At 34.6% G+C, this 124483-nt stretch overlaps 9 protein-coding genes and 1 long non-coding RNA gene across 32 annotated transcripts; 5 read left to right on the top strand and 5 right to left on the bottom strand.

The window, feature by feature from the left end:
• The first annotated feature begins 4518 nt into the window (after positions 1 to 4518).
• On the top strand, positions 4519 to 20268 carry LOC128263790 (ephrin type-B receptor 1-B). Of its 8 annotated transcripts, none has more exons than XM_052999009.1 (14): positions 4519 to 4678; positions 5160 to 5525; positions 5589 to 5668; positions 8114 to 8294; positions 8915 to 9400; positions 10362 to 11249; positions 11311 to 11487; positions 15085 to 15132; positions 18086 to 18241; positions 18312 to 18407; positions 18513 to 18883; positions 19098 to 19244; positions 19324 to 19653; positions 19712 to 20268. In XM_052999009.1, exons 2-14 carry the CDS (start codon positions 5273 to 5275, stop codon positions 19814 to 19816), a joined length of 3318 nt encoding a protein of 1105 aa, XP_052854969.1. In that variant the 5' UTR covers positions 4519 to 4678; positions 5160 to 5272; the 3' UTR covers positions 19817 to 20268. The 8 variants fall into 8 exon arrangements, with proteins under 8 accessions (XP_052854969.1, XP_052854970.1, XP_052854971.1 ...); XM_052999010.1 differs by having other exon boundaries at positions 4519 to 4785; XM_052999011.1 differs by having other exon boundaries at positions 4519 to 4975.
• Positions 20269 to 23294: 3026 nt separating this feature from the next.
• On the bottom strand, positions 23295 to 26010 carry LOC128263796 (uncharacterized). The gene is made up of 2 exons (XM_052999031.1): positions 24769 to 26010; positions 23295 to 24712 (listed from the first exon to the last, which is right to left on the bottom strand). Exons 1-2 carry the CDS (start codon positions 25609 to 25611, stop codon positions 23408 to 23410), a joined length of 2148 nt encoding a protein of 715 aa, XP_052854991.1. The 5' UTR covers positions 25612 to 26010; the 3' UTR covers positions 23295 to 23407.
• Positions 26011 to 32499: 6489 nt separating this feature from the next.
• LOC128263799 (sodium- and chloride-dependent GABA transporter 1) lies at positions 32500 to 43537 on the top strand. 3 transcript variants are annotated; one of them, XM_052999038.1, is made up of 10 exons: positions 32500 to 32863; positions 34570 to 34837; positions 36767 to 36868; positions 37917 to 38097; positions 38179 to 38446; positions 41398 to 41501; positions 41562 to 41931; positions 41992 to 42195; positions 42255 to 42422; positions 42494 to 43537. In XM_052999038.1, exons 1-10 carry the CDS (start codon positions 32720 to 32722, stop codon positions 42593 to 42595), a joined length of 1911 nt encoding a protein of 636 aa, XP_052854998.1. In that variant the 5' UTR covers positions 32500 to 32719; the 3' UTR covers positions 42596 to 43537. The 3 variants fall into 3 exon arrangements, 2 of the variants coding, with proteins under 2 accessions (XP_052854998.1, XP_052854999.1); XR_008268517.1 differs by lacking the exons at positions 42255 to 42422; positions 42494 to 43537 and having other exon boundaries at positions 41564 to 41931; positions 41992 to 42131; XM_052999039.1 differs by lacking the exons at positions 42255 to 42422; positions 42494 to 43537 and having other exon boundaries at positions 42032 to 42121.
• A 109-nt stretch (positions 43538 to 43646) lies between these two features.
• LOC128263791 (glutamate receptor ionotropic, kainate 2) lies at positions 43647 to 58234 on the bottom strand. Of its 3 annotated transcripts, none has more exons than XM_052999016.1 (13): positions 58051 to 58234; positions 53574 to 53735; positions 53282 to 53515; positions 50707 to 50873; positions 49087 to 49323; positions 48883 to 49035; positions 47583 to 47786; positions 47323 to 47526; positions 47163 to 47267; positions 46641 to 47096; positions 46383 to 46584; positions 45225 to 45413; positions 43647 to 44197 (listed from the first exon to the last, which is right to left on the bottom strand). In XM_052999016.1, the coding sequence occupies exons 1-13, from the start codon at positions 58232 to 58234 to the stop codon at positions 43896 to 43898; spliced, it is 2799 nt and encodes a 932-aa protein (XP_052854976.1). In that variant the 3' UTR covers positions 43647 to 43895. The 3 variants fall into 3 exon arrangements, with proteins under 3 accessions (XP_052854976.1, XP_052854977.1, XP_052854978.1); XM_052999017.1 differs by lacking the exon at positions 58051 to 58234 and adding an exon at positions 53787 to 53986 and having other exon boundaries at positions 43648 to 44197; XM_052999018.1 differs by lacking the exons at positions 53282 to 53515; positions 53574 to 53735 and having other exon boundaries at positions 43648 to 44197.
• On the top strand, positions 55362 to 57303 carry LOC128263808 (uncharacterized). The gene is made up of 3 exons (XR_008268520.1): positions 55362 to 56146; positions 56203 to 56660; positions 56741 to 57303. It is a non-coding gene; the product is annotated as an uncharacterized LOC128263808 (long non-coding RNA).
• A 652-nt stretch (positions 58235 to 58886) lies between the features above and the next one.
• LOC128263787 (protein Gawky) lies at positions 58887 to 72935 on the bottom strand. 4 transcript variants are annotated; one of them, XM_052999002.1, is made up of 10 exons: positions 72802 to 72935; positions 68550 to 69159; positions 66733 to 68246; positions 65011 to 65388; positions 64635 to 64928; positions 63744 to 63922; positions 62706 to 62856; positions 62451 to 62647; positions 62090 to 62372; positions 58887 to 59946 (listed from the first exon to the last, which is right to left on the bottom strand). In XM_052999002.1, exons 2-10 carry the CDS (start codon positions 68983 to 68985, stop codon positions 59152 to 59154), a joined length of 4227 nt encoding a protein of 1408 aa, XP_052854962.1. In that variant the 5' UTR covers positions 68986 to 69159; positions 72802 to 72935; the 3' UTR covers positions 58887 to 59151. The 4 variants fall into 4 exon arrangements, with proteins under 4 accessions (XP_052854962.1, XP_052854963.1, XP_052854961.1 ...); XM_052999003.1 differs by lacking the exon at positions 72802 to 72935 and adding an exon at positions 72143 to 72216; XM_052999001.1 differs by lacking the exon at positions 72802 to 72935 and adding an exon at positions 71811 to 71972.
• A 1151-nt stretch (positions 72936 to 74086) lies between these two features.
• LOC128263805 (uncharacterized) lies at positions 74087 to 76963 on the bottom strand. The gene is made up of 2 exons (XM_052999054.1): positions 76805 to 76963; positions 74087 to 75431 (listed from the first exon to the last, which is right to left on the bottom strand). The coding sequence occupies exon 2, from the start codon at positions 75422 to 75424 to the stop codon at positions 74627 to 74629; it is 798 nt and encodes a 265-aa protein (XP_052855014.1). The 5' UTR covers positions 75425 to 75431; positions 76805 to 76963; the 3' UTR covers positions 74087 to 74626.
• Positions 76964 to 77853: 890 nt separating this feature from the next.
• On the top strand, positions 77854 to 86593 carry LOC128263794 (slo-interacting protein 1). Of its 4 annotated transcripts, none has more exons than XR_008268516.1 (6): positions 77854 to 78010; positions 78130 to 78672; positions 79849 to 80166; positions 80908 to 81896; positions 83497 to 83636; positions 86216 to 86356. XR_008268516.1 is itself a non-coding variant. In XM_052999025.1 (6 exons), exons 1-6 carry the CDS (start codon positions 77963 to 77965, stop codon positions 86528 to 86530), a joined length of 2349 nt encoding a protein of 782 aa, XP_052854985.1. In that variant the 5' UTR covers positions 77854 to 77962; the 3' UTR covers positions 86531 to 86593. The 4 variants fall into 4 exon arrangements, 2 of the variants coding, with proteins under 2 accessions (XP_052854985.1, XP_052854984.1); XR_008268515.1 differs by having other exon boundaries at positions 83497 to 83651; positions 86216 to 86354; XM_052999025.1 differs by having other exon boundaries at positions 80908 to 81892; positions 86216 to 86593.
• Positions 86594 to 88895: 2302 nt separating this feature from the next.
• LOC128263795 (RNA-binding protein MEX3A) lies at positions 88896 to 99365 on the top strand. 4 transcript variants are annotated; one of them, XM_052999028.1, is made up of 3 exons: positions 88896 to 88963; positions 89675 to 90472; positions 91684 to 99365. In XM_052999028.1, the coding sequence occupies exons 2-3, from the start codon at positions 89788 to 89790 to the stop codon at positions 93156 to 93158; spliced, it is 2160 nt and encodes a 719-aa protein (XP_052854988.1). In that variant the 5' UTR covers positions 88896 to 88963; positions 89675 to 89787; the 3' UTR covers positions 93159 to 99365. The 4 variants fall into 4 exon arrangements, with proteins under 4 accessions (XP_052854988.1, XP_052854989.1, XP_052854986.1 ...); XM_052999029.1 differs by having other exon boundaries at positions 88932 to 89363; XM_052999026.1 differs by having other exon boundaries at positions 88932 to 89449.
• A 2460-nt stretch (positions 99366 to 101825) lies between these two features.
• LOC128263800 (uncharacterized) lies at positions 101826 to 116240 on the bottom strand. 3 transcript variants are annotated; one of them, XM_052999042.1, is made up of 4 exons: positions 116198 to 116240; positions 105546 to 106638; positions 102818 to 103236; positions 101826 to 102607 (listed from the first exon to the last, which is right to left on the bottom strand). In XM_052999042.1, exons 2-4 carry the CDS (start codon positions 106609 to 106611, stop codon positions 102239 to 102241), a joined length of 1854 nt encoding a protein of 617 aa, XP_052855002.1. In that variant the 5' UTR covers positions 106612 to 106638; positions 116198 to 116240; the 3' UTR covers positions 101826 to 102238. The 3 variants fall into 3 exon arrangements, with proteins under 3 accessions (XP_052855002.1, XP_052855001.1, XP_052855000.1); XM_052999041.1 differs by lacking the exon at positions 116198 to 116240 and adding an exon at positions 115885 to 116189; XM_052999040.1 differs by lacking the exon at positions 116198 to 116240 and adding an exon at positions 115779 to 116188.
• Between the last annotated feature and the right edge of the window lie 8243 nt (positions 116241 to 124483).

Below are 124483 nucleotides of genomic sequence, written 5' to 3'. Positions count from 1 at the left end.
TACACCTACGAAAGGTTTAAATCTAAACGTTTTTATTAGGCAGAGGCGTTCGCAGGTGTTTTTCGAGAGTGCGTATAGGACTGGGCGACTTAGGTGGTTTGACTTTTCAAAAACACCTCCCAACAATCTCTATATCTGATATCTGGTGATCGGATTATTCCGGACTAGGCCAGCTACTAGGAATCCTCCTCAGCCGGGTGCAGGCTGGAGCTGTGGCAGGGTCTGGTTGCCAACAAAATACGCAAAATAGGAAATATTAAATGTATTAATCTGTAAATGATAAAATGAGCATTGGTATTTTAACGTAATGTATGATAATGTAATTATACTTCTAGTATTTACGTTTTATTGTACGAATCACAAAGTGACCGATGAATCTAAAAAGACTTGGTCTTATATCGTCGGGATGCCAAAACAAATAAATTAAATTAAATACGGACGAGCAGACCAGCTTTCAAAATAACTTTGGTCTTCAAAAACGAAATCCCAATCAGATAGCCCGTTAACAAGTTAGATAGTCGAGCTCATAATAATATTTGTCACATTAAATAGCATGAGCTTGACGGCTGAGAGGGAAAAAATCAAAACAGCACACAGTTTCTAGATCACTATAACTACAATAATGTGACGATGAACACCGGATGAATAGCCCCAATATAATCCGATCGTAAACAAGGAAATAGAAATCAAAGGATATCGCTTTTATAAAAGTTTTAGCATACTGTGACTTTTAGAAAAGTGGTTCAGGAGAAATGGGGTCACCCATTCGAAAGAAAACAACAACAACAACAACAACTATATCATCTCAATCCGATTCTCGGTTCAAAAGATATTCAATAAACAAGAATTGGACGGTATTTGTAAATAAAAACTTTGTGCTCCTGTTTGTTTGTTTGTTTGTGTGTTTGCTTGTATTAATCAAATGATGTTTTAGGGTCCTGAAATAAATTTTACTTTGTTATGCAGCTCGATTCAAAAAACTTTTGTTCGACCATTTTTTGAAAAGCCCGCTAGTTCAGAGGTACATTTCCCAGGTCCACAACTTCCAAAGCTACGGATACATCGTTAAAAATGTTTTTTAGCTATGACGTTTTGCAGTTCAATTATTTGATAGTTCCTACGGCAGCTATATGATAACGTATTCCGGTTTTAATCAAATTAAAAGCGTAATTCTGAACTGTCAAATTATTAATAAGTACTTCCTGCAATAGAAAGACAAAACTGCATTGCAAACTTCTGACTGAAATTATAATATAATTATATAATAAATCGGAAAACGATAACATATAGCTCTCATAGGAACGATCTAATAATTGAGCTGAAAATCATCATAGCTTCAATATTTTCAAACATATACGTATAAAAATCGAAATTTGAATGGTTTCAACAATATTTAATTTTTGCAATAGCTGCAAGGGTATATAAACTTCGGCTCGACGAAGCTTGCTTCTTTTCTTGTTCTTTTAAAATTCGCGATTGGGAGTTGTTCAGCGTTTAAAATTTCAACACATTTTGGATCTTTATAACAAGGATTATATGCTTATTTGAATAAGCAAAACTCTATGCAAAGCGAATTTGATTATGAAAAATTCTTATAGAAGCTTTTGTAGTTAAATTGTAATATAAGCAAGGGTACAAAACTGTGTTCTTGGGATTTTCAATGTACAAGTCATATGTCGTCGAATCCTGCTCATGCTGTTTTTATATTTTAGTAAAAAATAGAATTTAAGCCAAAAACAAATAACACTCAAAAATACAAAAAAAAAATAAAGTTTTCGAAATGTTAAAAAAATGAAAAATCGCCAAAAAAAAAAAACAGTAAATTTCTTTTTTAAAAAGGTAAAAAGAACTAACATTTTTTTAAACGTGCGACAGCATACCCAATTTGGTAGGGACAATTATTTAAAAAAAAAGTAAGTTAACAGGGGAGAATTATTAGTTCAAATGTTAAAAATAGTTTTAAAATTTAATACATATAACAAAATTTAAAAAATAATTTAATATAAACATTTTTTATTTATTTTGAGAAATATATTCCTATGGCCAACAGACAACTGCTTGATAGATTAATACACTTCCCTAACAGCCTGCTTTGATACTGCTTGCTGACAAGAGGACAACAACGTTCATATTGACACCCGTAGTGAGGGTCGTTATACCCTTGCAGAGGGTGTTATAATTTCAGTCATAAATTTGCAACGCAGTAAAGAAAACGACCCTATAAAGTGTATATATTATCGATCAGCATCACTGGAAGAGTAGATCTAGCCATGACCGTCTGTCCGTCCGTCTGTCTGTCTATTCGTCCGTCCGTTTCTACGCAAAATAATCTCTTAGTTTTAAAGCTATCTAAATAACCCTTTCCCAAAAATTGTCTTCCTATTGCAGGTAGCATACAAGTCGGACAAGCCGGATCGGACGACTATATCATATAGCTCCCATAGGAACAATCAAAAAAATGTTACATGAAAAAGAATTATAGCTTTGAAGTTTATTATTTTTTTGTAATTCTTTGACAAATTGTAATGGTTAATTATACTTTATATACTAGACTAAAACATATAGCTCCTATGTGAACAATCAAAATATAAAAAACAAGAAAGGAAGCAAACTTCGGCAAGCCGAAGCTCATATACCCTTGCAACTATTTCAAAAATTAAATAGTCTTAAAAACTTCAAAATTATTATTTACTTGGATATATGTTTAAAAGCAATGAAGCTATGATGATTTGCAGCTCAATTATTCGGTAGTTTCTATTGCAGCAGTATGATAGCGTTTTCCGATTTTAATAAAATTAAAAGCGTTATTCTGAATTGTCAAACTATTAATAATAAGTCAAAAAGAATTTTTAAGAAAAATTACAACCCAGAAAGTTACATTTAAAAAAAAGATTTTTAAACATTTATATTGTTTGCATGGGAGGTATATGATATAGTCGTCCGAATTTGATGAAATCACTTTATGTCGAAGAACAAAACAAACATATTTAAAAACAGCAGAGTTATATTTTTTTTATATTTGTTTTCCCGATAGTTCCTATGAGAACTATATCCTATAGTCGTACGATCCGGCTCGTGCCGACTTATGTACTACCTGCAATAGAAAGACAACTTTTGGGAAAGTTTTATGTAGATAACTTTAAAACTGAGAGACTAGTTTGCGTAGAAACGGACGGACAGACGGACGGAAGCTATCTGCCTGAAACTTTCCCAAAAGTTGTGTTTCTATTGCAGGTAGCACATAAGTCGGAACGAGCCGGATCGGACGACAATAGCATATAGCTCCCATAGGAACAAGCGGAACAATTAATTTAAAAAAATATAAGTTTGCGATTTTTACATTTTTTTTAGTTCTTCCACATATAGTAATGGTTAAATATTTGAGAATTACGGTTTAAGTTTCATTAAAATCGGAGGACATAACATAAAACTCTCATGGGAGCAATACAAATAACTTTTTTTTTTTAATGTAAAGTTTCCATTTTTAATTTTTTTTAATTCTTATTGACTTATTAGTAATTTGACAGTTTAGAATTACGCTTTTAATTTTATTTAAAGCGAAAACGTTGACAGCTTGAGCTGCAAATCAATATATCCTCAATGTTTTTAAGCATATTCGCAAGTAAATCATAATTTTAATATATTCAAGAATATTTTATTTTTGCAATAGCTGCAGGGAATATGAACTTCGGCTTGCCGAAGTTTGCTTCCTGTCAAATGTCAAATTGAATTTAGTTTTGCGTTAATATTCATTTTCTTGACGGTGAAATTTTATTTGGGTTATCTTATTCTTCTTCTTCTTTTTAGGTGTGTTTACTTCTAGAAGACCGATCAGCTGTTTTTGCTTCAGCCTGTGTGCCTGTTAAAATGAGGCGCTTCAATTCTACGGTTTCTCAACTCGGAAGCAGTCAACGAAAATTATCCATGTTGAACTCATCTTTTTTGACGAACTGCCGTTTTCCGAAAAAAAAATATGTGCTTGTTATTAAATGTTATTCTTAATCTGTGTTATTAATAATCTGTTGGAAAAATTAATATACAAAGCTAACTATCTTATAATAGAACCTGAGTCCACTTAGCCTATTTCCTTCCCAATTTCGCTACAAGCGTTTTTGTGTTTTAAGAAATTGGAGTTCGAGTTGTATTTTTAATCGACAAAATAAATAACAGGAAATCAATTTTATTTATTGATCAGGAAAAACCCACAGTTCAAGTCTTATTTATCAAGCTGAAAATATAACTCACAAAATAATCATTTTTGTAGAGAAAAATTAAAACTAATCAAATTATACCCACGACACTTATGGAATGTCCGAATTGGAATTTGAAGTTTCAGATCTGTCAATATATCCAAGCGTTCCTCTGCCATGTGTCTGCACGGTTGTGTTGACCACTTGTTCCACTACTTATTGTTCCAAAGTCTGTGTCAACTCCTCGTCGCTACCTTGACGTACATTTTTGTAGATTTTTTTAATTGTAATTTCAGTGTGCCCGCAATCACTTTCTTCGATACTAGTATTTTAACTGAAAATCTTTCTGAACACCATTTAAATAGTGGAGTGAATACTACTTATATTTGTTTGAAAAAATATATATACAAAAACGCATTGAAGATGTTGTCTCCGTCATTTACTATTATAAACCGAAAATCGCTGAAGTTTTTTTTTTAGGATACAGAGTAATGTCCACGAACCGCTATTTAAAAATACCCGGATGGCTTAAATTTTACTACCCTGCTTGTGTGCACTAAATGAAGGGCTGAGATACAAACCCAAATACATTCAAGTAACCTTTAAATGAGTTTTCAGTGATTTAAGAACTGTTTTGAATAATTACTACGAACCTACGCGAAAACCTAAAGTGTTCAAGTCGAAACTAGCGTCCTTTTAGCTTTGTAGCATACATACACACAATCAATTTGTATACATATAATAACGTGTATGTACATATGTATATAGCTGCAGCGAAAATGCAGGTATATCGGTATCAATGCAGGTCCATATGTATACGCCTGCATTCATATACATATAATACCAATGAATAGTGACACATAACAATGCATGAAAGCAGGTCCTTAACGTAATAAAGCAATAGGAAGTGCTAGATTTGTTAAAACAGAAAGTGTGAATTTATTAAAATTCATCTTTTGTCCTGTTTAGCTGAACCTGAAACAAATATTTTGTGATGCTATCAACATTGGGCACTCCGCATCATAGTGCGACAGAGGCAAAAGAAGTTTTAAATTCGAAATAAAACTACTAAGAAAAATAAAATGATACCTACTTGCCATTCTGCTGGCAGCGACGAATTAAAAGACCATTATATTAAAAATAAAATTTCTTTGGAAAAAAATCGGACTTCTCTACAAAATGAAATCATTAGCACACTTCAACCCGCTTTAAACGTCCTTCAAGCAGCAATAAAAGCGCAAAAAAGATCTCGACTTGTTTCCAAAATGTCATTTTATAGCATATTATTGTTTATTATAATTACGGTTCACTTAAGACTTACAAATGCCGACCAGGGTACGTATCGCTTTATTTTAAAACAAAGAATCGCATCACTAAAAACTTAATTATTTTCTGCAGTTGTTTTGTTGGATACAACCAGAGAAGCGACATTGGAGTGGACCAGGTATCCCTACGGTCCTCAAGCTCAAACTCCTGGGGTACGTATTACGTTGTTTATTATTTTTATACCAAAACACTGAACAACAAATAGGTTAAAAACGTTCAACTACCCAAAAAAAGAGAATAATACTTAGATAATTGTTTCGTTAGCTTTTAGTTTTAACTACATGAACTAAATAGCATTAATTGTTACAAAATTTGTTTGTGTCTACCGATAGATATGACCGAAACACACGCACCGAGTCCAACACCTACGGTCTAACATGTCTCAGAGCGACGTGACAGACGTGTTAATTGTTTTGCGATTTGTGGGCGGAAAAGGGGGCGTGTGGCTCCGTTTTGAAATAAACTTGATCTGTGTTCGAAAAACAAGAAACACGCAACATCCCAAATATCTAGCTTTTGTAGTTTCCGAGATCTTGACGTTCATTCAGACGGACATGGCTTTATCGACTCGGCTTTTGATCCTAATCAAGAATATATATGTATGCTTTATATGGTCGGAAACGCTTCCTTCTACCTGTAACATACTTATCAGGGTTTTGTAAAAAAATATATATTAAGTTATTATATAAGGTAAAGTAAAAAGTAATCCATTATTAGTACATAAAATTCAAAGCTTTTTTTATGGTTAGAATTAACCGATTTATTTAAAATATTTTATAAAATCACCATGTTGATGGTAATTTCATCATACCCCTCTCATAAAATCCTTTGTCCTTATTTGCAAAAAACTGAGCCAGTCGGTTTTCACAATCCCCTCTTGTAGCTAATTTTACACTATCCAAATCGTTCGACATTGACAGGAAAAGGTGGTAGTAACTTGATGCGATGTCCGGGATTTAAGGTGGATGCTAAAGATCCTGCCATCCAAGCTCTCGGAGCTTCTGGCGAGTGGCTATTGACGTGTGTGGTCTAGCGTTGTCCTGATGGAAAACAATTAATTTCCTATTGGCCAAAGCGAATCACGGTTGAACTCAACGATTTCCATTATTTTGTCGGCATTTTTGACGTTGGTCATCTTTAACATAAAAACTCCCAGAAAGAAATCGACGAAACCAGAATTGTGCAGAATTGACAGTTACAGTACTAGGCCCATATACTCCGTTTACCGCTGCCTTTGGCAAAGATAAATTGTAAAATATAGCGAATTTTTTCTTTGCCGGTCTCCATATTTATCGAGCTCTCAAAGCGTTTGTGTTATCGATCACAAAACTTTCTAATAGCCTGATTCCATTGCCGCATTAGTGGACTTTTTAAATGTGCCTGATTCCATTGGCGCATTAGCATTTAGCTAATGCTACTCCGACATGTGAGTGGCACGAGCAGCTGATCTGGGTTTGTTTACTTTTGCATTTTGGCAAATCCAAAAGAAATTAATCAAAATTATTGAACATGAGTGAGTTTACTAAACTCTGTAATGCTCAGCAGGACATCTATAATGCGACCGAGGCATATGCCAACTTGGACGACAAGGAAGAGAAGCTGATTACGTTGTTATGACGGATTTGCAATGGAGACCAAAAAGGGCTAGGATCCCCGTATATGTGGGAGTTATTTTATGCCAGAGATCCAGCAGTAATGCATTGTGGTACTGCGAGCAGAATTTATACAAAATAGATTTTATATTCAAAAGACATCAAAAATTGCGCCAACCTTGCATATAGAAAACAGCTGTTGTAGTGGTGGCACGAACAAAATATCCTTCAACATCGATATTTTCCGGTATTTTTTCTAAATATGTTCGGGGCGAATGGTTTTTAATCGCATTTAAAAATCGCATTTATTTTAAATGCGGCATTTAGCCTTATGGGATTCCCTGTGTAAATAAATGCGCATTAGGCTTAATGCGTTTTAATGCGCCAATGGAATCAGGCTATAAGAACCTTTCTAACGCCACCTACTAAAATTAAATCGGACTTATACAACGCGAGATACAGATCACTAATGTCGTATAATGGATTAATTTTTACTTGACCTTACATACCATAACTTACCCCTTTATATCTTCAACTGTAGCGGTTCAATCGACTTCATTTCTTTTTCATTTACTTCTCCATAACTTATTCCACAACCACATTATGATTTAACTCAATAAGTTTTTAAATTTTTTAAAAATAGAAAGATTTACATAAATATTTAAAACCCTTGCCCCGCAATTAATTTTTTTTAGTATCTGTTTATCCGCTAGTTTATTACCTATGATCGGTTTTAAAAACTTTTTGGAACCTTTTTTTTTAACACAAGTTATCTCATTTTTTTTTAATAATAAAATATTTTCTATTGACGAAAAAAGTTTTCAGAAAAAAATCCTTTTACAATTTCCCATTTTGTTGTCCTGTTTAATTGTCCTAACGGCTGCAGGAATTCTATAAATCCGTTACATACAATATTTAACGTCTGTAACGGATTTAATTTTGTTGTTTTTTTATATAGTTGATATAACTTTTCTAATATTCTGAAATATTTGTAACTACTTTCAGTGGGTAGAAGAATCGTTTACAGATTTTGTAAAGGGCATTAACTGGAGAAGTTACGTTGTTTGTGACGTGGCATATCACAATGTCAACAACTGGCTGTGGTCACCGTTTATAGATCGTGGACCTGCTAACAGGCTTTACATTGAAATCCAGTTTACAATACGCGACTGTTCTTTATTTCCAGGTAAATGTTCGTGCTTTTCTTTTTTAGAAATAATCTATTTTATCAACCATTATCATGATCATAACTTATCGATTAATGACGTTCAGATGTTTATTTATAATATATAACAAAGGCTTAAAGCTAGACCTTACAGTTATCGACTAAAATCAAAATTAGTCAACTCAAACAGACGTTTGGGTAATAAACATTTTTTAAATATCTTTAAGTTTTCTCTTTATAGCATTACTATTTTTATTAGTATTATCTATTGAAATAGTCCACCATTGCAATAACTTGACAAGAGAAATAAAAAAACAAGGGGTGGTGGCACTACTACTGTTTTGACCGCAACTGTACATGTATAAATAGAACGGAACATAAATAAAGGTGTTTCTTTTACTTTTCTATAAGAATCCGTTTTAGTAAGACTTCAATTTCTTGTACAATTTTAATTTTTCTATTTTATATAGCATTACAGATTTGTCGTATGATTTCGTTTTAATAAAGGCATATAAAACACATATATGTACATATACAGCAAAAAATACATCGCAAAGCACTGAATTTAGTTCTAATTGTCGATTGTGTACTTTAATTATTTTCTTTCAACAAAATCTTACACATGTCTTTACTTTTTTCAGGAAACGCTTTGTCGTGCAAGGAAACTTTTAGTTTACTGTTCTATGAGTTCGATGCTGCCACTCGAGAGCCACCTCCGTGGCAAACAGACAGCTACAGGCTAATCGCTCGCATCGCAGCGGGAGAGGGTCGGTTTAATCAGAACTCCGATGTAGATATAAATACTGAGGTAAAGAGCATAGCCGTGAACAAAAAAGGCGTTTACTTTGCGTTTAGAGATCAAGGCGCTTGTATTAGTGTTCTGGCTGTAAAAGTCTATTATATTACGTGTCCGGCTGTTACCGAGAATTTTGCACATTTCAACGAAACACCCACGGGAAGAGAAATAACTATTATTGAGAAGCAAAATGGAACTTGTGTCGAAAACGCAGAACCTTATGAGGCACCAACGTACCTTTGCAAAGGTGATGGCAAATGGACAATTCTTACTGGTGGCTGTCGTTGCAAGGCCGGATATGAACCAAATGATTTAAATAAAACCTGCACAGGTTAGTATTATTACAGAAACTACTGCCAATTAAAGAGTTATGTTTTATGTCATGTCATTTACATTATTTAGACTCATCACATTTACAAGATATTGATTTTGGCATTTTTGAAATATTCGTTATGATGGTATATTTATATTGTGTTATATTTATATATATTGATTTATAGTTAACAATGAACTGCCAAGTGTAATTTAAATTAAATTATGCAAGACACTAAATGACCAAATATTACATGATTAAAAAAAAACATAAATGTTTGATGATAAGCAATCAATAGCATTCTCCAAAGATATTACAGTATATACTGCATTATATTTTCAACAAAGCACCCGAAATTGCTCATGAAGACCAAAATTGGATCTACAAATTGGCAAGTGAATAGGGCGAAAAGTACGAGTAAATCTTGTGATGTCAATTTAGCAAAGGAGAAGGCAAGACAAGCTTATGCAAAAAAATGATTTCGCTGCGCATTCTACGATGTTATAAAGACTTTAAATCAATTAAATTTAACATTGATGAGTTCTTGTTTAGAAGTTAAAGACGTGCAAAGTTTAGCTATTTTTAGTGATTTCCCTCTAAATAAGCTAGTTTTTCAAAAGTTGTAGAACACACTTTTTTTGTCATTAGATAGTCCGCGATAATCGCTGATGTAGGAGACAGAACAAAAGAACGGTTAGCGGTGGTTCAGGTTGAACCTATAAGGACAAGCAAAAATCGATTAACTAACCTTACCCACTCATTATAGGTGTACATTTGTAAACCATAATTAGGCTTTAAACTAAGAAACCGTATGACTTTTTCAGGTAAAACCTATTAGCTTAACACGAATAAGAGAAAACCTATGTTACCTATTTTAAGTTAAATGATTTGGTATCATAAAAATATTACAACTTTTTTAACATAAAACGGAATTGTTTGTGCACAAAATTACTTTTTATTTTCACATCCTCAATTTCAGAATGTCCGCTTGGAACATTTAAATCTCCTGAGGTAACAAAATGTACGCCATGTCCACCTAATTCGAATTCTTCAAAGACTGGATCACCATTTTGCAAGTGTATATCAGGATTCTTTAGGCATCCGAATGATGGCCGACATATGCCTTGCTATAGTCCACCAGCTGCACCTTCAAATGTTACGTTGTTGTTTGTTGATCAAACAAGTGCCATTATATCCTGGAGCGCTCCAATAAGGAATGAAACACAATCGAGCAAAGCGCAGACCACAAAATACCACAGTGATATTGTGTACAAGATCCGGTGCAATATGTGCAGCCCAAACGTAATGTACAACCCATCAACAGACACGTTCAACGAAACAAAAATAACTCTCACAAATCTTGAACCGGTAACGACTTACACTGTGCAGATTCACGCAACTAATAGCGTCTCACATCTTACCGATTCCAACCGGTACTCCAACGAATCGGCATTAATGGCAAATAATGACATAATATTCTCTAATACTTCGTTTTTAAACATTCCGTTGGATTTGAACGAAATAAAAACTGGTCATGCCGACATTGTTTTTACAACTGAGTCAGTTTTGCTCTCAACCGTTTTTAACTTACGCATATTAGCCATAACCAGTAAGGATGCTGATCTAGAGTGGGACAAGCCTGTTCAAAGTGATTCTCCACTTGAGTTTTATGAAGTTCGTTGGTTTCCCAAAGTTGAATTAGAAGCCATCAATAAAACAGCTTTGAATACAAAGGAGACAAAGGCACATATAGAAGGCCTGTTGGAAAACACCGAATATGGATTTCAAGTTCGCTGTAAAACGATCAATGGTTTTGGTTCCTACAGTAATATGATTTATGCACAAACTCTTCAATCCGTTGGCTCAGGTAAATTCTATCTTTGATTTAATAACAATAAACACTTATCATGTTATCTAAAAATTGACAGTTTACGACGATTCTATGCAAATTCGATTCATTGCTGGAGCCATTGTGACAGGCGTACTATTTCTAGTAATTTTCATTATCGCTACAGTATATTTTATGAGATCCAAGCATCAGGATGAACTTGATAAAAAATCTACAAATCATTTGCCTTTACCATTGGACTACGCTAGCAATGAAGGTAAGTTTTTATTTATAGAAATGTATTTTTAGTTAGTAGTTAATATAATAATACGTTTATATATTGTAAAACGTTTTTATATATTCACACCGGGCCACTCGGTCAAAACTATGAAACATGTAAAGCCAAGCGTCCTTTAACAACATCAAAAGCAGATGATCGATCTAGCAATATTTGCATTTCTGTGCGGATAGAACTAAATAGAATTGTTATTGTTATTTTGTTTGTTACTTGTTATTTTTTCCAAAGTATGAATTCTCCCACAGTTAATTTTCCGGTGCAGTTGGTCTTATTGAGGAAATGTGCTACCACTTCTTTTTAAGTGATAATAAGGTTTTTCACCTGTTTTCGTTCCTATTTCGTTTTATATCTCTAGTTCCCTGTTAAATAGGCGCATTGTTGAGATAAATAGTTGGTTGGCTTCGTTAACGTAGCAGTAATAAAAAAAAAATAATCTAACGTCGTTACTACTAAAAACATAGTTGGTGCCTTTGAATGAAAAACTTCTCTGCAAATGACCAAATATTCCACAATTAATGCTTAAAATTGAAGTGTTTTCCAAAACGTTAAGTCCTTAACACATTTCCTCGAGTCTCATCTGAAAATATCCTTTATAACTCTTCAATAAGGATACTCTAATTCTGCACAGATCTGATTCCTCGACAGAATAAAATTTTACTGGTAATATATTTTAAGACAATCATCCGGAGGTCGTGATGGCAGTGGTATTTTGATGAAGAAACTGGTTTAAAAATTTAAACCGTCAAATTCCTCCAGAGATCAAACCTTGATTTTCCGGTTAGTTCGACTCCTTGATTCAGAAAATGACAAAATTTTTTTGTATGGCAATTTTTTTTTAAAATGTTTTATGCTTTTTTTATTTTTTATGTCCAGATCTGCTTTACCGGTTTCAATCGATACAGAATTTAAGGATAAGTTTCCTGATATAATAGTAGCTGTTGGCTTTGTTTATGTTCCGTGTTCAAGATAAAAAAATACAAAAATTACGGTTTTTAGACGTTTTTCTAAGAACTATGTTATGATGTAAAAACTTAAGTTTTAACTAATTTTACAAAACTTTGTCGAGCTCTAGCACTTATATCAGGAAGCTTAACCTTTAAATATGCATTAGAAAGTTGAAGAACGTTCTACGTATAATTAAATAACCTATCGACCGAAATCGGTTAAGAAGAAAAAAAAAAGGTAAAAACCTAAAAACTACTTAAATAATCTGAATCTCAAGTTGTGACATAACTCGTTTTTCTGTCACTAAAAACTAAAGACATGACTGTACTCCTTTTAAAAATATAATTAACCAAAACAGTTGGGCTCTGTAACTACTTAATTTTATTGGATGGGCCCAAACGTTTTTGGTAAAATAAAAGGTCAAGTTAAAAGTAATCCATGATTTGAACAATAGATGACTTTAGTGATCTGTATCCCGCGTTGTATAAGTCCGATTTAATTTTAGTAGCTGGCGTAATTTGAGTTTTCGTACTATTAAAGCTTTTTAGAAAAGTTTTGTGATCGATAACACAAACGGTTTGAGAGCTCGATAAATATGGAGTCCGGCAAAGAAAAAATTCGCTATGCTTTACAACATTTTTTTGACAAAGGCGAAACCGCAAGCCAGGCAGCTGAAAATGTAAACGGAGAATATGGTCCTAATACTGTAACTTTCAACCCTGCACAATTCTGGTCTCGTCGATTTCGTTCTGGGAATTTTGATGTCAAGGATGAGGCACGCTGCGGAAGGCAAATCGTCAAAAATGACGACAAAATAAATGAAATCGTTGAGTTCAACCGTCAGTCAAGCAAATCAATCGCCCAGGAGCTAAACATTGCTCAAAAAACCGTTTGGAACCATTTAACAAAGGCTGAATACACAAAAGGAGCTCGATGTATGGGTGCCACATCGAAACGCTGCTGAATCACAACAAAACCGACCCGTATTTGAAGCGGATGGTGACGGGTGGTAAAAAGTGGGTCACTTACGACAACGTGAGGCGAAAACGGTCGTGGTCGAAGAAGGATGAGCAGGCCAGTATCGACGGCCAGAAAGGTTTTGTTTGGTGGGATTAACCAGGAATTATCCACTATGAGCTGCTCCTCTATGGCCAAACACTTCATTCGGTTTTTTACTGTCAAAAATTGGGCCGTCTGAAGGAAACAATTGCCAAGAAGCGCCCCGCTTTGGCCAATAGGAAAGGAATTGTTTTCCATCAGGACTTCGCACCAAGTGCCTACCACCTTTTCCTACCAATGTCGAACGATTCGGATAATGTAAAATTAGCTACAAGAGAGGACTGGCTCAGTTTTGTGCAAATAAGGACGAAGGATTTTATGAGAGGGGTATCATGAAATTACCATCAAAATGGCAATCGATAGTAGAAAAAAAAGGTGCTGAATTGAGATAAATTGGTTAATTCTAATCATTAAAATACTTTGAATTTCATGTAGAAATAATGGATTACTTTTCACTAGACCTTATATATAAGGTGGTCAAATATCTCCCTTCCGCCTTTTTGTGTTTTGAATTTTGCGGCTATGTACATAGCGATACAGAGCTCATATCTGGCAATATTATACTTCATTTGGGAAGGTCTTGAAGACCTGTGACGACGAAAACCGATCAAATCACGGAATACATCGAGTCAGACCGGTATGTGGCATCTCGTGACATCGCCCAGGAGATGGGAGTTAGGGCTGGATACTAAAAAAAAGCTTAATGTTTGGGTGCCGCATGATTTGACGCATAAAATCCTTCTGGATCTTATGGATCAACGCCTGCGATGTGCTGCTGAAACAGAACGAACTCAACCCATTCCGACTGACGACGAAAAACGGAAAATGGAATCATCCACTATGAACTGCTCCATATGGCCACATGCTTAGTTCTCCCACCTACTTCCATCTAGACCGCTTCAAGCAGGCGATCGACCATATGCGTCCAGTGTTGGCCCACAGAAAGCGTGTACTGTTTCACCAGGACAACGCCAGATCACACACTTCGTTGATGACTCGTCAGAAGCCACGAGAGTTCGGATTGGAGGTTTTATCGCATCCACCTTATAGCCCGGACACCTGTTCCTGTCCATGGCGAACTCTTTGGTGGTGTAAAGTTAAACTCAAAAGAGGCTTGTGAAAAGTGGTTGTCCGAGCTCTTGGCAAATAGGGAGGGGGTCTTCCACGAGGGGGTATTGTGAAGTTGCCGTCAAGATGGAAACAGATTATCGAACAAGACGGCGCATATTTGAAGTAAATCTCACTTTAACACTTTTTCTAAAGCATTGAATAAAGAGCAAAAAAGGGAAGGGAGATATATTTTAAAAGCGGTAATGTCTTGTAGTAATTGCTGATAAAAAACGCTATTTTAAAAAATAATATACATATTTTGAAATATTTTCAATTTTACTTTTTACTAAGTGGCTACTTACTTTTCGGCTTGCTGATGTAAGCTTTCTCTCTTATATTTAAACCGTTCCGGTTGTCAAAGGTCGGATACCCGACTAATAGCATTCGTACTTGTTACTTTTCCATTGTCAACATATAATCAAACATATTTTCAATACAATATTATTCTTATTTTATTTTTAGTTAATTCTATGGATACTACTCCAATTGTCAAAACCCTTCACTTAAACGGTATATCTTTACGTAAATTTATATGTCTTTGTTATTTTTTAAGTCTGGATAAGTGGTTAATGGCATGTTCTATGGTGATATTAATTTTTATACTTTTCAGGGTATTATAATTTTAAAACTAATTTGCAAAGCAGTAAAGAAGACGTTCTACGACTCTTTAAAATGTAAATGTGAGGAATATCAGAGTTATCAATTTTATACGTATCCAAATACCTGTTATTTTGTGATTTAATTTTTTTTTTTTTTCAAAACAAATTGCAACGACTTGTTTACTTATTTAACAAAATTACCTGTGATTAAAACCTTTTAAAAATAACGCCAAATTTACAATTTTCAACGTTTTATTTTTTAATTTCTTGTTTTAAATTTAAACTTACTTTATTTGGTCAATTATTTTTGTATAAAAATAAAATCTTTTTTTTGTATTATGTATAAATTTTAGATGCGATTCTGCAAGACTATATATGACCAATACGTACATTTATTTGTTGATTTCTTCGGGAAATATAATGTCAGAAATGTTAAGCATCTACCGATCTATTTTTATAGCCTGGCAATGGTATTAAAATTTAAGTCAGAAGTTTGCAGCGCAGTGAAGGAGACATATCCAACCCTATAATGTATATATATTTTTGATCAGCATCACAAGGAGAGTCGATCTAGCCATGTTCGTGTGTCTGTCCGTCCGTTTCTAAGCTATGTGCAAGAAACTTTCCCAAATGTTGACTTTCTGTTGCAGATATTATATAAGTGGGAACGAGCCGATTTGGCCGACTTTAATCCTTATAAGTTTCAAAACAAAAATTATTTAGTAGCATTACATTTCAATGTTTTACCATTTTCTTCAATGAAAACTATTTTTTTTTTTTTGATTAATTCAATAAAATTTCGGGCATAATTATTATTTTTCATCAATAAAAAAATAAAACTCAAAAATTATGATTATTACAGATTTGTGTGTTAGATTTTTCGCAAAAAAATTTAATTTCCTAGCATAGGGATCCCAAAGCTACCCTTAAGTTATTTTTGCACTCAAAAAATGGATTCAATTAATGATTATTATTTTTTCGGCTCTAAATAATACTCTTAAGTCACGTCGTCTGTGTTAGATTTTTCAAAAAAACTGTTTCATATCCCTGTATAGATTCACAAAGCTATAATAAATATATTAATAAATAGCCACCGAAAAGCTGTAAGCAACCCAACTACCCAAAAATTATGATTTTCATTAAAGACAATGAGAATGATTTTAGTACCTATTAACTCTTTCATTTCTATTCTCAATTCAAGTGAAAGATTTTTTTTTTTTTATTTGAGAACAAAAATAATCATTATCTATTAATCATTATATGTATATTAACTATATCATAAAAAAAAAAATGAAAATGATTTGTGGGCATTAAAATCTCAATATAGTTGCTATAAAGAATATTTAAATTTTGCAATAACTGGAAGGGTGTATAATCTTCGGCTTGCCGAAGTTTTCTTTATTTCTAGTTGGCTATAAAGTTAAGAATCATTTAAATGGCCATATAAATGTTCGTTGTCAATCTTGAAAACCGAAATGGGTTTTTTTCGCGAACAAGTTTGGCCAAGTTTCTTATCTACGATATAATTTTACGTCGCCATTTTTTTTTTTTTTTTTGGATACATAATTCAAATTTTTAACCAGCTGATCAGAATGACTGTTTTATGGTTTGTTTTTGACAAGTTGTAGTATTTTTTGACCATTGTTGGAGGTAACCAACCTAACCTCTTCTAGCAATAAGCTGCTTTTAACACACAAAGGTATATCTTAAATATGTGGCCGAGAAAACAGAAAAATGTTTCTATTTTGCAAAGTGCAGTTCGGTCGCAAAAGCCGCCTTAAGACTTATATGAAACCTGGTTCGGCCATTCGCGAGACAAGGGAGACAATACTTGAAAACATTGCTGGTGATAAGGCGGTAATGGGACGAGAAAAGTCTTAAAATTAAAAAGCAAGCTTTGAAAAGGTTTTTCCGCAGTCTTTATATTCTGTTGATACCAGCAGACGAATAGTGCATTTTAAATCCATTTTCCTTAGCTTTCAACAAATTACTTTTTTAATACATAGTTAAATAGTTGCGGTGGCACCGTGAGCTTAGGAATCGGGCATATGTACAAGACACTGTGAAAATACGGTCCCATAGCAGGATTCCCCTGAAGGTAGGCCAGAGGAAAAATGAATTGTTTTAAGCTGTTTCCTAGGCGGAAACAAGTTTTTATGTTTCCAAGTTTCGATTTTTGTACAGACCACACAAGGTAAAAAAAAATACTTAATCGCTCTACAACACTTTTGATTACGTGTTGCATAAATATTGTATCACAATGGCCAAAAGGCCTCAAAGTGTTCTCTAATTTAAGGATGAGCTATCCGCCTAACCTAACCTACGAGTTGCATATTTTTACACGACCTCGCTCACTTCTACTGTAGCTCATCCCACCACCGGTTTTAGAGGTATTTACATAACGTTATAATGTGACTATTACTTACGAAAATGTGTTATGAATATTTATGAAAAAACGAGGTTATGCCAGATTTTCCAGAGTTTAATTTAAATATACCGAATATTATATAAAACTAAAACTAAAAAACTGTATCGAGATAGTTTTGTTGTTATAGGCTAGAAGTTTTTCTATTCATTTTACGTTCGTAATTCTTATGGTGGCTTCTTCATTTTATGGTCGCCCGACACTGGAGTATCCGTCATAGGTATTACCTTCAATAAAACAATTAAAAACATATAGTTAAGTTTCATGGAAATAGCTCTTAAATTTAGACTAATTGGCGTAGAAACGGTCATTCATGAATGGGAAATGCCTCCTGAACTGCTTTGCAAACTTATGAATTCAATTACAAAAATAATATCATTATTTACATTATACAAGTATAATCATAATAATACTTCGGATTACTGGTAATTTTATCAAGCTTCTTATTTTCCATTGTCGGTTTTAGTGACGACGCCTCTGTTCGGCAACAGTAGAAGCTACGTGGATCCGCATACATATGAAGACCCTAATCAAGCTATCAGGGAATTTGCTCGGGAAATCGATGCAAACTACATTACTATAGAAGCTATTATCGGTATGTTTTAATTTGTGTTAATCGCCCATTTTACCAATACCAATTACCGTTTACCCTCTTTTTTGCTTAGGAGGGGGAGAATTTGGCGACGTATGTCGTGGTCGCTTAAAAATTCCTCCAAATTTTGTGCAGGACATTGATGTGGCAATAAAGACATTAAAACCAGGTAAGTTTAAAAGTCACCCCTTCAAAAAACCTTTCTCTAAATGTGAAAAATGCTGTAAAAATATATTTGATTTCATAAAAGTCTGATAAGAAGCTTTCTTTTTAGGATCTTCGGAAAAAGCGCGCTGTGACTTTTTGACGGAGGCTTCCATTATGGGACAGTTCGATCATCCAAATGTTATTTATCTACAGGGGGTAGTTACACGCTCCAATCCAGTTATGATTATTACTGAGTACATGGAAAACGGCAGCTTGGACACATTTCTTCGTGTGAATGATGGAAAGTTTCAAACCCTGCAGCTCATTATAATGCTTCGCGGCATTGCCAGCGGAATGGCTTATCTAAGTGATATGAACTATGTACACAGAGACTTGGCGGCTCGTAATGTTCTTGTTAATGCCCAATTAATTTGTAAAATAGCGGATTTTGGATTGTCACGCGAAATTGAGAATGCCAGTGATGCATACACAACACGGGTATGTATAATGGAACAGACAACATGAAAGGGTTTTCTTAATTTAAGTTTTGAAATAATGTAGCTTTGCTGATTAATATACGCATACGCTTACTTTTGTTGAATATTACATTTTTGTTTTAGCTCCGTTGACTGTTGTATCTGAAAATTAAGAGAGTTAATTACTTTTCATATTTTACTATTTTATACTAAACTATCTTGTTTTATTTTAAAAGGGTGGTAAAATTCCTGTACGTTGGACTGCGCCAGAAGCCATTGCCTTTAGAAAATTTACTTCCGCATCGGATGTTTGGTCATATGGAGTAGTTTTGTGGGAGGTCATGTCCTATGGGGAGCGTCCATATTGGAACTGGTCAAATCAGGTATAACCCAAATATATAATTACTTATAATTAATAAATATAATTAATTAATATTTACTTCTATAATAAACTTTACGTAGGACGTTATAAAAAGTATTGAAAAAGGGTACCGCTTACCAGCCCCGATGGACTGTCCAGAAGCCCTTTACCAGCTTATGCTGGATTGCTGGCAAAAGCAGCGTACTCATCGTCCGACATTTGCCAGCATCGTCTCAACTCTAGACAACTTGGCCAGGCAACCGCAGTCATTATTGACAACTCGAAACTCACCCGAATCAGACGGAACACATATTTTGGATACCCAGCGTGGTCAAAATATATTCATAAGCACTGACCTTTGGTTGGAGCACATTAAAATGTCAAGATACTGTCAGCATTTCAAAGAGGCTAATTTAATTAATGCTCAACAGGTGGGTTATTTAAGTTCTAGGCTCATTGGTAGAGTTACTAATCGGAGTTTGTATACAGATTTCTAGGCTCACAGCTCAACAATTGTCGGATATGGGGATTACTTTGGTGGGACATCAGAAAAAGATTTTACATCAAGCCCGGCAACTGGACACTATAATCTAACCGTTCCCTTTCAGCTTAGTGGTTTAAGATGTACATATATATAATATATTATAAATTTAAAATACAATATATATATATAGTTATATATATAAATATTTATAAATCCATAAATGACACGTGTGAGATACAGAAAACACAGGAACACATAACATAGTATAAGGATTTTATAGGTTCTCTTAACGAGAAAAAGTATTGTTTTTACGTCGCTTATAATAATGATTACTTTATTTATGTATAACAATTATTTATCATACAATTTCTCAAGATAATTATACAATAGCGTCGCTTTGATTGCTTAGCTTTTTTTAAAGTTTTTTGTTGTGATAAAAGTGACATTAAAAGTTTTTCATTTTCATTAGACTTTAATCCATGGCTTATTTTGCATAAAATATTAAAACTTAATAAAAGCACACTTGTGCATACGGTATGGGTTTTTGACCTAAAGAATAGAATGAACACCATCGTACCATAGCTAAACTAAATTTGTTTAGATGTTTTCATCATCTGAAATGACCGGTAAGTCAGAAATTGAAGAAAAAACAAAAAAAAAAAACAACAAAGAAAGCAAACTTTGGCAAGCCGAAGTTCATATACTCTAGCAGCTATTGCAATTTCATTTATTTTTCCGATTGTTCCTATGGGAGCTATATGATATAGTCGTCCGATCCGGCTCGTTTCGACTTATGTATGTACTACCTGCAATAGAAAGACAACTTTTGGTAGCATGCAGGTAGCTTTAAAACTGAGAAACTAGTTTGATTAGAAACGGACGGACAGAGGAACGGACTGACGGACATGACTAGATCGACTAATGCTGATCACGAGTATATATACTTTATAGGGTCGGTAATGTCTCCTTCACAGCGTTGCAAACTTCTGACTGAAATTATAATACAGAGGTGTATTAAGGGTTTAAAAATACACAATTGACCGAGCATTAAGCAGTCTCTAAACATATTTATGACCAACAGGCAAAGTTCTAGTCAACGCACATTCACTTTGCTTCTAGCGCTTTTAAGTTCAAAAGGAAAAATATATGTTACATACTTTTCAATGAATACTCTACGAGTAACGGGTATAAATAGATTCGCGCTTGGTAGGCCTTCCTACTGAGAATGAAGAGCATTCGCGTTACTGCCGATTACCAGACCTATTTTGTGCAACTCGCTGTGCAGTCACCTAACTGGTTCGTTCTGGGGGCCGCGAAGAGGACAGCAGCCTAGAACTATAACCTTTAATTGTAGAGGGCAAGGTTTACTGGGATAGGTGCAAAGGCTTACAAGCATATAATAGTTGTTGGGGTAGAAGATAAAATTCGTTAATGTATTTTAGGCGAGCGGAATCTTACAATATTTTGCCTCCACATCGTTATAAATTTGGTCAAAATACTGGCCTAAGTTTTGCCTGCCAGTCGATTGGCCAGCTGAACCGAAATTTAATAGATTTTGCTTTGACGCTCGCAATTGACGAATTGAGTTTCGGGCCTGTGATCAGCACGCTTTTTGTGTTATTAACCAATTTTAAAATCACCGAAATAATCGCCCAGAAGTAGCTAGATTAGCCATGTTGTGTTTGAGTTTCGACGTTACACTAGCCCCTAAGTTGAAAAAAGAGATCGACATCAATCGCTCTAGTCAAATTTTTGTTTGTTTGAAAACAAGAAGAAAGCGCAGCAAATCCTGATCGCAGCACCATAATCCGTTTCTGCTGGTTCTCAGGCAGAAAAAAACCGCCCACATACACGGGAATTTGTGCTCTTTCTTAGCAACTTTGGTGGTCTTCTCAGCAAACCCGTCAAACAACACTACAGCTCTTTCTTGTCGTCCAATTTGGCAAGTGGCACGATAGCATTGTGGATATCCTGCTTAACATTAAAGAGTTCCGCAAATTCCCTCATATTCATTTCATTTCGTTCAGATTTGCGACAGCTCAAAAGCAAGCAAATCGAGATCATCTCTTCGTGTCACTTATGGCCCTCTTCACAGAAATAAAAGGATCATCCACCATCCGTTGAACGGTTTTGCCGTTCCAAAAATTCAGTTAACAGACAGATTTATTCTTAACATTTTTAAATTAAACAAACTTGTGTTCAATCAGAATTAGTTTTCACGTATATAGTAATATTCTTTAAAACGACTATACATACATGACTATACATGATTTCTGAAAGATAAATTTATCTGGAGGTTTATTTGTGTTGATTTGGGTATTTTTTCCAATTAGTTTTTGTATCATGTTTCGTATTTCCTATGGATGCTAATAATGTGGTCCAATTTTTTAAATCTAAAAACCAAATCCCTTTTTTGTTAAAATTACAATTTTTCGAATATACAGTATATCCAGTGTTGGGAAAAGTACTAGTTTTTTGGATCTATGTAAGGTACAAGGCATTTGAGAAAATAAGTACCTAGGTGAGGTAAAAAGTACTCAATTTGTCAAGTATCTTGGTAAGGTAAAAGTTACAAAAAAGGATAAAAAAAGAAACGAATACATTTTTTTTGAGTTTTTAGGACAATTTGTTCTTTACAAAGTTGTAGATGAATTATGAAATTGTGTATACACTCTGACAATTAAGTCTGGTTGTAGAAACGTGTAAAAAAAAATAAGGCTATTATTTTGCATTTGCGGTGGAATTAATTTGTCTTCAAGTTGCAGAAAAATTATGGCTATTTTTATTAGCATTTTGGCGAAAATAATACAAAATTTAATCAAGCTAATTTGAAAACAAAAATGTATACAAATATTTCAATACCTAAATATAAATAAAAAATTATAAATAACAAATAAAAATAATTGCCTAGAAAAGCATGTAGGTACATCCCAACACTGAGTAAATTTGGAGTAACCCGGAATATATGTAAAAGACCAACAACAATACGAATGGTACGGACTGCTCCGACTTAAAACATTCCTGAAATAAAAGACTTTTTGGAAGTTTCATTTAAACAGCTATAGAATTGAGACTAGAACCAGGGTACAAACGGCCAGATCGATCCGCTTTGGGATTCTGATCAAGAATACGATTTCTTAGTACACGTTTTCGTTATTTCTACACTATACATTGTTTTTAAATTCACCACGATTTAAATTTTATGGCTGTTTTTTATCTCTGGCAAAGGGACAGAAAATATTTAACACTCCCAGTATACACTGCTTTTTAGACTTGCAGAGCGTATTATAATTTCAGCCAGAAGTTTGCACCGCAGTGAAGGAGGCGTTCCCGACCCTCAGTTAGTTTTGGTCCGATCGACAAGAAATTTTCACAGGACAATAAATAATAATAAATAAATTTTTGAAGTTGCAATAGCTGCAACGGTATATAAACTTTGGAAGGCCCAATTTAGCTTCCTTTATTGTGTGTTTTGTTTTCAGACTTTTCGAAACTAATATGCAAAGTTTACTTATCATATTTATATGCAAAAATTAAACAATTTTTTTTTTTCCCGAAATCTTCGCCAATAAAAATGCATCATGGAGCTATTTTTACTAAAGTATATATATTATATTTTTTAAGCGCCACAATTATATAAAAATTATGGGTAAATACAGGTTGTGTGTATAAAAAAACGTTAAGGCTTTGGTAGAATTTTTTTAAGAACAGGCACATTCTACAACCTGCATATCACTCCATGTGGAAATTTTCAGCTTGTCGCTGTGGTCTTCGTCTACATGCAATATTTCGAGCATTTCAAGTTTTGAAGGGGCACAGCACGGACGTGGTGCACGGCTATGATCCTCTTGCCATATAAGACTTTGCAATAGGGCGTGGTGATGGGCCGGATTGTGGCGCGGTGGACATCGTCCATGGCAATAGCCGGCATCAAATACTTTTGGCTGCAGTATAAACTCAAACCCCTTGATGTCCTTGAAGGCAACGTCCAACTGATTTCTGCAGCATCGTTGGTGCAATTTAAAGCAGTTGTTGTTCCATTTATCCTTCCGCCAAGTGGTGTCCTGATCCGTACGATGATGTACGTACTCTTCGCTTCTGTTATTAGCCAGCATAATGTGATGGACGTCCAAGTCGCCTTCTTGGTGGGACTTCAGGGAACCGTGTCCAATTATGTTTAAGACTGGCATGAGGTTAAAGCGTTCGTTGTTTGGAGCTGCTGGTTTTGCAGATGTTGATTGCGACGGACTAGAATCGCTTAGTATGCGAGCACCTACACTCTTACATCTATCACATTGAATTTCTATGCCCAAGTTTTCATGGCTTTTGTTCAACCACCCCCGAACAGCTTTGGTAACGTCGAATTCTATCCACTGAGTTCGGGTTTCTTCCAAACCAATATTTTCGAACTCGATTTTTCGAGACGCCAGCAACCTTCGTCTGTTCGCTGAAAGCAATTGATATACTTTAAGATTTAACTGCCGACTTCGGACTTTTTTGGACTGATTAGAGTTGACATCACCAGCATTACAATTATTTACTATATTCACCGCATTATCGTTTCCAGAAATGTGACTAAATTTTCTTTTTTTAGGTCCTTGCCATCGACGGAACGCTTTTGCCAGGGATGAGCTGTAGAGAAGCATAAGTCTTACATTGGCTTCGTCAATTTTATCATGGTAGATTTTGGCATCTTTTATATTTGTCAGTGGAAAGTGCAAAAGAATGTTTGTTTTATCTTGTTGTCCAAACTGTGGGTCTTCACTATTTCTTTCAATTTTGGAGTGTCTTAGCCTGCCTACACTTTTAAGTGATCTCTTATGACGCCATCGTCTGTGGCTAATGTCATTGACTTTGTTCGTGACAATGCTTAAAAAGTTTAGGTCTCCTATTGTTGAAGCTCCCATATAGTTGTTGAAGTAGTTCGTGCCCTTTTGCTGGTTATTCCGTAGACGATTTAGGTATTCTATATATTTGTTAGAATATTCATCTTGGCTTATATTGACCTGTAAATAGACAAAATCATTAAGGCCAATTTCGTATAATTATACTATTTTCTTACCTTTCTCATGTCTGGTATTTTCTTCATCCCAAGACCCTTTAGAACAAGGCGTTTGAGTCGGGCTTCGTCAACGCGTTTTGGATGTGTCACTTGCTTCGGCTGATTAGTTTGATTCCTAGCTTCTAATTGAATATCTCTGGTTTCTCTCTTTTGCCTATTTTGAACCGGTGCAGTGTCTTTCCACTCGAATGCTATTTTTTGATTGGGTATGTGAGGCAAGTAATTAGACTGGCTTATATTATTCAGACTATATTTATTTGAACTGACATTATAAAATGAGTCTCCGCTTTGTTTACTAATATTTTTAAAAAGACTGTTAAGAACCTTCTCCGTACTTGGTATTTTGGTTTTCGTTTTGGATTGTAGTTGATTGTTCTTTAGGCTCTCTGCTTCGTTTAAACTTTTAAGCGGCGAAATGCGAGTTTGCATATGTTCATTTTTTTGTTTATGTGATGAAGGCGATTCGTTTGAGCTTGACGTTTGGCGGAACATTCCATGACCACTGACTTGCTGCTGAGTTGGCAACAATAAAACAAGTATTAGCCATATTTGTGAGTACTTTAAGGGCCTTGTATGAAACTTGGTAAGTTTAGATGAAATATGCTTGGTGCAAGGCTGCCGTTTCAAAATATGTTTTACTTTTTTGACGTCTATTATATTTGCAATAGTGTGGCAAAAATATGTGTAAAAAATAATTTTTAAAATCCGGACAGACTTGTCCCCATTTGCTGACAATTTTGACGAATTGGGATTCCCAGCTCCACAACTGTGTTTTAAAAAATCGTAGCACTGTGGAATTTTTTGGTTTTTTGGCGTAAAGTTTGGTTTATTGTCTATTATCATGTTTTCTCCACATGGCCATCAAATTTCGTTTGAAATTGATAGTTACAAGATTCTTGTTCTTTCCATTCATTCGATCTTTACTCTCAAATTATCTAGCCTCTTCTTTTGTATTTATGTACACGCACAAAACTTTGATGTAAAATGTTTACGTCCACACTATGTAATTGTTTGTGTACATGAGTTCTGTGAGCATCTGTTGGCTTTAAGGTTCAGGAATTTGTTTTGTAGATTAATTTAAGGAAACAACACAAAATACTTTCGGGAAAAGTAAATAAACGATCAGAGTTCCCCGAAAATTTGTACATATTTTCGTCTCGTTCGCACTCTCATCCACATTCCCATGCACAATACCGAACCAGTTCGGGCGTTGCTTCGAATTCGACTAAAATACCCCACAGCGAACGCTTACTTAACAGCAGCAATATAAACAACATTCTCACACACCCACACATACTCCCACATACACTGGACATTTGCTTTCACAAACACACGCAAATGGCCACGCACAGTGTGACGTGAACATTCAACCATCGACCTGGCTGCTTCCATATGTACATCTTGCACGGGTATGTGTATTTCCGATCAGCATGCGTTCTCAATGCGTGCAATTCTCCTTTCGGTTTAGCAATGGCTGAATCACACGGGCACCTGGTACAATTTAAACTTGGGAAACGTTTAGTTTCGCTTCCACTGTTATTTCCAGACGAAGAAATGCCAAGCCACTCCACTAAGGGAAGAGACTCATAGCCTGATTCCATTGCCGCATTAGTGGACTTTTTAAATGGGCCTTAAATTGGCGCATTAGCATTAGGCATTGAATTTTGGCAAATGCAAAAGAATTAATTAAAAATAATTAATAAGAGCGAGTTTACTCAACGCTTTAATGCTCAGCAGGACATCCATAATGCGACCGAGGCATTTGCCAAGTTGGACGACAAGAAAGAGAAGCTGATGGTGTTGAATTTGCAGCGTGCGCTCTTGTTTTAAGTCACTTTAATACAAAATAGATTTTATTTTCGAAAGAAATCAAAAATTGCGCCAACCTTGCATATAAAAAACAGCTGTTTTAGTGGTGGCACAAAGAAAATATCGTTAAACATCGGTATTTTTTCTATAAACTTTCGGGGCGAACGATTTTTTTTCGCATTTATTTATCGCATTTATTTTAAATGCGGCATTTAGCCTTATGGGATTCCCTGTGTAATGAAATATAGGGCGGGGCCAGTGGTCGACTCACAAAATATTGACATCCTCTGTTGCTGCGCTGATACTAGTATTTTTAATAAAGAGCAAAAAAAAAAAAGGAAAACAGAAACAAAATATTTGTTTAGAGTATTTATAAAAGTTTTGAAATCCAAAACGAAAGTTTTTCCCAATCTTAAAAAAAAAAAATATAACAAACCTATTGGCTCTTTTAAAAAATATGAAACATCTCAAAATTGAAAACGAAAAATTTTGGGGTGCAAAAAAGGGTCGGAACATTTTAAAAAGTTAAACCCCGTTATACAAATTAAAAAAGTAATTTTTCTCTAAGTATATATATTCGTGATCAGCATCACCAGACGAATCATGTCTGTCCGTCCGCCTCTTCAACCGTCTGTCTGTCCGTCTGTCTGATCGTCCGTCCGACTGTCCGTATATCCGCTTCAACCCAAACTAGTCTCTTTAAGTTTAAAAGCTATATGGAATTTTTGGCGGACGTTTTTGTTTCTGCGAGAGGATAACGCTCGCCCAGGCAGCAATTTAAATACAGGGCACATATAAGCCATTTTTTAAAAGTTCAGATAACCATTTAACAACTAATCCAATGCATTAAAATAAAATAAAGTTGGAAAAAGTACTTCTAAAAGAGTTTAATAAGTTTGATAGACTTTCAAAAATATGACCCTTAAAAGATATTTCAAAATTCGTATTTTTAGGAGATACAGTTGATTTCGTAAAGTGGCGTCCGAGTCAATATAAATGTTTCCTAAACTTTAAATGCGTTTTTCTCGAAAGTTCCGTTTTTAAGGTGGTTGATATGATTCTTTTGAAATTTGGTATATATCTTGAACATCGCGTCTCTATCGGGTCTGCCTCGACCTTAAAAAATGTTGGTTAAAAACAATTTTTGTTTTCAAGTCGATGTCAGCCCGATGGCGGATTTTTACTAATAAAGAAGTTGTTCGATGATCTCTAAAATCATGTCAACCTGGACGCACCGCTTTTTTTTAAGACCCCAACCCCCCTGACTGTATCCCGGCGAATTTTGTTTATTATACCCTTGCAGAGGGTATTATAATTTCAGTCAGAAGTTTGCAACGCAGTGAAGGAGACATTTCCGACCCTATAAAGTATATATATTTTTGATCAGCATCACTAGTAGAGTCGATCTAGCCATGTCTGTCTGTCCGTCCGTCTGTCCGTCCGTTTATATGCAAACTAGTCTCTCAGTTTTAAAGCTATCTGCATGAAACTTTCCCAAAAGTTGTCTTTCTATTGCAGGTAGTATATAAGTCGGTACGAGCCGGATTGGACGACTATAGCATATAGCTCCCATAGGAACAATCGGAAAAATAAATGAAAAAAAATTATAACTTTTCTGTTTTTTAATTTTTTGTTTAGTTCTTCGACATATAGCAATGTTTAATTATTTCAGAATTATTGTATAAATTTTATCAAAATCGGACGTCTATAGCATATAGCTCCCATAGAAATAATAAAAATATATAAAATAACTATCTAATAATTGAGCTGCAAATCATCATAGTTTCAATCTTTTTCAGCACATACTCAAGTAAATCATAATTTAAATGTTTTCAAAAGTATTTAAGTAATGCAATAGCTGCAAGGGTATATGAACTTCGGCTTGCCGAAGTTTGCTTTCCTTCTTGTTTTTTGTTATTTTTGCTTTAAAATCCAGAATACCCTTTTAAGCCTAACAGGAATTGAGGTGCTATGCAGTTTTTAGATTTTGCACATTTGCCAAAGATTGCTTCCTTACTTGTTTTATTTATTTTCCCTTATGTTCCTTTAAATTTTAAAAATAAACAAATTTCTGAAAATAAGAACCAATGTTATGCGAATATGTTTTAAAACATCGAGGTAATATCAAGGATACAAAATTATAAATAGTCAAGCCGTAGCCTACAACTTTTCGGTCAGCCCTCGCTGAAGCATAACGACGTTTAAGCCCTTTGAGTTTAAATGGCCAAGAGCGGTTACCATTCAGTAAGTCATTCTTTTGGGTAAATATTTACTTTTCTGTCTTTTGTGAACACTTTTTTTGACTCCCGAGCAATTAAAAAAGCTGATATAAGCTATTTCCTTGTTTGTATTCGGGTGTGTGCCGGTTTAAAGGAAAAAATGTTGGGAGGAACATATTGCTCTTAAAAGGGGATATACATGCAAACGGTAAGAAGAAGGTATTTTTCATAACTTTCGAATAGGTTTTTGTGAACCGTTTAAAAATGGAGAAAAAGCAGTTTATCTTTGCGCTTTACGCTCGGAGCCAGTTTTCATTCCTCGCTTACATGCTCGATCTGACGTACTTAGAGATCGAATTCAAATTTAAAAATTTCACAGCAAACAAAAATTTACGGTCAAAAAATTTCGATTTACTTGTATATCCCTACTTACCCGGAAACTAAAATTTCACCATATACTCCACTTAAATTTTCAGCTGTCTGGCTTCCATTTTCGCCTTTGTTAAAGAAAAATTTTAAAATATGGCGAAGTTTTTCTTTGCCAGTCTCCATATTTATCGAGCTCTCAAAGCGTTTGTGTTATCGATCTCAAAAGTTTTCTAAACGGTTTCTTTTAGTACGAAAGCTCAACTTTCTAACCCCCTACCACCACCTACCAAAATTAAATCGGACTCATACAACGCGAGATACAGATCACTAAAGTCATCTTTTGTTTTAATACGAGAATACATTTTACTAGACCTTATATATTAAGAAAGATGGCAACGATATATGGGGCAAAAAATTTAAGCACAAAAAAATTTAGATATATTAATGGATTGCAAAAACATAAAGCCGCTAGTTTATAAACTCAGCCAGAAAAACTTCTTAATATCTTCCAAAAATAAATTTACCTAAATGGTCGGAGAAAGCATGTAACGGACACTATTCTTGATCAGCAAAAAGTATAAACCATATAAAACAAGAAAGAAAGCAAACTTCGGCAAGCCGAAGTTCATATCCCCTTGCAGCTATTGCAAGAATTAAATATTTAAAAAAAAATTAAAATTATGATTTACTTGCGTATGTGTTTAAAAACTTGAAGCTGTGATGATTTGCAGCTCAATTATTAGATAGTTATTTTATATATTATTGATTATTTCTATGGGAGCTATATGATATAGTCGTCCGATTTTGATGAAATTTAAACCGTAATTCTGAAATATTTATCCATAACTATATGTCAAAGAAGTAAAAAAAAGTTTAGAAACAGCAAAGTAATAATTTTGTTTGTATTTTTTTTCCGATTGTTCCTATGGGAGCTATATGCTATAGTCGTCCGATTTTGATGAAATTTAAACCGTAATTCTGAAATAGTTAACCATTACTATATGTCGAAGAACTAAGAGAATAATTTAAAAACGGCAAAGTTATAATTTTTTTTGTATTTGTTTTGCGATTGTTCCTATGGGAGCTATATGATATAGTCGTTCGATTTCGATGAAATTTAAATCGATATTGTGAAATATTCAACCATTACTATATGTCGAGGAACTAAAAAAAAAATTAAAAAACAGCAAAGTTATAATTTTTTTATTTATTTTTTCGATTGTTCCTATGGGAGCTATATGCTATAGTCGTCCGATCCGGCTCGTTCCGACTTATACACTTCCTGCAATAGAAAGACAACTTTTGGGAAAGTTTCATGCAGATAACTTTAAAACTGAGAGACTAGTTTGCGTAGAAACGGACGGACAGACGGACATGGCTAGATCGACTCGCCTAGTGATGCTGATCAAGAATATATATACTTTATAGGGTCGGAGATGTCTCCTTCACTGCGTTGCAAACTTCCGACTAAAATTATAATACCCTCTGCAAGGGTATAAAAAGGTACCCACATATGGTCCTTTTTTTTTCCAAAAATCATATAAAATATATATATAAGTTTCTGTAAGTCTCTGAGGCGCTTGGCCGCTGCTCTGCCGGCAAAACACTTTCCTATCCCTATCATAAGATAGGGCCGTGGTGATCACTGATCTAGAGAAACAGAGTGAACGAACTGTTAGCGGGGATTGTAAGCTAGCAGAAAGAATTAATATGATGGTTTTTTTTAATTTCAGAATAAGACTTCATAATTTTTTTTTAATGTCAAATTGGGTATTCCCGAAACGTCTGAATCTCTGAGTTGCTGAGAATTCAGCAAGAATTTTCAGCAATTGAGGGAACTACCTAAAATATTTCCTGCTGGAATTGTCACACTGCTGTTTCACCAAACAGCCGTTGAAAATTGTACTAGCTTTGTTTGTCTTAGCTATTGCTTGAATTCGAGGAAAATGCCCAGGAAACTTCTTTATTGGCATATATTTGGGAGTTACTTTTATGTTGGGTATAGTGTTGCCTTCTTTATTTTAGTTAGAAAGAGCGACTACCCTGGCTTTTCAGCAATTCGACAACATTTTCAGCAGCCTCTTGTTGCTGAAGTTCTGAAATTTTAGAAAGTTTAATTTGTATGGAACAGCTGATAAGCAGCTGACGAACAGCTGACTGCTTTTAAGCAATTCAGATATTCAGATGTTTTTCTTTTATTTTCACATAAATACCATGGTTTGAAGAAGAAAATCTAGGCGACCAACTTTCCAAAAACTTTTCACTTTGTGTTATTGTACAGTGCGTTATTAAAATAAATAAAAAAGTTTACCATAAATGAAACGTCCGCTTATTATGGTTTATGTACAAATAACAACTATTTATATATGCACTACACTATCACTGTGGACATCCATTCAAATAGGTGACGAACCGCACGAAAAGTGCGTCGCAGTTATACAAATTGAAAATCTGTTTTCCGAAAACTCTGAAGTAAATGAAGTATTCAAGCGAAGGAACCGATTGTTCCTAAATGACTTTGAAATCTGTAATTTATAATTAAAACAACTTGGAAGTTTGGATTTTTTTTTTTTGCTGAATCAGAGCGATTTAAATAAAACGCGATAATAATTTTTAGTTTCTTAATATATACAAGGTAGAAAAGCAGGTGAGATTGTTTCTGAATGGATTATAAGACTCGAAAGTTAAGCTCAGATCACTTAATACACACTGATCTGCTGAGGTCCAGATAAATATATCCATAACATAAGCGGCTGTAACTCAAAGTCCTGACAAGTCGAACCAGTCTTATTGGCTATGAGGAGTACGACTAAAGGTATTTATAATTCTAAGGTACATTTAACTATTTGTATGTCTATATCATCCATGAACAAGTACTGATGCAACTCCGCTTATAAATTTTTTTTCGGCACGAAGTTGATTTTTTTTGAAATTTTGGGGTTGCAGTGCTTTCGTCTCGCGCTGACATGTTTTATTTATTTATATATCTATTTTTACATACATACAAGCCCAAATACATGTAGTAGATGCACAGAACAGCCTTCTGCGATACCACCGATAAAATCCAAATATTTTAAATGGGTCACTAAATTGCTAAGCATTATTTTGTAGGGGACACTTCCATTCAGTACAGTAGATCATAAGAGATGCACACCGAGGATTCCACTTGTTGCACACTGATGTACTGTGCACTAATGTTAGGTTGTGCCCGTATACCCGTACTTCAATTTGGCTCTGGCAGAACCCTCTTCTTAAATCATTATTAAATTAAATTGTATGTACGAATTTCAACAACCAGCCCCCCTATATTTAAGCGTCGCTTATGTTGTCACGTCACTACATAGACGTTCCGATTTGAGGAACAAAGCACCATTTTAGGTGGTTAGATACTCAGTTTGATGCAAGCAAGTGGCCTGCGAGGGTGCTGTTCTCGTGATCACGCGCAACTCAGACGAATTCGGGTCTAGCCTTGAGCTCTAGCGCTCGATTGTCCTAGATCTATTCTCGTCCTTTGCATTCTAAGTACAGTTCCTTCAAAAGAGAACTCTTTCGAAATGTACAGCAACTGCGCAAACGACGGCGACGGGGGAGGAGAAGGGCGGAAGCACGAATCCATTGAAATGAGCAAAGAATTGGGTCACGCACCAAGTCTACAGCCCAACCCGCCAAAAAGTACGGACGCCCCCAATAAACAGCAGGTAGGTGCAGGACGAGTTAAATACAAAATATTTTAGAAAGTATCTTCTCTTGAGCGTTAAATAATTTTCAAACCCACGCAGATGGTTCTACAATTTTGTCAAAAATGTGCAAAGCAATAAAAAGCAATAGCCATTCAGTTTCAAAACTACACAACTCGTTAAAAATTTCCTTTTAGTCGTTCTATTAAATTATGTTGAATCAATATACCTCTTAGGATGGCAGAAAGTTAACAACGATCACTTCGCGCAAAATTTCTGAAATGGAATTTTGTGAAGGATTATGAACACGTGCAAAGGTGTAGGAAAATTATTGACGCTCTTATAAATAGAGATACTTCTTATTTTCTGAAATTTTGTTTGGTTTCAGAAAATATCGTTCCAAAAAATGTTTACCGACCAAATTAGTTAAAAAAAACTTGTTAACTTTATAGTATAACAGAAGATAAATCAAAATATTTGTATTTTTTAGTCCCAAATCAACCAGCTAGGAAATAGATGGCAATTTGTCCTGTCCTTATAATACCTGTACACCCTTGAACAAAGCATCGAATTGGTACGATTGAAAACAATGTTGATCCCTATACTCCAATTGCTCTTGAACTCAATATACAAATTGTCAAACTGTTTTTGATTGCCTTGTGGTATGAACTTGCAACCATGGTAGACGTCCCCAATTTACATAAACCTGAATTATTTCGTGAGGCAAAGGAACCTTTTTTTTGTGGAATACCTTTGCCTTAACTTGATTCTTTAAACAGTTGTCTTCTTATCATCATCCAATACCTAACTTGATCGACCACCAATCATTTCAAATTTAAGAAAAAATATCTTTGTCAAAAATACTTGTAGATCTTGTTGGAAAACACATCTTATATGATAAGACTTTTTTGCGTTGATAGCTATCAAGAAAATGTAAAAAAGTGCTGGCGCTCAGTTAACTGGTCCTAGGTTGGATAACTGGACTCTTATCTATATTTCACAATATTTTCCAAGACTTGATGCTTGAAAACATTTCACTTATTTTAAAAAGCGACGCAGGCAAAACAATTCAATTTTAAATGCTGTTAAATAAACTTTACGTAAAAAAGTCACAACAAATAAAATGTGTGTTTGAATTAAATAAATACTATTGAAGATCGTACGTTCAAGACATTGAAATTATATCTCGAAGACCTGTGCAAAATTTCATTAAGATCGGTTGAGTAGTTCGCGTCCAGAACTATCTCCAATTTAGGACAATATTCTAGAGGATATAATTTTTACAAAATATTTCTTTTTGACTTATTAATAATTTGACAGTTCAGAATTACGCTTTTAATTTTATTAAAATCGGAAAACGATATCATATAGCTTTCATAGGAACTATCGAATAATTGAGCTGCAAATCATCATAAACATATACGCAAGTTAATCATAATTTTAATGTTTTCAAGAATATTTAATTTTTGCAATAGCTGCAAAGGTATATTTTGTACATTTTTGAAATAGGTACAACGGGATAAAATTGTGAGTTGTTTTTACTGTTGTTTTATCAAATTTAGTTAGTGTTCATTGACAAGTCAAAACATATACTCAAGTTTCTAATTGTCAAAGGCGGATGCTCTACGTGATAATACATAATTGCCAAGATAACTTTTACAGTTCAAATTACATATAATGCTAAAAATATTTTCCTTTTATCAACGGACTTATATTGTTTTTTTCAGTTGGTAAAAATTGAACAACTCCCAGAACGCGGATCATGGTCTTCGAAAATGGATTTCATTCTGTCAGTAGTGGGACTAGCAATCGGCTTGGGAAACGTTTGGCGATTTCCTTATTTGTGCTACAAAAACGGAGGCGGTGCTTTCATACTACCATATATAATAACGCTGTTTTTAGCTGGAATTCCGATGTTTTTCATGGAGTTAGCTCTTGGTCAAATGTTGACCATTGGTGGTCTTGGTGTATTTAAAATAGCCCCCATATTCAAAGGTAAGATTTAAATTAAACAGTAAACAAAACAGGAAAGAAAGCAAACTTCGGCAAGCCGAAGTTCATATACCCTTGCAGCTATTGCAAGAACTAAATATTTTTGAAAACATTAAAATTATGATTTACTTGCGTACATGCTTAAAAACATTCAAGCTATGATGATTTGCAGCTCAATTATTAGATAGTTATTTTATATATTATTGATTATTTCTATGGGAGCTATATGATATAGTCGTCCGATTTTGATGAAATTTAAACCATAATTCTGAAATATTTAACCATTACTATAAGTCGAAGAACTAAAAAAAAAATTAAAAAACAGCAAAGTTATAATTTTTTTAAACTTATTTTTGCGATTGTTCCTATGGGAGCTATATGCTATAGTCGTCCGATCCGGCTCGTTCCGACTTATATACTACCTGCAATAGAAAGACAACTTTTGGGAAAGTTTCATGCAGATAGCTTTAAAACTGAGAGACTAGTTTGCATATAAACGGACGGACAGACGGAGAGACGGACGGACAGACGGACATGGCTAGATCGACTCGTCTAGTGATGCTGATCAAGAATATATATACTTTATAGGGTCGGAAATGTCTCCTTCACTGCGTTGCAAACTTCTGACTGAAATTATAATACCCTCTGCAAGGGTATAAAAATGGTTGATGAAATAAGAAACCGGAGACAATTGTCATTCAAGCTAACTTTTAAAAGGTCGTAATTTTTTTAAAGATTGTTTTTAAGAATTAGGCAACGTTTATTCCATTTCTTTTTTGATAAGATTATAGGGATAGTTTTTAATTTTTGAGCATACATTAGTTTAATTTTCTAAAGAAGTTTTTTTTGCATAAAAATACTTTTGTTTTCTATAAATATGAATAAAAAAGTTTTAATACCCTTGCAGACTTTGCCGAAGTGCGAAAGTAGCGAGAAGAATAACAAAAGTGTAAAATAAACCCGAATCCAAAGAACAAATATGATAAAAATGGTTTCGGGAGTATATAGACAACTATATTGATTGACAAGAACTTTTACCCCGAGCAAGGTATACATAAATAAATTAAAAAGCTTTTATACTGCAAAAATGTCAAATAAAAATGTTGCAAACTTCTGACTGATATTATAATACCCTCTGCAAGGGTAGAACAAGCTATCGATGACCGAAATCGGTTAAGCACAACTGGAGATAAAAAATAAAATTGGCATGAAAAGAGGTGAAAAACGATATTTACACTTTTAAAAAAATGGTTCCATACACAAAATGTTGAGTATCATTTTTTGAATCAGGGTGTCCATCTGCACAGGAAAATATAAGTTTTAAGATTTAAATTGGTAAAACAGTGATATTATTCAAATATTTTATGGACTATTTAATTTTTGCTTTAGCTGTAAGGGTATATGAACTTCGGCTTGCCGAAGTTTGCTTAGTTTTTTTTTAATTTTTGACAATGGTTAAATAGTTCAGACTTACACTTTTAATTTTATTTAAATAAAATAGCTACTATAGGAACGATCGAATAATTGAGCTGAAAATCATCCATAGTTCAATGTGTTAAAGAATGTTTAAGTTCTGCAACAGTTGCAAAAATGTTAATGTTTAATAGTTAATATGTAATACTGTAACGTTTTATTCAACAAATACATCATACCTTTTGGGGGGAACATGTTATCATAATAATTTTAAAGTCTATTTGAATTTATTTAATCCGATATATCTCGATCCTTCAGATTAATATCGCATTAGACTATCGCAAGGATCCCTTCAGATGTGCTTCTACTTTAGACTTCTCTGAATAATTGTAAATACGCTCAGTAATAACAGTATTTACCCTACAGATATTATACTGTAATAAAACACATTACTGTTGATTCAAGTGCACATTTTGTGAGCACGCTTATTATTAACTATTCTTCCTAATTTAATTTAAGGAATTGGATATGCTGCTGCCGTTATGTCATGTTGGATGAATGTTTACTATATTGTGATTCTGGCTTGGGCGGTATTCTACTTCTTCATGTCCATGAGAGCAGGTATGTAGTTAGTCTATCATGAACAACCGAAATATTGATAAAAACTTCGTTGATTTTATTTATTATATATATATATATATATATATATATATATATTTATTTATTTATTTATTTAGTTATTTATTTATTCGCTAATGGATAAATCCTTATCTGGCTTATCGGCTAACTTAACTTTAAAACTAAATATTAATTAAATAATAAAAAAATATTCCCTAAGCAATTGCTTGAGCACATCCTTCTTGGATCCGCAAACCAATCGAATAATTAGTGGCAAAGAGCTCAAAAGTCTTAAAGTTCTTAGGATTGGCTCACTCCGCGCATAGTTAGTTAGTTAGTTAGTTAGTTAGTTAGTTAGTCCTCGCGGCACTTTCAAAAAATGGTATGACGGTACGGAGACTCCTGGCAGGGATATTGAATTTAATTGAGCTTAATATGAAGGGACTATCAATATCACCAATTATAACATCGTTGATAAAGAGCAAGCTTGCTATCGAACGCCGATCTACTAGACGGCAGGTATGCAGTACGCAACATTGGCTAGAGTAAATTTTAGGTACTTTTCCTGCAGCCTCTCAATTCTATTAATATAATATGATCACTACCGGAAGGGTTCCAAATAGCTGATAGCCAGATAAATAAATAAATAAATAAATAAGGGAATCATATTCCACTCTTGAACGCACTAATGCCGAGAACACTGTCAGTCGTGAGTATGTGTCCCTAAAAAGTACAGTGTTTCTTTTGACAAATCCGAACATTGCATATGCCTTCGGCAGAATATGGTTTGTATGGTTAATAAACAAAAATTTAGCGTCGAAGAGGACCCCAAGTGCAGAGAGTGAGTGGTTATTAATAACATGTGTAGAAAGAATATTTAAGATACATTTCAACTATAGCTGCAAATTGTTCTGCATACACCATAAACTGATTTTGTTCAAGTCCGATTTTAGCAAATAACTGTCATTTAAGGAACTAACTGGCATGTAAATTTCTCTCCTTCTCTAATATTTGTATATGCACTCCAACATGTGTCAATACTATATTTCAGATGTGCCCTGGAGGACGTGTAACAACTGGTGGAACACAGTCAACTGCGTCAGTCAATACGAAAGACAGAACTTACACTGCTGGGATAAGATGCTTAATGGCACCGCTAAAAAGGTCTGCTCCGTAGCTGCTGTGAACATTACATCTTCCGAACTCACAGATCCAGTCAAAGAATTTTGGGAGTACGTAGATTATCTGTCTATCTGTCTATCTGACTATCTGACTATATGTCTATGTGCGCATTACATTAATATATTTTTAAGGCGTCGTGCACTTCAAATATCACATGGCATTGAGGAGATTGGAAACATTCGCTGGGAGTTGGCCGGAACCCTATTACTTGTCTGGATTCTGTGCTACTTTTGTATTTGGAAAGGCGTGAAATGGACAGGAAAAGTAGTCTATTTTACTGCCCTATTTCCCTATGTTCTTCTGACGGTTCTGCTGGTTCGGGGAATAACTTTGCCTGGAGCATTCGAGGGCATTAAATTTTATATTATTCCCAACTTTTCAAAGTTATCTAATTCCGAGGTAAGTTTACAATATTTTAATATGTATTTCATTTTATTTCCAAAAGGCAAATCTTATGGCTTTTGATAAACACTTAGTGATAGGACTGGAACTGAACATTTTTTTTATTTTAAGTTAATTACAAAAATTGAAGGTATTTGATTTTACAAACAGAAGTCACTATTTCGAAAAGTTTAAGCTTAGCCTTTTGCCAAACTTGGAAGATTGTGGTGCAATTAGTTTTAAAATGTTATGTATTGATTTTTATTCCCTTTTTATACCAGAGGGTATTATAATTTCAGTCAGAAGCTTGCAACGCAGTGAAGGAGACATTTCCGACCCTATAAAGTATATATATCCTTGATCTTGATCAACATCACTAGGCGAGTCGATCTAGCCATGTCTATACGTCCGTCCGTCTTTCCGTCTGTCCGTCTGTCCGTCTGTACGTTCGTTTCTAAGCTTTAAGCTTTAAGTTAAAGTCGTCCGATTTTGATGAAATTTAAACCGTAATTCTGAAATATTTAACCTTTTCTATCTGCCGAAGAACAAAAAAAATTAAAAAACAGCAAAGTTATAATTTTTTTCTTCATTTTTTTCCCGATTGTTCATATGGGAGCTATATGTTGCACAAGCTCCTTTTCCGTGAGAACTGGCAACAAAATTGTAAATTAATATTACACATCTGATTTGTTTCGAAATATGGGTCAAACATATTTATTTTTAAATTGTGTGCTGCTGCCATCAGAACGTATACCCAAAAAATATCTCTGAGTGTCAATTTAACAAGTGTGGTTCATTTTGAAACTACTCGTGGTATCAGTTTTTGGGATCAACTGATCCTATATGAGTGGCAACGGGCCATTACGCGGCTTAAAAAATGGAATTTGGCGCTAAATAGATTCAATTGGCTGAAATCAGGGTCAATTCGGCACTAACAATCGGTTGTTTTGATTTTCGAAAATGCACGTTTTTTCAGATAGATAGTAATTAAATCATTAAAGTTAAGTTTAATTGACATAGCACAATAGAAAGCAAAGCCCACTTGCAATTATATATAAATGCATGATTTTTGTTTTCAAGAATATTGTTTTGGGGACATATTAATACTACAACATAAATGATCCTACAAATTCCTCAAGTTAGTCTCATATTAATACCAAATAATGTCAAATGGACCCTTAAATGAACCCAAGTATAAGGCAATGAATAATTGCATATTAACACCCAAAATTGCATATTGATAATTTGGAAAATATCAATCGTTCACAATAGGTGTCAATTTGATGATCTTCTTATTAAAAACTTCATACCACTCAACAGTGTCACATTGAACCCTAAATAGGGGCATATTGTTACGGTTTTTTGGGTGTATAAATATAATTTATTATACCCTTGCAGAGGGTATTATAATTTCAGTCAGAAGTTTGCAACGCAGTGAAGGAGACATCTCCGACCCTATAAAGTATATATATTCTTGATCAGAGTCGATCTAGCCATGTCCGTCTGTCCGTCCGTCTGTCAGTCTGTCCGTTCGTTTATATGCAAACTAGTCTCTCAGTTTTAAAGCTATCTGCATGAAACTTTCCCAAAAGTTGTCTTCCTATTGCAGGTAGTATATAAGTCGGAACGAGCCGCATCGGACGACTATAGCATATAGCTCCTATAGGAACAATCGGAAAAATAAATGATAAAAAATTATAACTTTGCTGTTTTTCAATTTTTGATTAGTTTTTGACATTTAGTAAAGGTTTAATATTTCAGAATTACGGCTTAAATGGGAACAATTAAAATACTAAAAAAATGTTTTTTTTTTAATTTAACTTTTTTATTTTGTAATTTTTTTTAGAAATTCTTTTTGATTAATTAATAATTTGACTGTTCAAAATTAGGCTTTTAATTTTATTAAAATCGGAAAACGATATCATGTAGCTGTCATAGGAACTATCAAATAATTGAGCTGCAAATCATCACAGCTTCAAGTAAATCATAATTGTAATGTTTTCAAGAATATTTAATATTTGCAATAGCTGCAAGGTTATATGAACTTCGGCTTGCCGAAGTTTACTTCCTTTCTTGTTTTTAGTTTAAAATAAAGAGTTCAGAACACACCAAACAAAAAAAAAGAACAAATTTCGGCAAAAAGAAGTTTTTATGCCCTCGCAGCTATTGCAAAAATGATATATTCTTGAAACATTTAAATTTCGATTTATATGAGTATATGTTTAAAAACATTGAAGCTATGATGATTTTCAGCTCAATTATTCCATCGTTCCTACAGCTATAGGATATGGGTTTCTGATTTAAATGAAATTATAAGCGTAAATTTCAGTCAGAAGCTTGCAACGCAGTGAAGTCGACATTTCCGATCCTTTAAAGTATACATATATATTCTTGATCAGTATCTCTAGGAGAGTTGATCTAGCCATGTCCGTCTGTCCGTCCGTCTGTTTCTACGCATGAAACTTTCCGAAAAGCTGTCTTCCTGTTGCAGGTAGTATGATATTTAAGTATATCATAGAGCTCCCACAGGAGCAATCGAAGAAAAAAAAAAAAAATTTCTCTATTTAAGTATTTTTTGTTCTTCGATATACAGTTGTGGTTTATTGTTTTAGAATTAAGTCTAAATTTAAATTTTAACATAATCAATTTCATTAAAATGGGAAAAAAATATCAAACAGCTGCTGTAGGAAGGAGCGAATGATTAATAGATGAATCTGGCTTATTTCCGAGCACTTTTAGTCGGCGAACAATCAAAGGTTTTTGTTTTGGTTATTGAGCTGATGACTTTAGATGTCTTATCGGTTTAACAAAATGAAGATTCTGCGGCCTTAAATTGTTAAGTTACAATATAGTTTTGTTGTCCTAATTAAATTATTTTTTGTTCGTTCTGGTAGTTCGGTAGTACGGTAGTAGGGTAGTAGGGTAGTACTAAGTATAAATAAATCGTATATTGTCGAAATGTATTTCAGGTCTGGATAGATGCTGTCACGCAGATATTTTTCTCATACGGACTTGGACTCGGCACTCTGGTTGCCCTAGGAAGCTACAACAAGTTCACCAATAATGTGTACAAGTACGTGGTTATTGCGCAGTCCGGTCAAGCCAAGTGCATCAAATCAATTCAAATTTTCAGAGACGCACTCATCGTGTGCACAGTCAACTCCAGCACCAGTATGTTCGCTGGCTTCGTCATATTCTCAGTCATAGGGTTCATGGCCCACGAGCAGCAGCGACCAGTGGCCGAAGTGGCTGCCTCAGGACCTGGCCTGGCCTTCCTGGTGTATCCTTCGGCAGTGCTGCAGCTGCCGGGCTCGCCAATGTGGTCCTGCCTGTTCTTCTTTATGCTCCTGCTGATTGGCTTGGACTCGCAGTTCTGCACAATGGAGGGCTTCATCACTGCGATCATTGACGAGTGGCCCCAGTTGCTGCGGAAGCGCAAAGAAATCTTCATTGCGATTGTATGCGCCCTTAGCTACATTGTGGGCCTAACCTGCATTACACAGGTAAGTTTCAGGACTGGACCATTGCAACGCTGACTTCATGGGGTGCGACTGCCTTTTTAGGGCGGCATGTACATATTCCAAATACTGGATTCGTACGCAGTCAGCGGCTTTTGCCTACTGTGGCTCATTTTCTTCGAGTGCGTCTCGATATCTTGGTGCTACGGAGTTGATCGGTTCTATGATGGAATAAAGGACATGATCGGCTACTACCCAACGGTCTGGTGGAAGTTCTGTTGGTGTGTCACCACCCCTGCTATATGCTTGGTAAGTACCTCCTAAAATCAGGCACTTCTTTTATGACCACTAATTTATCTTCTTTACAGGGCGTCTTCTTTTTCAACATTGTGCAGTGGACTCCTATAAAGTACTTGGACTACAACTACCCTTGGTGGGCGCACGCTTTTGGTTGGTTTACGGCACTGTCGTCCATGCTCTATATTCCCATATATATGTTCTGGTTGTGGAAGCGAACTCCTGGTGACCTCAGTGAGGTATTATGCACTTTTTATGCACTTTAAAATGCTCAATTAAACTATAAACTTACAAACTTGATTCCCTTTAGAAAATCCGAGCTATTGTTCGAATAGACGAAGACGTGCCCCGGTTACGCGAGAAAATGCAGAGAGAAGCTTATGCCAAAGAGGTTGAATTTAATTCCTTATAGACGTATTTAAGTTATTTCATAAAATGTTAGGGACCTTTTCGTTTACCAATTCGTTCAGCTAAATTCGATTTTAAATAGTTTGCTTTACTTGGGAAATCATTTCTAATTTAGACCGACTAGTATAGAAACGATTTGTTTGATCTTTGGAATCCACTTTCCTGTCTTCACCTTAATCTTTGCAATAAACCGTTGTAATAGTTTTATATTTTTATTAACCCATTCTTTATTACCTGAAAGCTAGTCTAATAATCAAGCACAACAAAATCTAGGGTTTTCAATGGTTATTGGTGTGTTTTATGTGGTACTTACTCAAAAGTAGAACGCTGGATATTTAGAGTGATTGAAATCTTGAATTTCTGAATACTCTGCTTTTGGAGAAGAGTTATCTACATGAGTACAGTGCAGGATTTCAAAACCAATTTAACCAATTCTCCCTTAAGAAAATAATCGATATGTTCTCGGCCTGCCAGTGCCAAGTTCTCATCCATTAGATTAGGTTACTTGATATAATAAATACAAAAGAGGTTTCAATTTCTGTTGCAAATGTAAAAATTTAAGCCAAATCAGTGAATGCACTGCAAATTTTATGAGGGGCAGCACAGCAAATATGCAGAAACAAGTGCATTTATGCTTTTGTCAGGATCAGGATCAAACTTACCTTTTATCAGTTTGATATATATATATTTTTCAAAAACTGGCACAGATTAGAAGGTATTTTGCAATTTAGTAATGTTTAGAAATAAGACATGGGTATCCCACAATGAAATCGCATTCATGTAATATAAGTTTGTCTTTACTTATATATATATTATATATAGAGGTATATAAATATGTATTAATTTATTTCAATGTCCTGATGGTGCTTCGGGCATTGCTCTGTAAATTATCTATAAAATGTCTAAATGTTGCTTAACGTGTCAAATAAATCCAATATCCACTCAACATATTGAAAAACTTATAATTTGCAGGAAAACAATTGATAGTTTATAGTGTTCATACTCGAAATATTAATACGCTGATCTAAGCTAATTTTATAGTTTTTAATTTTTAGGGGTTATAAAAGAACATATGATTCATAGGTAAAGAGTTTGTGTATCTTTTTAAAAACAAATTCTCTTTCATCTTTTTACAAGAAAGAAAGCAAACTTCCTACACCATTGCAGCCATTGTAAAAATGAACTATTCTTGAAAACATTTACATTTTGATTTATTTAATTGGCAGTTCTGTCTTGTCAATGCTGTTGCCTTAAATTATTAAAACTCTAAGCGTACATTTTCTTGTAAAGTTATTATGTATTCATTAAAGGATGGGTTTTTGTGGAATCTTACATTCACTGCAAACTCGATTTAGTTCAGGCCGTTTTTGCTTGTTCATGCACCATGAAGCAAATCGCAGTTCCTCGAAAATTTCTATCCAAAAGCAACGGCTCGGTGGTGTATAAATCCATTCGCTTTCAAGAATCACTCCTTGGGTTGCATCATTATCGACGACCGGTTGAATTGGCCTAGCCTTATGGTGGCACCGAAAATTAAACCAAAACTCGAAAAACGCCACGACCGCAGCCACAAATATGCCAGCTATTAGCACCACAAACACACCACCTGTCAAATTGAAATTTTAAAGTATTTTAATAAATATGAATAAAAAGCTAACATCGAGGACCGATGACAAGGCTATAGCGCTATTATCGGAGTGCTTTCTAGTTATTACGGAAACCCCAATTATAGCGAAATTTGATTTGACGTAATTGCAGTTGGATAGGTTAAAGCAAAAAGACAATTTTGGTAATATTCGTAGTTTTTTTATTTCGGACTGGGTTTATTTGAGATATATGTTGTACAGAGTTGCCAGATGTTATCATTATAAGATTGTGTGTGTAATGCAATGGAGGAATACGAATCAGATGTGAGGTAGTTTATAACAATATTCGACAATATATAACAGCTTATTTCAAACAAACGCCATCCAAAACTTTGACAGGCAACATTTACTTTGCATTTAAATATATAGTAGGTGGACAACAGACAATATACTTTTACAAGAAGGTGATGTAGTTTTGTTGATGGAATCTGACTTGCCTTGGAATGTATGGCCAAAAGGTATAGTTGTAAAAACACATCCATCAAAAGATGGGCGTTAACAAATTAGTGATGTTAAGATAAAAAATAATACTTATAAGAGACCTACTGTAAAATTAATTAAGCTAGATGTGAAACCCAGTTGTGAACTTTAAGTATTGCCGTCGTCTATATTGAAGTTATGTACGACCCCAATATTGGGAGGAGGATGTTGACATTGTTTTTATTTAAAAATCAACGATTTGTTTCGAAAGTGTGACCCTCTTTATTTTTTATTTATCGTTCTTGTAAGAAGGTTGCCACTTCTTTAAACTGACTTCACTTTTTGTCAAGCCATTGGTCAAGCCAGACGACAAGCTCAAACTTGGTGTACTCCTTAAACAGGTAACTGCCCCAACACCAGAGCGTATAAATACTATGTTGACTTATTATTGACGAAACGTCAAGTCTATTTTCCAGATTTTATGGCGAAAATTAACGGGTGTAAATTTAAAGTTGCAAAATCTTTTTGAGTTCATCTATGATTATGTACATTATTTTGAATACGTACCTATGCTTTCCAGTCCAAGGGCATTCGCTTTCGATTGCTTGCTTGTGCTCCTTCGGTTGCATGTTTCATCTGTGTTTTTCCACCATTTGTCATACAACATTTGAATGTCACCCTTTTCCTGAAGTTCAAGAATAGCCAACGAAATTTTATCCCGCCAAGGCGAACCTTTTGGTGTTGCTATACCATAACCTTAAAAAAGTTTGAAAATCAATACATTCTAAATTTAAAAGTTATAAATAGACATAAATAGAGGCTTAACAAATCTGTAATTATAAAATTAAAATTATTACATAACAAAAATATATTACTCGTAGAGTAAAAGGGTATATTGTATTCGTATAAAGTATATACATTCTTAATCAGGATCAATAGCCTAGTCGCCTAATCTTGAGATTTGGGACTTGGCATTCAGATTATGGTAGTTCCTACGCAGCGCGTATTTATTTCAAAACGGTGCCACGCCCACTCTAACGCCCTCAAGTCGTGAAAGTATGTGCAATCACTTTCAGACGAGTTAGACAGTAGGTGTGTCTTTCGGTCATATCTATCGGTAGACACAAAAGTGTTCAAAATCGACCTATTGTTTTAAAAGTTACAACGTAATGAAGCCCTCTGCCGCCCCTCCGCCGCCACTCTGTCGCCACTCTGCCGGAAATCGCTGCAGAACGAAAGAACTTTTAGCGGGTGGTGGGGATGCTGCACTATCTTAGCTTCTAGTGTTGGCTATGCAGTTCGACATAGGGCGCCAATTATCTAATTGTTTTGTAGAAGGATTACTTAGTTTAAAGTTTGTTTTATTCCCAACAAGATAAGAACATAGAAACGGTCAATTCATTCATCTGCTTTATAGGCATACAAATATATAGAATATTAAATTTTTGCTATAGTTGTGGAAAGGTATGTAAACTTCGGCTTGTCGAGGTAAGCTTATCTTATTGTTAAGCAAATGGGCATAGAAATTGGAATATTGTTGTTTTAAAGGTATTACATTTTTGGAATGGCTGCAAGGGTATATAAACTTCGGCCCCACAAAGTTGGCTCAATTCTTAATGCCTAATCTAATTGCCTTTTAATTGGCTTTGATACTCAAATCGACTTTCGTTTTTGAAAGTTATAGCCGAGTGAAGTTTCCACTTCATAAGTAAGACGCTTTCTCACCTTTCGTGTCCAACAAACCTCCGATTTGCGTCAAGTTGCAGTCTCGCTGCACTATATAATCAAGCATTGTCGATTCCATCAAATAGGCATAATTGCCCTGATTAACGCGCCTTATACCCTCCTCATATGTTGTTGTAAAAGCCGTTGGTTTTTTGTTATCCATGCTCCTCCACATTTTTTTGTAAGTTTCTATCATTGAGTCCTAGTAAATGTTGAAATGAACGATATGAAAATGTGATCAAAATGTCTTTAGCTTACCCTAAAAAAAGTCATCGTAGATCCACTTTCCAAAGTGCCGTAAGAAATCTCTGTTTGCGATGCCAAATCTTCTGCGTTTTCGATGGGGTTAATCATACGTTCAGTGGTTAAAAAGGCAGCAAGATTAGCCGTGTAAGACGCCACAATAATCAGCGAAAAAAAACCCCAAATACTGCTTATTATTCGGGTTGACAATGCTCTCGGATAAATGTCGGTTGACTGTTGCATAAGCGTTCCAATGGTAAACCAAAAACTGTCAGTTAGGGTAAACTGGTTGCTTATTGAGATATTATCTAGATCGCATGGGTGAGTATACTTCCATTCAATAGGGGAAAGTTTCCCCACAATATATATGCAAATAGATACTAGGAAATATGCAATCAGCACATATATCCATATTTCTATAGCTAATGGATTCATAAAAGAAAACAGTCTGGTTGGCTCTGAGGTCGGCACCTTAAATAAAAAGAAACGATGAGCATTTCGATCCAATCAAAATCTCTAATAAAAGACATTTCATACCTTAAATAAAATGCTAATACCCAAATTCATAAATGGTTTAGTGAAATCAATTACGCTCTCTCTTGCATATGTAATAGTCATAGAACCAACGGCTAAGTCCGCCTTCTAAGTATTTAGATGTGGTTATTGCTGGGAGACAGAAAATAAAGACAGAACGAACATATTTCATCAGCTGAGCGACCATTCCGTTCCATTCTCCAGACTCGGGATCTTTGGCACCATACTTTCTGTCGGGTACCAAATCCAGTATGTAGTCAAACCCAACCTCGTGGGAAATGGCTTCTAGTATATCAACGCAAAATCCATAAAATCGTTCGTTGCCCGTGAAATTTTTACCGTAATGCATCATTACATATGGAGTTTCCTAGGAATCAACTGTTTAAAGACTTTTGAATTTACTTATCTACTTTATTTACAGACCAGTATTGTAATGACTACCAGTGTCACATTCATGGAACCAGAATCAAAAAACATTGAAGGTTCGGTAATATTAAGATGTCCATGTGGTGTCCATTCGCCAACTTTTACAATAGAGTGCTGTTTCAATTTTATTAGGTCCAACTTAAACTGTACTCGCTGGCCCTCTTTAAATTGAATAGGACCTGTAAGACCTTTCCATTCAACCTTTAAAAGAAATATTATACGTTAAGAAACTATGGATCGACCCTACAAAACACTTGTATGAGTAAAAATCTGTCAAGTGGAAAACTTATTGACTTTTTGGGTTCACAACAACAAAAAAAGGTAATTTTAACGGTTTTGAAAAATTTAAAGACTTATAAAAGTTACAAGCTTTCTAAACCATAAAAATTATACACAGAGTACCACTACAAGAGCAGCGACAGAGCATGTTTGTGTAGTCATTGTGTATTTTGTTCACATTCTTTTCAAAAATATAAAGTACACGATGTTTTATACTTTGAATGTGTAAAACACGTAGTGATTTACGTGTGTTTCATTTGAAAATAAAAAATCACCACACTTCGTAATAGACATGTTTTGCACAGTTGGAATAGTATACTGTGTGTATCGAAAACTTTGAGTATAAAACTTTTGTTTTGTACTTTGTGTGTTATTTTACGAATCCTGGAATATATATTCTCGGTCAAGATTGATAGCCGAGTCGATCTAGCCAAGTCCGTCTGTCTGTCTCTCTGTCCGTCTGTCTGTCCGTCTGTCTGTCTGTAAGAACGTCGAGATCTCGGAAACTATAACTATGCAGATTCTAGTAATTCATTGGCAGCGCAATTTGATTTAAGATCGGAGCCGCGCCAACTCAAATGCCCACAAATGGCAAAAGGCTGTCACGTACCTCTGAGACATATTGCACTCTGTGTGTTTCGGCCATATCTCTCGGTAGACACAACAATCCTTTGCCGTCGCTCTGCCGTTGCTCGACCGCTGATCTGCCGGTAAATGCAGATGCAGAGAGACAAAATAAAAGAACTGTCAGCAGGGGTGGGTGGTGCTGCACTGCTTCTAGTTCGACAGATGTAGCCAACTTAACTCCGATGATTTTGTGGGGAATATTTAAGTTGAAATTTGTTAGCTGAGTAACGGGTATTTACTAGTCGGGGAACTCGACTATAGCGTTCTTTCTTGTTTTTAAATAAAAAAAAGTAACAAAGCTGTTCCTTTCTAAAATTTATAATTACATTAAAATTTAAAACTTTCAGTTAAACATTTATTTTCTGATTAAGAGTATAATTCTCTAACTTACCGCATTTAAGTAATTTACTAGGCTTAGGCCTCCGCTCCACGGAATTTCCTGATCGCAGGTCAAGTTAGATAGCTTTAAAGTGTATGATTGATCAAGTGTCTGCAAACCAATTGCGAAAACGTACACAGAATCGAACATTAGGGCTGGCTCGGACTAAAAGTTTCAAAAGTCATGTAGTTGCATTATTATTTTCACAAAGCTTACCTCGAGAGCAACTGATTTTCTTAAATGAAGATTCACATACGGTTTTTGAAACATATGGTGACTATAGGATCCAAGATCCTTTAAAATCTGCTTCACGCCAACATCTCCGATGTCGACCAACCGAAACGATGTTATGTTTACAAAATTGTACTTAAAATCTTCCAGGTCATACGTTTCCAAGTCAAAGCTGGTAAACAAATAATGATACTTGTATTCATTCATTTGCTGCTGCAATATCTATAGTTTTATATAGGAAAAGAGAAAAACAAATATTTACATTTGTGTTCGTAGGCGCAATTTTCAAAATTTATAAAAAAAAATCAAAACAGTATTTACAAGCTGCTGCTGCTGCTGCTGCTGCTGCTGCTGCTGCTGCTGTCATGGACCCCGCATTTCCCATCTCCCCTCCCACCCATCGATGCACTGATTACGTCAGTAAGGTGCCTCAGTAACTACCGTCGCATCAGTTACAACAGTAACTACATCAACGTCTTCGTAGACTCGTACGTTCGGGATAGTTGGGGATGTATCATACAAGCCAAAAGAAAGCATAGCCCACAATAAAAACAAAAAGAAAACCTTCCTAAAGTCCCCATAACTTTAAGCAATAAATAGAGCAGGAATAATCTTCGAAACAGATTTGCCAAGCTAGGTGATCTCCTTGGAAAAGCAATCAAAAGTAAACAGCAACAGCGAGCCAAATAGTAAGCATATCACGTTTACAATCAACCGAGTCAGTTTAGCCCCCAATAACACAATAAACATTAATAAAACTAAATAAAAAAAATTAAAATTAAACAAGCTTTTAATCAGGCTTCCTAGTGAAGTTAAAATATTAAAAACAGCCAATATAAAATTCAATGAATTACTTGACAAAACAATAGCGACACTCCACTGTCTCTTTTGAATTTTTAGGCATAGAGGGCGGAAGTGCTGCTTGCTCTCAGGTTGCAAGGTGGGCAACTTATAATTCGAATGTTTTCTGGGGCATATTTGAACTGTAACTCGTAGACAGTGTTTGGGGTTAGCTAGTTACTTGTACCTAGATACTTGTACGTAGATACTTGTACGTAGATACTTGTACGTAGGCTACCTTTTACCTTACCTAGGTAAAGATTTTTATTCATCTTACTGAAATATTTCTATTTATTTTTCTTTTAAAATTAGCCTGATACCACTAAATTGAATTTATCATAATTTATCATTTACCTGCGTATATGTCTAAAAACATTGAAGCTATGAGATTTGTAGCTAAATTTTTCGATAGTTCCTGTGGCAGCTATATGATATCGTTTTCCGATTTTAATAAAATTAAAAGCGTAATTCTGAACCATTTTTTGCACCTTTTACCTAGCCTAGATACTTGACAAATTGTGTGCCGTTACCCAAGTACTTACTTTCTCAAATACTTTGTACCTTACCTAGATCCAAAAACACTCTATTATTAGACAAATGCTACCTAGCGATCCCTTAATACCTTACAAGTACATACATATATGTGTGTGTAGCTTACGAATGGCAATTTTTGGTCCCCTTAGCTTTTTCTTAATAAAGCAATAAGGAAAGTACCCAAAGAACGTACAGAGCTCATTATACCTTAAAGATACATTCTAAACTTACATTTTTTAATAAAATTGATATCCCGTCCGAGTTTGTATCAATAATAATATTGTGAATTTCCTTCCCTTTAAATTCGTTTAATACAGACAGATACGACTTTTGAGAAACTTGTCGCATGTGCACTTCACACTGAACAGAGCGTGAAAACTGATGTAGGTTAATAATTCCTGTAAATATATTAAATATGTAATTTTAAAAAATAGTGTGAGACAATGGCTAAGAACTTATCAGAATTTTTATACAAATCGTTTTTTGAGGAGTTTTCAGACTTCCAAGACCCAAATTTGCATACAACGTCAAAGCTAGTATTTGGGTTACAGAGCCTTCGATTTCGACAAAACTTATTGGTTCGGAAATAACAGAAGTTAAAGTAAAACTTTCGAAAACGTGAGCTGATAGAGCCAGTGGGGTCTCTGAGTTTTTTTGTTTGTTTGTTCACTGGTTAGAACCTAATTCTCTGTTAAAAAGTTATTCAATAAAAACAAGAAAGGAAGCAAACTTCGGCAAGCCGAAATTTATATACCCTTGCAGCTATTGCAAGAATTAAATATTTTTGAAAACATTAAAATTATGATTTACTTGCGTATATGTCTAAAAACATTGAAGCAATGATGATTTGCAGCTCAATTATTATATAGTTATTTTATATAATTTTACTATTTCTATGGGAGCTATGAAATTTAAACCGTAATTCTGAAATATTTAACTATTTCTATATGTCGAAGAACTTATAGAAAAATTTAAAAACACCAAAGTTATAATTTTTTTTAATTTATTTTTATGATTGTTCCTATGGGAGCAATATGCTATAGTCGTCCGATTTTAATGAAATTTAAACCGTAATTCTGAAATATTTAACCATTACTATATCTCGAAGAACTCAAAAAAAATTAAAAAACAGAAAAGTTATATTTTTTTTTTCATTTATTTTTCCGATTGTTCCTATGGGAGCTATATGCTATAGTCGTCCGATCCGGCTCGTTCCGACTGATATACTACCTGCAATAGAAAGACAACTTTTGGGAAAGTTTCATGCAGATAGCCTTAAAACTGAGAGACTAGTTTGCGTAGAAACGGACGGACAGACGGACGGACAGACGGACATGGCTAGATCGACTCGCCTAGTGATGCTGATCAAGAATATATATATACTTTATAGGGTCGGAGATGTCTCCTTCACTGCGTTGCAAACTTCTGACTGAAATTATAATACCCTCTGCAAGGGTATAAAAATTAGAATCATTGATCGGCTCACTCATTATGCCATGTTCGCACTTTATTTGTAAGATTTGTTTGCACGGTGCGCTCTGCCCAAGCTCTGCTGCTCCTCAGCCGGAAAAACATGCTCATTGGATGGGCTGTGCCGACCACTGATTTGAATGTATTAAACTGCTCGAGATAAAAAATGTTTGTTGTAAAAATCTCTATTTTCTTAATTCCAACCTTCCCTTAAGTCGCTTTTCCATTAAAATTTGTATTATTTTGTTTCGATAAGCTTCCGAAAAGCCTTAAGCCCCAGATCATTTTCAAGATCCATGTAATTTTGAGACCAGTTTACGCATAAACAGGTCAAAGTTTGCGACAAGACCGATTTCTTGGAAAATAATAATAATTTGTGTCAATAAATACAAGTTTGAGATCTAGTTGAAATACACATTTCATGGCTATTTTGCGTAAAGCTGATGTATGTATATCTAAAAAAATCAAAATTTAATTGTGTTCAAGAATATTTCATTTTCGCAACAGCTGCAAGGGTAAATGAACTTCGACATGCCCAAGATATAATTCCCTTGCTAATGTTTCCATTTTTTTTAAAAAGCTCTAATTAGAATTTTTCATCATCAAATTATCTTAGTAAGGATTTTTGCTCATTCAAATAGGCATGAAATACAAATTACAAAGATCTGAAATGGGTTGAAATTTTATCCGCTGAAGAACTCCCAAAAGCGAATTTTAGACAAAAATGTGTAAGATATTAAAATTTGCGTAATCTTAAAAGCTATAGAGTTCGAGTCCTGGTGCAACAAATATTATTTAGCTCGAGCTGCTGAATACAGTAAAATTGGTTTCGGGACCCTTAAACATCGCTTTGAAACGCACAAACAAACCAACAGAAGGACAAAAGTTTTCAGTTCAAAAATGCAGTGAGATAACTGAGGTGTCGTTGGACGCCTATTTAGGGCCTGAAACAACTATGCCAAAAAGGACCTCCTGCTCCACCGGCCCCAATAGCTCCAATATGGAAAAAACATTTTTGCCCTCTTTCACCCCCATTTCTTCGGAACCAAACGACTTTATAAAACTCTTAGTATGCACAAACTCTAAAAAAAGCGATACGTTTTGATTGCTACGATATGTCATTAAGATTGGACTACTCCTTGCTGACTTTGAATAATGCGCACGCTGTCCGGTGCTCATCGTCACTACGTGGACGGCCGTCCACAGTGATACCCCCTGCAAGGGTATAAAAGTATATGACTTCTTAGGGATCGAACCCAGGCCTCGCAGCGTCCCAACATTTTGTAAATTGTAGGGCAATTTTTCTTGATTCCAGAAAATTTTGTTAGGGACTTACCGAAATCTTTTTCGTGCAAAATTCCGAAGCGGGTCCAATTCAGATATTGTATTACATCAATAAAGGCTTGATTAACATATTGCTGCGACGGATACACGTTAATGGAAAAGTCATGGGCAGACCGGCCGATATTTGGAATGTCCAACGCATCACAAATTGAGTTTATATGAGTCGCCAAAACCGAATCAGTTGGACTAAATACAGCTTGAACACCAACACTTACTAGTTTGCACACTAATGTTTGAGAACGGCTACAATTAATGTGATTTTAAATTTTTGTTAAAATGCGTACCTTTTTGAACTGTCTCAAAAGAATCAAATCGATTTACGTATTCAATGTGGTATTCAACAGTAGTCTCAGGCAAAAGACTTTGGTCCATGTTTAACTTATGAATTGCGTATCTGAACGCCAACTCCGAGTTATATTTTCCGGACTGGTTCGAAAATATGGCGCCTAAAAGAAGATGTTAGAGACTTGGTTGGAACATGTATAGGAGTATTTTACCAACTCTTACTAAGGGAGGAACTCCCAAAGCTGATGAAACAAGCTGAAGTAGTAGTAAGCCATTTGCTATGAAATGCATTGCGTGAACACACCCCCTTCGCATGAAAAAACGACTGGCTTAAATCAATTGCTCCTACTTTTGTTCAGCTACTGCGGAAGCCAAACAAATGTAGAGAGAGCTAAAAAAGAAAACACCGATATATTTAACTAACTATCAGTTACCCGATGCTTCACTGCTACAATATACACTACGCTGCTTATAAAACGGAATCGGTGCGCGATCTTGACAGAAAAAACCAGAATGTCAAAAACAAAATAAATGTTTTAAAATATGAGGAAATAGTGCAAATAGTTTACTTACGGTGCGAGTAAGTCCATATATAACATAACATAAAGATATTTTCATAAATCTCAAACTTTGCTCTTTCAGATTGTAAGAGTAATGATTTTGCTGTATATGCTAAAAATGGTATTCTGTATTCGTTGAAAATTATGAATTTTTCGTTTAGTGGCTTTTTTTCGGTAAAGTTAATATATAACGAGATATCGACCAAAGTATGTTGCTTTTTAACAGTCATTTTAAAATGAAGGGCCGATCTGGTAACATCACTTAGACAGGGATATTTGTGCATCAGGCTACCGAATATTTGTGCTACCAAATATAAATATTATATAACAAAAATTAAAACAATAATAAAAACCATTAGCAAATATATACAAAATTAAAATTTTAACAACCATAACATTAATTTAAATAAAAATAAATTAAGTTGTTAATCGAGTGTAAAGTTTACATTGTAATCAAAAGCATTAGATATGCGAAAACCTTAGAGATGAGCAATTAAGCGATAGTTTTGTAAAATATTGATAAGAGTGATGCCACCCCTGTCAAATTAATTGTGCTCTCATTTTACAGTTACGGTTTGAAGGCAAAACTTTTCTGCATTTGTCTCGTAAACTATCAGCTTTATGTTAAAAACTCACAAACTATGAAATGTGTATTTAACTAGATCTCACACTATTTAAAGTGGTTTTTTGATAAAGTTTATATTATAGGATTTGTTGACAAAAAATAATGGTTTTTAACGTTATTTTCCAAGAAATCGGTATTGTCCCAAACTTTGATCTACTTTTTCGTAAACAGGATGTGGTCCTGTTACATGGAACCTATAAATTTGAAACTTATCGGGCGTTGGGGCTTCTCGGAAATATTATACAACATTTTTTAAAAAATTTTAACTTCTCTAATTTTAAAATTATTTTGCAATTCTTTTGGACATAGGAATGTTTTAATAATTTAGAATTACGATTTTTATTTTACTAAAATCGGAAAACGATATCAAACAGCTGCCATGAGAACTCTCGAATAATATGCGAAATTTAGATGTTTTAAAGATGTTTAATTTTTGAAAAGCTGCAAGGGTATATAAACATCAGCTTCCCAAAGTTTGATTCTTGTCTTGTTAAAGAATTAATGTATGTTTGTTTATTTATTTATTCGCCAAATTACTGGCTACTATTATATTAACATATATATAACAATTTATAAAATATTCAGATAGTTGGTTACAAATTGCCATTTTATTACCGCTCATTGGCGACATAGTTCGTCCCAAAGCTTCCCATTAAAAATGTTATTCAAAATAAAGTAGTGAATGTATTTCTCTTTGGTCTTCAAGGCTAGTTAAGTGAACCAGGCGACATCTATTTGAGTATGATGGCAGTGGGTAACAGAAGTTAAGGGATGTAAGGGTAAATTTCAGGAATTTTTTTTGGAGACGTTCAATTCTATTGACATGAGCAGCTGCCGTAGGGCTACGTATGTATAAAGGCAGCATGCTCCAATTTAAACGCACATATGCCGAAAACAATGCCGACTTTGTGTACGGTTCAAATTGAGAGACCCAAGAATGTAATTTAAGTGTTTGGCAAAATTAAGTTTGCTGTCAAATAGTACCCCAAAAATGAAGAGAATACAAAATTGTGGATTACCCATATATGTGCAATTCCGCGATAGTTGTAGATCGACCAGCTTTTTCACCCGCAATCGAATTTACAGCCTACTAGTCGCAACAGCGAGTTTTAGATACTTTTTCCATCTCTTTTTAGCACATGTACCTCTTATTGCCTCGTACTTTGATCGACAAAAAGATTCGCCAGAGAAAAAAATTTTTTTTTTTTCTAGCGAGACGTGTGCTTTGGTCATACTGTCAAATCAGCTGGGCTGACAAGCAAATTAATTTGAAAAAGCAAAATCGAAGATGTTGAACATAAACTACGCCAGAGTTTAATTTGGTATTGGAATGGTGGCAGATACGCGGCTTTTTCGTGTTTGTGTTGTTTTCCCCTCCATTACGCTTGTAAGTATAAATCCAACAACACCAAAAATAACATTTCTTAATTTCATTTCATTAAGCCTCACACAGATCGACGAAGAAAATACCAGAAAATTTCAAGGCGTTGCCAGAAAAAGAACAGAATATTTATTCTTTTGAGCTTGGAGTTGTCGGAGCATAGTATTTACCGAGTCAAAAAAATATAGGAAAAAACCCAATAAACGCAGAAAAATCGACTACAATAAAAAAATGTTTACGACAAAAAATTCGCGATCTATATATATGCCACTTTTGTTGAACGCGTCCCAAAATATAGCTGAAAACGTTTACAAAGATTTGGATTCATAATTTTACATTGGGCGTATTCAGCAGAACAACATTATCACTGATGGATCAGTATTAAGAAAAGGTAGCGTACTATTTTTACGCTCCTTTTATGCTGATTGTGATGGAAGAATTTTTGCAACATGATCAATGATCATACGCCTTCGGCAGAACTATCGTAAGAAATCCATCAGTGATCATGCTGTTCTGCTAAGTACGACCATTGTTAAATAATACGTATACATTTACAGTATTGATAATGATTAAATTTGAATTGTTTTCAATTTGTGACAGTAAGATTTAAAACCAAACCAAGTATGTGCGTCTGCCTGAAAGAAAATGGCGTTTGCTTGTTTGTTTTGATGTGTAAATGAAAACTAACAAAAGCTGGGAAAGCAAACAAAAACTATGATTTATAGCAAAAATAACCTTGGCAAAGATCAATTGCATACTTATGTAAGACAATCAATTAGCCGAAATGTATGCTGTACGCGATGAGAACTTGCTGCCCTAAGGAGTTTGTACATTTTAAAGGCGTTACGACTTGATCTTGAACCATATTTAAGCCATTACCAAGTACCCAATTAGTTAAATGACAATATAAACTTGAAAATTCGCTTGCAACTGATTAAATTGAAATATATATCCTCCCGCCTCCGTTTTTCAGCTGTTTTTTGTTGTTAGATGGGTTGTTGTGCACGATAGTGTTTAGACTCACTTTTCCCCATCTCTACATCCCTATGCAAATCCTATTAAAAGAAGAAAGGAAGCAAACTTTGGCATGCCGTAGTTTATATACCCTAGCAGAGGGTATTATAATTTCAGTCAGATGTTTGCAACGCAGTGAAGGAGACATTTCCGACCCTATAAAGTACATACATATATTCTTGATCAGGATCACTAGCAGAGTCGATCTAGCCATGTCCGTCTGTCCGTCCGTTTCTACGCAAACTAGTCCCTCAGTTTTAAAGCTATCTGCATGAAAATTTCTCAAAAGTTGTCTTTCTATTGCAGGTAGTATATAAGTCGGAACGAGGTGGATCGGGCCACTATAGCATATAACAATCGGGAAAATAAAGGAAAAAATTATAACTTTGCTGTTTTTAAATAATTTTTTTAGTTCTTCGACATATGGTTATGGTTAAAAAATTTTGAATTACGGTTTAAATTTCATCATAACATAAAGCTCCCAATGGAAACACGAAAGTATTTAAATAAAATTATGTTTTAAAAAATTTAACTTTTCTAATTTGTAATTTTTTTTATTATTCTTTTTGACTTATTAATAATTTGACAGTTCAGAATTACGCTTTTAATTTTATAAAAATCGGAAAACGATATCATATGGCTTCCATAGGAACTGTCGAATAATTGAGCTGCAAATCATCATAGTTTCAATGTATTTAAACATATAAGCAAGTTGCAATAGCTGCAAGGGCAATGAACTTCGACCTGCCGAAGTTTGCTTTATTTCTTGTTCAAAAATAAAATACTCAAACTTGTTAATTTCGATTTATATGCTTATATGTTTAAAAACGTCGAAGATAAAGATTATTTTCAGCTTGATTACTCGGTCGTTCCTATGGGTGGAGCACCATTGGTACCTTTTGATTGGCCAGAAAGTGGCGGACTCGTAGCGTGTTGTGACAAGGTGGGATATCGTTGATTCCATTTCTCCCGTTTTACGGTTGGCGCGCAGAGATTCACAGCAACTGACGTCATGTAAACTCCACAGCTTGGAGAGCACCGAATGGAACCTGTTTCGCGGAAAAGTTCCCAAACATACATAGCCAGAACGGCGAATACTCAAAGGCAATAAGTAACTTCATTGATATTTTTATTGTGATTTTATAATGTATAACCGAATTTTTTCGGTGGGAATGCTTTAATGAAAGCAAAACCGTAATAAGATTATAACTTCCTATAATGAATATAACACAGGTATTTTTCCTTATTGGAAACACAAAAACACTCATGAATAGTAGGCATTTGATCGATATGCACAAGCAGCAAAATAGGACGTAGCCCTAACATATATGTATGTACACAAAAGATATACATATACATGGATCTAGTATATGTTGTCTCTTTGTCAATCTTCGACAATAAAGGCTTCAAATCAGATAATTACATTAGACTTTGTCCCTTAATGCTACCGACACTCGATTTCAGTCATTACTGAAAGTTTGAATTTTCCATACATACATATCGATGCATGTTGCACACATACACAATTTTTGTTATTGTTATTTTACGATATATGAGTTTGCATGCACACATATACATACACAGTTGAGAATATTTCCCCGTTTCCCAAGGTTTAATCTATGGGCGCCAAAATCAAAACACTTTACTTAAATAGGAAGGTATGCCATTTGTTATAGCAACCCATCAAGTGTGTCATTTTTGACATCATATATATGGTGTTCTATATGTCGGATGTTCGTTTTTGTTTTATATTGATAAAATTTAGACTTACATATACAAGTTTAGATCTATGAACGATGAAGAAAAATAAATCTACGGGCATACAAAATTCTAAGTCCATTCGTCTATCAGTCGATCCACTTTTATATTCTTCACAACATGGTCTTGCTTTCCATACATACCTAGTATCGAATCATTTGAAGCTTTTGGGTGTGTGTCTTGAGTCACAGAATGCGATAGTCAATGGTCAATGACCAATGGAACTGGTCATTGATCTTTTAATCATCAACAATGGAATAAACGAGAGATATATAATCAAACTCAGCTTCTCTGCCTGAAGGCCTGCTTTGACCCTGAAGAGCTTGGTTTTGGCTAGTTTGTCGCCATGTTGAGTTGGTGCTATTTGTCAAGCTAGAAACGCTGGACTGAACACCGGTAATAGTTACATTTGCACTACTCTTTGAGCCAGCACTGTTTGCAGATACTGGCCCACCATTTATGGAATTGCTACTCGCCGTACCACTTCCTACAGAACCCGTGCCAGAGCTAGCAGCACCACCAGAAGGATTTGAGACAGACCCTCCACTAGAGCCAAGTAGATTCGAATTTGCCACACTGGTGTTCGGGTTGCTGCCGCCGCCGCCACCACTGCCTGTGCCACTGCCACTGCCACCACCACTGCCATTTCCATTATTGCCGTTGCCGCCGCCATTGCCGCTGCCGTTTCCGTTTCCGTTGCTGCTATTTCCGGACAGACTAGCCCCTGAGCTACTGGCGCCACTATTGGATGGAGTGCCAACGCCTCCGCCGTTGCCAGCACTAGTTCCGCTCGAGCTAGTAGAGGAAGTGGCTTGTGGTAAGTGCTGCATTATGTTCTGCACCTCGTTCTCGCTCGGAGATTCAGCAAATATTGTGGTGTTGGCGAGAACACAGTTGTTTAACGCCATTTGCGCTTTGTTAGCCTCCTCTCGAGTTGTATATTTACATAAGGCAATTCCTTGGTTCAAATATAGGTGAAAGCTTATAAGGGGGCCATGCTGCATACACAGTGTACGTAAGGTTGGACCGTCAATCTAAAAATAAATAAAAAATGTAATGAAATGGTTAATCTATTATCCGTATTACGACTTATAGAATATTTGTACTATGTGCAAGGCCGAAGCTTGCTGTCTGTCCTGTGATATAAAAGGTGCGTTTCAAAGTGACCAGTACCTTTTGAAAAGCGTTATGCAGATTTAGAGGCTATTCAAAAGGCTTCCGACCTACAAGCTAAATCACCCGTTCAACATGCTTTTGGATAGTGCAAAAAGCTGTAATGAAGGACTATTTCTAATAAAATAAATTGATTTTGCCAAAATGACCATTTGTTCTATTTTTTTAAGCCCTGTTTACTTTGGAACGCAGCTTGTATATGACAAATTCATACTTTAAAAATGAAAAAAGTTTATTTAACTTTGGTATGTCGAATTTTGTAAACTAGATGTGTATAAGAAACAGTACTATTCCAACCTTTTGTTCTATATAAAATCAAATACAACTTTACTTCTTTACGTTCACTTTTTATTAACAATATATTTTTTGGCAGATTTTCATACGGGGACTGACTGTTCCTATGACAGTTATATGAAATACACGTCTATTAGTGATTTAAACCCAATCAAAATTTGTTTCGTTCACTGTTACGGCTACAACCAATATAACTAATTCGATTATGGTTTAACATTTACTAACATTTCAATATTTTTTTTCTAAAATAACTTTCTATTAAGGGGTTATATACAGTTCAAAAGCCGAATAAAAGAGAATTGAAAAAAAAAAAATGCTGAGAAAACTATTAAATTTAAGAAGCTACAGCTAATCTCTCAAAAAAGGCGTATTGCGGTGAGCACTATATCTCTGGACTGGATCCTCCAAAATTTAATCGAAGAAATAGGTAAAATAAAGTATTTTACAAAATGTCGATTTTTTAAACAAAAAAATTGGTTTTTGATCAAAATGTCGGTCTAAAATTGCTAATAAAAAAAAATTATCGGACATTTTTTTTGCTTAAATTCTAAAGAATATATTTAATAAGCTCGTATAAAAATTTTAAACTAATCGGTTTAGCCGTTTTCGAGTAATGTTGGTCACCGACTTTGAAAAAACCATTTTGAGTAGAACGCGTTTAAAGTTTGTATTTGTACTTTTAATCGCTCTGAAACGCCTTTTAAAATTTGGGTTTAACTTCGAAAATATTAACGGGGTCGATATGAAATTTTCTGAATGTATTCTTAAATATATATACACCCTGACAGGGGCCGTTCATTACAAGGTGTCAAAAACAACAGTTTGCCGAACTCTGCAGCGTTGCGTCACATTAAATTATCATATATGATGAAATCACCCCATCTTTTTGGAAAGCTTTATGCAGATAGCTTTAAAACTGAGAGACTTTTTAGCGTAGAATTGCTGATTAAGAGTATACATAAATACTTTAAAGGGACGGATATGTTTTCTTCAAACTTCTGAGTGAAATTATAATACTCGCTGCAAGGGTATACAAAGGGCGGTAACCAAATTGCTATTTGATAAACCCCCAGAAACTGCGCAAAAAAAGATGCATTGCTGGTGCATACTTGGTTAAAAAAAAAACTTAAGTAAATCAAGAACCTAACGCAATGAAAAGTGCCATACCAACTTTATCTTAAGAAATTTTTTATATATATGATGTTCGGTAAGGTTTTTAAATAAGTGTACCTACCATTTTAAGCAAACCTTTATTATTTTGTAACATTTTAAAATTGAGAATATTAAAAAACACAGGTTCATGAATTATTATGGTAATGGGGGTAAAGGTTATGTGTGTGTGTTCGTCCAGATAGCTCGTTGTGTAGAAAAGCACGGACCGACACTACGATACGGAAGTAAACTCAATTGATGATTTTATATACTTTATATGGTCAGAAATGTCCCTTTTGTAATGCAACTGACTCTTACAACTGTGTGGCGGGGTCAATTTCGGAAAGAAGCCTTATGTTTCACACAGAACACGGCCCATCTGATGACTCTGGCTAGAAATATATATTTTTCTTGCAGTTGGATACGCTCTTTTCTAGGTGTTACTTTTCAACGAATAAGTAGATTTTGGTATGTTATATTCGGTATACGTTATGAACAAAGTCCATTAAACACGTGTGAGATAAGTGTTTAATTGTAGTGCTGACGCTTAAAACATACCTGAGCTGTTAGATTTTTAAGAAGCAACCAACTAGAGCCCCATGAAGTATTACCACCTGTCCAAGTTGTGTTTGTTGTTTGAACACCACCACTTCGAGCCTGTAGCCAGCCATTGGAACCTCCGCTGATGGTTGATGATGTTGACGTACTACAATTTCCTCCATTACCAGATTTATTTGAATTGGCAGTCAATCCTGGCGGGGGACCTCGGGACGATGATTTATTCAGGGGGCTTGTCCAAAGCTCAGAAGTGGCAGCACATTGCTGGCTGTTGTCAGACCAACTATACCCATAACAAAAATAAAATGTCAAATTTTGTATTACGGTTGGTATTTGGTATTTGACATCATTAAAACATTACCTGGGGAAATTTTGGTTTGGATTAAAACTCCATGTAGACGACGATAAACTTAGAGGCGGCAAATCAGTCGGGGAGTTCTTGCCGGTATTGGCAAATATGTCAGCATCTTTTGGCGTTGAATTAATGGATAGTGGAGATCTAGCAACGCTTCCAGGAGTAATGCTGGGATCGTCTTCTATGCTTTTGATCTGAGAACCCTTAAAAGCAAACTTCTGCTTGGATATGTTTCGGTTTTATGTAATTAAACAGTTTTACCTTCCATGGTTTTCCTGGCTCGAACTCTTGGACCAGGTCGGTGTACGCAGTTGCTGCTGAAGTTGGCTGAGCAACTGACCAGTCTTTATTCTCGTTGTCAGATGAGGGGTCTGGCCAACCGTCCCCAATATTACGTCCAGTTGACCATGTACTATGAAATAAATTGATCATTATTTATTTATTTATTATTTTTAGGCTGTGTTATTTCGGTTTTTAATGGATTCTGATGAAAATGGAAATCTGAGTTTAAATTGAACTGAAAATTTTGTACATTTGAGATTTCTGTTTCATAGCCGTTAGTGTTTTACTAAAAACCAAGAAATAAAGCAAACTTCGGCAAGTCTTCAGCTATTCCAAAATTATATATTTTATATATATTTTAGACAAAAATATTCCATCTATATGCCTACATGTTTAACAACAGTGAAGCTTTGATGATTTTTCGCAAAAGCTATATACAATCGTTGTCCTGCTTTAATGAAATTAAACCCGTAATTCTGAAATAATAATTACTAATTAGTTTATTTAAACCAATAAAAAACAAGAAGGAACGCAAGCCGAAGTTTATATACCCTTGCAGTTATTTCAAAAATTAAATATTCTTTAAAACATACACATTTCGATTTGTATGCGTATATTTTAAAAAACATTACAGCTATGGTATATTTCTGTTCAGTTTTCCGATTTTGATCAAATAAAATGATAAAAACATAACAATGTCCAACAGAATTAAAAATTTAGAAGTTACTTTTGTATACCCTTGCAGAGGGTATTATAATTTCAGTCAGAAGTTTGCAAGAGTGAAGGAGACATCTCCGACACTATAGAGTTTATATACTCTTCAAGTTCTTCTCTTTTCTATTACATTGAAGTGCTTTAAACAAGGCATTTCAGTATGTGGAAGAAGCACTTTGTTCAAAATTGGAACACATAATCACTACAAATTTCCAATTCAACATCTAATTCAATTGATTGAAGTTTTTCTTATCATATTTGATAAGCATTATAATTTGTAATCATGTTTAGAGAAATGCTTACCCATCACTTTGTAGGCCCAAAGAGCTTATGTTGGTTGAGTTGCTCGTTAAATTTTGTTTAGTTGCACCTGGAGCACGGGAAAATTCCGTACTGTCAGAGTTTATGTCCTTGTCTAATACTGGAAGCTTCCACTGATTAAGTCGGGATTGCTGATTGGACGCTCCTTGATATCCACTTGGCTGAAAACGTTTCAAAAATTTCTTATAGTTTTACATTTTTTATGTATTAAACACGATGAGGACATATTTTTCTAAATTCGCGGTTGTGTTGTGAACAAAGATGTGGAAATGTATGTTATAGCTGGTTTCAACAATGTAACTTGCCCCATTAGCCACAGTTTTAAATGTGCACCAGTTTCCTTACCGGATCGCTTTTTAAATCTTTTTTCTAAAGGAATGTCGTTCTGGATGTGTCCGGAAGTCTTAACGAAAAACGAGTAAAAGCCTTGTAGAGTCGGTTAAAAAAATTAAATGTAACTGAAAATACTCAATCTTGTTAGTGAGGCCCCCAGTTTATCACTATGGACGGCAGACCATGTATTTAGCAGCTCGAGCTTCTAACACTTTAAGAAAAACCCGCTAGTTCAGTGGCGAAAACGGCTAAAAAAGCCCACAACTGTTTAACGACTAAAGCATTATCGTTAAAAAGGTATTTTCAAGGGCTATTCCTAGGCGCGCTGCTTTAAAATTGTTAAGTAGCAAGGCTGATTTTATGGTGCAGCTTTGTGCCGATTTTATTTCGGTAAAATAAAAAATAGTCGTCACAAAGTGTGATATCAAAAGTTTTTGGAGCTGAAGGTGCGATCGTCACTTTAATTTTACCTCGTCAGGAGGTGTTTTTGTTTGATTGACTCTTAGCCTTGGAAAAAAAAAATATATTCTTTGAGCTTACCTTATTAATATTGAGCTCTGAAAAGTTGCTTGGCAAGGTATTAATTGCATCGTGACCTCTTAAATAGTCATTGCCTGAGTGTACAGAAGGATGTTGCTGTTGCTGTGGCTGCTGTTGCTGCTGCTGCTGCGAAGTTGGTTGCATATTTTGCTGTTTGACATACACAGCCTGTTGTGCATTTATTTGGTTCTGTAAATTCTGAATTTGCTGCTTGTATTTAGATATCGCCACATTCACTGCCATTGGATTTGCATTTCCCCCGCGAGCAAGGGATTGTTGCGCTGCTTGGAGATGCTTGAAGCAAAAATTTGAATTTTATTAATATGCAATAAGTTGTATTAATAAGTGAAAATGTAGAAAGTGGGCAGAAAATTACCTTTATATTGCTAAGAAGTTGATTTAGCAGATTAAGTGTAGTTTGTGTTAGAGGTTGAGTCAATATTTGACTAGATATGAAACCACTATGAATGGCCAACTGAATCTGCTGACCAAGCATGCGAATTTGCTGGCCTGATGGTTGATTGTTTGTATTTGCTGCTATATTTGCAGAAGCTGCTGCTGCCACTGCTGCGTTAGATGTGCCCTGGCCAAATCCGACGGAAACGGCGGCCGTGTTACCAACAGACTGAGGTCCTACAGCAACACTATGTTGACCTTGATTCAAATACTTTTGAACTTGCAAAGCTGTCATATTTGCATTATTATTTCCACCTCCAGTAACAGCAGTGCCACCCATGTTATTCATAATATTATTCTGTGAAAGAAAGAAAGGTAATCATATTTTTAGTTCTAGTTTAAAAAAAATATTATAAATAAGCAACCGTTTCGAAAATATAGTATACTTTTTTTTGTCTAGCTTTTACAGTCGATTAAAAATTTTGCGAACCGATTACTTTATATTGCTAAAACGTTAAATCTAAATGTATATTATATATTATAAAAAATAATTAATAAGTATGTACACCAGCACAAGCAATGTTTTAAAGCGCTGCTTACTTTTTGTTGTAGGCTCAAACAAACGGGCTAAACAAAAAACTCATCATAATAAGTTAAACCCCAATACATTTACCAAAAAGTAACCAATCAATAAGGTAACAACATTGATAATTTAAACTAAGTCTTTAAGCTGTAATTAATATTTAATAGCATATCCCTTATTGGCAATAAAACCTGAACAACGTCTTGGATTCGATTTAAAGGAATTAAGTCTCCTTGATTTTACTCCCAACAAATATCAATGGTTGCTTTCTTGGAAGCAACAACGGCCTCTTGCCGGACCACATATTTTCTACAGGACTAAAACAGGCGACAGCGCCGGAAGATCCAAAGCCATGCCTTGGATTTCTTCTGTCTGTGGGCATTGTCCTGTTTGAAGACCCATACGAGCTGCACGATGGTCTTCATTTAATAATTCAAGCAAGACCATAAAATTGCACTGCATCCTCTAACTTTAATAGTTTTCGTGGTGTACTGCGGCTTGTATCCTGCGTTCTTTAAACGTTTGACGTACGATCGAAATTCTCATGCTATTCCTTGGCAAACTTGATGCGCTTGGCCATTTGTCTCGCGTTTAAAAGTGGTGCCTTTCTTGGGTTATACTGCCTGAGATATGTGCGAACTTTTTGCTCTGCCGCATTGCATGTTTTCAGCTTCTTTTTAGCGTAGAAGTAGACTTGAAAGGAGCCTTAGCCTTCTTGCTCCCACGAATCAACCTATTAACTTGAACGGGGTCAAAATATTGTTTTCAGGATTTTTCTGGCATTATTGATCATTCCATTCAAACATCCAGCCAACCCAGTTCTTTTCACGTCCCATTTTTATTGTATTTATAGAAACAATGAAGTGAAAGTCAATCTAGTAAACGAATGGGTTTTTTCACACAAAAAATCAGATAATTATTTAAGAACCGCAGAGCCAGTGCTAAATTTTTTTTGTTCGGGTATTTTAAAAATAATATATAGAGAGAAATTTGAAAGAAACTACGATGTTTTCGTATAGGCGGAATACTAAACCGTATAAAAAATGTTAATTAAAAAAATGGTTTGTTGCGGTGCTATTCATAAATGGGGGTACGATCGTATTTATCTGGTTTACTTACATGAGGAAAAGACATTGAAGGTTGTCCACTGCTGACTGGGTAGCGACCAGCAAACCCACCGCTACTAGTTGAACTCGTGTGGTCAGCATAAGAGCCAAGGGTGTCATCATGTCGACGCCAGCCATCCATTGCCAAAGATGAATTGGCACGCAGCATATCGGCTGCTTCTTCGATGTTCATATTGGCAGTTACCAATGCCCGCTCTACATCTTCCTTCTTGAATCCGTTATCCACAAGAATGCGGTATTGCTTGCTTTGCTTAATCATCTCCGTATTAATAACATTAACCATTCCCACGTTGAGTCCTGCTAGCTTCTGCTGCTGCTGAGATTTTCCTATGATCCCACCGTGTGCGTTCCAATCGGATCCCAGATCAACGCCATCCACCACACCTACTCCTCCCGCAGTGCTCCAGCCCGACGAGGCACCAGTAGCTGGCAGTTTGCCTTGCTTATTGCCCCAACTAACGCCTACTGGCGCTGCGTCGCTCCAAGAGTTTTGTGCGAGTGTCGCGTTGGACTTATCATCCACCCAGTTGCTGCTGGACACACTTCCACCGCTGGGGGCGCCCACGTTGTGAGTGTCATCTCCCCAAGTTGTGACAGGAGCAACAGTGTTTCTGCCGCTAACATTGTTTGAGTGCACCCACATGGCGCCTCCGTCTGGCTTGTGCTGCACGCCTCCAACAGATGGTAGCCGCGCCTGGGGTCCAACTACACTGTTCATAGGATTGTTGGGATTGGCCCCCACTGGAACATTGCTATTGCCAACGCCGGCGATGCCGATGCCCCCGGACTGGTTTTGACCACGCATCAGATGACCACCACGACCAATTGAATCGGTCATGTCTTTCCAGTGACCGCTTGCACCGGGAACACGAGTTTGCTGGCCCCACAACGAAGTACCATCGTCGTAATTAGGAATACTGCGGCGCTGGGGCGGTGGCGATGGTTCTTCCCATCCACTTATCTGCTTCGATATGTCTTTGGGGCCACTAACGCCAACGCCCACCGATTGGGCCGGCCCCCACTGGGTCGGGATATTGCCCGACACAGGGCCAGGACCAGGACCAGGACCTGGACCAGGACCAGGACCTCCGGGCCCACCGGGACCTCCGGGACCGATGCCCGGTCCTGATGTTCCTTGAACATTCGTACTTGCAGTCCCTACGCTTTGGCCGACCATTTTGTTGATATTTTGTATCTGGTTATGGGACATCTGCGGATGATGACCCCACATTTCTGATGTCCCATTAAGTCGGCCGGATATCCCACGGGGATCTCCTCGAATGGGATCACGCGGATCAATCATTCGGATATCGCGGGGATCACTAGAAGATCCCCCAGAAGCGTTAACGCCGCGATGATCAACATTCCGGATATCCATCGATCCGCCTCCAGCCAAAGGACGAATTTCGCGAGGGTCTCCCCATCCGTTGCCAGCATTGTTGGAGTTTCCGCTACCACCTGCAACGACTCCAGTGTTTCCAGTTAAATTGCTTGATCCGCTACCTGCTGAAAGAAAAAAAAACTCATTAAATGGACCCGAATTAAAAAATAATGAGAAAGAAGCTTAAATCGGCCATCCTGATTTTTTAGTTCTTATGTTAACTCAAAATGAAAGTAACAAAAATGGACATATTTTATACCATTACAAAAACCTTTAATACACACACAACTACTTCCCATAATGAGACACACCCGGCTTTTAATTTAGCGAAAAAAGCAAACAATTTTTTATAAAAAAAAGACATTTTAGTATATAGATTATGGGCGGTGAGCTTAAGTCTTGACACAATTGCTTTCGCATATTATTACCAGTTGATCCAAGTCCAACGCCAACCACTCCTTGTCCCCATTGAGGACCGCCCGATGAAACGACACCTCCTGGGCCGACATTAACTCCACCTTGGCTTACTCCCACTGCCGCTCCAGATCCCGCGTTGCTGACCGATCCTCCTGTCCACACACTACTGCTGTCGGCCCCATCATCGTCCTCTCCCCACGTTCCGCCTAGGTTGGAGGACGGTGTATGACCCCAAGACGGCTTTGGAACTTGCTGAGCAGTCGGCTGACCTCCGTTTCTCAGATTGGACTCCCAAAGATCAGTTCCATTGTTAATGTTTGGCTTCCACATTGGTGGTCCGGCGGCATCTTTATTGGTTGGCTCTGGCGAACTGGGGACTTCCCAATTGGTATCCTGGTTGACATGCTGACAGCCCCAGCCATCTTGGGAAAAAAGCGCTTCGCGCATAGTGCTTAAGTGTTCTAACTGATCGTTAGCTTCAAAAGTTGCATTCCCAACTATTCCTGCATCAACTTGATCTTCAACGTCATTATCGTAAGCAATTATAGCAATTTTTATGAACTCTTTAGTTTGTTTTTAGAAAAGGAACGACTTGACTTTAATCCTTGTGCTTTCCGTGTTCTGTATAAATAAACAAAAATAAACAACAAAAGTTTAGATGCTTATATTATTTACCATTACATACATACATACATACATAACATTAATATAGTAAAAATAAAAATTGCTCTATGCTTATGAACCAGTTTTAAAAATATCTCCCTTAAACTTAAGGCGATTTTTTTAAGTTTAGGACGGACTCGAACCCGCCACCTCTGGGTTTGTAATCGATCACGCTAAAAAAACGCTACCGAGTCATCGCGAAGATCAAGATCTTATCATTATCTTATATCTTATTCTTGTAGGTTCACAGTTCAGTTCTCAATTAAGACATTGAATTTGTAAGTTATAACTTAAAAATTAAAATAAATATTTATAATAGTAAAACAAATATTTGCGAATTTAGGTTACCCAAAGGCAAAATATTTTGTTTATATATATATTTATATTTTAAATTTAAAAATACAATTTATCTAATTAAAAAAAAATTATTTTTTTTTATTTTAGCGGAATTATTTTTTGAAGTTGTTTTGTTTTGTGAACAATTGAAAAACTAGTTATTAATATCGGACTAGTTCTATAAAAAGTCTTACTCGGCAGTTAAAAGATACTGTTTTCGGGAAAACACGTTTGAAAGTAAATTACGGTGCATAACATTCCTTACAGTTTCAAGGAACATGCGGTAAAATATTGTTTCGTATTTGCAGACACTTATCGATTAAAATAATGAAAAAGCGAGGACGGAAGCTAGCTTCGGCATGCCGAAGTTTTAAAAGCAGCAAAGTTCTAATTTTTTTTCTTTTTTTCCCGATTCTTCCTATGGTATGGCAGCAACATGGTATACTCGTCCGATCTGGCTCGTTCCGACTTATTTACTACCTGCAATAGAGAGACAACTTTTGGGAAAGTTTCATGTAGATAGCTTTAAAACTGAGAGACTAGTTTGCGTAGAAACGGACGGACAGACAGACGGACTGACGGACATGACTAGATCGACTCTCCTAGTGATGCTGATCAAAAATATATATACTTTATAGGTTCGGAAATGTCTCCTTCACTGCGTTGCAAACTTCTGACTAAAATATAATATAATATATAATAATATAGGGTATAAACACACATATTTTGTAAGCTTAAATCTATTTTTTTACTTCCAAATACTGCAAATATTATAATAAATTGAAAATGAAAGAATGCTACGTGATTATCTGAGGAATTACTTTTCAAACGAAGCGTTATCTATTTTTGTTGATGATCCTGCGATGCCATAGGATGTTCACCGCTAACCACCTTGCGAAAGGGGAGTCAAAGACTGGCTGCCACGCCCCTACATGTCAATATATATGTTTGAAATTTTTTGAAGATACTTAAAATGTAATTTTTGTTTGGCCTCTAAAACCTAAAAGGGTTTGCGTTGTCAAAAATAAATACATGTGTAGATATCTTTATACATATGTAAAAGAAAATATATTGGGTATTCCCAAACGACAGAATCTCTGAACTGCTGAATTTCGGTCAGCTGTTCCACACAAATTCAACTAGCTGAAATTTAAGCAAAAGCCTTAGCTTAGATAGACAAAGCTAGGGCGACTAACAAACAGTAGCTGTAACGTCTGTTTGATGAAACAGCTGTTTGACCAGGAAACAAATTGGTTGTTCACTCAATTGCTGAAAATCTCAGGAATTCAGTGATTTAGTCGTTTAGGGAACCCCCAAATTATTTTGTAAATTTTTTTTTTTAGCATCTGAAGAACAAACGTCAGGTTTTGAAAAGTCATATCCTTATTTCCCGAACAAAATAAGATTTGATTTTTGATTATAAAATTGATCACATGTAAATAAATATTTATTTTTAGAAAATGTTTGTTTAAGGTGCGATCGTCATCAGTTTTCTATCTTCTTAATAAAAGTTGGCTTTCATTTTATACCAAAAATTTACTATTACAATTACAATTATTAACAACATACTGTGTACATCTTCAAGAAATTTGACATTTATACATATAGTGGGCAAAAAGTTTACGAACATTTTATATGAAGCTGAAGTGCAAAGTGTTCTTAAACTTTTTTTGCCCACTGTATGTACATATTGATCTTATAACGAACGCTGCACTACCAGGGCTGCTGCACAACAGGCAATTTTGCTTTTCTTTAAATATATATATGTAAATATGTATAAGTGTATTAATATTTATGTACTGATTCACGTGGAAGAAGACATAATATAAGCAATGTTGCAATATTGAATTTGCACAGTATAGGAAATAATTTTATCCACTGCATATGTAGATACACCACTATTTTGGTATATACATACATACATATATGTAGAACTTATTTGACAACTCTGGTCCGGCAGCCATCATTGACGCAATCACCCTATTTTAAGTCTACCTTTTCTAATTTCGCTGTCGCCAGTTAGCACAAATAAAGTTTGATTTTAAAATATTACAGGGATGACTAAATCAGTTACTTATACTGAATATGAACAGATAAAATTGTATTTCAACGTTCGTCCATACATACAAACATATAAGGCTTTTTTCTATACACGGCTATGTAACGATGATATTTGCAATTAACTAGTATATTCGCGTGTTCATTTGCCTATGTGTACAGACAATACAAGCAAAAACCAGAAATAATTACAAGACGGAGATTCAAGAACCTACCAGAGGGAAAAATGTTATCCTTTACTTAGAACTGCGAATATATTAAATTAAAGCACTTGTTTCTTTGCGAATATACCGAAGAATATTTGCAAGAATTTTTGCTTATACCGACGAGAAGTTGATTTTCTCTATATAAGTACATATGTATGTATTGTTGTGTATGTATGCATGCCAAGCCACTTTGACGATTTCACAAAGTGTGTATATGTAGTAAAACATACACACATTCGGCACTCAATTACAATTTTTCACATTTCACAAAATATATTAATGTCTTTTTTAAATTTTAAATTATTTTAAATGTGAAAATAATTTTGAACAGAGAATAATACATTCGTTGTAGTTGAATTTAAATTTCGGTGCACGTTTAACGACGGGGACGGTACAAGTTACTATTGTATTTGGTGAACGCATACAGCTATGGCTGCCGTCGATATTGCCACCTAGTCGGAAACCAAACATAAAATGGTAACTATAGGTGTTAGGAGGCAAGGGTAAAAAAAAGGAGCTCAATACAGCTAAAATACATAGGTAAAATTTATTTTTGGTTTGGTACTGATAATGACAGCAGTTTTGGCCACAAATTTCCAAATCTGGGATGCTTATACGTCATTATGTAAAATATTTAAAGCGTGGCAACTCTTAATATGGAACAGACATATATGTATGTATGTTCATATAACAATCACTTTCCAATGCATGATACATAAACGAACAGAATTTATTCTGCACTGATACACACATACATATATTTGAAACTATTCGCTTGAATTTTTACGACCATTTAGGTTATGCATATTTAGGTTATGTCTGCCAGTTTCTTTTTTTGTCAAAAAAAAAGTCCGTCTTGAAGCATACATGCCTTTTTTCTTTAATTTGATTTGAGTGTCTGCACTAACACAATAACACTTATATAGAATCTGTTGGTACTGAAATTTCCCAAAGCCTTTTGTTTCAATGACACAGCGCTTGTTTTTGGATGAATACGCACACATAAACATTCACTAATCGTGCTAATTCATTTTAACACACGCGCTTGAATTGAATTAAAAATAAACTATACGACGCTCTCGCTCGCTCTTCGTCTGGACAACGACAAGCGATAATATGCTTTTTCTTAGTCAACCGATAGTTTCGATAGTAATTGAAAATAATCGAATTAAGCAGAGGCACAAGTACATAGGGTATTCCCTAAGCGACGGTAATTTTAAATGCAGATATTCCATTTAGTGGACTTTTTAAGTGTGCCTGCACTAATGTGGCACGAACAGGTGATCTGGGTTTGTTTACCTTTGAGTTTTGGCAAATCCATAAGAAATTAATTAAAAATAATGAATAAGAGTGAATTTACTCAACGCTTTAATGCAACGGTATTTTCCGGTATTTTTTCTAAAAACGTTTAGGGCGAATGATTTTTAATCGTATTTATTTATCGCATTTATTTTAAATGCAGCATTTAGCCTAATGGGATTCCCTGTGTAAATAAATGCGCATTAGGCTTTTAAATGCGCCAATGGAATCCGGCTATTAATAATTTATGGCCTAGTTGCACAGTACCATTCACCATCTCCTTCAAAGATGGTCCGTAGTAGTCCAGTCCCACAGTGCCCATCCAAGCGATTTGGGATTTTTGATGGTGGACTGGTGCTCCCACAGAGCCAACATCAATCTTCCACCATCCACCGTCCATCAAAGAAACGGCAAAACCTTCTGCCGTGCCAAAAATTTCCCCGTTATTCCTTGACGGTGGAATTAACGTTCCTAATAGAGTATTTCCACAGAGATCCATCCATCTTCCACCATCCGTAGAGAGGATGGTCCATAAGGTTTTGCCGTTCCAGAAACAAACCAGGTAAACTTTGAAGGACAACTCCATCATATCCACCTTCCGATTTCAGCTGATCTTAACAGCTTTAGCTCGTCAAAACATAAACAAAGATGGTTGACCTGCTGACTTTGTTTAGGTTTTGACGAGCCACATCTGTTCAGATCAGCTGAAATCGGAAAATTCCAACCGTTTCCAACGGATGGACTGTGTGGAAAGAGGGCATAACCGACCGTTTCATGCCGATATCTTGCCAATGTTTTTTCGGTGCAACTGACCTGACGGTCAGCCAGAACCTTTTTTAAAACGATTTAACTTTTTCAAGTGTATAAAAACGGAAACACTTGCAAATTTACGTTATGGAGCAAAATTTTTATTTTTTTTAAGGCGACTAGAAAATTAAGTAAATACTAAAAGCTATTTCCATTGTTTAGGTGTAGCTGTTAATAACTTATAATAACTGACGAAATATGTTTACAAATTTGCGGTTGTATAGTTTTTCTATTTCTAGGTAATACTTTTTGGAATGTAAAGTATTTAATGTAAGCAGATTTAAAGAATGTAGGGATTGCGATCACAAACTTGTGAACTTCATTTAAATAGCCCTTCAGATCTAATAGACATACCATATGTCAGCTACACGAATTGTCACTCTATTTAAGAAACAGTGTAGTTTTAAAATTATTTTAAGTTGAGCCACACATTAAGTAAGCCCATGTTTTTACTCTCAATTCCAGCAAAAACGTTTTATAGTTATTATGACAGAATAAAGCCGACCCATCCACGAGAATTTCAAACTGCGAGTTAGGTTTAATTAACTGTGAATACTTAAATGTTTTGCTTTAGAGTAAAACAATGATTTTTTTTTGTGGTATGATTATTTGAAAAATGTATGTTTGTTTTATTTAAAAAGAGCATCAGATGAAATTTTATATTGTAAATGTTTAGCGATGTTATAAAAGCAATCGCTTGTATGTATTTAAAATTAGTTTTACCAATTATTGAGAAAATCAAAACCCTTAGGGATTTCAGGTGTTAAAAGCTTAGCATTTTCATCTTGTCGAATATCTTTAAACTCATTTTCATTATCAGACAAGTCGTTCGACATACTGCTTTTTGATCCAAAACTGACCAAGAGTTGCAGTTCTTGATTCGAGTCAAAACATTCCTCATTATTATATACACATATACTTTTTTGGTCGCTTATTAGATTGGTAATTACTTTACTCTGGTTAACGTCAGTCATATCACAGTCATAAGTATGTAGACTGGGTAGTTTTGGGCTGCGCGAAACGTTCGTCATTAACGTTAAATAAAGCACGTTCGATGCATCAATGGGAACTCCGGGATCAGAGACTTCATCACATTCCTTTAGTGATATTTTTATTTGGGACTTAGTTCGATAACTAAATGGAAATGAATGTTCATCACGACTATCTCTGGTATTTTCATCATGTAATAGTTTTAAGCCAACATTTTGCAAAATATACGTGTGCAGGTCTTTTCCGTTAAATGAATATACAGCGTCACTAAAGCAAAGTTTTTGGTCATTTTTTAAATTATCTGTTTTTATTTGTCGTTTTTGTTCCTCGAGCCTATTATAATACTTGGTATATATATCGGGATTTATTAAGTGACTGTTTAATATTTTTTCCTGTTCATTTAAAGTCAATTTAAGCCAGGCTTCTGGACTGTACGCAGATTTTACATTATTTACATCGCGCGTAATCTTTTCGGAGAGGGAACTTAATTTTGAAAAGTATGAATGAATTCCTTCATGTGTTGCCATCTTTAATCTGAAACAATAAACAATTAATATTTATACACATATAACATATATTTATGTTTGAGATCGTTATTATTGAAATACAAATTTTTTAAAACATAACTTACAAAGTTATACTACTTTGAAAAAGAATACAGGGGAAAAAACAAGGATATTAAGAAAAGATTTGACAGATTACGGCTTTTCCTTAATTAAATAAAGGAAGATGTTATAACTGGAATTTCTTTTTGTTTGGTTATAAATTTACCAATCTTCAATAGGGTTTGTTAAATATTGTAGTATTCTTTAAATCTGAAATATTTTTTGTTTATATATTTTTTTTATATTTATATATATGTACTAGGAGGGTGTCCACACTACCCGGAAGTATAGGATACGTCGCGTTTTTTTTAATGTGGTTTCCCTTAAAGCATCAAAAGACTCGTTGATGCTTAAGGAAAAATTTTACCAAAGGAATTTTCGATATTCAGTTTAAAAGAGCCATTTTTCGACGTTTGAAGAGATTTTTGGCTAAATTGTAATTTTGGAACGTGTGTTAAAACTAGTGAAAAGCTTTAAGTCTAAGCAGTCACATTTTTTAAACATTTATAATGTCTTAAACTATTTTTTGGCGAAAACACGGAATCGATAGGTTAAACGGTTTAGCGTCCAGAATTTTGGAAAATAAAATTGACCTTTTTTCCAATTGGAAGCGATTTGGGCCACTTGGGGAGCCCCAATAAATCTTAGCAAAACAGTTTAAAGTTGTTAGAATTTAATTAAAATGCATATTAATATTGTTAATCCGTTGATTCCTAGTTTTCGTACTGATAGCTTTATATATATATATATATATATATAAATATTTCAGAATTACGGTTTAAATTTCATCAAAATCGAATAAAAAATATATATTAAAAACAAATTTTTTTTTTTAATTTAACTTTTCTATTTTGTAATTTTTTTTTGAAATTTTTGTTGACTACTTAATAACTTGACATATCAGAATTACGCTTTTTTTTATTAAAATCGGAAAACGATATCATATAGCTGCCAAAATAAATAATTGAGCTGCAAATCATCGTAACTTCAATATACGCAAGTAAATCATAATCTTAATGTTTTCAAGAATATTTAATTTTTGCAATAGCTGCAAGGGTATATGAACTTCGGCTTATCGAAGATTGCTTCCTTTCTTGTTTTGTTTAATAAAGCACACAGTGTTAAATAAAAAAATATTCCCCCTAGACCATCTAAAAACCCCTAAATCTAGGGGAAAACCCCTAATCTGGAACATTGTTTGTTCAATATACATACATACATACATATGTACGTAGTAGCGGAGCTGCTCATAATCTAATACAACTTTGCATTTGTTTTGTTATTTTCTTACAAACTTCTTACCACTGTTATAAGTAATACCATCTGCAAGTACACAATTGAAAAAATTGTTGGTTTTTACAAGTATTCAATAGCACAAATCTGTATTATTGGCAAATTTATATTATTTTTATTCCTCCGGCAGATTCAACAAAAATACTAAAACCGAAGGCTGTAAAGGTATCGAAAATTTGTAAGTATATCGGATTTTTTCGTTTTTAGTACATTTGGAATACCGAATACTTTTCAATTATACTATGTTCAGACTGGACTCGCAACAGGCTTGCCGTCCAAAAATCCAATTAGCGTTTTCTTTTCCATTATACCTCTGTAAACAGCCGCATAATTGTAGCAAACAAACAGCCCGGAACGTTTTTAAGAAAAAAATACCGGATATTTAACGATATTTCGTTAGTGCCACCACTGCAACAGCTGGTTTTATACGTTAGGATGGCGAAAGTTTTGATTTCTTTTGAATATAAAACCTATTTAATGTACAAATTACTGAAAACTAGAACAAGCATAGCAAATCCTGGTCGCAGGTCCATAATGTATTACCGCTGGACCTTTGGCATGAAAAAACTCCCACATGTGAGGGAATCTTTGCACTTTTTTAGAAATTGTGGCTGTCGCCTCAGCAAACCCGTCAAACAACACCATCAGCTCCCCTCTCTTGTCGTGCAAGTTGGCAAGTGCATCGGTCGCATTATGAATATCCTGTTGGACATTAAAGATATCCGTAAACTCGCTCATATTCATGATATTTAACTCATTTCGTTTTGATTTGCGACAATTCAAAAGTAAACAAACCCAGATCAGCTGTTCGTGCCACTCACAGGTCGGAGTGGCAGTGGCTAAATGCTAATGCGCCAATCGAATCAGGCACATCTAAACACTAATGCGGCAGTGGAATCAGGCTATAAGAAAAAACAGCTGTTGCAGAATATAGTAGCTGTTGCAGATACGCTGCCTCTGTGAACAGGCAATTTGCCGCGAAAAACATGCTCAGAAACTTCGGCGGTCGGGACCGATTACCTTAAGTATCGACTACAATATTTATCGAGATGGATGCTTAAATGCCGTCAAATTAAAGTCTTAGCTTGGCCACACTTCCAGCAGTCGAAAAAATATGTATACAATTAAATGAAAATACAATATGAGTTTTTGTAATAAGTAACCAATATGAATAATTGCGTTGTTGAGGTGGAGTACGAATATGTTGTGTTAAAAGTAAGTTTACAAAAAGGGATCTCTTATATATGTACGTACGGATGCTTAAATATTATGGATTAGTGTCGCATTAAGCATGTTTGGTTTTCAAAGCATTACAAAAACGATTTTTGTTTCAGATTAATGGTTACGATATTAGTCATTTGCCAAGGTATGAAGCGGTTCAAAAGTTCCTTCAAGCTAAAGAAACCCTAGTAGTTGAACTGTGCAGACAGAAGCACAATGAATTAGATTTAATGTTAGAACCAGACGCCAATACCAAACTATCAGATGTGGACAAAATCGATCCGATTTTGCAAGTAAATACCTGCGAGCCAGTCTTTTCTACCCTACTAGCGAAACCAGTCGAAGCAGCCCCATCAGCGTCCACAAGAACTGCCAGTGCCTCTCAACAAGTGGATTCCACCCCCTCGACAATTCCTGCAGCTTCGGAAGTAATCACAACAAAGAATCCTGTTATCTTAACTCTGCGTGCTTTAAGCCATGAAGAACGGTCAGGTCGCTCCGGAGTTTTTGCCGCTTCGAAGGAAACGCAGACCCATACCTCGATCCAAACAGACGTCTTGAAAGATCACGACATAGTTCAGACTCTGACCGACCACTTTATCGAGCAGGAACACCACTTGTTCGAACAATGTTTGGAGCCGGAAATCGATATTGAGGTAGCTAACATAAACAAATTTGTGTAAACACGTTGCCTTTATGCAACAGGACCGACGCAATTCAAGCTTTGTGTTTTAGCTTAAATTTAGATATTAGCCGTTTACTGACTGATTATTACACCTTTTCAGAGGGTATTTCGATTATGTTTGATAATTTTGTGTATAAGAGTACATCTCAGGAATATACTGTAAAATTTCTTGTCGATCGGACTAAAATTCGCTGAGATACCGATTATCTCGTAATCGTGATCAAAGCAGGTATGCGGTTTGTAAAAAACGTTCGACCCTTTTTCCTCGAAACTATGTTTTTCAAGGCTGTGAGTAACGTTACCCATCCCATTTTGCACCCATCCTTTATACAGTAAATTCTTGCGGATGAATAAAACTGGCTATTAAAAATATTTTTACAGGCAATAATAGGTTGATTTTTATGTAAAACCGAGCCAAAAATTTAAATCGAAATTTAAGTGTTTTCAACAATATTTAAATTTTGCAATAGCTGCTAGGGTGTATAAACTTCGGCTTGCCGAAGTTTGCTTCTGCTCTTGTTATAGCAAAGGTATTTCCTAAAATAATACAACATTTATTTAGTAATATCAAGCTAATTAGAAAACAAAAATAAATTTCAGTTCTCAACATAGCATATTGTGAAGATAAATACAAATCTTTACCTAGGTAAGGTAAAAGGTTGCCTCATATTTGTATGCTCGGTAAATTGTAATCGTTGAAAAGTATGTTACAGGTAGAAAAAAGCGTTTCCGTCCCTATAAATTGACGAGTCGATCTAGCCATGTCCGTCTGCCTGTCTGTCTGTCTGTCTGTGCGTCTGATGAACTTCGTGATTTCGGAAGCTGTAAAAGTTAGTTTACCTAATAGTCTTTCTTGTGTTTACTAGTTAGGGTATAAGGTACCAAAAAGGTGTTTTTTAAATATCTGAAATCGTAAACAATTAATGTATCTAGAGTTCAACACGTATAAATAAAATAACAACTAAGTTTTGCAGATTTGTCAAAACATTGTCCTATGACAACTTTAACCTAAAGTTGACCGATTTTTGTAAAGTTCAAATCCAAGTAAAAGTTAATTTAGTTCTATACTCATACGGTCAAAAATTATGAAATTTTAATTTTCTTTCGAAAAAGTTTAATCAAGTTTAAATTGTTTTTTATTTAACAGGAAGTAACGCTCATTAAGGCGGTTGAAAATGCAAACAGTGATCAAATTGGGCTCCTTGTTTGCTCCTCTGGATTTCAATCGACAAACATCGATACGAATAAATGTGATGTAGTGTGCAATGATTCAGAGCACTGCGAGGATGTGTTTATCAGTGGTATACAACCGGAAAGTATAGCCCATCGAGATGGTCGCCTACGACAGGGTGATCAGATACTACGTGTTAACGGTGTGGATGTGAAAAACCAGGACGAGGTAGAAGCACAGATAGCGGATAGTAGCACCGCAGTAACGCTCCTAGTTAGTCGAATTCTATACCCTGTAAGATTGAGTTTGTTTTTACAGTGCCTAATTAAAATGTATTTTAAATTTTCGAGACTCCACGTTAATACGGGTACGACAATACAATGTTCGCCTCATTCATTGACGGATTCATTGAAGCTCAGAGATAGTTCTTATACATTGAAGCCTCGCTTTTTCCATACGTTTTGTCGTCAACTCCAATGAATGAGCAAAATTGTACTTTTTAAATACAATTTTGACCATTGATGTGTCGGCCCGGTGGTATTTTATCAAATGGTATTTTTTTACCCAATTCCATCTAGTATTTTTACTATCGGGTATCGGGTTCTGTCAATTTTCTTCAGTCATTACTCATTGGAATCGTCATACGTTTTTCTTGCTCACACTTACGTAAAATCGTATAGATGAATGAGGCCAGCAATGTAGTGTCATATGCCCATAAGCGGTGCAGATGTGTTATCAATTTGCCCTGAAGACGGTTGTCTTTGAAGCAATCAAAAAATATCGAAAGGATATTATTAAAACATTGCATTTTTTAATGTTTCCATTATCTCATGACCCCGAGCCGTCTTACAAAAAACTAACTCACAAAAAATGTAACTCGCAAAAAATGATCACATTTTTCATTTTGTCCTTTTAAAGGTTAGCTAAGAATCAAAAATAATATAGTTAATGAATACCACTTTAATTAGGCACTGGCTTGAGTTTCAGAAGTTACGCTTTTGACTAATTATGATATTATTAACTTGATTTTAATAGGAAGACGAGGACGACGAAGATATTAATTTTGAATACGCGAATACATTTTTACCAGATGACTACACAAATGTAGTGGATAAATTGGACAAGGTTCTAATAAGTCACGTTCAAACTTTTGAAGAAATATCCAATGAAACTAGTGGGCATCCTGCCAAATGCTGTCACTCGCCATCTGATCAGCAGCCATTAGATTCCAATGTCAAAATATCTTCGTTGCCGAAAAAAATGATTGACCAATCTATAAAGTCGTGTAGTAAAATAAAACTTCATCCAGATGCAACTTTGGACCATCGAACAACTTTGAATCAATCTTCAAGCGAAAGTCAAGTACAAGTCCAATACGAGTACGACGAAAGCGAGCACATCTACGAGACCATTCCAGAAGATTCCGAGTCTGAACCACTTTACTGTTCACCGTATCAAAGTTCAAACGGCAAAACTTCAATGGGTTCCTGCTCATCCGCACTAGCGGCGACACCGGCTGAAGCATTAGAAACGACAATGCAGCAACAAACTCAGCGAGTCGCCCAATGGTTGGGCTTAAAACCGCATTATCCCAGAGCTATGCATACGCTGGTTGGTCGACCCCCACCATTAAAATTAAGCCAACAACCAACCTGTAGTCGTGTTTTTACATTGCGCAGCACATTGACCAACACAAGCCGGTCCAGCAGTAGTGGAGTTGCATATAGCGCCTATGGACCAAACAATATTGTTAGTGGAAACGTGGCTCCTGGCGAAGAAGTTGACAACTCATCGAGTGCCTACAACACTGGTGGCTCTAACAACAGTGCCTCGCCCCATCAAAATATAACGAATGTTGATGATGATATCACTGCCAACCAAAAGTTAGAAAACACAGTGACTGATGGCCCCAGAGACTCAGTGGATTCAACTGCTGTGAGCAGTATGTTGCTGTTGCCATTTGGCAAGTCTGGTCGTATTGGTCTTTGTTCTTCCAATTTGCCAACAGCGTATGTCAGCGGTAGGTAATCAATATTAAAATTCATTGTTATTCGGTTCTTACCAGTATTAGAGAGAACTGTATCCAGCTAGCTGTCTCAAAAATTCTGCGTATTCATATCTTAATTCTTATTAAAATTTTCCCGAAAAATGCTAAAATCAGGCGGAATGCTTCGCAGAGCATTATAGTTTCTCGCAGTGAAGAAGAAAACTTAAAGCCTACTAAAGTTTGTATATTCTTGATCAGCATCAAAAGCTCAGTTTATCTCTTATAGGGAACTAAGTCTTAAAACGTCCTACAACATTTTTCGGTGCTAGGCATATATCAGCTTTCTCGTATAGGTACATAACAGACGTCCAGAAGAATTTAGTACGTGTACTAGTAACCGAGCTAAAGCCAAACGGACAGAAAACTGTTTTTGGACAGATACTTAAGTGAGTCTTACATCGGCAATGATAATTAAAGAACAAGTGTGGGCAAAAAGTAAGGTGATTTTGTTTGTAAAATGAAAAATCGTTATTTATCCATCTAATTTTTGATTACGTAAGAGAAAAACGAAGTTGGCTTCGTGGGAATAGCCAGAAGTCACACGGATCCAAATCAGGAGAGTACGGTGGTTGTGACGAAATGGTCACGAAGAACAATTGCAAGAAGTTGAGCACTTTTGGTACCAAACGAGATTTGACGCAGACCAAATGGTCTTTAAAAATAGTTTTCACAGAACCCTTTAATATGCCGATCATATCAGTAAGTGGTCTAACAGTCAACCGACGATTTTTGTGCATGACGAGTTGGTCATCTGTTGACGTCGATGGTTGATGGTTCGCGATCCTCTTTGTACCACTTATAAGCATTTTCCTGCGACATGGTAGAATCACCAATGGCCTTCCGCAAAATCCTTAACGTTTCCGCAGCCGAAATTTCATTTTGCAAACAAAATTTGATGGCACTTCTCTGCTTGTTAATTCTGACATTGTAAAAATCGAAAAATGCACTCTTGGTCGTTTGGTAAACACGAGCGTAAATATGATACTGATAACGACATTGACATGAAATTTGGGCCAGATGTCATTAACAGTCTTGCCAATTAAAAAAAAAAGCACTAGCCCGAAATTTTGGGTCCGAGGAGTTTAAATTGAAAATTCTCCTTACCTTTTGCCTACAGTAGTAGTACAAGTTTACAGCGTACGACCACGCTGTGACTCTAATACTCTAAAATGCGATGCTACCATTCAAAAATTGCAACAAATTTATTAGCTATTTCTTAACAGATAAATACTCAAATTTTAAATTGGCGTGTTTTGCCATAACAAAAAACACATTTTATTCTCTGTACTTGCTTTAATTGTAAGTTCACCGCGATTATGAAAAATGTACATCAATTTGACTTTATTTTCCCGACTACCAGTAGCGAAAGTACCCATAGATGAACCGAGATTTATGTTTCACAATTACAAAATAAAATAAGATTAAATTTAACATAAAAACAAGAAAGGAAGCAAACTTTGACCAGTGAAGTTCACATACCCTTGCAGCTTTGCAAACATTAAATATTCTTGAAAACATTAAAATTATGATTTACTTGCTAGTGATTTATACAAACCATTCTTTCCTTTTTATTTCAGAGAGCCACAGCAAGGCAAGCTACGAAAATGAGAACATTCAACTCAAAAACGACCTTAAGTTATTGGGAGTGAAGCAAACTGAAGAACCCTATAGCCATTGTCCACAGTTCAACGCGCCAAATTTGAGTAGCTATCACTTCGTAAGTAGTCAGGAGGTAAGTGCTTCGACACGCTAATTTAGCCCGCCAGGTTCTTATTCTTGTGTACGAATTAGCCCTCAAATAGTTTCCTATTTAATTTGACTACACGGGTTTGTTCGACAATTCGTTTGTTGCACAAGAATTTTATTTGCCCAACAATCTTAGCGAACATTCATTGTCGAAAACTTTCAAAGGCAGCATTTTAGCAGTAATAGCAATCGGTAATATTTTTGTTTTTCTCCAACTTAATGTTCGCTCGAGGGCAGCCAAGATTTTTTATTTAGTTGAAGAGAACGTGTTTTTCAAACAAATCCGCCAGTGGATGGCCGGCTTCAAAAGGCAATGTTAAATTTATAACAGCTTTGTTGGCGTGGCTTTTTCGCAGGAAGGTTTTCTTTTTGATATTAAGTCGAGCTAAGCTTTTCCTAATAGTTTCCGGTTAAGTCACATTCATGGGATCTGCCTTCTTGGCTCTTAGTCACCGCAGCTGTCACTTCTATAATCCGATCTAAGTAACACAAGCAAAATGTATTCTTTTTTATACTGCACATACATAGTTTCGTATAGGATTATTTTAAACTTTATTGTGTGCAGCAATAGTAAAAACTGTAGTTTCCGTAGGAGCAAAGCATTTTATATTGCAAATTCTTCTAGAGCTTTGCTTCATAGCATTGCCATACTAACTAGACCACTTTTGTAAACAGAATTTTGAATAAAATATAGCATAACATTTTTAACCCTGAATGAAATTCTAAGCAATAAACACTAAAATATACAAATTAAGAGATTTGTGATTGTGTTCTTTGAACTAGTTCTGAGTTGCTGCTACAGCTTTGCCCTAACAGTGTTGTAAAGCATAGATTAATACAAATATAAAAATACTTGATTCATCGTTGGAAAAGGTGGATGTTATTAGTCGCTGGCTTGTGGGAACATCTGACGTGTATAGAAGATAAAGACTAGGCAGAAGGACTCTTTCTTCAATATCCAACTCAGTGGCAATACAGTTTTATAAACTCATTAGGGAAACAATTTTGGGGTCTAAGTTTTCGTTTGTGAAATAAGGATTTAAAAGCGGAAGAGTTCGAATTTGATATTTTAGGAAAGGTCCATCTACACCGGTTTGATCTCTGGAGGATTTTATCGGTTTAAATTTGTAAGCCAGTACTATTGGCATTTCATGCATGAAGAGCAGCGGTCATCATACATACTATCACATAATCGCACTTAATTTGTGTGAGTAATTTGCACGGCCAAACTTGTCACTGTTTGTGTACCGTCTGGGGTTATTAGATAGTTACCTGGTAATCGCTGTTGTAGAGGGTGCTGCTGGCTCTTAGCTTGTAGTGTTGACAACACAGTTCGGCAGATGGCGCCACCTAAACCAGAAGAGCAGCGGTCACCATAAATACTATCACATAGTCGCACTTAATTTGTAGTACCCTAATCATTTCAGTGTGTGTGTGTGCATTGAAGTTAATAAAACATGTTCAATGTAGCCATGCTCGTCGGTCAGTCCGTCTGTTTCTATGCAAACTTGTCTCTCAATCTTAAAGCCATCTGGTTGAAACCTACCCAAAAGTCGTCTTGCTTATGCAGTAAGGATATAAGTCGAAACAGACCGAATCCGACGACTATGCCATATGCCATATAACAATATACTTTAAGAAATTGTAATGGTTTACCATTTTAGAATTCCAGTTTTAATAATTTTTAATTCGGACAATCGGATAAAACGTTATAGCTTATTTTTTAACACAAATACTCATAGAAACCAAAATATAGTCGCTTTTAAGAATATTTTATTTCTTTGGCTTGCCAAAGTTTTCTTTTTTTCTGGTTTCTTATTGTAAACTCACTTGCTAAGATTTTTATTTTTTTTTAACGTCTATCCAATCAATTCAAATTGCATTCGAAGGGCTATTGCCTTTTTTTGCCCTTGTGATTGTTAATTTTTAGAAAAACAAATTTAAACTTAAAGGATTTAATTTTGTTTAAGGAAAGTAATCGATTCAAAGTTTTTTGGACAAAGGTATGTTTTTCTATTTTGTTTTAAGATTTTGTATTACAAATATTGAGAAATAACGGTGCAATTTATTGTGGTGTTTTCGGAGGTCCCAAAAAAAAAGTACCCTAGAAGTGTATACAAATATAACAAAACACACAAAAATTGCGTTGTTTTGAAGACGTTTTTTTGGGTTAAATAATGTTTCTTATTTCAATGCCAAATTGACAATTTTCGACCAACCGAAAATATCGAAGGTGAATGTATAGTAAATACATTAGGGAATGATTAGTTTTAATTTGAAAACAATGTTGAGCTTTCATGTCAGTAGTTTTAAAAAATGTCTATTCGAGAAAAACGCGTTTAAAGTTTCCTTAGAACGACGACCTTGAACGTTAGAAACAAATTAAAGTTTTTAAATATTAAACTCCGTTAATTCGTCCGATTTTTATCCTGCGGCAGACTTAAACGTGCAGCTAGGCAAGCGACACGAGGATGTGCACAGTTGACTTGGACTCGTTGACTTGTTAAACCAAACTGAATTCCCTTTTTCGACTAATTTATTTGTTTATAGGTTGCAAATAGATGCCATGAATCCACAAGTTCAAAACGAAATTCTGGACTGCCCAATGGCGAAAACGGTGACGAAATTCCAATGGTTTGGAAAGTAAAGAGACGCCCAGACGGAACGAGATATATTGTAAAAAGACCAGTGCGTAATCGTCACCAAATTGCTATCCGGAAAAATATGCGCTGTAACGAGCTTACCACAACGGAAGAGGATACAGTATCTGAAGTCAAGATTGGTCGGTATTGGACAAAGGAAGAACGAAAGCGGCACATTGAAAGAGCTAGAGAGAGGCGGCATAATCAGACGCAACAACAGTAACAGTAATAGCTAAAGTAACATTTTCCTCTGTAATCATTTAATTATTATATAGCTTTAACTACAGTTTTCGTAAATTACATAGAGGAGGGGTCAATAAGGTTGGACACTTTTTGATTTTGAGCATTAACAGTATTTAGCTTTATGAAGCTTTATATTTTGTTTTTTAAATTAAATAAAAAACAAATTCATTTTCCCTAGACACTTTTTGATTTTGATCTTTCATTTCCTCATTACCTTGTTAAAGCTAAATACCGTTATTAAGCTCAACATTTTATTTTTGAAATTATAGTAAAAAAAACATTTATTTTCCTTTGAGAAATAAAAAAAACTGTAAAGAGGGTGTGGGTAAGGATACATTTGAAACTGATTTTAAAACTATCCTAAAAGCGATCTGATTATTTAGAAAAAAAGTATTTTATTTTGTTATTACATATAAAAACATATGGTTGCTTTTAAACGACTTACATTTCCGTTAAAATAAGGAAATCATATTGCCAGAACCGCCCTATTTCTTTGAAATTGAAGTTGAAAATTGATGTTTTGTAAAAATGGAGCTTGGTCACCTAACAGCATTTCGTTAAAAACAGAAATTGTTGAAGTAGCAAAAATGAAATAAGATTAACAGTCGCAACCTACAGACCCCTTCCATTTTCCCCTTTTAAATTTAAGTTCGCGATCGCAAAAGATTCAAAACTGCTTACTTGTCATGAGTAATGACTGACAAAACTTACAGAGATTATAAGAGTTACAGTCTTAGGGTAAGTTTATGTTAGTTCATAATCAAGACTTACATTAATTCCCCTAAAAGTTGTGCTTTATCAAAATGTAGTTTTGATATTTTAATTTTATTTTCAATAGAATTCGTCCATGGTCTAAGCTTTGACGATCTTTTAAAGTTCATATAAAAAAAAAGATGAATAAATGATTGTCAAAAATTTTCCGCATATATATGTTTTGTTGTTAATTGTTCCTATACTAGTTATTTGTTAGAGTTATCCCATCCATGCATACAGTCTTCGTTGATGCAGATGAATACGTACAGCATATAAATACATATTGAGTAATTTTAAAAAATATTTTGTGTAAGCTATAACATAAAATTGTGAGTATTTTCTAAGATAATAAAAATAAAGTAAATACAGGTAAAAAGAGTATACATTTTAAATAAAGCCGGTTGGGGCACGGGTGGTAATGGGCGTGGAACTATTTGCTATTACACCTTTAACCGTGCTTTGACTCGAACCAAATTTTTTATGAATGCTGTGTGAGTTGTGTCGAAGTCGTTGAGGATCGAGGTGCTTTTGGCGAAGGAAAGTAATTCTCCCAGCTTTCTTCTGGAGGCTTCTTCTAGCGATGGCAGTTCCGGGGAGCCCAGGTATTTCTCCATGCATTGCATTGCGGCCAAACCAAACAACTTTGTCAGCTTGTTTCTTTGTTATGTTATTAGATTTAAACAAATTAACCGAATACAGTACAGAACAGTTCTTAAATCTCATTTCAAATAATTAACTAAAAAAGCATTTAAAATCTTGTTTTAACACCTGTTGAAGATTGCCCTTCTGTTAGGATAACTAGCTAGAAAATTTGTTCTTACCGTTGAAATAGCGTACCATTAGAAAACGCATTGGATCTCCTCACACCCATGTAATCCTTAACTTGCCGTAAGCTCCAATGTAAATCTTCCATAAAAATACGGACCTGTGGCCCAAAAAATGTCGCCAAGAGTCAAGCCTCGCGCCTTTTACTACATGCCGATCCTGCCTAGTCTCGCAATATAAAAAACACGAAATTGCTACTGCGCACTCACTGGCAATCGAGAAGACACTTAATCAATGTCCGAAGCCACTGACTATAGAGCAGTACAAGGCTAGGCAACCCGAGGTCCTTGCTGCAAGACGGCGGCAAATACGAAGTAAGGATATCAGACCAAAAGGAAGAGGTGGTCAGCTTGCCAATTATCTTTTAGCACAGCCTACGAAATTTGGGCGCAAAAAGAGGTCCTTGGGAAACACATGAGGAAAGGCGAAGCAGAGGCAGAGCAACAGCAGAGCACCAACAACGAACAGAAACAGAGGAATGGTGGCAGCAGTGAGTAAACAAAAAATATTTATTTAATTTAATACTGAATATGGCAAATTTTAATAAACAAAAATGAAAGAAGAAACCAAAATAATAATATGAATAGATAAACAAAATACGCATATAATCCTGTTGGGCAACAAAAAAAGCTGATGTATTCGATTTGCCCATATGTGAATTAAAAATTAAAATTGCTATGTGATTTTCATTTCGGGATGTGGTTCAGTGTAAGTGTTCTATTAGAGAAACATACACAACATCTCACAGCACTAAGATATCGATAGTTGTCATTTTTGGTTATTGTGCTCCCTATGTAATGCTGATAGCCGGCAAAGTAATTTTGATTGAATTCTGGTGCGCTAAATCAACAATAACAGTATTTTATTCTTATAAGTTGTATTTGGAGTAGAGAACGTTATCAGGAGGGGGTTTCCCTTGTATTTTTGTCATTTTTTCGTTGTCTCTGCATATGTATTCAAAGGCGTGTCGGAATACTGCCGGAATGTGTACCTGGCCATATAAGTTTTCTAGTGTACACACGTAAATTTTTGGCCACTTTACTTGGGTGCCATTGAGTGTTACTTGTGAAACAACAACACAAACGTGATATTCTGCAGTACATTGTGTCTAGTTGATCCGATAGCAGGGAAAGTGTTGGCCAAAATGTTACATTTCAATTACAGATCAGCTATTTATATGCCTATATTGTTGTTGGTCTGAGACAGGGGTGGGAGCATAAAAGAAGTTACAAGGGGTGAGTGACACAAAAGTTGTGTGTTAGGGGTTGGTTATGAGCGCGGTATTCGGTGTGTTTTGTGGCATCGCGGATAACAAGATTCGGTGAGAGAGCAAACACTTTAATTTTGCTTTTGGTAGCTATTTGCGCTTAAAATTTGTCTACAATCCGAGTAAGTCCGCCTGAGTGTGACATTCTACTAAGTACATATGTACATATATACCCATGGACGATGGATAGGCATACTATTATACTCGTGTGTAGCAATTACTCCCATAAACATGCGTATGTATACCAAATGCACTTTCGGTCTCTTTTATATATTGCAGAGAATCTAGTAAGGGAAGGCACTGCAAATATTTTTAAGCAACCGCAAGGAAAAAAGAGTTGACTTGCTGATTTGAAAATGTGGTTAAACGAGGAAATCCTGTAGTTTATTGACATGTCTGCAGCACACATCAACTCGGAATTCAGTGGGTTCAATAGAGTGAGTTCTAGTTCAGCATCCAGCTCCATCTCATCATTCAACTTCTCATCGGCTTCCGTGTCATCGAGCTCCTCCTCATTGCGCGAAAGTGGTGTTGTACCGGGCGAGAGTGTCAGCGGCTGCTCGCTGTCCGCGAACTTTGTTACGCTTCAAAAAAAGGACAAGAGTGCTATTGCTGCCATTGCGATGTCGACCCAAGTCACTCCGAAGATCTTGAGCAACATTAATTCGAAGGAGTCAATCCACAAATCGAACCCCGTGCATCACCACGAAATGGTTGAGGAACCCAAAGTCAATGCTGCGTCTCTCCCACTGTCCGACGATCCGCGAACACTGCAACTGGCGTTGGAACTGTCCCTGGTCGGATTCAATGACAATCAAACTTGCTTTGCACAGCCTGCTCAAGCCCTATCATTACCCCTAACCGCACAAAACGACTTCGAGATGGGCACCATTAATGGAGTGCCCGCGTTCTCCAAAACCGATAGCACCCTGCCGCCACCGTCGGCATCCAGTTGCCTCTTGTTACCCGTTGCCGGCACCGCCAGCCTAGAAGATCGATCGAAGAAGTCGCAAAACATGACCGAATGTGTTCCAGTACCCAGTTCCGAACATGTTGCCGAGATAGTCGGTAGACAGGGTAAGTGGAATAGACAATAGGACTCTGTGCATTTAGTTCCGTTTTCGACTTGACACTCTTTTGTTACTCATTTATGTATTTGTATGGTATCAATGTCGTAAGTAGACATCTGATTTTATATAAAACATGAAGAAGATTTTTTAAATTATAAAATGTATCATTTTTTTTATATATTTCAAACTTACCTATTAATGTTCAAAATCTATGATCATAAGTAAATCACCAAGGCGTTACTAATGTAAACTTAATAGGTTTCAGCATCAGAGATTTTATGACTTTCAGTTGCGAGACATTTCCATTTTCTTCAATCATACAGGAATTTAATTATTCTTTTCCAAATTCTTACGATATTTAATCGATTATCGGGCCAGCTTTATCCTTCGTACTATGAACGTCACTGCATATTTGGAAAACGGAGTTCGAGCATAGTGTTCTCTCTTGTTTTTTGTTAGCAATGAGTGGCTAAAACGTGAGGGAGAAATGATTGGGATAACCTCAGTAAGCTCAGATAAAGCGTCCAAAACTCCTCCATTTTATGAAAACAATTTTAAAGTTCGTAGTTCTTTGGTAATTAAACAAAATACAGTACAGAATTAAAAGCTCTTTTTGCCCGTAGTTCAAATAAAAAGGACACAAAATTAAAAAATGTAATAAAAAAATCTCAAAATTTGTTAACAACAAAAGGAAATGGAAACAAACTTCGGCAAGCCCAAGCTTATATCCTCTTGCAGCTATTTCAAAAATAAAATTTCCTTTAAAAAGACAATATTTTGATTTTTATGCCTACATGTTAAACAACAGGGAAGATATGATGATTTTCCTCTAAATTATTCTATCGTTCCTATTGTTACACATCATTGTTAGTAGTTCTGAAATAGCAAACCATTACTATGACTAAAAGTATATTCAAGTCACTTGAAGTTGGCTTCCTTTCTTGTTTAGATTTGAAATTGATTCATTCAAACAAATTAAAGCTATATGCTGGATATTTAACTTAATTTTATACGCTTTCATACAGCTGCAACACGAAAGTTCGATAAACTAATTTTATAGTATTGCCAACTTAGCTCCTTTCTTATTCGGTCGGGAATTTCGTTTTGTTGCGGAGAAAAGGATGCGGGTTGAGCAACGGGTATCTTATAGCTGGACAGCCACACCATAAGCCTAAAAAATAAAAAAAATATTTTTAAATATCTGGTTTTCGTTTTTAGGTTGCAAAATCAAAGCATTGAGAGCTAAAACCAACACTTACATTAAGACACCAGTTCGAGGAGAGGAGCCGGTGTTCGTAGTGACTGGTCGGAAGGAAGATGTGAACAAGGCCAAGCGGGAAATACTTTCCGCTGCTGACCACTTCAGCCTAATACGAGCATCGCGCAAGCCGATAAGCGACGGCCACAGTACCGGCATAGTAGGCATTGCGAGTTGTTCCGGAGCAGGTGCGGTTCCACGCATGCAGTCTGGTCCCCCATGCATGCCAGGACAGGTAACCATACAGGTACGTGTGCCCTATCGGGTGGTGGGACTCGTTGTGGGGCCCAAAGGCGCTACGATTAAGCACATTCAACAAGAGACTCAAACTTACATCGTGACACCGTCGCGCGAAAAGGAACCAATTTTTGAAGTGACTGGCTTGCCAGACAACGTGGACACTGCACGAAAGCAGATAGAAGCTCATATTGCCCTCCGAACTGGGGCCGGATCTGGAAGCGGGGACGCCAGTACCATGCAAGGTAGTGACTTGATTGAGGCAAATGAGTTCGAGGTCCTCCCGACAATAAATTCGCTAACCCAAATACTAAATGATGATTTGAACTCCGAGATTTTGTCGTCTATATACAAAAATGCGATGCCGTCTGCACAGGACTATGCAAATAATTCAATGAAGATTGTGGGAAATGGTAGCAACTCATCAAAGCCCATGCCAGGCTATCATGCTGGCAACTGTTTTCAGAAAACTGAATTCTCTGACGTGGAAATGATGGCAACTTTGACACCAACAAGAATAACCGACAAGCATCTTCCTGCAAACGAAGTTTCCGTTCCCTTGGCCAAAGCTAATGTTGTGTTCCGCAATACGTCTAACAAAACATTAACCTTCTGCCCTCCCACATCCACATCCGCATCCGCATCCGCATCGATTCATTCCAACTCTAATGCAAATATTTTAACAAGATCTTGTTCGTCTGCTTCCTCGACAACTTCAACAAAGAGCACTAACAACAGCGCCAACACACCTCCAGAAATATTGAATATATGGAAGAATATAAGCGACTCAATTGACGTGGATGAGGGCATAGGGGACTCGCCCAGTATCTGGAATCAGCCTGCAAATATCATACCGACAGCTCACTGCTCCCCCACTATCTCAATCAGTCCTACGGACTCGCTCTTAGGCCTTGCCGAACATTCTGGACATCAAAAAAACATGCACCACACAAAAGAACCGACTGTATGTAACACCCAGCAAAAGCCACAATCCATTCAGTTACAGTCTAACCCGGACAAATTTTTAATTCACCGCGAGTGTTTCGTTTGTAATGAAAACAATGTTACTACTGCTTTGGTCCCATGTGGACATAACATGTTTTGCATGGAGTGCGCAAACCAAATCTGCATTTCCATGGAGGCAGTTTGCCCGGTTTGCAACTCTATTGTTTATCATGCAATGCGCATTCTAGGATAATTTTAGTTGTATTAGTTTTTTAAATCATTGATTATGTTTAAGAACATTTAATTCGTTGGTTTTGTAATTTATTGATGTTTTTTGTTTGTGCCTTCCGTGAAGTGCACTGAAATGTAGTTTTTTTATTCCTTGCAAAATGGTTTGACCTGGATCATTAGCATTTCAAACTACTACTACTCAAACTTTTGAGTACACGCTGCAGCATTTCGAAAAATTCGTATTGTTATCCTAACACTATAATGGACTTTTGATTATTTATACCCGTCCGCAAACAAAACAACGCTACACCAAGCAAAAGAGAACAGAAAAAAAGAACAGCCAATACCAAATTCCAATTTTGAGAAATGGAATTGCATTGTTGCAGTTCAAAATCAACTTAAATTATTTATGGTTCAATAGTTCAAATGCAAAGATTATTACGTACGAACTTATACGTAGGTAAATTGTAGATAACAACTTGTTGCTTTTTCATTTATAATTTGTTTTGGTTTAATTACGAATATTTGATGTATCGACTTTTGATTTACAAACGTTTGTGTCATTAACACATTTCTAACACTTGAACAGTCGCAGAAGGTATTATAATTTCTGTCAGCAGTTTGCAAGTTTGAAGTTGATATTTCCAATCCTATAGAGTATGTATATTCCTGATCAGCATCGGCATCTGTCCGTCCGATTCTACGCAAACTAGTCTCTCAGTTTTAATGTTTTTTGCATAAAGCATTTGCAAAAGATTGTGTTCAACAATTAAGCAAAATAATGTTTGTAAATGCGTCAGTCGACAGTCAGTAGAAAAGATTCAATTGTATTATCAGTTTTGGATATTGGAGTTTCCATTTGATGACTTATTTTTAAAGGAATGAAGTCGAGCGAATTTTTTTTATTAATTTAATATGTTTTATAGAAACCTAATGATAGGAACAAAAGATATGTAGAGGGTATTATAGTGTTTCACCAAAAGCTGGCAACGCAGTGAACGAAACATTTTTAATCCTATAAATATATTCTTGATCAGCATCGCTAGGGGAGCCGATATCGACGTGACCGTCTGTCCGTTCGTTTTGACTCAAATTAGTCCCTCAGATTTAGAGCTATCTAGATGATTTTAAAATATTTAACTATTACTGCACCCCGAAGAATATTTATACAAAATTTAAAACTGCAAAGTTCTTTTTTTCCGGTTGTTCCCATGGAAGCTTTATGCTAAAGTCCTGCAGTAGAAGAAAAGATTGGACAAACGGATATGGAAAGATCGATTCTCCTAGTGATGCTGATCAAGATTATATATATACATATATATATATAATGTCCGAAATGACTTCCTAACTGCGTTGTAAACTTTTGCAAGGGTATAGAAAATAAAGACGTTCATATAGAAGGAACAGGCGATTACATATTTACAAAAAGCGTACTAGCATTGGTTTTTAATAACTTTGTTGAGGGTGTTTTAATGCTGCTCAAAAAACAAAACAAATAAAAAGTAAAAACATTCAACATTTCCTATTAGGCATATAAATAAAGAACAGTTTCAAATCAAGTTTAGAAAAGAGGCAACGGATGGTCAGATCAGTGCGGTGGAAACTTTTGAGTGAAATTATAATACCCTCTAAATAAAAAAGCTTATTCTAAGTTATCAGTGCAAAACACTCTGTAATCCATTTAAAAAGCGATTTCGGAATATGGCAACACACTTCAACTTGTATTATTATTTGTACTAAAATACGTGTATCCAAGTAGGAGCATAGTATCTATAAGTAAAATAAATTAAATTATTCTAAAATGATAGTATCGAAATGCATGACACAAGTGAAATAGACCGGCCATCCTCTAGATTTGTTTGGCTTAAGGCTCGAATATAGGTTTATAGAAGAGTTAATACTATTAAAAAGCTATCATACAAAACAAATTCAAGACTTAAATCCAAAGAACTCCTAGAAATCGCAATTTGTTTCCTATTTTTGCATTTTTGAAGCTTCATATTTAGAAGTTTTTATAAGATTACGCTATCTGTTAAAATTTTGTTTCAGCATTTTCCTTAACCCAATAGTGTATTATAAATTTTTATTAATATAAAATGGCGGAGCAAGAGTAGTATTGATTAAAACATTTGGATTATTATTATTATTTATTTATTAACTTCTGTTTTACGAAGTTTGTTTTTTCCCTTATAAACTTTATTTTAGTTTTGAAGTTAGAAAACTAAAAATTAAGAACACGCGATGTCTTGTTACAATTACTCGAGTTTTGTTTTAAACTTAAAAAAAAATCCTTTCAAATATGTATTTGAGGTTATATTCATGAAAAATGGCTTTTAATTAAGAAGACAAATACAACTGTACTCACCATTTTTTTTAAAGGTTACACTTTTTTTTTCGTTGTAAATAATAAACGGTGCAATATTTCACACGAAGTAACCCTACAGATATTCCAGATAGATACAAAATGTTTTAAATGCAATTTTTGTATAAAATAATTACACAGGCTTAAAATCTTAAACCGATTTAGGGGGATTTTCTCAAGAGATCAAACCTTTATTTTTGCGGGGCACTTGACCCATGATTTATAAATTGATACTCAACATTTTTTTGTATGCTGCAATTTTTTTTAAGTGCGAAAGCGGTTTTAACATGTTTTCATGCCTATTTTATTTTTTATCTCCAGTTCTGCTTAACCGATTCCGATTTTGTTACGACCCTTTTTATTAGATATAAATTCAAACCCATTTCAAACAGCCTTTTTTTATTTACCAACAGGAAACTGTTGTCACCAATGATTTTAGAGGCTCTTATATTTTAAAAAGTGGGTTTCATTTTTGGTAGTTTTTTTGCCAGACTTTTTAATTAATATCAAAGTGGTATTTGAAAACGGGTTTTCACCAAATTTTAATATTATGCTTACCTTACCTTTTTTTTCTTAAAATACAGATTCTAGAATAAAAAATTGATGTAAATTGGTGGCGTAAGCGACTCAAAAAGAACCGAAAATAAAGTATGGATATCAGTGATCTACATGTTGCAAGTTTGAAGCCAAGAAGAAGAAAATGTGGTTTCTGTTATTTTTTTTAAACCACTGTATGCTTTACAGCAGTGATGTCACCTCAAATGCGTGCGTAAGATAATATACTAAAAATCACCGTTTTCCCAAATCGCCGATTTAAAAATTCGTATAAAATCAATTTACCTGCGCATTATTGACCTTAAAAGATTGTTTAATTTTAATTTTCGGTTTTGAGGCGTGTATTGTTAAAAAATTTATTTGTGGTGGCCTAACTGCAAATTTGGCAACATTTTGAAACTTCGTCGAGCTCTATCATCTATGTTAGAAAACCAACAAAAATGTACCACACAAAATTGTTTAGTGTCATTTTTTAAATAAGGGAGCCCAACTGCACCGGAAAATCTGGAAGACTTTGTCGATTTAAATTTGTAAACCGGTATTAATTTATATGGGGCGAATCAAATCAAATCTTCTCACACAGGGATTATTAGTTTAACACTAGTTTAGGGACGGTTCCATGTCATCTCCAAGTTAGACCAGTTCTCAGTGAAATATTTTTCAGATTTTTAAAAAAGTATTTCAAAAGATTGGCTATCATAAAAAAAATGTATCTTAAATGTTTTTATTTCAAAAATTGTTTGAGCCGCTTACCCAAAATATTTCATAAAAATCAGTACCGATTTCTTTCCATTTTGCATATCTTTCCAATGGAGGTGTTTATCACTGGAGAATATTTTCGCTAAACTACTATTAACTATTTTAAAATTGAACTCTTAAATTATTACCATAGACTTATAATATGGTGCATTATCTGTTTTCGTTCGAATTCTTTGAAAATAAAATTACTATCCTTTTTATATTAATATTTAAAGTTAATAATTCAGACTTCAGTTAACAGAATTGTAGTGATTAGCTTTTGATTTAGTTTTTTATTATATTCTAGAAAAATTTTCTAAAGGCACATAATGTATGTAGATCCCAAGGGAAAACTAGCAATAGAAATTTCTCATTAAATAAATGACATTTACAACAAACGTAATATAAAAGTATATTGGATCGTATAAGTAAATGTTATGACACTAATTCTCTGAAAAATAAAAATTGACTGATAAATTAGCATTAATATTAAGATCGGCACATAACATACATTATATCAATAGATAAAGTCAAATACAAATCGTTGTTTATATTTAAAAATACGATGTATGACCCACATGTGACAACTACCTTAATAAAGCTTACGATTAATGTGAATAAAAAGACTTATACATTTATAGTCAATCATATTTAATATTTATAATACAAGGTAAATTGTGCGAATGTTAAAAAAACCAAAATATTGTAGTTCTGTTTAAATTTTGATGTTTTATATTAAAATTATTTTAGACCTGTGTTATTAAAACTGTGTCCCAAGAGTATATTGAACAATCTAGTCCGATTAATTATAATAGAGGCTTATATATTTTTAAATGTATATAATTTTAAATTAAAATCTGCAAGGTCAAAAATTCAAACGAGTGAGACTAAATAAAGGTTTATTGATCGCGCAAAATGAACATTTTACATTATTTTATAAACTATTACTAGAGTAAATTAATTTCATACAAGAATTATAAAAAAAATGAGCATTTATACATATACTATATTAATATATGAAAATGTATATTACATATATATTACTATATATAAATAAATAAATATATATGTATATATTACATTATTTATATATATATATATATTTATAGATTTATGTTATATATATATTACTTAGCCCTAACAAATGTTCTAAGTAAGATACTATTGTAAGGAATTCAATGCGTTCTCATACATGCGAGGAATCAGTATTTAAAAAAAATATCTAAGATATTTTAGGACGTATAATTAATTACCAGTTCTGTTTAAGAAAATATTAAAAAAAGATCTAGGGTGCTTGTTTAGACTTATAATAAACTGGAATCTTATATGATGTTTGATGATAAAGTACATACTTATATACTATTTTGAGAAGATAATCATTACCTTTGTGGAAAAAGGGAAACAGAGGAATAAATACTATATACTAAAATTCAACATGAGAAATATTGACAACCCAACCCTTCGAGTTTTAAAAATACAACTTAGATTGATAAAGGGCGTTCCCTGGTTGTAAAGGCTGAATAAATGTAAAAATGTAAATCAGCCCAGCAACAATTTCAATTTATTAAAAATATTTTACAAAAGCTTAATGACCTGAAAATAATACTCGAAAACTTATGCTGGATCGGCTCACACTATTGAAACATCCACAATAAGTTTGAACAACACATATGATTTTGTATGTTATCAATTTATTTATCGCTGCAGAAATTGTTCAAACAACATTTTTGTGTCCATTTCCAGAAAAAAGAAAGAATGTAATGAGATTATTCTAATTCCACAACAAATTCTTTAAAAAAAACGAAAATATTGCTTTTTAGGTTGTGCTGTAACACCATAAAAAGGTTCGAAAGAAATAAATGACGTTTAAATATTAGTAAGAAATTTCATAATATTTTACCGACTATCAAAAACTAAGTGCAAGTATGATAAAGTGCTTTTGGGACTTTGTCGGCCGTCATATTTTAGTTCTTTTGAAATACCCGAACATTTCTTGTAGGCTCAAAAAACATTTTGATTAAACTCCTTAAAAAATTATTTCTAAGAATTATGTACATACGTACATTCATACAAAACGGGAGAAAATATTTTTTTACACAGTTTGTAAGGTTTTACATTTAACTTATTATTATTGGCCGCTAATGTATTTACAACGAATATTTTAAAAATGCAATTACAAACGTAATTTTATAAATAAAAAAAACCAACAATTATTGCAGGACAGAAATATATAAAAAAAGATAAATAAATTATAAATGTATATGTCTATATAAATATATTTATTTATCTAATTTAAAAGAAAAAAATACAAAAACATAGATTTAACGTAAGCTCCTCAATACCATAAATAATAATATTAACAATAGTAAAATATCCGTATTGTGTTCGACAGAAAATATAATATCTTAAAAGTACATTTCATATATCGACTTAAATCGGCATACTCTTTTTACTGATTAGTATTCACTTTTAAAAGCCGAGGCCCTTAAATTTATATAAGAAATATTTATGCAAATATAAGTATATACATATAGTAATGTATCACTAAATGGTTATATAATAAATTTTTCGGAGATAAATGGTGTGGTTTCTTATTATCCTCTTTTAAATTATTTTAAAAATATTTCAGCGTCACTAAAATGTACTGTTTTGTTTGAAATCATTTGTGCATTTTAGGGTGTTTTTGGGAATGTCATTAAAAATATATCTTATATTATATTTTTTCCCTCCAAATTTTAAACCTTAAAATCTTTTGGAATTTAAAAAAAATTTAAATAAATAAAAAGCTATATGAGCTGCATTGGTCTAATTTAACCTTTAAAATGGCTATCGAACGAGAGAATTGCGTTTTTTTTTTTGTATTTTCAAGGCCCCCGCCCACAAACTGCGAAAATAATTTGAAAACATTTCTTAAGAAATTACATTAAGAAGAAACGATTCGGTCGGACATGGTGCTCTTGTAATCGAATTTTAAAGTTGCTTTAAAAGTAAAGAAGGTTTTTCTACGATTTCCTATAAAAATACATATAGGACTAGGACCTCGCCTAATAAAGTAACGCACAGTGGTCGGGCCATAGGCCAAAAAATATAAAAATCAATGAATTTTAAATTATCGTTAAAAAAAGGATTGCTATCAATTAATTGTTTTGTTGTCCTTCACACATTGGCGAAGAAAATAAAATTAAAGAGATGGTGCAGTATTTGGTTAAAAACATTACATTAAAAAATTAAATATAATTATCCTATTAAAATAGACATCAAAGTATAAGGTTGTTTTTTTTGTTATTTTGATTTGGGGTGCATGTTTAATGTGTTTATAACTATTAATATTTGTTTGCCATGTTTTTTGGTGCTCAAACGAATAAAACATGAATTTTCAGGAAGGGTTAAAGTTGTGCTACCCCCACCGAACCCAAATGAAGTTTTGTTTTTAAATAATCAGTATTCAATAATTTATAGTTCAAAAAATCAGTTCCACATATTTGCAATCCCTAATGTAATCGCTTACAGAGGATTTTTTTGTGTCTTTGTTTTGTTCTTTTAATTCATTCATTAATTCATTTTAAGAATAATAAAAAAAGACAACTTTAACAATGTGATTTCCCAAAGTGCCCGCACAGTGATTTTCCATACACATCCCAAATGTGAACACAAAAAGCCAAAAAGTTCCATGAAAATCTTACCTTTCTTTAGGTGGCCGACTTGGCAAATTTTCACTTATTTTATTTTCAATAATTTATAATTTAGCGTATTTACGCTACTATAAAACAAAATTTCAAGTCGTGTCCATGGATATCGAACAACAAAATTGTTGCTCTTGACGATTTATGTAATGAAAAGGAAAACGTATTTGTTGTATGTTTAAAAAGGAAAGCTTAAAAACAGTGAAAGAAAAAATTAAAAACAAATCCAACAAGTCAAAATTATATACAGTTAAAAGGCGGCCGACTTCATTGATAAAATATTTTTAAGAAGCGCGTGCTAAAATTTTAAGGCTTATCGGTTTAACCGTTTTCGAGTAATGTTGGTCACCGACCTTAAAATTACCATTTTGGGAAAAACCCGTTTTGTACTTCTAATCGCTCTGAAACGCCTTTTAAATTTCTGTGTAGCTTTTAAAATATTCACCGGAATGGTATTTAATTTCCAGTGTGTATTCTAAAATATATATACACTATGAAAATAAAATTAAAAAAACAAACTTTTCTTTTAATTCTAAGTTTATATAACCCCTTAAGTTTTAAGCAAATGTAGTCAGCCGATAAAAGGCCTTTATTTCTCGCTTCCATAAGTTCCCCACATGGCCAACTTCAAAGCTTCTGAAAGGTTGCAAAAGCACCAGCTGCATTCCTCGTGGGAACTTCCCAAAATCAATCTGCCCATTAGCCTTAGTAGCGCCAGACTACTAAAGTTTGTTTCTTTAGATTCAGCTGAATTTGAACGCCCTACCTGAGTGCCCTATTTATTTGTCAAAGGTATACTTTTCGTTCATTAAATGACTGAGTGGTCTGCAATGTGTTCCCAACTATTCCACCTTGTAAAATTAATGTTTCTGGTGGTTCCCCGTGCATCCCTAAATTCTTACTATACGTATTGTTACGTACCCTCATTAGTGCCCAGTCCAAATTTCATTATCGACATTTTTTGTAGCTTCAGGATGTACGGAGCGTTTAAAACATGGTTTCAAGGAGCAGTAGTGAAAACAGTTAAATCATTACTAGGCCCGATCTCAGCATGCTCGAGATCTTTGCTATATCCCAAAAAAATGTTGCTTACGAAATTTTAACAGTAGACATTTTTAATGCTCCTCAGAAATCCGGCCTTAATTGTTTTGAAAGTTTGTTAATTAAATTTATGTTTATTATGTTTAAATGTTCGGCAACAGTTAGCAGAATTTACATTCTACTCTCAGTGCGAGTCGTCATCATGTGGAAAGGCCGTTTAGCATATCCAACACCTCCACTTTTGGGGGAAATGTCACCTGGAAACCAAACTTGATTAGATCAAGCTAAAGTGATTAATTGCGTCTAATAATTAGTTTCTCAAACTTTTTATTTAAAATGTTTTATATTTGGCTTTTTACTTAAAATCACCGGAGTGATATACATATTTCACATATTCATATTTTTCTCAAGAGCTATTCGTAGGAAGTATGCTAAAAAATACCACATTTAGCAGTAAGCCTTCTCCCTTCTTTAACTGCAACTTGTATTTTAACTTAAAAAATCTTTAGAAGCGACTCCTAACGGTAAATATTATATTTAATAATAGCATGCAATCCGATTTTTCTTACGGTTACAAATATATTTATATATTTTTTAAATGTGGGGGCGTCTTACTTGCTCTTTCAAACAGCTCAGTATTTTCCCCTATGTGCATTTATTTACATACAATTATTATAAGTTCTATAGTAAAACACAACTTTGGAGTTGTCTTCATTCTGTCCGCTAGGAACAGCTGCAACCCTCAACAGACATGTTTGGTATAACACTCAACACCAGATTATGGTTGTCGTCAAAATATAACAAACTTAAGGAACTCATTTTTATTGGCGAGCAACACGGAGTGGCCGACGTCGTTAAAGCTGCTAAATGTGTGTGGGGATATTGCTCTAGGTAGCCAACTTTGCAGTCTCCACTGCAGAAGTACGCATCAAACGACGTTGGTGCTACCACAAAATGCCATCCAAAGCTGGTGAAGTTAACTTTAAGTGGATATCGACAACATCGCATGTCATGATCATTCTCTGTGCAGTCCATATATACGCTGCGCTTTCTTCGATGCTTTTTTTGTGACCCAATTTCTATGTGAACTGTCTGAAATAAAGGCAGTTAAAATTAAATATTTTACGAAAAATAGCACCTGAATTGAACAAATTATCTTAAATGGTCAATCTGATGCAATAGGACAATATAGTTTGATTCAATTTAGATAGAATAAAACCATTTTAATAATTTTTAAGAGATTGAATCGGTGTCAAACATAGAGAAATCTTGTATTGTTGTTTTAATTTAGAGGTTTCGTACCAATGGATTCTTTGATGTGTTATCGGTAGTCACTACTAATGGCTTCATCCAGGATTCAGCTCCTTTTATTAGAATTTCCTGCGTCCTATTTGACTCAAGATCAACAAACAGAGATTTTAAGTCAACGTTAACCCATTGCCCAATTCCCGAAGGAATACTTTTACGAAACTCGAATATCTTGGCTTTATGGGCAAAGCTCGTAGTATTTGCACGTCTTGCAACACGGTGAATAGTCACAACAATATCTTTACTCGGCTGGCTTTTAATCTCTTCAATGAGTTCTGGCTGATTGCTGTTTATCCAGTCCCAGCCACGTAAATATAGATGAAGCGTAGCGTATGATAAGTCCGAGTAGGTACTGTCAATTTTAAACCGAAGAACATCGGCCTTGCGATTGTGTCGGACATGGGGTTGAATTTCTAAATGGACGAAATAAAACAAAATAATTTAGTAAAAGTTAATTACTTTGTTAGGACTTAAAATTTATATATATTTTTTTAGTTCGTTCTTCGCATAAAGAAAATAATAGAATAATTTACCTTTAATTTTGGGGCAGATTTATAATTTCAAATTTCTATCGCGGGCGTGATTGCGTTCTTGCTTTGTACGATATCACTTCATAAATTTACTTCATAAATTTACAGCGTATTTTTCAGGGACCGTAATCATTGTAAGTTTAAAAATAAAAATCCCTTGGTAATGATTATATTTTAATTTTACTATTTTCTTCAATGAAAATCATTACTTTTGAGTAATTTAAAAAATCTTATGGCATAGTTATTATTTTTGATAAAAAAAAAATAAAACTCAAAAATAATTAATATTTTTGATAAAAAAAAATAAACCTCAAAAATAATGATTTTAATAATTTTATTATTATTATTTTATAACCAAAAATAAAACTCAATTGTAAGTCAATTTAAATTTTTCGCCAAAATTGTTTCAAGTCCTTGTAAATGAGTCACAAAGCTACCCCTGAGAAATTTTGGTTTTTTTCTGCACTGAAAAAATAATTATGCCATAAGTTTTATTAAATTACTTAAAAAATACTCAGCCCTTTTCCAGTCCCTTTGTTAATTCTCTGTTAACTTCCGCAAAAAACTCACGGAAACTTTACGCCAAGCATTTGGCTGACGGATTCAGATCCGCAAGAACAGAAATTAATTCTTTTAAAATACTTTGCGATAACTTAAACTGCAAATGATTAATATATTATTCTTTGATGTTTTAAAAACATTGTTGCATAACAGATTTGGTTAATAGTAACATATAGGGCTTTTTAAAAATTATTTTGTGATGGCACCTCAGAATCGCTTCGATTCTAGCCCACTGGAGTTTTTGTTCTTATTACCCCTTAATTTAATGTACTTATAGTGCAAAGCGTGTTGTGTTGGGCACTTTTGGCAACTTTCGCCCCGAACACTACTTGTGAAAAGTTTGCAACACTGGTGCCAAGCAGCTGATTCACGCACAAAATTCCAAATACAAAATGTAAGTAGGAAACACAAATTTTTTCTCTGTTTAAAATTAATTTTATTAGGAGGAAACATAAGAACAACAAACAAGACGTCATATTTATGACAGAGTGGCCGTGGATGCCAAATGGAGCATTGCATCTTAAATTACGGATATTGCGTTTAATGTCCAACAGTTGTTGTCTTCTCAACTCGTTATTTGCAAAAACATTGTTAAAATCAAACCAACAATCTTTGAACTATTTCGGGCAACAGAGAGTTGTTCAACACTTTTGTTGGTCAGTTTCCATCACTGCCTTTAAAATAAGTAGAATTTGTTATTTTTGGCTACCAATGATTTATTGACTGATTTTAGACATTGAATGTGAGCACCAATATTTCTTACTTGGGCATCTTTAAAAATCAGTTTCAGTGCAACTATTGTTTCATTGCTAGGAAAAGTAAATTTTCGAAGGTGTTTGTGCCGATCGTTGCATTATTCCACTTGAATTCTTCCTTTCTTAATAGTAAAGCCATACATCGTTATAAATTATCATGCAATAAATTCATACAATTTAACTTTGCAAAAGGTTTTGACAATGTTTGTCAAATTCGTCAACCTGGGAGTTCATTCCTCACTACTGATGTGTATGAAATCTTATATGAACTGTGGCATTTATAGGGTCAATACTAATGGAATTTGCTCTTATTTCCATAAATCTTCTGATCCGGTACTAGTGCAGGGGATATAGATAGATATTTGCATTCATTTTCTCACCGATGAAATGCCATTACAAAAAAATGTATAATTAAGACGAAACAAGAAAAACAAAACAAACAAAAAAGCCAAAAAAATTAATATTTTTCAATACTTTTGCATACCTTTTGTTATGCCTCTATGCAATGCTGCCAAAAGCTCCAATGCAAAAATTGCTTGGCTTGGAATCAGATTCTTAAAAAAAAATTTGATTGCTACTTTTCAATAATATTTAAAATTGCTAAATTTGTGGCTACGACACAGCCTTTAAATTTGTATAATTGTATTAGACTTAAATATAAAATGTTGCAAAGAAGTTAGCAAATAATCAATGCTTAATATAGAACAACGCTTTTGTATTGTTAAAAAAAATGATGATAAAGCACCAATTCTGATGTGTGGATAATGGTTTTAAATAGGACATCGCTTATAAGGCTAACTTTTTATATTCGCACTGTTGCCACCTGGCATGCGACTAAACCTAGGAACTATTCATATAATGAATATTTGTACTTACGTTCAGGGAAAATGTAAATGCTGCTTATGTGTGAAAGAATACTTTCGTTATCCTCCGCGTTATGATCAATGGGAATTTCAGATTTTTTATCTTGGTTTTCATTCAGATCTAGTCCGTGCATAAATTGAAATTCGTTAACAGTGTTAGCATCATCTCCTTGCATTTGGGAGGACGAACTTTCATCGAATAATTCACTCATGGTGTCGCTGTCAAAAGTGTCGTTTGGTTTCACACTTTCCGGAATTGTTGATTTTGGCATTAAATGAGATTCGTCCGTGTTTGCCATACGACTCCAAACTGGGGTTTTCGAGGACGTATTATAATCTTTATAGAAGTTGTCTAGTATATTTTGTGGTACTGAAATTGGTTTTGTTATATTGGGAAGTTTCTTTAGATTCAAACGCATAAGTATGTGCATTTTGATTGACTCCAAACTGTCCTCTTTGGTTTTTTCACGCAGTTGACGTTGTAGCATGCTTTCTATGTTGAGTAAGGTATTGCGGTACATCGACACGCTTTGAACTCTTGTAAAATCTCCTGAAACTGCTTCCGTTGGTAAGGAGGAAGTCTTTTTCCCCAGCTTATTTTGTACTTCCATTTGGAATAGTGCCGTATTTTCATTACTTTGACTCTCCTCAGAGATTGGTAACGATTCATTTTTTTCGAAAAGTACGTTTGCACTTATGTTTTTTTCGTTACCCAACAAAACAATTTCCGGACTTCCGCTGACATTGGAAGAATTGCTAAAGCCTTTCATTTCTGTCTGCGCAAATGCACAGCGTGCAGCCGCTAAAACTAAAAGCACGGCGACTGCGACGCATTGGTTTACAAGAAAATGGCATCTCGAATTTCCAAATATAATCATTCGTCTGTTTTTTCTCGTTTTGCAGTCCCAAAAAACTTTGCAAGGAACTGGAAAACCTATGTCGTCAGGGTATACTCTTATGTGAATAGCAGTGACTGGCCGGTTTTGTTTAGTTTTTTCATTTAAAGTGGCGGTGTCATTGATTGAGGTATGATGATATTGGTCGTGAGTCTTCCAACCGCAGAACCCATTGGCCAGCATGATTTTCGTTCAAACCGTTGTGGAGTGCTGAAAGAGGTTAGTGTTTATAAATATGTTGCCAGTAATTTGTTATTTAAATTTGCTTCTTACATATATAGATGGTTTCTCTTTAAAAGAAGTAACAACTATTTTCGTCTCAAAATCGAATAGTGCATGCAAAGCTACAACTCCCAAATGGTTTTAACTGCGAGTTGATGGTAACCCTTTCGATTGAAGTAAGTAAGTTAGCGTTTCCAACATTGATGATACAGGTCGTCAGACCTTTCTACTGGTATAGGTAAGATAAATAATTCCATTTTCGTTCATTTCTTAAAAAATTGTTTATTTTAAAAACCGTAAAAAGGTTTTTGGTTACATATTTTTTATTAAAGAAGACTGTTAAAAAAGAAACAATCTCTAAACGTCCCAATTTCTTAATTTAAGAAGTTTTTTTTATATGTTTTGAAATACACAAACTAGTCATGTTATTATTATTTACTGAGCATTTTTGTACCCTTGCAAGGACATCAGACATCAGACATTTCCGACCCTATAAGGTATATATATTCTTGATCAGCATCACTAGGAAAGTCGATCTAGCCATGTTTGTATGTCCGTCCGTCCTCCCTTCTGTCTGCCCGTCAGTCTATCCGTTTCTACGCAAACTAGTCTCTCAGTTCTAACGCTATCTGCATAAAACTATTTGCAACTTTCCAACTGTAGTTGCAGGTAGTATTAGTTGGAAAGAGCCGTATAAATCGACTAAATTCGGAAAAAAAATGATAAAATCGGGTATTATTTAAAAGTTACGGTTTAAATTTGATTAAAATCGGACGACTATATCATATAGTTCCCATGGAAACAATCGGAATGGTAATACAAAATATATAAAAAAAGAAATGTTAACTTCTCTGTGTATATTTCCTTTTTTTATTTCTGTTGGATATTGTAAAGGTTTAACAATACATTACAATGCTTTAAGTTTAATTCAAATGAGAAAACGATACCATATAGAACTGCGGTCTATAGTGCCACCGCCACTCATCTTTAAATGTCTGTTTTTGCTATTTCTCTTGTCAAGTTCATGCAACGGTTGACTATTTCATTAGATTATACTATATACATATATCAACCATTTTCTAAAAAGATGAATTTTTCGCCGGTCAAATTAATAATAGTAGTGTTATTTCCAATTTAAAAATAATGAGAAACTTAAAGATTTTTGAAAAATGTAGCATCTAAACGTCTGTTTGGGTTGACTTATTTCGATTTTGTTCGGTTATTATAAGCTCTGACTTAAAAACGTTGTTTAGAATTGTCAAGCAGCCTCCAAACGTCATTTAAGTCTAAAGAGGTAAAATATTGAATATTAGGGGTAATAAATGTATGAAGTGTGGCAGAGTCTGAATTCGTTAGAAGTAAATTGTAAATATGTGAAAACCGTATGATGTGTAGGTAAAAAAAATCACGTATTCGAAAAGTAAGCCAATTTCACAAAAGGGGGTTAAGCTCGTGCTTGGTTTTGATGGGCCACTTGTTTGTACTGTTTATAGTGCATCAACGTTCAACAATATTAGGATATTTCAAATGCTAAGATTTCATAACTAAGGTATTATTTTAATATAATACTTGAATTTTAACAAAGAGCTCACGCAACGCATAAATTTAGATTTTTTGTCAATTATCAAAATTTGGTTCTGTCTGAGTTTTTTTTTATTTTCATTACTTTTTTGAGCAATTATGTTGCCTATAAACTTTGGGTTTTTTTTTAATTTTGTTGAATTAATCTGCACATGATTATAAATAATAAATAATTTAAAATAAGTGTTGATTTCAATGAAATAATCTGGAAAAATGGTCAGAATTTTATTGCTTTCAACTATAAATTTCTAATCTAATAAAATAGTCAACCGTTGTATGAACTGGATAATTAAAATAGCAGTTACCAACATTTAAGGATGGGGGGCGGTGCTGAAAATCAATGCTTTTAGACATGTACGCATATTAATCGAAGTTTATATCTTTTAAAGAATATTAAAGTTTTGCAACAGCTGCAAGGGTATATAAACTTCGGCTTGCCGCAGTTTGCTTCCTTTTTTGATTTTTGTGACGCTTATGTTTTTTGTCATTTTTTTTGTGTCCCTAACGTTTATTGGCTTTAAAAGGAAAACATGTATTTAGTGATATTATAGGAAATATTCAAATACTCATATATCCCCTAAAACTGGTATGAAGTACTGTGCGCAATGAAGCCAATATCATTACCATATAAAAGCTAAGCAAAAAAGTGTACATTAACTTTCGACCAGAGCTGTGAACCACTCCGGAGGTAGATTACTCCGAACCGGGTTCGGTTCTTTATTTCTTAATTTTGTGTTCCTATCACTTTTTAGATTTTCTTACCCATCACGCTGCCCGTGCTAACAAAAAGCTTAAAAAAAAAATTGTATTTATATATTGTAGTCAAATGCTTAACCATTTTCGTAACAACATTTGCTATCAGAAATGTTGTATATTGAAAGTGCGATCGTCACGACATTTTATCTTGCTCAGAGGTATTTTTGTTTTGTTATAATATAGTCTTCTTCTACTAAGAACAAGAAAGGAAGCAAACTTCGGCAAGCCGAAGTTCATATACCCTTGCAGCTATTTCAAAAATTAAATACTCTTGAAAACGTTAAAATTTTGCGTGTATGCTTAAAAACATTGAAGCTATTATGATTTGCAGCTTAATTTTGATAGTTCCTATGGCAGCTATACGATTGTTTCTATGGGAGCTATATGCTATAGTCGTCCGATTTTGTTGAAATTTAAACCGTAATTCTGAAATATTTAACCATTACTATATCTCGAAGAACTAAAAAAAAATTAAAAAACACCAAAGTTATAATTTTTTTTTATTTATCTTTCCGATTGTTCCTATGGGAGCTATATGCTATAGTCGTTCGATCCGGCTCGTTCCGACTTATATACTACCTGCAATAGAAAGACAACTTTTGGGAAAGTTTTATTCAGATAGCTTTAAAACTGAGAGACTAGTTTGCATATAAACGGACGGACAGACGGACGGACAGACGGACATGGCTAGATCGACTCTACTAGTGATGCTGATCAAGAATATATACTTTATAGGGTCGGAAACGTCTCCTTCACTGCGTTGCAAACTTCTGACTGAAATTATAAAACCCTCTGCAAGGGTATAAAAACAGCAAAGTTATAAGTTTTTTTTATTTTTTTCCGATTGTTCCTATGGGAGCTATATGATATAGTCGTCCGATTTTGATGAAATTTAAACCGATATTCTGAAATATTAAACCATTACTAAATGTCGAAGAACTAAACAAAAAATTAAAAAACAGCAAAGTTATAATTTTTTTTTGTTTTTTTTTTTCGATTGGTCATATGGGAGCTATATGTTATGGTCGTCCGATCCGGCTCGTTCCGACTTATATACTACCTGCAATAGAAAGACAACTCTTGGAAAAGTTTCATGCAGATAGCTTTAAAACTGAGAGACTAGTTTGCGTAGAAACGGACGGACAGACGGACGGACAGACGGACATGGCTAGATCGACTCTCCTAGTGATGCTGATCAAGAATATATATACTTTATAGGGTCGGAGATGTCTCCTTCACTGCGTTGCAAACTTCTGACTGAAATTATAATACCCTCTGCAAGGGTATAAAAATAATGTACAAAATACACTAAACGACAGTCATATGGCCATTTTCAATTAAGTAATTTTGTCATTTTTATTGTTGTCTAATACAGTATACTTATTTCTTGGTATTTCCAGTAACGCTATGGACGATTTTGCATACGGAATGCTAAAGAAAACCTATATTTTAACATTTTTATGTGTCCATTTGAACGTAACACAAAAAAAAAACGAGTTAAGAAATCGAATTACGATAGGTTATAATGCTTAATGCAAAGGTACATGTAGTTAAGATAAACAACGAAAATACTATTAAAAATATAATTTAATTTAAAAACATTTTTTTTGTTTAACCCCGGTTTGGACCTGAACCCGGTTCGGACCAGAACCAGCATATTGACAAACCGATTCGAAACCCGAACCGAAACAAAGTCAAATTGAAATGGATTCGCAGCCCTGATAAAGACTCCCAGAAACAACCCCAAAAGAACCAAAAACTTTCTATCAAAAATACAGGAAAAATGTATGCATGCTAAGTGTTGTTCGTACGGGCCACTGTTTGTATCATTATCATTTCAGCCACAGCTGCAAGCCAAAAGGCGAGAAGGAACTTACTTACTTTCTAACGCGGCATCAAATTTACTGACCTACTACGATTCTTGCAAGAATCTGCTATGTTTTCCAAAGTACGATTTTTTTTTTTTTTAGTTTTATAGCCCTTAACAAGTTAAGCAAATTACGTAAAAAATATAATTTTTCACTTTATGTTGCATTATTTTAGCTGATCGCAAAAAAAAAAACTGCCTCGGGAAAAATATTCAACGTAACTACGAGTCTAAAGAATTCAATTTATCTGATTTCGATGCCCACTGGAGTTTTTACGTGTGTTATGAAAAGCATATTCTAAGGTTTGCAAGTCAAAACATATATCTTTAAATAACAAAAAAACTTTTCAAATCTGTCCAGTGGAACTTTTGAAATTAGTTCCCCAACAACCACTCCATTTCTCGCCTTCGGAGTAGAAGATCCCGTTGTTGCCCATGTGGGGAACATTCAGTCCCAGCCAAGTCTACCGAATCATCTGCGGCGAAGCGCAAGCCACGATCCTTATAGGATCGGAAAATGTCTTCTTCACTGTGGTGCAAACTTTTGACAAAATTATAATGCTTTCATCTGCCAAGTGGGCCACCTAAAACTAAAAGGTCAGATTTTCATGGAACCGTTTGGCTTTCAACAAAATAAATGCATTTTGGCCGGATTAGAGTATTTCGAAGCTGTACGGAAGTTCAAAAAGTTACAGGGGTTAAAAAAGTACTTAAAAAAGTCACTATTTCCTGGTTATACATTAACTTTTTTTTCTTAAAAACCAAACCATTTTTTAATTGTTTTTTTTTTTTAAGTGCTTTGGACCAGCTACAGATTCCTCATTTATCCAAAAATTAACATTGATATTTTTAAATATAAAAAAAGTGACATCTTTTGAGTAACAAGTGTTTTTTGGTGCGCGCACAGCGAGATGGCACAGGTGGCAGAGATTCACTCATATGTACTTTGTTTAAACATAACATCTCTCGGAACTAAATCAGTACGGAAAGTATTATGTGTAATTTAACTGGTATTTTTTGATAACTAAAACTAAACGGTTACCCTTAACCTTTATTGTAAAATCAGTGGATAAAAGGATTAAATAAAACAAGACAATTATGTGTGTTAAAAAATATAAACCAAATACATACAACCCAGTTTTGAACATTTTCTTTAAAGTAATATTAAACATGCTTTCAACTACCATTTTTGGTCCCTGAAGGGCCTTTTGTCCGATCCGGCGCTTTTCGACTACACTATTAGCATACTTCCTGCAAAAGAAATACAAATACATACCAAATATAACTTCGCTTAAACTTATACAAATATACTTCGAAACAGAGCAATAGTTCATTTATTCAGAATTATGGTTTTAATTTTATTTATATCATATAGCTTATAGCTGTAAAGGACGACTAAATTCAGAAGTTTTTGGAGTTGATGGTGCGATTGTCACGTAAATTTTAACTGTTTTTGTTTGATATCAGATGTTTTTGTTCTGAAACTACACTCTTATAACTGAAAAGTTCTAAAACACAGTTACAATAAAAGAGTTTTGACTTGGCTATGTAAAAAAACATAGCACACAGTTCTGACAATGCATGAACTGACCGTTGCGGGCGTCAATAATAAAATTGTTGGCCTCTAGTCAGCAAGCAGTGGCAAAGCAAGCTTTTGTACAAGTGTAATGATCATTGAAGTCGAGCTCGGAAACTATCGACGGCATTGCCGAGGTATCGAATTTTTATCTTTCTGATCGATAGTTTTTGGTCGCTTTCGATGGTGCTGGGTAGTACACGGCTTGGTTCCAGAAATTTGGGTTAACAAATGCAAATAATTAAATATTAATCTGTTCTAAAAAAAATGCATTATAGATTTTAATTTTTATAAGAACCATACATAAAAAGATACAAATGGGGCCACTATCGATAGTTTCCCAGCTCTACACTAAAGCAATTTATTAATCTACGAAGCAGTTCACTGTTGGAAATAGTCAGATATTTTTCATTTCTGATTACGCAGAAATAATTAAAAATCCTAATAGCTCAAACTAAATCTAATACATTAATAACAATAAAGGAAGCAAACTTCGGCAAGCCGAAGTTCTTATACCCTTGCAGCTATTGCAAAAATTAAATATTCTTGAAAACATTAAAATTATGATTGACTTGCGTGTATGTTTACATTGAAGCCATTTGAAGCTTATTTGATAGTTCCTATGGCAGCTATTTGATATCGTTTTCCGATTTTAATAAAATTAAAAGCGTAATTCTGAACTGTCAAATTATTAATTAATCCTAAAAAATTTGAAAAAAAGAGAAAATTAAAAAGTTAAATTAAAAATAAACATTTTTTACAAATATTTTTATTGTTTAAGTTAAAGTTTAATTTGATATCAAGTTAGCAGAACATTGGATAACTTTTAAAAAAAATTGAGCGGCAAATTTTTTTTTTTTTACGAATAATTTACGGATAATTAACGGCAAATTATGGTAAAAAAAAAATGTTAATTTTGAAAGTTGTACTGCTAACTTTATGCACATGAGCTATATGCTGTAGTCGTCCGATCCGGCTCGTTATATACTACCTGCAATAGAAAGACAACTTTTGTGAAAGTTTCATGCAGACAGCTTTAAAACTGAGGAACCAGTTTGCGTAGAAACGGACGGACAGACGGACATGGCTAGACCGACTCTGCTAGTGATCCTGATCAAGAATATATATACTTTATAGGGTTCAAAACTTCTGACTGAAATTAAAATACCCTCTGCAAGGGTATAAAAATCGTATGATTAAGAAAACAAGTTTTTTTTTTTATATTTTTTAAAAAGCTTTAATTTGTTTGTTAGATTTTGGTATTGAATTGTACAGGAGACCTAAAACCAATTTTTTTTAAATGCACCACCAATACCATGATTAGGAGGCGTCCTCATAATACATTGAGGAATACAGTTGTAACCCCTGATCATAAAAATATTATTTTTGTCTATTATACCATTGCTTATGTATCCATTTTACTTTAAAAAGCTCTAATAAGAATTTTTCACCATCAAGTTTAAATGGCCATCAAATTTTAACGGCCCGACAAAATATCTCTTTTTTCGATATGCAGGCTTAATGGCACTTGACTATGGTAAATTAGCCTTTCTACAACAATGGTCCATCAGCTCTGGTATTTGCGCTATTTTTAATTTAAGAATATCACGTATTCTTTTCTTTATCTTGATAATATCTTTAAGAATGATCAACCAATTTTACTACACTTTTTGCGAATAAAAAGTCTTATGGTTCTTCTATATGGTCGGTTGACCATTCTTAAAATTTTACTAATCTAAAGAAATAAAAGTGATTTTCTTAAATTAAAAATAGCGCAAATACCAGAGCTGATGGACTATAGCTGTATTGGGAAACTGTGATTAGAAAAGTCTAATATATCATAATTGCGCTTGGGCTTGCAATAAACTTCTGTTGGCCTGTGTTATTGAGCATGCAAGCAAGCATATGTAAAATGCTAAAATGGGTTGAATTTTTAGTAATTTAACTCCCAAAAGCTAATTTTAGGAGAAAAGTAAGTTATATATAAAAATTGCGTTATCTCAAACCTATGAGGACTACAAAATACTAAAAAATAAAAAGAAATCTATACTGGCGATAAAAAAAAGTCTGTAAAATGTGAATACAAAAACCTAATTTTGGCTTAGAGCCGTAATTATTTTACTTAAATATATTATTTCGAGGAAACGTAAATAGAAGTTTTGATTTCAAAAATGCAGTCTAAATATTGTTTGTTTAATATCTTTATAGCGGAGTATCGGATTGAGATGATTCACGCCTATTTCTGCGGAACCAAATGACTTCCTAAAACTCTTAGTATGCACAAACTCTTATAAAAGCGATACCTTTTGATCGCAATATGGTTTATTAAGATCAGACTGCTCTTTTATGATTTCCAATATTGCGGCTACAGTAGTCTCCTTGCGCACGCGTTCCGGTGCTCATCGTCACTATGTGGACGGCCATCCACAGTGGGCAGACGGTTTTTAGAAAGTATTGTTTATCCATTTCGTTTTCAGCGTCAACAATTTATTTTAGATCTGGTATTTGTTTAAGTTTTGAAAAATTTGTGTCTCCTCAAGCTCAGATAAAGTTTTGAAAAGTACAATTGAGACCAATTTCTGAGACACCATTTCCTAATGCGAAGCGTGCAGGATGTATTGCGCAGTACTCAGCTTGAGCCTATAACCTTTTCAAGAATTATTATTTTCCAGTGTTTAAATGTGTGTGTGTTATAATATGCCCAAAAAGGTAGAATTGTAAAAAGATTTTTTAATATCAGAACTCTCGCAGCGAGTGTCAAAAACTTAATTCAACTTTAAGTTTAAGGATATTCGAGTCACTGTATGTTCATACATGTGAATGTAGGATGTCGACGTTTGCTACAGTTAATTAAATGCTTACTTCCTCAAACATGTTCATACCCAAAACTAAACTAAAATGTACCAGTCTTACTGTAAAAGTAAAATCCCAAGCCGAATCCCAGATTTCTTGCATTGTTTTAAAGTGTGTTCGCAGCAAAATACGTCAATGGAGAAACGACCACCCTAATGTGCAGACAGTCATACGAATAAGTTCATGCTTGTGTACATGCCGTTCATTAACGTTTCACATGAGTCCTCTTGATGACCACTCTATTGTATTCAATTAAAACCATTTATAAACATAATAAATTGTTGTGCTCTTGAACTTCAGTTCATCGTTGAAAGTGCAGTATTCCCCTTTGCAGCAGAAAGCAGCGTAAATCAGACATCATATATGTACCTACATACATGTGTGTGTGCAAATAAACATACATATGAATATATGTATGGGTGATTTGTATGAAGATTTGCGTGTATGTACATTTATAATATTTTAGCGATAGCAAACATTTATAGAAACACGTACCAATTGTACATAAGTACATATATAATTATCTATTGGTATTTATTTATATTCACACATATGTGCAGTCGGATTCTATTTTGAACACTAAGCAAGTGTATGTATTTACATGTACTTTTCAAATGTTTTATATTGAAAAAACAGTTGGGCTATGGTTTCGCACACATTTCACTTGGTTCCCGTTATTAATAATAGTATTATGCATTGCCAAGAAACACATAGTTAATTGAAGTACTGGAGGCTTTCATAAACACAAAATAACAACTGTTTTTCCCAAAGAGAACCGAAACTTGGAAGCCCGAAGCCCGGAGATTCTCTTGTGCTGGCTGTGCGGTTGGATGACGAGGTGAAACTGAGCAGCTGATCAAAAGCGATCGGGACCAGTACATATTTATGCACATATGTAAATACGGCTCACCAACCCTTTGCTTGGCGTGACAGTGTAATTTTGAAGTGCGATAAGAAGCGCATGCTTAGAGGGAATTTAGTAATGATTTGTTGTTGTTAATGGGCTTATGACATTACATTGACAATTTCATTCATTGACGGATTCATCTCGGAAAGAGACAACTATATAAGGATTGCTTGAGATTATTTTGGTAAAAAGTCCACAGTCACACTTAACGTTAAATTCAAACTTTATTGTAAAAATATGCTAAAAAATATTTGTTCCAGTTTCGAACTCAGCAGTGTTTTAATTTGTAATGTGCTTTTAAAAGTGAATTGTGGTTGTTCCTAGGAACTAAACGTTTTGCTATCATCTCGGGCAATCTTTTTTTTGAAAGCATTGTATATTTATTTTTCAGTTACTACAATCGTAAAAATGTTTATCTTATTGTTTTGGTTGAATGTGTGATCGTCATTATGTTATCACCTCGTCTACAGGTGTTTTTTTTAATGATATCAAACGTTTTTGTTTGAAACTTAGTATTATAATTGCAAAGCTCTAAAACCTAGTTACAATAAAAGAATAGCTCAATCCCACGACCATGCGTTATCCCTGTACGACTTGGTTACTGAAAAATATGGACAATGCTTAAAAATTGTACAGCACTGTTTTATTTAAAATGACCGTTACGGGTGTCAATAATAAAATGATTGTACTTTTGTCAGCAAACAGTATCACGCCAAGCTGTTACGGTTATCCCGCTTGCTATATATATATATATATATATATATATATATATATATATATATATGATATATGGCTAGGCTGAAAACAAATTATTTCGTTTCCGGTTTTGGTTTCGGTTACGGCTTTGATTCGGTTTTACCGGTTAAGGTCAACGGCTACGAAACCGGGTGGATACCCTGCTTAAAACTATTTTTTTAAAAAAATTTTACATTTTGAATTTGCTAACTATTTTTATAATTTTCCCCCAAAAATTAACTTATTTTTAATTTATTTTTTTTACCCAAATTAGCGAACTATCTTGTTTAAGAAAGCAATATAATAATACTAGATACTAAATAATAATACCCTTACTTGTGTTTCCATTTTACTTAAAAAAGATTTAATACGAATTTTTATACCCTTGCAGAGGGTATTATAATTTCAGTCATAAGTTTGCAACGCAATATATATATTCTTGATCAGCATCACTAGTAGAGTCGATCTAGCCATGTCCGTCTGTCCGTCCGTTTATATGCAAACTAGTCTCTCAGTTTTAAAGCTATCTGCATGAAACTTTCCCAAAAGTTGTCTTTCTATTGCAGGTAGTATATAAGTCGGAACGAGCCGGATCGGACGACCATAACATATAGCTCCCATAGGAACAATCGGAAAAATAAATGAAAAAAAATTATAACTTTGCTGTTTTTAATTTTTTTTTTTAGTTCTTCGACATTTAGTAATGGTTTAATATTTCAGAATTATGGTTTAAATTTTATCAAAATCGGACGACTATAGCATATAGCTCCCATAGGAACAATCGGAAAAATAAATGAAAAAAAATTATAACTTTTCTGTTTTTTAATTTTTTTTTTAGTTCTTCGAGATATAGTAATGGTTAAATATTTCAGAAATTTCGGACCACTATAGCATATAGCTCCCATAGGAACAATCATAAAAGTAAATAAAAAAAAATTATAACTTTGGTTTTTTTAAATTTTTCTATAAGTTCTTCGACATATAGTAATGGATAAATATTTCAGAACTACGGTTAAAATTTCATCAAAATAGGAAGACTATATCATATAGCTCCCATAGAAATAATAAAATTATATAAAATAACTACCTAATAATTGAGCTGCAAATCATCATTGCTTCAATGTTTTTAGGCATATACGCAAGTAAATCATAATTTTAATGTTTTCAAAAATATTTAATTCTTGCAATAGCTGCAAGGGTATATAAACTTTGGCTTGCCGAAGTTTGCTTCCTTTCTTGTTGATCATCAAATTGGCTTGTCTTAGATTTCTGCGCATTCAATTAAGCATAAAATGCTAATCATGCCTTACGGCAGAAGAAATATCGTTTTTAACTTAATATTTTGAATTAATTTGCATAAAGTTATCGTTTTTTTATATAACATGCTCTTATTTTCCACCATTGTCGAAAATTGCATTTTTTCATTTGGTTTAATGTCATGGATAACAGTTTACATTGTGGTTCGTGTCTTGGTACCCAGTGGTTTTGATTCTGGTTTGAGCGCCTTCTTTTTCAACTTTTTAACACTCACACTGTTACGCAATCTAATCAATAACTAACGGTTTCATTACCTTGAGATTTTCACGAAACGTTCTTTAGACGATCCCCAATCTACCTAAGTACCGTGCATATTGGAAAAACCTCCACAAGGGGTGTCCTTTGTAATTTAATTTTGGCCCCCTTTTTCGTATGGGAAAACCTGAGATTGACTCACTGTTAGAAGATTACCTCAAAAACTGTTGCTTTTACTTTGATGAAACTTTCTGTAAATAAGCTTGAATTGACGTTTAATGTTGTGTTTTAGCGTGCATGCTAGCACAACCCGATTTTGAAAATGTATATTTTAAATACTTAGACTTCTAATACCTTTAAATCACATATATATCGTTAGATATTTCATTTCTTAATATTTTCGAATTTACAATTTTTAAATTACGTGCCTAAATTACGACAAGATTAAATTACAAAATAATAACAGCCCGCGAGTTTCACATTCCATTGTTCCCCGATCGCCGCTAACTCACCGACGCTAATTTGACGTACATATACATTCATATAGCGACGGTCGCTTAGCGACGAATACGAAACGATGGAATTTTGTACATGGAGGTGTTTTATATTTTAAATTATTTTACAGTTACGAATGAGGGAAAGCATCTTTTCAATAAGTAATTGGCCAAAATTCTTTCTTGCAAGTATATGAAAAACAAAATAGAAAATAAAAATAAATTTGAAAAACAGGTCCAACAATGCCGAAAACTTTCATGAAAAAAACTACCTTGTTAAAAATCTCGCTTAACAGTGGCTAACAGACAAGTCAGCTCCACACAAACAAGTCAATTAAACTTAATCGGCCAATTGCGGAATTTGTGTAGTTATACCGGGTATAACAGCAGAAAGGTTTTTTAGAAAATTGCTTAACAGTTGGGAAAAATGAACTGGTCTCTGGAACTAGCGGCCGGAACCAAAGTTAACATAGCGATGTAAGGGAAGTAACCAATTCAAAAAAAAGGCCCGTATGTTGCTATATTTCGGCGCCAAATCTTAAAACAATTAAAACAATATCGCTAGCCTTAATCTATTTTTTCAAGATATTAAGGTACACCCACTACCAATTTTAATTTGTCTAAATTTGACAAAACTAGAAGGAAAGCAAAACTCGGCATGCCAATGTTGATTATATATTCTCTAGAACATGTAAATTTCGATTTATATGTTTAAAAACATACAAGTTTTTATACTTTTAAGCACAATTATTCAATTGTTTCTATGCCAGCTATATGGCGTTATTTTCCTATTTGAATAAAAATAAAAGCATAAATAGAAATGCACCTATTGATAATGTAAGGTCTTCAAATAAAATAAAACAACAACAACAGCAACAAACAAATAAAACACTTATTAAAAACCTTTTCCAAAAGCCCTGGATCCATTTTGTCACCTACAATTGTCAATTTAATTTTGTATAATATATTTTCTAAAAGGCTTTTCTTATGCTTATTCCAAAGACACAAAACATCAGTTAATTGACAATGTGTTACCATTATTGCAATAAGATCGCGAAATTTATTTGGGGTCTGACGTAATGCTGCTTCTGTTAAAGTTAAGTCCCAGTGCTTATTATCTTCAAGTAAGTATTGTACAAAACATCATTAACAGTTTTTAAAAATGAGAATGATGTTGGACTCTTACCTCCGTAAGTAAAAGTCTCATATAATAACACTTCCTGTATCGTCTCCCAATTTTTATTTGGAATTTTTTGTTAGGAAGGGGATCTAGCAAAGGAGTCAGTCTGGCACAGATAAAAACGTAATTGGTGTGGTTTTGGACGGATTGTTAAGCTGCCTAGCTAATTGATTGGGATTGCTTGGGTCAAAACATATCCACTGACCATTTCCCAAATTGGTAAATAGCTGGATAGCTCTCGTGCAGTGGAAATGCTTGAATCCTCCATACTGCCTCTGAACTACTTATATATCGACCATTTTGGTACACCTGAACTGCATCTTTAAGGCTGTCACTGCAATTGTCGCTTGGCTAACATATTTGCTTTACTGATCTGCATTGCTCCACATTTATATGGGCTCCAAGTGCTCTCAAAAGGACAGAATTGTGTGGAACAACCCGATGATTGTCTACGATCTTATCGTTTATTTCAGCAGTAAAGCCACCGTCAGGTGGAGATCCTCTTCGATAATATAGATAACCACCAATGCCTGTAATAGTTTCCTTAAGACACAGTAGAGGAAATTTGTTCGTACTAACCCTCTTTCATGCATGGCGAATTCATATTCATTGTACCGCAGGGGCCTTGATCCGTGTAAGCCTTAACAATCTCATATGGGGATGGAGCCTTTTGTAATTCAGGAAGTTCTGCGCATATACAAATGTATAAGAACCGATTTCATTGGGCATAATTTTAGTTTTTAGCCAAATAAGAATTCTCTAGAATACATGTAGCACTGAGCCTCGCCATTAAACTATTATACCCTTTTATTTTACCAGAGAAATGAGATCGACTGGGATGCTCACCCATTATAAAGCTTGTGGACGTTCGGCTATGTGATGAAAAGGAGGCAGTTGAACTTAACCCTCTTTGCAGCGCATTCCTTTGGCCTCATCTTTCCATTTGAAAGCACCACATAAGGTACATATGTATGTTATTCATTGCGCCTACTTAAATGTCCGCACTTGACTTATAATTTATATCGCAATCGTAATTGAATTGAATTTTGAAGTTATTTTTTTTGTCGTGGATCTCTAACATGCTTTTTTGTGGATCAGAGTGAAATTTCGGTGCTGTTAACTTTAACTGCTTTGCTCTGGCTATATGTTTATGTTTTCTCCTCTTTCGGGTCTTTTGTTTAGTAGGTGGAATAAATTCAGAGTGCGACAATGAATCAGGCATACATACATACATACTATAGGTATGTAAACAAAATAGTGACCATTAGAAAGATCACCACTAAAGCGCAGTCCTCTTAAAAAGTTAGCTTCTGTTCCAGATCTTGCTATACAAAAACCATTTCGGAAAACTTCAGTAAAAATAAAATACAAATCACATGCAGCTTGAATTTCGGCCAGTGACCCATATGTGTGAGCCTGCGGGGTATCACTTTCGTATTCAACACAATTGGCATAAGGGGTTCCCATAGAAATTGAACTACAGACTGGCGAATAATTCTAGAAAAATATTAATTTTCATTAATTTCAAGAATACGAAATTGCCCTGAAAAGCATGCTCCATCCCCTGTTAAATATTAAAACAATATTTTTCAAATATGGCAGGGTATTGAACACCAAAATAAGGGGGTTCTAAATATACAAACAAAATTTTCAAAATTAAAATATTGCAAATTATTCAGTGTCTAAATCGAACAATCGAACTAAATAACAATAGAGCTAAAACAAAAAAAAAACAACATTTTGAAATGTGTTTCTAAACTTAATTTGCGAAAGAAATTGAAATTGATTACATTTTGGATTTATTTCCGGTTGGGGTGTCTTGAAAAATCAGTTAAATTCTGCTGACGAACGTGTTTCGTCAATCTAAGTACTAGGCTTATACGTAAAATAAAAATATTGACTTAAAGAATATTTAGTTTTTGCAATAGCTGCAAATGTGTGAGTACGTTATGCTTAAAACCTTGGGGATCAAACGACAACACGTTATAGCTGCCATAGGGACGAATGAATACATTAAAATCCATTATGAGCATATATCTCGCAGTTTTTCCAATTATTATGCTTTTATATCACTTTGGATCCATCCCTTGAGTTGGCTATATGCTATAGCTGTCATTTGTAAATTTCAGTATGACTGATCTTGTTTACCCCGAACATCTGGTTATCGGCACTACTTTAAACTTAAATGAGATATAATTTGAATTAACTTGTCCCTACAAAATTTAAAAGCAGATTGGCCCTATTAGGTAACGCAGATCTGGTCTTAAGTACTAGTGTTTGGCCAATAATAATTAAAAAGTACAGGATTCGGGCCCAGCCTCAAATAGTGTACATATGTAAGAAAGGTCGAAAAACCCCAGTAGGTCGGGATTTCAGCTCGGACCTGGACTGCAAGATCCTGCAAGTTCTGCGCTTTGTTGTTCCCTGTTCGGGCAGATTGAACACTTTGATCTTCTGGTTGTTGTTCACAGCGGGTAAGGTCCTGGGGAAACCCAAATCTGTTCGATCACGATCTTGGCAGTGCAACCCCTAGGAGCCCAGAAGGAAAGCGGGCTGCCTGCTATCGATTCTCGTGTGAAAACATGCAATTATGGTTTTATTTGTGCTATTCTGAGTTTGCATTTACAAGTTTATTGTTTTGTTTTCAGAATGTCAAGAGCAGGCCCATTCCTGAGTTACTTTGGCTCTGCAGTTCTTGTGATCATGTGAAACTACTGTTCGAGAAAGCCCTACTGCGCGAAGGGTTTAATTGTATTTGTATGCTTACGATATAGCCTGGAAATAAATAATAAACATGTTGTTATGCGTATGAAAATCATAAAATGTTGGGGTTAAAACAACACCTCCAGCAGGAAGTGGTTTGCAATCCCCCCTTATTTAACACAATATTTTTAACAACAATTTCAAATTTTAAACTTATTCAATTATCCACCGATAAGATAATAATAGAGGGTACTACGTCGCAGGCCATTGAATCAAGTGCCTTCAACATATTTTAGATGTATTTGCAAAGATTCACATATTGTTGAGACCTTTCATAGCTTTTTAGCTTATTTCTATATTGGAATATTATGTTATTTCAGTACCTTTCCATATAACTTCTCCGTAGCTTCAGGCCCTTAAATTCTAAGGACGATTTAAACTTTTCCGATCCGACATCGTAATAGTGTTACACTGGCGGCCACATGCCCTGCTGATAGCACAAAATTAAATTTCCTTTTTTCATACACGTCCACATTGAAAAAACACTATTTATGAAACAGAACTCACTTCTCATTTATTTTGTTTAGGTGTAGCAGATATCCCCCACCCTTTGGAATCAAAAGCACTTGGCGGGGTTGAGCAAGGGGCACTGGGCACAAGCAATCACTTGCCACCACTTTTATTTTGTTAAATTTGATTTTAATCCGCTGATAATATTTTAAGACTTTCTCTCTCGCTCGGTTGAGTTTAATGCGATTTAATCATGCTTCATACAAAGGGAGTATGTGAATTTGCGTGCCGCTAAGAAAGTGATGATGAGAGGGAAGGTTGTACGAATAGGTCAGATAAAACAGCGATTTTTAAAAGTGTACCTAAAAGATATCGAATCAGGATATAAATGTACAAGTTGATATTTAAAAAACAAGGAGATACGTTATAGTCAAATGCCCAGAATTATCAGCTTATCAATTATTAAAGAAATATGGTCCCAGAAAACAATCGGGTTTTCGGTGGCGCCATCTGCCGAACATTTACATTTGTGGTCAAGAAAATATTTACTTATATGCGAATACGATGTACCCTTTTACGCTATTAGTAAACTAAAAAACAGAATGCTTTATGAAAAAGTAAGATGAAAAATTTGTAATCACGATATAAATGTATATATTTAAAAAAAAGAAGATACTTTATAGTCAAATGCCCAGAATTATCAGCTTATCAATTATTAATGAAATACAGCCCCAGAAAACAATCGGGTATTCGGTGGCGCCATCTGCCGAACACTTACATTTGTGGCGAAGGAAATATTTACTTATATGCAAATACGATGTACCCTTTTACGCCATAAGTAAAGAGTATAATTAAGAATCCAAAGGGAAATTCGATAGGTTTTGGGTTGTATGTAATTTGGCCAAAACATTAATAAGGATGGTTTGATCGATCTTACACTTATATAGATTCTCATAAAATCCACTGAGTCTTTATATTACCGATCAGCTTTTAATTTAAACTCACTTTTATATTCAGAATAGAACACTAAAAATCATTTTTAAAACATTTCCGCGCTCGCGAAATTACATTTTTTATGTACAATAGAAAGCAAATATTTCGATATCATTAAGTGGATGGATTTAATCGAGTTAAGGTTTTTATGATAATAGTAATTAAG

The sequence above is a fragment of the Drosophila gunungcola genome, unplaced genomic scaffold (genome assembly GCF_025200985.1).
Source record: "Drosophila gunungcola strain Sukarami unplaced genomic scaffold, Dgunungcola_SK_2 000018F, whole genome shotgun sequence".
Lineage (NCBI taxonomy): Eukaryota > Metazoa > Arthropoda > Insecta > Diptera > Drosophilidae > Drosophila > Drosophila gunungcola.
The sequence above is the reverse complement of the archived record's forward strand: the minus strand, read 5'-3'. Positions and strand labels throughout refer to the sequence as shown.

Excerpts from the sequence above, each read along its gene's own strand:
- LOC128263790 (XM_052999009.1), top strand. The coding sequence starts at position 5,273 with ATGATACCTACTTGCCATTCTGCTGGCAGCGACGAATTAAAAGACCAT. Across the intron at positions 18,242-18,311 it reads TACTATAGAAGCTATTATCG|GAGGGGGAGAATTTGGCGAC; the intron begins GTATGTTTTAAT and ends TTTTTTGCTTAG. Across the intron at positions 19,245-19,323 it reads ATTGGAACTGGTCAAATCAG|GACGTTATAAAAAGTATTGA; the intron begins GTATAACCCAAA and ends AACTTTACGTAG.
- LOC128263796 (XM_052999031.1), bottom strand. The coding sequence starts at position 25,611 with ATGATAATAGACAATAAACCAAACTTTACGCCAAAAAACCAAAAAATT. Across the intron at positions 24,713-24,768 it reads AAATACCAGACATGAGAAAG|GTCAATATAAGCCAAGATGA; the intron begins GTAAGAAAATAG and ends GTCTATTTACAG.
- LOC128263799 (XM_052999038.1), top strand. The coding sequence starts at position 32,720 with ATGTACAGCAACTGCGCAAACGACGGCGACGGGGGAGGAGAAGGGCGG. Across the intron at positions 32,864-34,569 it reads ACGCCCCCAATAAACAGCAG|TTGGTAAAAATTGAACAACT; the intron begins GTAGGTGCAGGA and ends TGTTTTTTTCAG. Across the intron at positions 38,098-38,178 it reads CCAGTCAAAGAATTTTGGGA|GCGTCGTGCACTTCAAATAT; the intron begins GTACGTAGATTA and ends TATATTTTTAAG.
- LOC128263791 (XM_052999016.1), bottom strand. The coding sequence starts at position 58,234 with ATGTATGTTTGGGAACTTTTCCGCGAAACAGGTTCCATTCGGTGCTCT. Across the intron at positions 53,516-53,573 it reads TTTTGAGACAGTTCAAAAAG|TGTGCAAACTAGTAAGTGTT; the intron begins GTACGCATTTTA and ends CTCAAACATTAG. Across the intron at positions 49,036-49,086 it reads GAAAATCAGTTGCTCTCGAG|TCCGAGCCAGCCCTAATGTT; the intron begins GTAAGCTTTGTG and ends TGAAACTTTTAG.
- LOC128263787 (XM_052999002.1), bottom strand. The coding sequence starts at position 68,985 with ATGCGCGAAGCGCTTTTTTCCCAAGATGGCTGGGGCTGTCAGCATGTC. Across the intron at positions 63,923-64,634 it reads CAGAGCTCAATATTAATAAG|CCAAGTGGATATCAAGGAGC; the intron begins GTAAGCTCAAAG and ends AAACGTTTTCAG. Across the intron at positions 59,947-62,089 it reads TTAAAAATCTAACAGCTCAG|ATTGACGGTCCAACCTTACG; the intron begins GTATGTTTTAAG and ends ATTTATTTTTAG.
- LOC128263805 (XM_052999054.1), bottom strand. The coding sequence starts at position 75,424 with ATGGCAACACATGAAGGAATTCATTCATACTTTTCAAAATTAAGTTCC.
- LOC128263794 (XM_052999024.1), top strand. The coding sequence starts at position 77,963 with ATGAATAATTGCGTTGTTGAGGTGGAGTACGAATATGTTGTGTTAAAA. Across the intron at positions 78,011-78,129 it reads ACGAATATGTTGTGTTAAAA|ATTAATGGTTACGATATTAG; the intron begins GTAAGTTTACAA and ends TTTTTGTTTCAG. Across the intron at positions 83,652-86,215 it reads ACTTCGTAAGTAGTCAGGAG|GTTGCAAATAGATGCCATGA; the intron begins GTAAGTGCTTCG and ends ATTTGTTTATAG.
- LOC128263795 (XM_052999028.1), top strand. The coding sequence starts at position 89,788 with ATGTCTGCAGCACACATCAACTCGGAATTCAGTGGGTTCAATAGAGTG. Across the intron at positions 90,473-91,683 it reads CGAGATAGTCGGTAGACAGG|GTTGCAAAATCAAAGCATTG; the intron begins GTAAGTGGAATA and ends TTTCGTTTTTAG.
- LOC128263800 (XM_052999042.1), bottom strand. The coding sequence starts at position 106,611 with ATGCTGGCCAATGGGTTCTGCGGTTGGAAGACTCACGACCAATATCAT. Across the intron at positions 103,237-105,545 it reads CATTTACATTTTCCCTGAAC|AAATTCAACCCCATGTCCGA; the intron begins GTAAGTACAAAT and ends TCGTCCATTTAG. Across the intron at positions 102,608-102,817 it reads ACACATCAAAGAATCCATTG|ACAGTTCACATAGAAATTGG; the intron begins GTACGAAACCTC and ends CCTTTATTTCAG.